The sequence below is a fragment of the Cydia fagiglandana genome, chromosome Z, assembly GCF_963556715.1.
Source record: "Cydia fagiglandana chromosome Z, ilCydFagi1.1, whole genome shotgun sequence".
NCBI classification, from domain to species: Eukaryota; Metazoa; Arthropoda; class Insecta; order Lepidoptera; family Tortricidae; genus Cydia; species Cydia fagiglandana.
Window position 1 is genome coordinate 20,305,327 of NC_085959.1, and position 144,179 is coordinate 20,449,505.

At 36.9% G+C, this 144,179-nt stretch overlaps 5 protein-coding genes across 5 annotated transcripts; 4 read left to right on the forward strand and 1 right to left on the reverse strand.

Annotated features, from left to right (window-relative positions):
* Positions 1-1,423: 1,423 nt before the first annotated feature.
* On the forward strand, positions 1,424-36,462 carry LOC134679381 (GRB10-interacting GYF protein 2-like). Its single transcript, XM_063538278.1, has 26 exons — positions 1,424-1,500; positions 1,930-2,088; positions 2,366-2,478; positions 2,631-2,736; positions 3,129-3,238; positions 3,569-3,708; positions 4,248-4,663; positions 6,015-7,050; positions 7,138-7,335; positions 7,510-7,659; positions 8,868-8,963; positions 10,395-10,493; positions 10,896-11,012; positions 19,580-19,879; positions 21,486-21,713; positions 22,164-22,244; positions 22,802-22,908; positions 24,834-24,906; positions 25,211-25,432; positions 25,552-25,629; positions 26,141-26,279; positions 26,504-26,707; positions 26,825-26,948; positions 27,217-27,325; positions 27,407-35,324; positions 35,940-36,462. Exons 1-25 carry the CDS (start codon positions 1,424-1,426, stop codon positions 27,521-27,523), a joined length of 4,599 nt encoding a protein of 1,532 aa, XP_063394348.1. The 3' UTR covers positions 27,524-35,324; positions 35,940-36,462.
* A 4,854-nt stretch (positions 36,463-41,316) lies between these two features.
* On the reverse strand, positions 41,317-98,238 carry LOC134678790 (otoferlin-like). The gene is made up of 26 exons (XM_063537481.1): positions 97,945-98,238; positions 85,760-85,818; positions 80,793-80,981; positions 70,331-70,647; positions 69,785-70,051; positions 69,176-69,362; positions 67,413-67,475; positions 63,989-64,073; positions 60,444-60,600; positions 59,850-60,036; positions 58,952-59,138; positions 58,586-58,709; positions 58,148-58,425; positions 51,535-51,728; positions 51,197-51,394; positions 50,708-50,824; positions 49,593-49,745; positions 49,303-49,503; positions 47,736-49,118; positions 47,340-47,474; positions 46,778-47,220; positions 46,411-46,700; positions 46,087-46,285; positions 45,285-45,523; positions 43,552-43,831; positions 41,317-43,124 (listed from the first exon to the last, which is right to left on the reverse strand). Exons 1-26 carry the CDS (start codon positions 98,021-98,023, stop codon positions 42,944-42,946), a joined length of 6,192 nt encoding a protein of 2,063 aa, XP_063393551.1. The 5' UTR covers positions 98,024-98,238; the 3' UTR covers positions 41,317-42,943.
* Positions 98,239-100,766: 2,528 nt separating this feature from the next.
* On the forward strand, positions 100,767-117,203 carry LOC134678952 (phytanoyl-CoA dioxygenase domain-containing protein 1). Its single transcript, XM_063537708.1, has 6 exons — positions 100,767-100,903; positions 110,650-110,787; positions 111,316-111,432; positions 111,813-111,963; positions 115,040-115,279; positions 116,169-117,203. Exons 1-6 carry the CDS (start codon positions 100,880-100,882, stop codon positions 116,354-116,356), a joined length of 858 nt encoding a protein of 285 aa, XP_063393778.1. The 5' UTR covers positions 100,767-100,879; the 3' UTR covers positions 116,357-117,203.
* A 2,646-nt stretch (positions 117,204-119,849) lies between these two features.
* On the forward strand, positions 119,850-124,229 carry LOC134678383 (protocadherin-like wing polarity protein stan). Its single transcript, XM_063536936.1, has 4 exons — positions 119,850-119,988; positions 123,158-123,301; positions 123,648-123,773; positions 124,096-124,229. Exons 1-4 carry the CDS (start codon positions 119,937-119,939, stop codon positions 124,155-124,157), a joined length of 384 nt encoding a protein of 127 aa, XP_063393006.1. The 5' UTR covers positions 119,850-119,936; the 3' UTR covers positions 124,158-124,229.
* Positions 124,230-125,951: 1,722 nt separating this feature from the next.
* On the forward strand, positions 125,952-141,735 carry LOC134678946 (solute carrier family 35 member F6). Its single transcript, XM_063537700.1, has 8 exons — positions 125,952-126,117; positions 126,465-126,612; positions 126,717-126,866; positions 133,908-134,055; positions 138,102-138,266; positions 140,182-140,346; positions 140,843-140,969; positions 141,526-141,735. The coding sequence occupies exons 2-8, from the start codon at positions 126,466-126,468 to the stop codon at positions 141,725-141,727; spliced, it is 1,104 nt and encodes a 367-aa protein (XP_063393770.1). The 5' UTR covers positions 125,952-126,117; position 126,465; the 3' UTR covers positions 141,728-141,735.
* The last annotated feature ends 2,444 nt before the right edge of the window (positions 141,736-144,179 follow it).

Genomic DNA, 144,179 nt, shown 5'->3' on the forward strand with positions numbered 1-144,179 from the left:
GTAACACACATGTATATGTGACTCATAGTATAGCTATAATTTACATTTTACGAAATTCGGCAGTGATTATTTGTATGACGTCATAATTCGTGACTGGGGGACAATAAAGATGGTCTCCCGGCAGTTTTAGAATCCAGGTCATATTGCTAATAACATACTAGAAGCTTATGCGGATTATCCTGAAAATGACCAATTTGGATTTTTTTAACTTTTATGCATTTGTATGGGCAAATATCTACATTTTGATGCATAATTTCCACATATTTGGTCCAATTTTGATTTTATTGATATCAGTATATGGCCTGAGACGTCATCTTTAATGTTGTAGTACATTGCTTTATCGTCCGACTTTTGGTTTGGTTGTAAAACCCAAAAAATCGAATATTTTTTTACGTAATTTTTATTATTTTGTAAATATCTCTGAAACTGTTGCATATTTTGATACACTTTGTATAAATAAAATATAGTTTATTTAATTGGCTTTCATTTAATACCCCACATGTGTATGTGCTATGCATAGTTTGGGTGCAGTATGCAATATTCGCAACGAAGCGGGAGTCATATTGATGACGTCATTCCGCTGAAGTAGATGGCCGGCGCCGCCGTCTCCCGGCAGTTTTGGAGACCCAATGCCATACCCAACAACATACTAAAAGTTGGTAGCGGTTTCCGGCTCTGAACTATCTCTGCGATCGTTTCCCATAAGGCATGGCACTACTCATTGTTTCTAATAATGAGCACAAAGTCCTGAATTTCGTCGACTAGTATCATCAATTTTGCATTATTTCGACTTTTCTTGTAAGAGCGCTCTTAAAATAAGAATTATTCGAGGATTACACCTATAAAATATGCATTTAAGTATAAAGTTGTCTTATCTTTTTTTTATCGTCTCTAATTAATTTAATTAAAGGAATCTAATAAAAGTGTTTACTTAATATACATTTAGAGAAATAAAAGAAAAATATTTTCTCAATCAGTCAGCATCATTTGCCGTAAATCGCAATTGTATTGTCGTGTACATCTTGCCAATAGTGGGCTTATCAACTTATTGAAGTTATCAAATTGTTCGTGAAGCCACATTTAGTCTACATTGCTAGCTGGTTAAATAGGGCTTAACACAGGAAACAAGTGAAATATTTTCTTAAGAAAAGTTTGCTACAAAGGCTACAATAATATAATTTGTCTATTGAAATAAAGTGGTAAAAATTGGATTGATAAGTCAGATAAGTTTAAGTTTTATAAACGTTATACACTTTGGAAACATTTTTTTTAGAATGGCGAAAGCTAAAAACATACTGGCCTAGCAATTTAGATCAACAGTATCGTATAATTTTATTATATCATGGAAATATTTTTATAGCGGGAGAATCTACGAAGCGGTCCGCCTATAGGAGCACTGACTCCTGACAAGTTTGGCCGAGGAATGGGCAGAGGGCTAACTGCCACTGACAACCGCGGCAGACCACGGATGCCGTTCGTCCGACAGCCGTCACTGGGAAGGCAAGTTTTACCATTTTACTAGAGATTAGTGAATAAAATTACTGGCTACCCACATACGTCAGGTCGCAAGAATCGTCAATGTTCTACGTGACATTTATATTATTTTTAAAATAAAACTTGTACCACACACAAACTTTCATCCCATTTTTAACCCCTTAGGGCTTGATTTATTAAAAATCGCGTCTCATAGTTTTTATTTCTTGTATGCATTACAAATGTAACCCCCAGTTACCTATGCAAAATTCATTTTCGGCTTCGCCTCAAATTGTTACTCACTCCACTCGCCTTTTCTGACCTCTCTTAAACAACGGTTGCATAAAATACTATTTAATAACTGGTTAAGTATGTTTGCATTTTGACTACATTTCACAGCTCATCACTTTTATTTTAAATGTACAATATTTTTTTTAAAGAAAAAAAATGTTTCAGGGGAAACGCGTTCCATCAAAGAATACCAGGATATGTGACAGGTGCTGATGAAGATGCTCCACCTCTGCCTCGCTCTTGGAGCAACAGTAATGGAGGACCTTCCACTAACAGAACTGTTAGTGAACAATCTGAATGGACACCAAATAAAACTTTCCGAAGGTAAATTTATCTGTAATGTTTTAGTTTATCTATATTAGTTTAGTTTTAGTTTATCGAGTTTAAATATTGTGCACTTAAATTACATTTCCTTCCACCTCAGCGCGTCTGTCTCGTTAATTATGGTTAACCGAACTTTTGTAAATATTTTTACTCAACCCTTTTTATTTTAACTCATCCTTGCTATATATGTTAAGAATTATCAATTATGATGTTACTTAGTTACGAATAAAGATCTCATCTTCATCTTTATCTCAAATTACGTTTTTTTGTCAATTAGCAAGCGGCCAACTAATAACACGAATTGGAGGTCACCACAGACCCGTGAGGAAGGCGAGGAATGGCGTTTATCAGATCCTGGCAGGCCTCGCACCAATCAACAAGATAAGTGGGGTGAGCCATTTTTTTACAATCAAATGTTTTTTTTTTCGAGAATTGCCGATATTTTAGCGTATGTCTCGCGTTTATTGAACCACTACAAGAGCTTTTTATAGTATATTATAGTTATTGATTGATATGACTAACCTTTTTTGGTTAATTTGTAGAGCGAGATTGGGGTGACAGGCCTAATCAGGACAAGCCACCATTATGGAACCATAACCGGCGGACGTGGGGCGGGGACACACAAAACGAGGAAATTTTACCAGAATGGTAACTGATGCAACTGCTTTTTCTTTTATGCTGTTTTAATTTTTAATATTAGGATCCATTAATTTTCATTAGTTTCATCTAATGTTGAAAACAAAGTGTCATGTATTTAAGAACCACACGATTCGTCAAACGCGCTGCATAGGAAGGGAAAGCAGTTGACTGCTCGGTTCTTACGCAAGTTTTTGATTAGATTTAGGCTAAAATTTTCTAACAGACTTTAACATAAGTGGACACTGTATATGTGGATTAACAAGCCAAAACGTTAAATATGCGAGGGGTTCACAAAAGAACAGAAAGATATTTTTTATTTGAATACTATTTACGATCCTCACGTCATTTGTTATTGTTTTCATTAGTTCAAATGTTTTAATTGCATCAATGAAATTTTTAAGGGCAATGGACAACGCAGAGGCATGCGCAGGCACGTTCGATGCGTCGGGGGCTTTCCATGGCTATAGTAACGATGACACCAACTTGCCGAGGAACCAGGAAGCTTCGTATTGTAAGTACCCTGCCACACTATACATGCAGTTTATATATTCAACTAAAAGCTTGACCCCAGTGTGTTGTGTAACAATTGACACATCCGTCTACATAAAAAACATACGATATGTTTAAAAAAAATTCAAATTACATTGCAGAATAACTAAAATTCTTAAATAAAAATAATTTCACAATATGATTACCCCCTATACTTCACGTTAGTCTTTGTAAATTTGATTAGATTTGAAGTCAAGTTTTTTTTTTTTAATTTAAGCTTTCAAATTGTTATTTTTACTCAGCAGTAGTGTTTGACTGCATTGTAGTTACTAATAGATTGTATTTGTTTTAGCTCTAACGAGATCACACACTCACGGCAGTTTTGCTAGGTTAAAATCTGTAGAAGACGGTTCTGAGGAATGGTGGGCTTCGGCAAAAGCAAAAAAACTGTCCCCGAAAAAGTTTGATGCCAGCGAAATCAAATTCAAAAAGGTATAATAATAGAACAGATTAAAGTGTAAAATAACTTTGAATTAAACAGCTGCAGTAGATGTCACTGTAGGGTCCGTATCGTAAAATGGTGTGAGAAGGTATTGAGGGGGCAGAAGGGACGCGAATATTATCTGTTACTATTTTGATTTACTGGCTCAGGTTGCTCTAAGCGTAATTTTGTTTCTTTCTTTCTTTGTTTTTCTGTGGCAGCACTGAGTAGCCAATTAGTAACGTAAAAAAACTGGAATCTCAAGTAAGGTGTGTAAGATATTGGGCCGGGAGCAGAATCAGGGTGACGGATACTGATCATGCGGAAGAGGAGCGATAAGGATGAGCGTAGAGTAGGATGGACAGCCGATCAAGGCAAGCTAATCGCTCGACTCGCCATGTCTAGACAGACAGAGCTGCTCCGCGCAGCAATATCTTTTACTTTCAATAATGTTCGATATATTAATATCATAATTAACTATGACGCCTTTACACATAAATCGGATCAAAATAAATAGGTACATAAAAAAGTAAATTGGTTTAATTTTCAGCAAGTAAGTGTTACAGCCACAGAAGATAGTGGCAACACCAGTTCAAGCTCAAAACAAAGCAGCACTAGTAAAGAAGAAAGTAACATGGCTCAAGATGCGCAGGATAACCAAGTGACCTCCCCAGATTCGTCTGATAGTGGCCAGACCGAAAATAATTATACTAAAAGTAATGCCTACAGGCCCAAGTTTTCAGAAAACAAAACTTTTGATGCACTAATGAGATCAGATATAAACATGGACGAAGCGAGTGACGAGAGGGGGAACTTCCAGTCAGTGACTATCAAACCTAATAATAGTTTGCGTCAGAAACATCAAAATATTGTGGCATCAGTAGCAGATAACCCAACTCAGCAAGTTCGGAAAGCGGGTATACTCCCAGGAATGCAAGACGTAACAGCCGGTCAAATGCCTGATAAGTATGTGTCATTTATTTTATAGGTACTGCTTAGTAGATAGTACAGTTCCACATAGCGTGCTTTAACATAACGTCCTTTTGACAATGTTAATTTCTATAATGTATTAAATGGTATATTTTATGACTTAATTATTGATCTTTCTATAGGTATGCACAGTAGCGTGCCTAGGGTTTCGAAGTAAGGCAAGCCGATAGATATGTTTTCGTAATAAATGTCCAATCACTCTTTGAATTCAAATGAATTTGCTAGCGTATCGCGGCGAGCTATCATATAGCGCACAGGGCATACTAGGTACTACTGTAACTACTAGATAGAATTTTACAAACATATCAGAGGGTCTACCGCGAACAGTGAAGTTTGTAAATTGCACGCTTCGTTTTCTGTCACTCTAATTACGTCTTAATTGGAGTAAACCAACAATCCTTGTGTCTTGTAAACGACCGTACAACATTTTCTCTTAATGCGACTGACTTATCTGTCGGGTGTTGGAAATGATATCCCGTTTTTCTACAAAGTTTAACGATTTTACCTTGTCTTCGTTGAGTAATACGTGGACATCTCGTACCGTCACAAGGAACAACTTCATCCATTGTTAACACTTATAAACGTCACAACAAACAAACAAATCCACGTTCAAATTCACTTAAAGAAATTGAGCTTTCGTTACTTTTGACTCGACTAAATAATAATACACTTGAAGTAAACGCGTGCCCGTGCGAACTTATACAGCTAACTTCACACTAAAAGCCAGGCTTTAAATCGCCTTATAAAATTCCTATACATACCAACAAATAGTTATCGTTCTATGGGGTTTCTAGGCTTAGAGGGCCAAGAGCGGGACGAAAAAGCAAGCCCGATGCAAGCCGACGAGTGCGAGCAGGATAGCTAGAACATCCTACGCCTGATTTCTTTCGCGTGGACGAGGCGCCACCACGGCAAAAATTTGCGCAACACGCTGGCGCCGCGGTCTGCGTGCGTTGACTTGAATTTAATAATACGGGTTCATTAGGCGCGCGGTTTAAAAATAATCTATATTGATTATTGATCTTATCACCACGTAATTTCGGTAAGGCAACTAAGGCAAGCCCGGCTTTTGGGCTTGTATGGAAGTACCGCCACTGGGTATGCATGTATTTTAACATTAAAGCGGTTATGACACTGGCGCCGCAACCAAATACCGCGCATGGATCATGAACATTTAAAGGATACATGTTTCAAATTTCAAGGTTCTATATTTTTCAGGTTTAGGCTGTGTATTTTTTGTCAGTCAGTATCAATATAACGCGGCTGTTTTATATATTTATTCAGATTTATCATTAGGTCAGTCAATAATGTGTACAACTTGTTTTAGGGAACACTCAAAATTTGCCGGAAAATCGCCCGAGGATGCTCTTGTTGATGATATTTTTGAAATTACATTGGACGATAAAGATCTTCTTACTAAACTGAATGTATTGAATACGGGAATGTCAGGCAAGGTTTCTATGGGCAACTCGGCGACTCCAGTGTCTAACCCCGCTATGCAAAACCGAGCCGTAAGTCCCAGCCCTCAAAACCAAGGCAGTGTGTTGCATAAACCTAACCTATCTATGGCAGGAATGCCCGGGATGCATTCAAATACAATGCACTCATTAGGAATGCAGAGTTCTGCAACTAAAGCACCAGGCTTGCAGTCTCCGGGAATGCACCCACACGGGCTGATGACTTCCACCGTGCACCCTGGAATCCAGTCCCACAGTTTACCATCTCCTGGTGCGCAGCCATCTGGAATACCGTCGCCGTCCATACAAAACTCAGGTTTACAAACACTAGGACTGCAGACTTCTGGGCAAAAGAATGCGGGCATGCAGTCACCGGGAATGCAGAATTCCACCTTACAGACACTTGGATTGCAAACGTCAGGCCCGAAGAACCCTGGAATGCCTTCGCCTGGAATGCAGACTCAAGGACTTCAGACACCCGGTATGCCATCACACGCAATGCAATTGCCTGGCATGCAAGCTCCAGGCATGCAGGGTATTAGTATGCAGTCATTAGGAATGCAGTCAACTTTGCAGCCTGGTGGTCTACAGAACACGGGCAATCAAACATCTTCAATGCATAACATAGGAATTTCAAATACAGCACTTAATTCTGCAATGAGACTACAGGGTCCCAGACTGTTAGAGCAAGGGCCAGCAAATAATTCTATGGGTATCCCTCATCAACGTATGTCACCACCGCCCTTACTTCTTAACCCTACCATGGCCAACTCTGCCATGAGTGCTACCGGTATGCACCAAGGTTCTACAGGGTTGGCAAGGTTTCAAAATTCGTCTGCTATTCAAGGGATGCCGAATACTAGTAGTTCTCTCTTTGGACTTGGACAAAATCCTAATAATGCCCAGGTAATAAATGAATAAAAAACTTATTACCAACATATTCAATAATTCTTCAAAAATTTGCATTATATATATATTTAAATTGGATTGCAGATGCCACCATCTTCTGATATACAAATGCCAAACCACGCGCAAAATAACATGTTCCCTATTCATGGACTAGCACATTCAGGGTCTCAGGCGCCATTTAATTCTTTATATGGCAATATGAATATGATGCGGCAGTCACCTCCACACAATACACCGAATTCCCAGAGTTTAGCTGATCATTGGTATTATGAAGATCCTAAGGTAATGATATCAAACATGCTACATAATTATTTTGGAACGGGTATATTTTTGCTTTGTGAAGACAATGAGTGGTAAGTGGAATACGATAGCATCAGTCTCCATACCATTCGTTCTGTGAATTTCTATTTTGAAAGGTTACTACGATATATCTTTAACAATTATATTTTCTTGCAGAAAACTGTACAAGGTCCTTTTTCTTCCAAAGACATGTACAACTGGTACAGAGCAGGATTCTTTACCCCTAGTTTGATGGTGAGACGCGCATGTGACACCCATATGCGTCCCTTAGGTTCTTATGGGTCTGTGGTGCCTTTTGGCCCGGTGGTACGTATGGAATTCCTATTCATTTGTATTTTTTATGTGGGTGAATCAACTTGATAGTGTCACTCCTTGCCAACAAGTACATATTACTTTCTTCAAAATAACTTAAACCCTGGTTTTATGGTATTTAAATTTACCTAACCAGCATTTTTGAGAAAGTTGTAAGCATTAGAAAAAGGTTAATCTTAACGTATCTTTTTATTGAAAAGCGCTTTGAATAAATAGTAAATATTACTTATGAATCCAAAATAATGTAAATGATCATGTATGCTATAACTTGTAATTAATACTTATTTGCTATGGCTTATTTATCAAAACTGTTTAATAAAATGCCACGTCACTATTGTTTATTCTTTTTCTAACGCTAAAAACGAAGTATAGTAGAAAGGGGTAATATTAAACATTTCTTCACACAAACTACTACCTTTGTCCCTAGGACAATGGCACAAAATAGCAAACACAAAAGTTTATCCATCCAATTACAATTTCATATTTAATTGTTTATGTCCCACTAAATTAGCCATAAAAACAAATCTGTTGCACGTATCATAATAAAAATAACGTAGGTACTGTGCGACTCAAAGGAGATTATCTTATCAGTTATACAGGGTGGAAAGATAAGTCGGGCCCTGTAGGGAAACTACCTTAAATCCTTAAGCTGGCTCATTTTACATAAAGGAGACATTCCTTTATTTTTAAAAATAAACAAAACTGCATTCAAAGAATTTTTATTTTTTTCGTAAATTTTGCTTGTCTAAATAAATCTTGAGTATTAAATATCACATTTTATGGATATTTTGTACGACAGACGAGTGTAAGACCTAATGTTTCTTGGAGAAATGTTATCATTAACATTAACTGTATCGACTAGTACAATAAAATTGCGAGTTTTTATTTTTTTGAATTTTTATTCGGTTCAGTCCCGGGCGAGGCAAGCGAGTTTTAGAAAATCTTTGAATGCAGTTTTGTGTCTTTTTAAAAATAAAGGAATGTCTCCTTTAAGTAAAATGAGCCAGCTTAAGGATTTAAGGTAGTTTCCCTCCAGGGCCCGACTTATCTTTCCACACTGTATACTATAATAATGTTCCTTCTAGGTGTTTAGTATGGCAAAGAAATGGCTATATGCACAGAGGGTAAAATACCCAAATTTTGTCTCCGAGAAAATTTGTCCTGCCGTCCTATTTCAGACTTTTTGTTTCGTCATTTTATAGGATATGGCTTCTTTCTCAATGAGCAGTGGCTTCGGAATGCGCAACCAGGGCCCACACGATTCTATGATGAACTCTCAGCCCGCTCTAGGATTAGATGTAAGTATTCAATAGTATTCGGAATAGTACATTATTTTATAATTCCGAACAGTATTGTATTTGTAGGTATAAAGTGTTCCAGAGCCAATAAGTCTCGATCCACATGATCTTACTATGTAATTATCCGATTTAGTTTCATTAGTTTTGATTTTATAAATAATTGGTACACTGTTTGTTGAATATGAAGGCAGTAGGCAAATACTAACTGTATAAAGTAAAAAGGTTATCGTTTATCGTACCATAGTCAGTACCGACATATGCAAGTCGCGATATGCAGACCAAACTGAAACTTCAAATAAACGTTATATCTCGGCCGTAGTTAATTCATCTGACATCATCGACGTCTGTCGATAAAAGGTTGCCATCTTGGCTGGGCCCATTGTTGTTTGGGCCCTTCTCATTTCATTCAAATATTTAATCCAATTCTCATTAGTCTCTTGTTTTACTGCAAATATATTTAGGACATCAAAGATTCAGGACAAACAAGAAAATAATGACAAAAGACTATAAACTATGAATATAAAGTTCCAAGAAACAAAATATAATTTTATTAACACATTCACTGCCAAGAACACGTGTGTGTGTTCATTTTGTACTGGAAACGGGGCGCCTGGCACCAAAATCACAGCTGGCACTTAATGCCTAACAGTTTTTTTAACGGGAACTCATGCCCCAATGACCTTCGATCTGAATCCCTTATTATACAGGGTGATTCAGGAGACGTGAGCAGGACTAACACTGCGCATTTCGTTAATTATAAGCAACTGTTTCGTATCAGTATTAGTGAGGTTAACGTTAATTTTCTAGCCGTGTTGAAAAAAAAAGTTATTAATTTATTTACGACATGCATGGTCACCCTAAAGTTAGAATACTAAACTACCGATATTCTGTGTCAAATTGAATGTCATCACTGTCTGGTTACTTTTGAAAACTCGTATCTCACTCAAGTTTGACAGTTTATTTTCTTCGTAACCAAAATGCTGTCATTACGGTTAAAGAGGTTTTATGTTTATTAATTAGGTCTTATAGGGTGACCATGATTGTAGAGAATTAAATTTGCCCTCACCAAAAAGTTTAAAAAGTAGGAAAAAGTGTGGTTGTTTCACCTAAATAAGACGGTGATCGATCAATTATCAGTTACTGAGTGTGCAGGATTATTCCTGCTCACGTCTCATGAATCAACCTGTATTTGGCATCAAAGTTGAACAATTAACACGAAAGTTATGGCCAAAAAACTGCTTTTCTGGCCATAACTTTCGTGTTATTGCCGTCTGTCTTATAATTCTATTTGTAGGAAAAATGGCAGTTTTATTATTTTATTGTTATTATTTGTTTATCGAGACAATTATATTACCTTCATTCATACTCACTGTTCCGTGTAGGGACAAGAGATAGTGGCACGCTTAACAGCTGTAAATGCCTTGATTTTAGGTTATATCAAACGTGAATGTGGGAGATAACTCGATGGATAATCTTCAATTTGGCACTGTCAGTCTAGTTAGGAACCAACCTTTTGGCCAACAGCAAATGGTAAATTATATTGCTTGTAGGTGTACTGTACTGTCAGTAAATGTTGGTAAAACCGATTCTAGAAAGCTTTCTATTATGAACGCATTTAAGTGGTTTTAGTTGCGAATTGTATTTTTTTATTTTTATAGAAATAATAGGTATAGAAATAGTTAACAATTAATACGTTGATGACATGTTCGCGACCACAATCGGGTATTTGACATTTTTTTATGAACGGTATCAATCGATCGGTTTGTTTTGAGGATATAATGTCTGTATGGGACCCATTGTCTTAAAGCAATACAAAGTTACAAATCTATTTAACTAGATTTAGTTATACAATTCAGCATGTGTCAACAACCCTATTGTGCATGGCACGTTTTAGTGTACCTAGTCAATAAGGACAACGAATGATTCTTACAGGTGGATTCATTGTGGGGGCAAACCTCGTCGTCTCCGGATCTCATGTGGATGCAACAGACAATGAATGCTCGAAGCGACATGCGAGTTAATCTGCCTATGTTTTTTTGGGACCAGCAGGTATGGCCACAACTTAACTATTCGAAATATAGTATTACTACGATAGAATAGAAATCACTTATACTAGAACATTACCAAGCAAATAAAAAATAATGAATTCACTTACACTTCTCTTCCGAACGTTTTTGAATAAGAGGTCCAACAGAGCGGCAATTATGAACATAAAAATTAAAAAAAAATTATACGTTTTATTCAGTGTCAAGATCAACAAAAAACAATGTAGCCAAGAGGTTTATTTGTAGATATGTTCATATTTCATATGAATTTATACGTCGTTTTCATACACTTGTCTTCAGGTAACCACATAAACTCATTAACTACAGAAAAAAAGCTTACATTACTGATTTGACTAAAACCTGCGTATTCTTAATTATACCCAATTAAAAAAAACATATCTTATTCAATTTGTACCTAACAGCCAAAAAAAAGTATCTAAAGAATCGAGCGTTGGTAACACTCAAAACGCTTGCTATACATTAATGTCACACCTCATTTATACACATGTATAAACTAAAACGAATTCATAAAATCCAATAAAAATTATAATGCGTTAATTTTATCGTCATCCGCCGATACTCACTCAGCACCGCAATGTCCTGAGCTGTCCAGTCGTCTTAGCCTACGACGCCATATTGCATCGCACTCTAACATACCTGTGTATTTGACTGGATAAATAACCTAGTAGCCTAGCGTTGCTGCTCAAAACTAGACTAACTTCTGCTGTTCCGATTGTTTCTTGTGGTATAATTTATAAAATAATGCCACCATAAGATTGTTAGGTATTTGGGGCGACTCACATTTGACCAAAACGCATGTCTTTATCGCGTTGCCTTACCGTGGGATCAAAATTGTGTAACAAATTTCTACAATGATGTGCAAAAATGGAATGAATAGACTGATAGCATTTAGTGCACGGCGTCCTCCCCTCCCTGATTGGAGGTGCGGCGAGTGCGATAACGTTGAAAAATTACTATATATTTTGCTTTAACATCTATTTTTTTTTCCTTTCATAATGTATTGTAATAGTTTTTATTCTCAAACTTGCAATGAAATGTTGACATGACTTACTTCAAGTTAGGTCCGAAATACTATTTATCGGGTGCGATGAGTGAAGATGATATGTAAAGGAATTTCATGTAACCTTACTCACCTAGGCCTGTAAAGCAACTTTCTTTTATACTATCATCGTATAGGTATTCAACTATCAAAAAAACCTATAAGCTATGTTTTTGGTTCGTTATGACATTCTGCCATTAAGCTTATTTTTTCTTTTTTTGTGTTTTTTTTATATTATTACTTAGAGATATTAAAGAGGAGCGAGATATTTTTGAGCTACGACGTACGATTCAAGAGATACGCCCCTATCAAGATTTCTGCATGACTAAATAACTTTTCCTGGTGAAAAAAAAAGTTATCTCCTGCCTGCGGCGCCCTTTACACTGTTTTATAGGGCGCCTAATATATAGCGTAATAGCTGATTACAAAAATGTCTTAAAAAGATGACTGATTTCGCTTCACTTCCCTATGTACGAGTAAGAAGAAAACAGTTATTGTAACTCCCGAGTTATTTACTATAATTATTTTACCAATTACATAGATAGTTTCTTTGAAATAAAAGCTTATCTTTGAATAATAATAAAAAAAATATGTTTTACCATGTACTGGTACTTTCTTTTACTGGCAATTATTATTGTTTGAGCGCAACGTCAAATTTAGTCTAAAATCAGAATTTCTTGTAAATACTTGACATGTGAGCGTTGGTGTTCTAAGGACGCTCCTATCTTAGAGGATGACCGGTAGGAGACATTATTACAGGCACTAGGTAGTTAACGTCCGTAAGAGTCAACTCTCACTGGCGTAAATTTTAATACATGTCACTCAAGCTAGTGATATCACGTTCTATGTATATTTATGTCACCACACACCTTTTTTTTACATAAGGCAACATCAAAAAATTTCTTGTAATATTTAGGTGGTAAGAGCCACAAAATTATCAAATAAAACGGTTATAAAAAATAACTTTATGAGTTATACTGATACTTATTTGTTTGAAAGTACTTATTTTACATTATTACTTTTAATTATGATCTTAAATGATTTTATACAGTCTGTGCTTAAAGATATTTGCGTAGAGGCCGAGAAACGTTCATATTTCTCTCGCCTTATCTACAAACCAAATAATACTATGGAATGGAATTAATTGATTCTTTGAACACTCTTTAAAATACAGGCTGAGCAATAAAAAAACTGTCAATAGAAATATTAAAATCGGCCTTATGACCCCTAAGACCTTAAAAGTTTCAGATTTCCCCTTACCTAGCTTACATTTTAGTTGCTCATTCTGTATGCAGTACTCGTACAGAATTTTTCCGTATTTTTGTACTTGTACAAGCTTGTTAGAATGGTAAAATCGTGTTAGTTTTATGATGCACTATGATTCGTTGGTTCACGTCGAAAAAATAGCTAAATAACCCATATGGTTTTCAGGCTTGAAAATTATCGAAAACGGAATAAGGATTGAAGATAATATAATGTGATGCCACAAGACTGTTCATACCCAGATATTCACGTAGAACTTGAATTGATGCTCCAGCTCTACAAAGAAATAATTGACACCGAAGGTTCGGTTAAAATCAATTATTAACGTGAAAACAAGAGTTAAAGAACAAACAATAACCATTACTGTATAAATCCACAGAAAGCCGTTACCAATTACCGTTAACATTGGAATTGCACATAAACGGCAGCCGAAGAAATAAAAGGGCTCTTGTCCCTTCTTAATTTGACCTACAAAATGTTATTTGAATTCAATGTTGAAATGCATCAGACCGTTGTTATAAAATATGTGTCATTATGTAAACAAATGGCAGACTTGTGTATTTCTAAACTGCTCGTAAGGATGTTTCTCATGGTTTTACAATGTCTGTAAGTCATGATAACTTGAGCAATTCTTTTTATTTCGTACGAATATGTAGAGTTCTCTACTTCTGAAGTAAAATATTCTTTGCGATAGATTTGCGACTGGTGTGTTTCCGTCTTGGTTTGAAACAACTCGTTACCTTGTATTTACATTTAAACATACGTTCAAATTCGTTAGATATGTAGCAACATCATTAAATGATTTTGCAATAGGCTCTATGATTTGCGCTATTGAAATAATTTCACGACAGACTAAGTTGACGGTATACATTTATGATATTTTGTTACATAAATATGTTTTTCGTGGAACCAACTGCAATCTATTTAAAAACGTAGTCGTTTTCCTTAAAATGCTTTGACAATGATGAACATTGTTGACATTAAACAAAATATATATCATCGGCTCTTTCAGTGTTTTTGTTGTATTTTTATAAATCTTAAGAATACAAACACAATACCATTGTTACGATAAGTCTATTTCGGTTAACCCATACGTTCCAGAAATAGATTTACACATTATACTAGTCATATGCCTTATGGGAATATAGTTCAGAGCCGGAAACCGCTACCAACTTTTAGTATGTTGTTGGGCATGGCATTGGGTCTCCAAAACTGCCGGGAGACGGCGGCGCTGGCCATCTACTTCAGCGGAATGACGTCATCAAAATGACTCCCGCTTCGTTGCGAATATTGCATACTGCACCCAAATTATGCATAGCACATACACGTGTGGGGTATTAAATGAAAGCCAATTAAATATACTATATTTTGTTTATACAAAGTGTATCAAAATATGCAACAGTTTAAGAGAAATTTACAAAATAATAAAAATCACGTAAAAAAATATTCGATTATTTGGGTTTTACAACCAAACCAAAAGTCGGACGATAAAGCAATGTACTACAACATTAAAGATGACTTCTCAAGCCATACACTGATATCAATAAAATCAAAATTGGACCAAATATGTGGAAATTATGCATCAAAATGTAGATATTCGCCCATACAAAGGCACAAAAGTTAAAAAAATCAAAATTGGTCATTTTCAGGATAATCCGCATAAGCTTCTAGTATGTTATTAGCAATATGACCTGGAGTCTAAAACTGCCGGGAGACCATTGCTGTTGTTCCTCAGTTACAAATAATGACGTCATATAAATAATCACTGCCGAATTTCGTAAAATGTAAATTATAGCTATACCACGAGTCTCACATACACGTGAGTTACATGTAACGAAAGGTTATTAAATGTATTATGATTCACCTAAACATTGTTTGTAAAAAAAATGTACTGTTTCAGAGCTAGAAACAACGAAATACCACTTTTTATGGAAAAAGTAGATATGTATCAATTTTATAGCTAAACTAAAACCGTCAAAAAAATTTTGCGTACAACATTTGAAAAACTTGTTATTCAACTATATATCACAATTTAAATTTTACATTTCCGACAAAAACTGTGGAAGTTGTGGAAAAAAAACTAAAGCGCCCCAACAATTCTACCTTAATGCGCTCATATTATGCAAATAATAGTTCTATTTATCGAGTATTAAATGAATGAACATTACATAAAATACATGAAAACGACATTTTCAAATGGAACCTTAATTAAAAAAATAATAATTTAGTTGATAAGTAAGCAAAATACTGTTTCTTTAAGTACCTAATCTCCTCCTTTCAAAGTCGGTTAAAATGTGGCTTTTGTGACCTGGGCTACAAAGACAAATAAATTGACACCTCACTTATCAAAATCAGTTCAGTTGTTTCATGTAAAAAATACATAATTACATACGTAGATAGCAGTTCCTGCTGTAGTTGCGGTAAATATTAATATGAAATGGACTCTTATTGTCATGGCCTAACGCTACATTATTAGAGAAATGTAAAGTTACATGCCAGTAAGTAGATACATGCCTAATACAAAATGCCTTATCGAGGTAAATGCCCTATCAGTTCACTTAATGCGATACATAATTATATATTTAAGCCTCGATTAGCCTTGTACATACATACATCACTGGCTCAGTGACCCAAAGCAAAGAGGATCTTGGTCTCTGGCACAAAAGAGCGTCACTCTGCCCTATTCTGCGCCACTTCGCGCCAGTTGGGTATTCTTATAAAAGTGGAATCTTGAGTGGTGCAAGGGTTTCAAGGCTGAGCTGAGAAGGCTGGCAGAATTTTCCCTCTAATCCTCCGAAATACAGGTCACCCCTCTGATCATTCGAAGCCTCCATAAGGCATCTTGCTAACTCATCGAGGCGACGCCCGCTAGGCCTGCTAACATCTACGGCCTGAGAGTTTCAACGTTAGATGCCAAGCCACGCCAGGCCATAATAGTAAAGGTCTAATTATTGAATTTTTATTTTTTGTCCGACTACGGCAGAATTTGCTATCTATGCGTGCATGTGTAGGTACCGTTTGTATGAAACTACTGAACTGATTTTGATAAATGAGGTGTCAATTTATTTGTCTTTGTAGCCGAGGTCACAAAAGCTACATTTTAACCGACTTTGAAAGGAGGAGATTAGGTACTTAAAGAAACAGTATTTTGCTTACTTATGAAGTAAATTATTATTTTTTTAATTATGGTTCCATTCGAAAATGTCGTTTTCATGTATTTTATGTAATGTTCATTCATTTAATACTCGATAAATAGAACTATTCTTTGCATAATATGAGCGCATTAAGGTAGAATTGTTGGGGCGCTTTAGTTTTTTTTCCACAACTTCCACAGTTTTTGTCGGAAATGTAAAATTTAAATTGTGATATATAGTTGAATAATAAGTTTTTCAAATGTTGTACGCAAAATTTTTTTGACGGTTTTAGTTTAGCTATAAAATTGATACATATCTACTTTTTCCATAAAAAGTGGTATTTCGTTGTTTCTAGCTCTGAAACCGTACATTTTTTTTACAAACAATGTTTAGGTGAATCATAATACATTTAATAATCTTTCGTTACATGTAACTCACGTGTATGTGAGACTCGTGGTATAGCTATAATTTACATTTTACGAAATTCGGCAGTGATTATTTATATGACGTCATTATTTGTATGTAACTGAGGAACAACAGCGATGGTCTCCCGGCAGTTTTAGACTCCAGGTCATATTGGCAATAACATACTAGAAGCTTATGCGGATTATCCTGAAAATTACCAATTTTGATTTTTTTAACTTTTATGCATTTGTATGGGCGAATATCTACATTTTGATGCATAATTTCCACATATTTGGTCCAATTTTGATTTTATTGATATCAGTGTATGGCTTGAGAAGTCATCTTTAATGTTGTAGTACATTGCTTTATCGTCCGACTTTTGATTTGGTTGTAAAACCCAAATAATTGAATATTTTTTTACGTAATTTTTATTATTTTGTAAATTTCTCTTAAACTGTTGCATATTTTGATACACTTTGTATAAATAAAATATAGTTTATTTAATTGGCTTTCATTTAATACCCCACACGTGTATGTGCTATGCATAATTTGGGTGCAGTATGCAATATTCGCAACGAAGCGGGAGTCATTTTGACGACGTCAATCCGCTGAAGTAGATGGCCGGCGCCGCCGTCTCCCGGCAGTTTTGGAGACCCAATACCATGCCTAACAACATACTAAAAGTTGGTAGCGGTTTCCGGCTCTGAACTATCTCTGCGACCGTTTCCCATAAGGCATGGCACTATACTGACTTCACGTAGTCATAGTGTTGATTTTACCTGGTTTATAGCTTTATGATAATTATGATGTTTATGGAAGTATAATATTATCGTGTTCTATTGTTTAATAATCTGTTATGGTTTATGGCTATGACGTAAAAATTCACAATAACGCCGGTCGTGATAAGTTTACGTTGGATTGTCTTACTGCTCAATGCTATTAGGTGAAAAAAATTAAGAGTACTAAATATCTTATTTAAGGCCACTGGAGGCAGCTAGAGTAACTAGCTAAGCTAACTTAGCATGGCATTTGCGATGACAAAGTGTGGCAATGTCGTCATTAATGTTAAATATCTATGATGAAAATATGATGTATATCCCACGTCCTCACTTAGTCCTGCTGAAGTCGGTTCAAGGTTAGCTTAGGCGGACTCTATTACACTAATGAATATATGTTTGCATCAAAACTAAAGCAGGCTACCTAACTGCATCCACTTTATTTAAATTTATTATATTAGATCTGAAAACAACTATTACAAAATTATTATGAAAACTAGTTTCTCACATATTGACATATCGGACACGCACCAAGGCAAGGTGGTGTGTTGCGTACAATAATTGTGAATGTAATTTAGGTACATACAATAATTACTGTTAATATATGTGGACCAAGTTGATTGTTTTTGTAGATTAAGTTACGTTATTTAGAAATAAACTGGGTGTTATCCTTGCTAGTCTCATTTATTTTAATATCGTGATGAAAATGTTTGCATGGTTTTTGGGTTATACGAATAACTGCGCATTATTTTATGTTTGACATGAATATAGCTGGATTAAACTACGTCAGAATTGTTATAAAACCGATAGTCTGTACACAGGATCTATCATTTAGGAGCGGGGATATTGTAGGCAGGTAAACCCCCTCCGTTTGATTATGCAAGGAATACTTCTGAAGGACTTATGAGCAGCAGAAGTTAGCAAAGTTTAATACAAGATGTTTTTTATTCCTAGTAGATTGACATATTTGTCACAAAATGCGCCCGCGAGTCCTGTTTTAAAATGTTTCCTCCTGAGGGTCCTCAGGAGAGAGAGGAGAGAGTAAAAACAGTGGCCAGTAACAAATTCGATTAGTGTCGTTCTTGGGAAAGTCGCTCAAATAATTCCTAAGCGGAGATTTAGATGTAGACGTTAGACGTAGGGATGATAGCTTGAAGGAGTCGTATTTTCAGAAAAAACATATTATTCACATCCAAAATAATAATCAATAATAATATAGGTAGATGAATTAATAACAACAATGATGACGCCTTTCTATATATCTGTAGTCGTTCCCATAGTTACGTCTTACGGGTCACTCTTTAAAATCGAACGTTATAAGGGACTTTTATTAACATTATCCTTTTATGTTGCTCATGTTACATATTAACATGGAACAGGAGTGAAAAAAGCAATCAACTATCAACTAACTATCCTCTTCATGTCCTCTGTACTAAGAATTACCTACATAGATTTATTTATGTCAACTCGGAACTTAACATTAATTTCAATATTAAATATAACTCCATGTGCGCGTCTTCTCTTGTTGTAAATCTTTGTATCGAAAACAGTTTGGAAGTAGAAGTTGTAAGTACCTTTTAAATTACTTTACAATCAACTTATTGTATGGTAAACAAAATGTTGAAGAAAAGTAAATGGTTATCCAAATACTATTTAGTTCAATCATCAATTAATCATTTTAGCTTACTTCGATTATGTACAGTACAGTACGAAGGGTGTTAGAATGTCCTATGGGTTCGGAGGAACACGTACGTAGGCGCTACAAAACGCCTATGGTATTGACTTGACAGTCAAAGATTTTCTTTAAATGAAATCTAAGGGATTTTCTAACACTTCCATGTACGAGTAGATACCTCACATATATTTCTTTTGAAATTCATCAATAAAATAGAACCATTGAGTTACAGTGCAGGTAATATCTCGACATTTTCAGACTTCGGTAACGTCTAATTCCATGCTACCCGAGGAAATTGTAAAAGAAATGAAAACGGAAGACCAAATTTTAGCCCAGTTAAGAGCATCTCAAAGCGCGGGCAATGCAATGCCCAACATGCCGTACTTGAGCGAACAAAGCAACGCTCCCGTAGCGACTCCAGCCAAGCCGGAAGACGATCCCGCAGTGATGAGCGCGACGCCTAATCTGGAGGAGTTGCACAAATTAATGCAAAAAGATACATTAATGGCTAAGACGGATATCCCAGAAAAGAAACCGGATATCAAAGAAGAAGTCCAGGTAAACTAGTGTAACATTTAACCATTTGACTGCCACAGGCGGTCGTAGCGTACAAAGGTTACAAAATAAAATGAATCTTAATATATTTTGATAAAGTTTACTGTTGCGTAAAATAGTTGTGGCGATCAAAAGGTTAAAAAGCTATCAAATATCCTAACTCGTATTTTCTTGCGCGCTTCTCATTAAGCAAATACATAATATAAGATAGTTTGTAGTTATAGTGGGCGTATCCTAAGATCACATACAGAGTGGTTACAAAAAACTGCGTGTATTTGACATATGACAGCATGACATGTGACAGCACCCATATAACGTAAAACACGCTTCAGGGTCATTCCATAAGAAACGCTACCAAAGGGTTCAAAAATTAAAACTGGTTTAAGAAGTCAAAACTAACCTATTTCCATAGAAAACATACTGAACCTTCATGTCACAAAAAAAAACCGAAAAAAAATGTTTTTTTATGGTAGCTCCTGTACAAAAAAAATATTTTTAATTTTTTTTTTGCATTTAATCCTGTGATGTGGGGTGTCGTTGGATAGATCTTTCAAAATGAATAGGTGTCACCATCAACAAGTTTTTGATTAAGTGAATATTTTCGGAAATATTCGTATCGAAAGAAAAATTATTATGATATCTTCGAGAAACAGTTTTTATTGTTCAGATAATGTATTTTAAAATAATTCAGCATTTATTACTTATATTTTTAATCGAATTTATTAAAAAGACAATAATTTCAATAAAATGAGCCATAATTTCGTATAAATCTGTCTTAATTTCGTACTCGTAACACCCGAAACGAACCATGAGTAACACCCGAAACAGGTAATTTATTTTATTAAAATTAAATAAGAAGTGATACTAAGTGTTACTTCAGTGTTTCAGTAGACTATACTAACTATTATTACTTGACATAAATAAAACTGGAGCTTACTTGATAAAATTCGCTTAATTATACATTTTGGTACTGATGGTCAGAAGGTATAGGCCAATTCGCGTAACGCCCGAAACAGCCACTTTTTAGTGATTCTCTCGTTACTTCTCTTATACTTTAATAATGTGCGTACAGGAAAGGAAAATATTATCAAAGTAGTAGATGAATCAATAGTTATAATCTCCTAGTTCCTGTTACAATATCGAATAAAACCTTATTTTATGAGTTCAAGTGTAACACCCGAAACGGTGGAATGACCCTTCATCTATTGAAAAAGAAAAAAAACTAGCAATGACCAACGATATTAAGTCATTTTAACACGTTCATTGCGGTAGGGGGTCGAAAGACCCTATACAAAGTATGGTTAATTACGAGTTATACTAATTGCCGCAGCGAAGGTGTGTAAACTACTCTAATTTTTTTAACGAATTCAAAAATATGTTCATATTTACTTATTCTTATTCATAGTCTTGGATGACATCAGTTAGCGTAACCTTTCAATTTAAAAATACTATAAGTAGGTTGCTTCACCACCAAAAGGACTAATACTTGTTATTATAAAAAAAACTTTTTTTCATGTGGTTGTGAAGCAGTGACATCCAGTTTAGCTAAACTTTTCTAGGTGGGACTTTTATTTGATTGACACAATATTTGTAATCATATTTTTTATAGAATAAATCCGACAAATCAAATAAATTGGAGCACTCACTGGAATCTGTAAAAACTAACGAAAGTATGCAGAGTAAACAACCGGAGTCCAAGCAGACGAAGCCAAACAAAGCTGAAATTGAAAAAGTTACCAAAAACAAAGAGAATAAAACAAAGGCCAAGAAAGTTAAGGAAGAAAAGAAGGACGAAGGGGCTGAAACCGCTAAGGAAGAAGATTCAAATAAAGTGGAGGTAAGATAACATCCTTTGAGCAGCACTACTTATAATAGGGCCGGTTGCACCTAACCGCCTGTCGCCGTTAAAGAGTTCGCAATACTTTCTTGTATGGAAATTATCATAGTTATTTGTTCAGTGATGTTGGTCTGTTAAGTGTGGTTGGTGCAATTGGCCCTAAGTCAATCGTTACGTCCCAGACATTTCTGTACTTTTTTGTAGTGGTATAAATAAGTAATAGTCATCTATGGAAGTGGCCGGTAAGGTTTTTTTTTTAATTTCAAAAGTACATAATACAATAATTTCTGCCATGTATTTTTAACAATTCCATTTTTACTTAACTTAGGATTTTTTTAAATAATCAAACAATAAAAATGACTGGGTTTATTTTCCTTCACATACACTTCCGTCCTGTTACCGCCTTGGGATTTGAATAGTTCATTGTTTACATAACTTCAACTATTACAGAGGAAGTCTGAAGACTCGTCACCTTCAAAGAGCAAAAAGGAAGATAAAGTCAACAAAAAAGAGCTCGAAAAAGAGAAAAAGGTAAGTCATAGAACTATAAAAAGCACGGTTTTGTTGCTAACAATTATCTCAATGTTAGTTATTGAAGTCGATTTTAAAGTTAACTAACAAAATACGTCTGGTTGACTCAAGACCAAGTATTTTGATGAAGTGATTCCTGATGGAATAAGGTTAGAGTTAATATCAGTTGAACCTTGTCTCAGGCTAGCGGATTGGAACAGTTCTACTGATATGAAATCAGCTTAACTATTATTTAAATTTAGTAAACTTAGTTACAGTGCTTTAGTTTTTATTAAATAGGTACTTAGGTAGACGGAAGGTTTGTAAACTCATTATTTGGCTTAGAACTTTTAGTATAACTTTAGTATTTCCCTTGTGAAAAATAATGCATTCACTCGGTGGCAAAATTTGTTTAACCCTCGTGACTTGAAACCCCCGCAACTCTTAAGATTAGACTTTTCAAACCACTCGCTACGCTCGTTCAATTTAGCATTCTTTCGCTTGCTCGGGTATCAATATAGCACGAGAGGTTAAACAAGAACTTTTCCCCCTTGTAAAACAAATAACTATTGCAATAGGAATGGATCAAGGAAGGTTTCACCATTGTGAAAGGTCCCGAAAAAGCCCCTAAAGACAAGAAGAAAGCTGAAGACATCAAATTAATCGAAGAGGCCGAGCGAAAGAGGTACTTAGTTATTTCTTTTACTATTAACAATTAGGTGAGCGTCAGGCTGGCAGGTGGACCTCAAGGAATTTCAACGAAATATTTATAAACATAATGTGCCTGCAGAACACCTCAGTTCAGTGAACTTTTAATAGAAATCAGACGCCGTAAAACGAGCTATTTAAAAAGTAAACCCGCTATCCTGAAGCTTACGTATAATTATATGGGTACCTAGTACAGTCAAGGTATTAAATATCAACACGGATAGAGTGTCAAAATAATTATTCACGACCTTATTGCCCATACTTGACTCCGGTTTATAACTACACATATGACTATGTGGGTAAACCGCAAAAGTATTATACACTCAGCGTCAAAAAAATCGCACATCTTAACTTTTTTCTTTCAAGCGGTTATAAACCTTATATTATATAAGGCAAGATATGACTATGGGGCCTTATTTGAAAGGTTATGAAACCCTCTATTGGAAAATGTCGTAAAATGGACGATCTACCGCATACAAAAAGAAAATTTTCAGGAAAAGCGAATCGACGTGTATTCAAGTAAAAATTGCAACGAATAAAATCACTACAAAATCAACAGATACAGAAAAAACAAACTTAAAACTAAACTTAAAACCTAGTGCTGCCTCTTTTTGCCCTCCGAGTAGCTTCCATGTGATCAGTCATGACTGTCATGAGTGCCACGATGTGTTTTTGGGTCTCTGGTCTCGTCGGAAAAGAGGACATTCCTCTATTGTTCAAACGTCCAATCTTCGTGCAGTCGGCAAAATTGCCTCCTGGCTATTCGATGCTATTGCTTTAATTGGGGGCCTGTAGAAGCTCTAAGGGGCAACATCCTCTTCTCTTCCGGCTTTCTTCCGATCGTAGAGATGCTTACTGCTGTTTTTGGAGCTGCTTGAAGCTGCTGCTGCAGCTCAACAGCCTCGGAGAAACGGTTCTGCAAAAAATTCGATACAATGTACCGGTTGTTTCTAGCGGAAGAGCAGTGTTGTCTTCCAGGTCTAGGCCTCCTGATGTAACCACCAGTCACCTGGAACCCCAGCAAGACTCGATGCACTCGGAAACCGCTTATGTTAAATCTTTCAGCAACTTCTTACTGCCATAGTCTTGTTTGCAGCAGTGCCACCTCTTGAGCTGCTCCTTCTGGCCTGGCCGCCTAGCCAAGGTTACAATCGCTATCGCTTCGACAACGAAAAGCATTATGTATCTCTATCACTCTTCCACATTAGTGTGACAGTGACAGTTGCGTTTCGATCGCTACGGAGCGTTAACGATTGGCATCTTGGCTACGCGGCCTGGTATCCATGTCGAAGGGTTTTTTCTTGCTGTAACGGTTCATTAGTAACCTCAGTGACCTCTGGAGAGCGAATAAACCATAACTAACCTTTACCCTCCATTTTATACCTGTCCCGGATTGCACAACAACGGACCGATTAAAATTGGATCTCGGCCCTTTTTTAAACAAAACCCCTATGTTCGGCGATGGTTGTTTTTACGGATAATGACGATTTATCTTTTTAAAGTTCATTAATTGCGCTTTCAAATGATACCAATATTGACAGGGTACAATGCATTAGATAAGAGCTATATTTGCTTGAAACGAATTTTGAGCGAGTTGCGATTTTTTTGACGCCGAGTGTACTTACGTTAAATAAATAAAATCAAAAAACAATCAGTCTTTACAATATATTTTACTATTCCATTGTTTTCGGTTTGCGAAAGCAACATTTTAATCACTTTTGTGCTAACCCTTTTCCACGATTGCATAGTACGATTACGAGTACGATTTATTGACCACATACGCGCCAGTAGAATTTCAACCTTAGCACTTTAAGCACGTTTAAGGTTCATTTTAAATTTGACTTTCGGGAAATGGGACTTGTCTTTTACTCACTCATTTATGTTACGATTTGCATGATACAGGAAAGAAGAGGAAAAGCTTGCAGCTGAAGAAGAAAAGAAGAAAAAACAGGCAGAGGCACTTAAGAAACAACAGGTAACAGTTTATCTTTCTTAATTTTTAGAGCATAGCTATCTTGAAATTAAAGTTTATAATCTTGAAGATAATCATCAATGTATATCATAGAGCAGCCGTCGGAAATATTTTAGCAGCCAAGGGCCACATTGTAGTTAACGAAGCTTACGCAGGCCGCACTGTTAATATTTATGACATTATCAGATACTGTCGTTGTGTCGTTTGTCAATATTAAATACAAAATAGCCAGAGAGGTTTGCGGGTCGCCTGGTGCCGACCGCTGTACGAAAGGTATATACTAGAGATCGAATTTATCTTTTACCAGGAACAGAAGCAGCAGCAACGAGAGGCAACCGAGACTATTATAAAGAAGGCTCCGTGGTCAGCGGCTGCGAATCTAGCCCAACAGGCGACGACTAAGGATGGGCTGAGCCTAGCGGAGATCCAGCGGCTCGAGCGGGAAAAGAAGCTGGAGCAGATGAAGGAACAACAGCAGGTGATGCAAGCCATCGCGCAGCAGCAGGCCGCAGCACTCGCGCGGGAACAGGTACCTCTATTTACCTTTTTTACACATCTTTATTCCATTTATACCTTCATCTCTCGACTATCCTATTCTTAGAATTATTTATCACTTTAGTATTTACAGTGTTTGTTTAATTCTTCTAGGAAATGCAAGCTAATTTGGGTTGGGCGAAAAAGAAACCTAATCCGGTCGGAGCGGGATTGTCTCTGGCCGAAATACAGGTGAGTTGTGTTGAAGTCATCAAACTAGTCTGTTTTGCAAGATAAATAGTACATTATTTACATTAGATTATATCTCACTCTATCCTATAGCTTGAAATGATAGCTGACCGGATCGTATATACGCGACCCGCGGCTATAATAATTGGCTGTTTGCATTTTTCTTTGTGGATACATGTTTAAAAAAATATAAGAAAACCAATACAATAATAAATGAACGTCCCGTCTGCTAAAACAGGACAATAATGGTTTGAATTATTGTAATTTGATTTGATGTTTGAAGAAAAACTTATTCTTAGAAGAACTTCGAATTTCCTTCGCCCAGCACATCATTGGCTGGACACGAGTCACGAGTGATATTGATATAACCGAGTATGCGAAGCGTACATAAATTACCATAGGGGGTTGTTGTGTAATTAGAATTTTTAAGGAGTCCTAATGTGATAACTATGTAATTCATATGTTAAATTCGGACACTACATCATTTATAACTAGAAAATGTGGTTATCTTAAGGCGGAAGCTCGCAAGCAATCAGCAGCGGCGGCCGCGGCGGCGGAGTCTGCGGCGCAGGCGGCTGCGCAAGTGCTGGAAGACGCAGCTGGCCCGGCGCAAACCAACCACGTGCCATGGGGCAACAGCACCCACAACGGAGGTCAATATCATTCTCTCACTAAGTAGTTTTGACATGTTTAAGGATCTGTTATACATATGTAAATAAATAAAAATACAGCGTGTGGACACATCGATCAAGCAATGAAGCGAGTTCCGAGATGCTGTTTTTTCTAATTTGTTCCTACGTGACTCTACCAATATTTTTGGACTAGTTACAGATTTACTGACATTATACTTACATAAAATAACATTAATTATATTCAGGCGGCTTCTGGGACTCGCCTGCCACGGCTCAACCTCCAAAACCAATCGAAAAGCCTCAAGAGCCGCAACGGGTCGTGGAACAAAACGTCAAAAATAAGAAAAAGAGTACTCTTAACATACCTTCGAAAAAAGAAACCTCTCCCGGCGCCGAGTTCGACGCATGGTGTAACACCGTGCTTGTTTCTTGGAGCGCCAAAATCGATGGTATGTACTATTTATCTATATAAATATTAATTAAAATATGTGAATACGTTATATAACTGGGTTCAGTGAAAGTAAACAAATAAAAATATCAACGCTATTTTTGTCTGTATTTTACAGTGCCTACGTTCGTTGGTTTCCTTAAGGACATTGAATCGCCGTATGAAGTAAAAGATTATGTAAAATGCTACCTGGGCGAAACCAAAGACTCCAGCGACTTCGCCCGCCAGTTTCTTGAAAAGAGGTATTTATTAGCCAAGTTTATTGTGTATAACTGTAAGCAGTTTACTGCTGCTATATTTGTGGCCTGTCAATAGGTAAATTTTTATTTGACAAATCATTTTCAAAATAACACATATTTTAGTAGGTACATTAAACTTATGCTAACACAGAACACGCAGGTAAATTAAATAAATATAATTTCTAAATATAACTATATTCGGCAGGTAAAACATGCCTTAAACGAGTGAGATGTGACAAGCCAGCACTGACAGGTTCTTGTATGTTAACAGGTCCAAGTTGCTCCGCGTCGGCATGGTGACGCCGTCCGACGACCTGTGCTCGCCCGCCGTCGCCGTCAACCCGCGCACTCCGTCTGCCTCCGACTATCAGGAAGTAAAGGTTACTTCATCGCCTTTAACCCGTGTATCACTCATAACCCGTCGAGTAACAGTTATAATTTAAAATATTTTTTTGTTTCAGGGTAAAGGCAAAAAGACAAAGAAGAATAAAATGCTTAAAGTAGACGCTCGCATACTGGGCTTCTCAGTGACTGCAGCCGAGGACCGGATCAATGTCGGCGACATTGACACGGTGTGAGCGATGCAGGTTACGTACTAAGTGTTCAATATAACTCGCCTTGTGATAAACCCGCCGGTTATTGTGTAAAACACGCGTGAGCTCGCGATATTACGATAACAATCTAATTTAATACAAGTCGTCGAACAACATTTGACAAATCATTTGTCGCTGCTTGTTCGTATAGTTCAAGAGTTACTAATATGATATGTTATGACTTGTGCTCCATGCCAGAAACCTGATATTTCAATTAATCATTGTAGGCTAGTAAGACAAACAGGGAGCGACATGTCAGGAAGAAATCATATTTAACAGTAGCGGCGCAAGTCCAGTTCTGACAAAATGTGTTTGTTGGTAACTTAAGAAGGAAGTCAAGTTTGCCATTAATCACTAAACGACTTGTTAAGACACTTTAAAATTTAATTAATATATTTTTGCCTATGTAAGTTTACATGCTTGACGCCCACCACAAGGGAGTATATGCAATACAAATGTGCACTGAGTTGCTATTTTGTGGGAATAATCCTGATGCGCTTAACTTTAAAATATTGTTTTACAACTGCTTTCGTGACTGCTTCGTGTTACACTTTAATTAATTGGTCTGTGATTTTAACGTCAATTTTAAACTGAGACGATAGGAATAATCAAATAATAAAAAATACTGGCGTCTCATAATTTTTTTTTTCCATTATGGGTTGGGGTTGGCCGGAGCATTTTACAGATTGCGCCAGCATAGATTTTTCTGTCTATTCCTAGAATTGTGTCTGGATGACCGAACCCTTTAAGCCAAATCTCATAAAACAAAACTAGATGCAGGGAAAACCTATGCTGGCACTATCTATGCAAATCTTTGACAGTTGCCAATCCCATTATGTTATGACAATGTGTGGCATATTTTTAAAAGTTGCATAATACTTATGAAATCTCAATCGACTAATTACTTAATAACGGGATTGGTTAATAATCATGAAAATTAAAATCGTTTATTCTGTAACGCTTCCTTCCGCTATCTGCCTCCTAAAGAAGATACACTTTCCAGATAGATTTTCGTACATTTCCCGCCTGTCTCTATTTCTATTGCACGCGCATAATTATATTGTTGTCAGGTTCGTACATTGACATTGACAACCGGCAGCATGGGCGGGACAGCAATATAATTATGCGCGTGCAACGGAGATAGCAACAGGCGGGTCAATATACGAATATCTATCTAATAAGCGTCTCTGCCTTAATAGCCAGCCACCTCTCTTACACTTTAATTGTTGGATAACCTATTTCTGGTAGACCCAAAAACTAAGCTACTATTTTTTAGATAGCACTAAATAATAGATAAATATAGAAACCGCGTAATCTGCATAAATAACAAGAGGATCCAGCATTTCTGAGTAATAAAGATTACTACCTAATCAGTAATGACTAAAGACTGGGTCCCGTGTTTTAGGGATACGGTTTCACCTACTGGTTAGAGAATCTCCAATGTCTTCAAGTAACGACCTTGTTACTCATTAAAAACGGCGATGACAAATTGTGCCTTGAAGTATGACTATCCCGGCCATTCGTTGGGATTAATGTAATTTAATTTATAAAGTCTATAATAAATATTACCATCCTCATGTTTAGCCTTAAGCGATCTGCGTTGAAAATTGTAGCGTAGATCGATTAAAGTAACCACCCGGACAACTTGGGTTATTCCCGCCTGTTAGTACCCAGTTGTTACCACTGGTAACAGCCGGATATCTTTATCACCTTTTACCACTGGGAACAACAGAAAAAAAACAACCAATACAAAATTGTAATATTCTCATAAAGATACCTAGATAAATATGAATTGGGAATGATTAACATGGACAAGAGGATTCGGTTTTATAAGTTAAAATTACGGAATAAAGGCAGGGTCACACATAAGTGTGCGATAAATGCGACAGAAATACGCCTGTAGCATACAAACATAGCAGACACAAGTCCAGCAAAGTAAATTGATGTTTAAACTTATAGGTAGTTGAGCGTTAGCGCTCGCCGTGCATGCAGAGCTGAGCTCCCCAAAATTGCTCCCACTTCCCCTACTTTTAATTTCTATTTCACATCATTCCTTGGATATCTGGGGCATTGCCTGCAACGTCTTGCAACAGATGAAACTAACGGCTGCACCACGAAGTTGCGTACGCGGGATAAGTGTGTCCCGAGCTTTAGACATGAATAATTACAAGCCTGAAATAGATAATTTATGTTTTGTCTTATTCTTAAAAATCCTGAAGTCAAAAAGACAGAATAAGACAAACTATTCAGATTGCTATCTAATTCAGGATTGTAGCTCGTTTACTCTCTAATACGACAATGCATAAAATACTATGTATAACGTTATCGTTTGTCGGGCATTTAATAGGTCTTACAAAATATACTTCCACTAGTTATTGCCTAAAATATAATTTACGCGAAACTCGCCGTTTTTATAGTAGCTTTTGTCGATGTACACGATTTATTTTTATGAGACATGCTGCAAGTCTGAACAGGGTTACTCGTGAAACTCGCATTGATTGGTGGCCATTCACAAGAGCGCTTCCTTCTAGAATGTGTAGTTACGACGAGTAGAGACATACAATAAATTCGATTCTATTTATTTTTCGTTAATCAATTAACTTAATTATTATGCTGTATGTATTAGAGCCTCTGCAGTCTAAACCACCAAGCGTCCCAAAAGCGGTGGAGTTGCCACTTTAGGTAATTTCGGCCGACCTAGCACACTGGCTCTCGTTGTGAGAGGATGCAATTAAGTGCGCACGATTCGAGTGATTCGGTCAGTTGCGCTTGGCCTGCGGACCCTGCGGCTCACGTTAACAATGTTTGTCGAGCCACGTCACGCCATATGTAGTTTTCTTATAAATACGGATCTGCCAGCCTGAAAATTCTTGAAAATCGAAATCTGTCACACTAACCGTCTAACGTATAAAGTTAAACATAACAATGTATGAATACAAGTTCCGATACTTACCTAATTAAAAATTCATAATAAATTTCTTGGTCCGTCTAACGCCCTGCTCATACATCGAAAAACTGTTGTACGTACTATCTAATAGGTATAGAGCATGCACAAGAAAATAGAAAAAAAAGTCCGTCTGAGTACCACTAGATCGGAAGTATGGCGCAATAAACCTACCCACAGCCCCAACCGAATGTTTGTAGTGCGCCTGCGCTGATACTGACACAAAAATATCGTTCACTAAACTTCAGAGGCTCTAAATAATTGTACTTTATCTATGATATTTGTATGGTTTTACAATTTAGTGTTTTATTTTCTAGTCAGTTTTATTCATCTATAATTTATAAGAGGCATCGATTTTAAATATTTTATCCCATGTACCTGTATAAACTGCAAGTTTTATCAACCGACTTACAAGACGTAGTAATCGTTTTCGTATTGGAAAACTCATATATTGGATTAATTTAGTGGGTTAGGCGGACATTATTATTTTTATTGCAAAGCTTAATAAATAAAATACACGAAATATTAGTTTATTTTTTTAGCACGAGTGCTGTATTATTTGTAATTATATAATGGTACTATAATTAGCTCATTCTGTGTAGTTATGCCTGCGACCGGAGCGGAGGGCGCGCGAGCTGACCTAGTGAGAGGTATCGCCAACACCAACTCATTTTTTTTTATTGTCTGCTTAATCCTGCATTGGCTGTAATAGTTATTCCATATAAATTCAGCCTAAGCCTTTTTACGCCTAACTAGATTGTTTTAGTCTAAATTAGATCGTCTGAAGGCGCCTGGGAAAAACTTTTGTTAATTTGTTATTGCTCGGCCCGAAATTGAGGTTGGACAACATCACAATAATGATTATAATGAAAACGTTTCCATATCAATGAATCGCCCTTGGGCTTGTAAATTTATGCAGCATCTATAATATTCAACAAAACACATTAACACGTTTATATACGCCTCCTAGTTAAAATGTAATCATTCACTGTATATTTCAAATTTAATCATTCACTGTACAATCAGGTTAGTAAAATTTCATGTAATTACACATCACACTAAATCTTTTCTCATAACTGTAAAAAAAATATGTTTGGTGTAATTGATTAGTACCGGATTCAGTATTCAATGCAATTGATCAATTGTTAGTTTGCAATGACGATTACGGCCAAAACATTCCTATTTAGTTTGGTTAATATTTAACCTAAACGCCTACCCTTTACCCACCGCGATGTTTTTTATCACCTAAACCTATAAAAATGTTTTAAAAAGTTTACAGACGTTAGTTAAAGATCGGACCTTAATGTTGCTGCAAAAATCACATATAAACATGTAATGCCATATAACAAATCGTAATCAAGTAGTCAAGCGGAGCCCAGACTCCCATGAGCCGTGGCAAAATGCCAGGATAACGCGAGGAAGAAGATAAATCGTAATAGTACGAATAAAAAAGTATATTTGTTTAGTGCCATTGAAAGCCATGACTGTCCGATCAATGTTTTTTAAACATGTTATCTGTGTACAAGCTGCAAAAATGCATGGTCACTAAGAGAATTCCATTCATAAGGTGTCGATGCAATTTTGCAGCCTGCTCGAACTCGGGACTTTTTTTAGTGTTGAAAATGTCTAGGTGACCATGATAAAATGAGAAAAACAATAAGTAGTACATTGTGCAACGCGGGGGTAAGTGAAATATTTTTACCCCCTGAGTTACTCACAATGTTTTTCATCACACTTGCGAAACTAAATTTTAAACGACATCATTCTTAAATACGGTGACATTTTAAACATTCGTCCGCCATATTGATTTTTTTGGCAGTGTAGGCATCGAAGGCACAAACCCATCGACATTCAGCAACAATTTTATTGTAAATTGTGTAAAAAAAATTAACCTGCTATTAAATTAAGCAAATTAAATATTTTTAAGCATAAACAAAAATATTAAATTATAAACGTCGGTATTTTAAAAGTAAAACTGCTTTATGACTTTAAACAAAGTATTTTAATTATTACCTGCATGGTTTGCAAGTTCGTATAAATTAGTGACATAATTAAAAAAAAAACCTATAACTCCCTAAGGGCTGGATTGGGAACAATATAGGCATTTGTCCTTCAGTACACCTACATGAAATAAGGTATTTTTCGAGCAAGTGTGATGAAAACAAAATAAAACCTCGCCAGGGCCATTTTTGTCTTCGTAACATCTTGTGTTGTCATTGAAGTCATTAGGGCCGCTCGATAAAGATATATACCTACAGAAATATGAATTACTCATTATATATAACTTTCAATAGAATTATTTTCTGTAATTATGAGCCGTTATAAATAAATAAAAAAAATCATTAATCTTCACTCATCATTCACTTGTCCTATTTATATGGATTCGGCGACCCAATATTAAATGATTATTGAAATTGGTATCACGCGGTAAGGTGATGTAATAACCTGTAGGTACAAACGTTCTGATCAATAATACGTTACATGCGTTATTTTAACACTTTCTTCTTTTTTGTTAAATTAGCTTTTCTGGCGGTCTAGCATGAGTGGCGTTCTCGCGCGCGACTTCATACATCTAGCGCGACTTCAAGTAAAGGCTCGCGCGCGAGAACGCAACTCATGCTAGAACGCCTGTCCTATACCAAAAGGTTAAAAGTTAGTATTCCATTAGCATATTCAGTACAAAAATGCTTGTGCTACACATTGATGGAGTCCCGCCTTTTCTGAGGTTGACTATGAAGGAGCAACACTAGGTATTTATAATTGTCTTAAATTTTGGTACGGAATCCACATTTTTCCACATGGCGAAAGATGTTACTTCCGCTCGATTATTGTTTTTTTAATGTAGTATGTGCTATAATCGCTTTAACCCTTCACCAGGCTAAGGTCCACTTGCACCGTCCTACTAACCGAAATCCTGGTAACCATGGTAACTCCAGGTATAACCTGTTAACCCCCGGTTAGTGTAATGGTGTAAGTGGGCCTAACTAAGGGATATGTATTTCCCATATACGGCACTTCAAACATGATAATTGTGTTCTATTTTCGATGAGCAAGACTGACATTCGATTGTAATTTTTGAAGTGTCCATGGTAAATGGGTAAGCAACTGTATCAAAATGTTCACAGAAATTATGTAAATAAATACATATATTGTTTTTGTATTATATTTATGTATATTGCATTTTTAAGAAATAATTAACAAAGCACATTAGTGTGCTAGGTTTTATATGAAAATATCATTTTTTAATCTGTATATAAAATATTTTTTAAATAAATTAATTTTAGACCAGGAAAAATACATAATATTATTTTAAAAAAATGGGTTGCACACAAAATTAATAGAAATTAACGTTAGTTATTGAAAGTGGAAGAGATGTAGTCTAAGAAAAATATTGTTCCACTAATTTGACAGCTGAAGTAGGTCGCAGTACGCACATGGGATCTTATATAGACCATATGCGGTAAATCTGGTCTCCAATAGTTGAATTATGACAACCCAGTTACTCAGTTGGACTGTCTAACTCGGAGGCATGATTTTACCTAGGCTTTACACCTTATCTACAAACCATTCAACTGAGTCATCCCCAACCAAGTCTTAGTAGCTATTTATTTAAATACCTGATAATAATGAAGTTTAAATAATCTGTAATAAATATTACGTGTATTCGAAAAATCCGAAAATACATAAATTCCTCCATACATATGTTGTTTCACCTAAGCTAATTTGGACCAGCACATGTAAAGTAACAACCGGGATAATTGCCACTATAGGGTTATTGCGTTTTTTTTTTCTATCAATATCAGTTGCTACAGCTGCCATCTACGTATAGGTAAAGGTCTGAACCTAGGTTTTCGAAATTTAGTGTCACGTCAGACCAACACAGTGCACGAAGTAAGTCAATAAATCCTTTTTCTATCCTGCATTTAGTTTAGATGTTTGATGATTGGTAATAAACGTGATCAATATTAGTTTGCTAAGACCTACCTACCATCCACTGGTCGTTAATAATTCTTAAAAAAAATTGCAAATTCATGGAGATTATTTTGTATATTTAGCAAAATACGATAGTAACTTTAATGTAGTTGCGTCTGTGTAAGGGATTTGCCCCAATGTCTGCGGTCAACAAGCATTTTCTTGATTTGTCTATGCCAGCGTTTCCCGTTTAAATAAAACATGTACCTATGTACTTATATTACTAGATACAGCTAAAAAAATTCTAAACGAATTCTTTTGGTAAAGACTTGTAGAAAGCACAGAGTGTAAAAATGTTTTTATACGCTAAAAACCCGTTTTTCGGGACATTGCGTTTTCCCTAAAAAAAATTAGTTATCCATACCGTCTCAGTGAAAACGCGTGTACTTTATTTTTCCGTAATATGTACTTCAGTGAAACCTAGGTTTAACTGGGATATTTTAGTCAAAACTAGTTTTCGCAGTGCCTTTGTGAAATATAGTTTTGTCTAGATCAGCGGTCGGCAACTAGCGGCCCGCGGGCCGCATGCGGCTCGTGAAACTGTCACTTGCGGCCCGAGTGCCGCCTTGGCTATTTTGTATATAATAGTGACAAACGACAATGTCTCATAAAGTCATAAATATAAACAAAGTACGGCCCGCGTCGCCTCCGTTAACTACTATGTGGCCCTTGGCTGCTAAAAGGTTGCCGACCGCTGGTCTAGATGAAACACATAACGTAAATAAATCTTTATTTTTTCAAGTTAACATAGTAAAATTCAGCACGTTCGCTTCGCTCGCTCGACTTCGCGCGCTGTTTGGTCACGGTTAACCTAACACGCTTCTCGCTTCGCTCTTCATCGCACCTATTTTTAGGGTTCCGTACCCTAGGGTGTTTCATTTTTCCGAATTTTCGATTTTCATCTGACTTTGCTCGAATTCTTGTTCTAACTGATAAAAAAATATTATACGTTAAAAAAAAATTAAAATCGGTCAACATTTAGAGGTTGCACAACATCAACAAATATTTTTCAAATAACCAACAACTCTACATCGGAGGGTAGAAAATGGTTTAAGCGTCTAACATCAAAGCAGAGAGTAGTGTGATACTGAACCTTCTACATAAAAATAAATTTTAAAATTAGTAGTAAACTTGGATTTTGGTTACTCGATAAATGTTCTAATTAAGATTTTTCAGTTTTTCCACCTGTTTCCAAAGGAAAAGTGCTTTTATCGTGTTTTAGACGCAAAATTCAGTTTTCTCATTAAATTTTAGTACTAGTTCATTATATTTTGTCATTTTAGAACATACTTCATTTTCACGCAATGTATGGGGTTCTCACTCTACCTTTTCAACTTGTGCAACCTCTAAACGTTATTCGATTCTTTTGAAAATTGAAATAGATAGTTTTTAGTGTGGGGAGACTCCATTGGTGAGCAAAGTCAGGAAAAATATTACAACTTTTTTTTCTCCATACAAAAGTGAATCACCCTACCGTACCCAAAGGGTAAAAACGGGACCCTATTACTAAGACTCCACTGTCCGTCTGTATGTCTGTCACCAGGCTGTATCCCATGAACCGTAGCTATCAAGGTTCATGAACAGTTGAAATTTTCAGATTATATATTTCTGTTGCTGCTATAACAAACAAATAAGTATTAAAAACGGAATAAAATAAATATTTAAGTCGGGCTTTCATATAACGAACGTGATATTTTTTGCCATTTTTAGGGTTCCGTAGCCAAATGGCAAAAAACGGAACCCTTATGGATTCGTCATGTCTGTCTGTCTGTCCGTCCTTATGTCACATTCACTTTTCTCCGAAACTATAAGAACTATATTGTTGATACTTGGTAAGTAGATGTATTCTGTGAACCGCATTAAGATTTGCACACAAAAATAGAAATATAACAATAAATTTTGGGGGTTCCCCATACTTAGAACTGAAACATAAATTTTTTTTTACATCAAGCCCATGCGTCCGGTATCTATGGATAGGTCTTCAAAAATGATATTGAGGTTTCTAATATCATTTTTTTCTGAACTGAATAGTTTGCGCGAGAGACACTTTCAAAGTGGTAAAATGTGCCCCCCCCCCCCCCTGTAACTTCTAAAATAAGAGAATGATAAAACTAAAAAAAATATATGATGTACAGTCAAGGAATTTAAATTCCGACCCATTTCGTACTTTGTCACAGTGACAACCGTATTAGGTCTCTAGCGGCTTTCATATTGATTGTCACTGTGACAAAGTACGAAATGGGTCGGAATTTAAATTCCTTGACTGTACATTACCATGCAAACTTCTACCGAAAATTGGTTTGAACGAGATCTAGTAAGTAGTTTTTTATTAATACGTCATTAGTCGTAAACCGCAATTTCATTGTGTTACTTGCTATTACGGAACCCTTCATGGGCGAGTCCGACTCGCACTTGGCCGCTTTTTTGCGTAATGGTACGGAAACCTTCGTGTGCGAGTCCAACTCGCACTTGGCCCGTTTTTTTACTCTGGCAAAATACCGTGAACGTTAACTAGTGAAAACGCGTTTTTCCTAGTCAATAATTACACTCATATAATTTTGAATGGTAATTAGTGAAAACTAGTTTTCACCTAGGCGCTTTGGGGAAACTAGTATTGACTGAAAAATACTGGTTATTTATAGTACACTCATGGACAAAAGAGGAACGCAAAAAAAAGGTTTAATTACTGGATAGCTACCTGAAGTAATTACAAAACTAGTACCTACATAAACTTTTTTTTTGCGTGCTTCTTTTGGCCATGATTGTAGTTTCTGAGTATGCAATAGAATTTTTATAGTTTTTTTAAACCAATTGATATCGAGTCGTGTCCAAACTATGTCTTTTAGCTCTCTTTGAATTTCTTCCAGCGGATTCTACAGTTGTGTACAAGGAAACGCTAATGAACTCTTAACTGTCGGCATTAGTAGGTAGGCACTAGTAGGTACTTGGTTGACAGCTTTAGGGCTGATTTAGACGGCGCGCGTACTCGCATGCGATTTTAGTTACATTGCGGACAATGGGTTACGTCTACGTCCAATTCAACCGACCGATCAAAACCCGCAATGTAAAGAAACTTGCATGCGAGTTCGCAAGTCGTCTAAATCAGCCTTTATTGAATTGAAACAAAATCCAGCGAGTGCAGTAACAGTGAGTGAGTGCTAGCATGCACCACGCTTTTAACTGAGGCATGAGGCACGCTTGCATCAGCCGCCGGATGCCCTTGTCGAACAAAAATGGCACAATCTGGACATAGTAGACATAGCAAGCACCCCTTAGTAAATAAACGCCTAAAAAATTAAAAGCGAATTCCACCTAATTAAGATGGTGTGGATAATGGGCAATAAGCATACATAAATATACCAGTTCTAAACCTCTGTATTAATTTTGGCGTAATATTAAAGCTCTGTATTAAAAGTCTAATCTCTCGCAAACTTTGCTGAGCATAATTATTAAACTATTATTAAGTAAAGTATATTTGTATTTACCTGTGATTTGTTTTAAAATCATCACTAATGTAATAAAACAAGATAATCAAATGCATGTGAAATATTCGTATTTGTTATATTTAAGTAATAAACATGAAATCCTCTGCCGTGAAATGACAAGAAAATACCTATAAATAAAATGTTCTCTTCTAGCAGTCCGTGTCACGAATGTCACGAAATGCTTGCATGAAAGTGAAAAGCCTTACCACTCAATAAAAAGTGTCTATATTCATGGTAATCCTAAGCTCATTGCACATTGTAGTTTATTGCGAACGAGGAAAATCGTTCTCTAAATTTTTTTAAATGACCTACAAACCTATGATGCAGCGGTACAGTAAAGCTTTCGTCTCTTACTAGCAGAGTGCCAGAAAGATACGAATGCTTTAAATCTACCATGTATTATAGGCCCGCTGATGCATTTTTAAACACCCTTTTGAAAAGTAGCCCGGTATTCCGGCTCAAATAAAGTCGGACTAAGCTAACTCTTCATGCCATTTGCAATGACAGTGTGGCAAAGTCATCATTAATGTCAAACTTCTATAAAAATATGACGTTTGACCCTTACTTTGTTCTATTCAAGTCGGTGCAAAGTTAGCTTAGACGGACTGAATATGTTCAAATTTTCTTCCAGCCTATGAGGCATGTGGTTTCCCCGTCATTTGCTTGCTTGTATAATTTATTTGGCCTTACAGCCTAGTCCTCTTGTAAGAATAGTAAATAAAGCAATAAGTCTACAGAACTTTGTAAAAACCTAATGAATGTTAATTGTTTCGATTATTATTATATCAATATGTTTTAAAAACTTGTAAATATTATTATAGAGTTAAATAAAACAAATGATAATTTTATTGGCAGTTTTATTGATACACTACATATATGTCTACTGTTTAACTGAGGCGTTTGGTAAGTTACATATTATGGTCAGGTCAGTTACCGACTGACCGAAGACTTGGCTGCTTGGTATTAAATTGTTTGTTTACAACAAACAATAGCAAGAAAATACGTAATAATATATAGTACCGTGCAGTGGCGGCGCATCAAACATATCCATGGACAAGCCGGGACTAATTTGGCTTACATATTTCCTTTACAACTCTGCTCAAACGTTCAAAAACAGGCAAGCCGGTGGGAATCGGCTTTTATGGACGCGCCGCCACTGGTACCGTGTTTTTATTGAATTCCGTTAACTTCGGGGTATGGTTAAGTACGTTTAAGATAACTAATTGGCATAGTTAATTTGAAAAAAATAATACTTAAGAAAAAAAAGTTTAAAAAGTAGTTAAATGTTGCACATAGCGTTGTTGTAACACGGGAATTACATCTAACTCAACCAAACAATTGAAATCTGTGACATATCAATGTCATTTCGAACATCGATCGACAGAGATTGTACTTAAGTTTAGTAGCAAATGTATGAACTCATTCTAAACACTAATCGATATGTACACACATGTCTTATAGGAAAAAAATAATTTATTAAATATCTCCGAAATGGAGTTAATTAGAATATCGGTGTCTTTGAAAAAGTTACTAGATTTTAAGCTCAGGAATGCACCCTTGAAATTAACGGAAAAAAAAAACACTATAATAAACTAATTTTAGCCCCGAAATCTATTAGAAAATATATCGCGCAAATTCGTTATCCACCTGAGGTTATTGGTAGTCATTCTTGAAAAAAAAAATAGAATCAACCTGGTGTTTTACTCTTGGCATTAACTGTTAAAGTCACGTGACCTGCTTAATAGGGATCCAAGGAGGATAGGTAATTAGGCACTTTTGACACCGGCCTAGAAACTTGAGGCCCTTCAAGCTAATTCTGTACCCACAAACTCATCACCACGCGCCAATAGAAGTTTAGAATCCCGATTTAAGATTCATATTAGGTAGATTACAGGATTGCACTGTCGGGAAATATGACTAGTTTTCAAATAAATCATCAGAGCGGATATGATGGCGGTAAAATTTAATCCTAATTGGAATGTATTTGGATTTTTTTGGGAAATCCTTGTAGATATTCCGATAAGGAACTTCGATGCAATCAATTCTTTCGGTGAATCTATTTTAAGTTTTTTAAGACGAGTCAAAATTTAGGAATTATTTAGAAATGTTAGTGTAAAACTAACTTACCTAAATAACGGACCTAATGTGTCTTTTAAACTTGAACTACCGTAAAACGGGGTCAACAGAAATCGCGGGGTGAATAGAGAAATTTTGAACTTTTTCTTTCAAGTTGTTATATTTCAAAAAGGACACCTCTAAAATCAGATTTTTTTGAAATACGTATATAGTAGACTATTTATTCTCTACAATTATACCAAAAGAAGTTAATCAAACTGCCTAAAAGTTAGATTTTTTTGACTCTAAAGGAAGGCCTCACCGAGGTAAGAAATGAAGCCTGTCTGAACTTTGTTCTAGCGGTAAATGTAGTGACATTAACATAGTTAAAGTTAGCTAACCTGGTAATATAGTATCTGTAGTACCTAAATAATAAATTATATCACTAATTTTCTCTATAATGAAGCATTTTTATGCAAAAAACTATCAACAAGCAATTTTACGTGAAAAAGGTGTCAGTGGACACGCATATGGGGCTTTGATATGGGGTGAATAGTTACGTCATAGGGGGTGAATAGTTACGTCATAGGGGGTGATTAGATACCACAAAGGGGTGAAAAAACACGCCTTGGGGGTTAAAAGATACGAAAAAATATTTTTGTATCAAATAACCGTTTAACAGATATTATACTATTTGTCAATAGAGTAGGTATCAACATAATAATGACCAAATTCGATGCCTATGACAACTAAAACTTCATATTATATTCACCCCTTTCGTGTGTCTAATCGACCCCGTTTTAAGGATGTGGAGAAAACAGGCAGTTTTCTTTGATTTTCTCTGAATTGGGTGGGTCAAAATTGATTTCACAAATGCAAAATTGAAGAACTAACCAAGACTCATAAAACGATGTCTACATTTTTTCTTTTATCATTTGGATTATTGGTGAAAATCGTGTCTTTTCATCCCGTTTTACGGTAATAAATTGTATTAAACCTTAAAATCAGGTTGTAGAAAAATTGCATCAAATTCTATTCACATATATGAGGTCTATTAGAATACAAAAAAAGGGTTAAATTGTTCCCTCATTAATGAAAATATGTAATGTAGGTAGGCCATCTTTTTAATATGTACAGTCAGGGCACATAACCTAGCGACATCGACACGTACAAAGTGCCAAAAATATGTAGGTATTCACGAAGGACTTACCCATACATTGTCTGTACTTACTGCTATATCATAACTCAAGGAGTGTTTCTGACGGAAATGAAACAACGATTTTAAGTAGTAATTTATAATCTAAGTAATTAAAATTTACATACATTACTTGAATTTAGATATTAATTATTGTTTATAAGTATAGATATGTGAAATGTAATTAACGATAATAATTTCAAGACAAAAAATTACGATACACTTATCTTTACTAAGTTTATTAGGTCCCTATCCCTATAACTCAGAGAGAGCTAAGGACTGTTCATTTTATTAAGCGGACACACAAAAAAGTATAAATTACATTTTTCTAATTCTGGAATCGCTTTATTTAGATAAATATAATAAAAACGGAAACCAACGCAAAACATTTAATGTAAATATAGTATAATATAATAACATCGGTAAGATTTTCGTACTTTTACACGGTTGCGCCGTTCAAGTGCCTGCACATAAATTTTTGACACTTTTTGACAAGTTGTAAACAACATTCGTTTGAATTCTTTCAATGTTTTAGCTTCTCATCTACCCTTTTTTAAGTGCATCTTCACATTGGTCTAGTGCCACTCGATGGAGTGGAGCTCCGGGCAATTAGATGAGTTGACTTGTTTTTGAACGAAATCAATGTTTTTCAAATTCAGTAGCTTCACTTTCTGACCAGCATAGTGGGCACTTGCCAAATCAGGCCGAAATGAAGAGGTGACATTATGCGTCTGATAGACGGAAAGTACTCGTTATTAGATGCATTATTTTCTGTAAATGTCGCAACCAAAGTTCATGTCGCAAAATAGAACAAACTTTTTAAGGCCACAGGAACCAATTGCCTGCCAGACAAGGACTTTCTTCATGAATTGGTCAATTTTGATGTTACTCTCCTCGTCGAATATATGATCTTCTACAACGGCATGGTAGCATCAGGGCCATTGGTAACGTACTACAGCAACATTTTACGCATTTTCCGTTGTCCATTAAAATGCTACGAAATTTATCTTAATGTAAAATGTAGTACAGTTTGACGCTTCTTTTTTTCGATTGCTTTCGCTGCTCTGTAATTCTTTTGTCCATTTTTTTCTTTCTATGGGTCCATTTATTGTACATACTTCTTATTTTTTAATCTGTGCCTACTCTAACGCCTGCTGTCTTAGGAATTTCGCGAACCGGTAAGTAATTTATTGATTTTAACAGCCGCATGACAATACTTTTGTTTCTGGATTGGCCGGGCCGCTTCTGTGCCGGGATTTTGTAAAATCTTCAAGCATATGATGCCCTGCAAATGTTTTAATAATTTTATTCACGTTTAACTTGGAAAATTTGTACATATTTACGATTTTTCGCAGTGAATACTAGCCTGTGCATCCTTATTGCAGAACTAATTTGCTATGTTCCAAATTTGTTCGGTCCTTCGGGAAAAATATTTGACTATTATGGGAACAAATATGTAGCAATTGATAAATAAGGGATTGTTAATTATATTGTTATGAGCTGTACGTCAATTGATTTTAAATTCGCCGATTAAAAGAGGTGTAAGAGTGTCCGCTTAGTAAACTGAACAGTCCTTAGTTGGAACATCCACGCACGCCAAAAAACTTTATCACGCCGATAAAAATAATACTTGTAAAACGCACCTTTACATTTAAAATGCACCTTTTCCAACTTGTTGAGTTTTGCATTGCTAAGTAATTAAGTTTGTTATTTACTTATTTATACATAGTGTATTCTGTATTACAAAAAACTGGTTAGGCACCGAGTAATTTCTTGACTGAATAGCCTGGTACTGCGTAGATTAACAGCAGGAACATCATGGCCACCAGAAGTATCACGGTCGCTTTCAAAATCGTCCATTTGTAGTTGTGCCATACGATGTATCTGATCGATTTCAGTGGATTCAAAAACCACATGAATGAAGCATCGGGTCGGCTAAAAACATGATATAAATAGTAAGTAGGTCTTATAGTAAGCATAATTCTAATTACATTAACTAGGTACTTATTTAAAAAAAAACCTTAATCACGCACCTAATGTGGCTTTTAAACTTGAACAAATAAATGAAGATATAGTAAACTAATATAAGTTAACGCTGCCAGCGTAATGGGGACATTTGAGCCAGGTACGATTCGTGACGGTTAAATATTGTTTAACTTAGATTTTATAATGACGAAGCCTGTTGCGGATATCATCCTTGGTATGTTTGGGACGAGGCATGTTGCTGATTTGCATTTGTAGCCACGGGACGAAGCCTGCGTTGCGGATTTCTTATTGCAAACATATGTAAGTACATTAAGTTAAATAATAATAAATTATGGTAAATATATAAGTTTGTTTCCTACATAAATCGTGTACTCACTTTGGTTTGTCCAAAGGGTCAGGCTCATTGCGCCCGACGCCAGCTGGAACTTTGTCGGCTTCTTCACGAGTAAGGAGATGTATTTCAGCCTCTACTTTACCGGTAAGTTCCATTTCTTCTGTGTCACGTTTGATATAGAAGGGCCACCAACCCTTCACTCGTTTTTGTTTGAAAATATTGACCATCGGTACCGTGCCATCGTTGCTTAGCATGCCAAGTGTGCATAACTTCGATGACTTGGCTCCACGAGGAAATCTGTTCAAGTCCAGCGTTATCGCACCTGCGAATAAAATTAGGAATAAATAGTAGATTGTTAACCAAGGGTTGAAAGGCACCCATTTCTGTCGAGGTAGTTTGGCGCTCGAACGCAGTGAGAGCGCCAATAGTCCAAGACAGAAATGGTGCCTTTCACCCGAGTTAAACACTCTACTTTTCATATCGAATGCGAGGAAACCAAACAAGACAAGGCAATGTCGCAAAATCAGTAATGGAAGTACCTAATAGATCTACGGCCATGATTTATTTTCCTTAGGACTTATACTTGCAATCGGAGACTTTACATGTGTGAAGATTAATAACCCCTAGCGAAAATCATTTAGATTGCAATATTTACGAAAACACACATTTTTTAACAAACTGCAGTAATTTTAAGATGATTTGTTCATTATAGTATGAAAATCAGCGGGATTGCCCCTTACTTTTTAATTTTATACTTTTTCGTTCTAAAAGCCCCAACAGACTGCCGGACCGCACCGCGACCTTGGTGCGCCGCGCCACGTAATTACATAATAAAAGTATTTTAAATATTAAATAACAATTTAATTAATAATATAAGTGATTTTTATCTTGTATTTTATTTTATTTTCATGAATATAGTGCTAAATAACATTAAAAATCAATTTAATATCGTACAAACGTTTAACTGTGGCTGTATAAGATTCTGCCTTTGCTCATTTACGCAAGTGTACGGTTTAAAAAAATTTTTTGGTGTATTCCTTTTGGTTCCCGCCCTATGAAATCGAGTAAATAGAATTCAACGAAAGAAATCAAGAATAATTTGTTTTTAACAATTCACTTACATCATTTTTTTATAAAAATAGGATCAACGTGGGATTAGTAAAATTAAACAATTACCAATTGTTCCAGGCGAGGAAATAAATACACTATTTTTCCATTTTGTTTCCACCCAGTTGTTCGTGGGACGGGGACGCAGAGGAGTACACCACTTTTCTGCACTAGAGCATAAACGTATCACTTTCTGCGCACCTTTTAGAACAACAACGACCCACTTTCAGAGCATGAGATATGAAAACGAACTTGTAAGCGCACAAATTTTTTCAATGATATATTATAATACCATATTCTAATAACTATGTAGTAGAGGCCTTACCATGAAGGCTTCGGTCATGAAAATTCAGAGTAAAAGTAAAATTTCTCAAAGAGAAATTTCAAATCTTGATTATTACTTAGGTACCTACTTATCATATTTATTACACATTATTTAAATTTAATTTATTAATACACAGTACAGAACTTAAATCTAGACAGATCCCTGCAAAACTCTACCTACATGAATTAAATATGATACTAAATTTTAATAATTGGAAGATAATCAATTATATTTCTGTAAGTGCTCGAAAGTGTTGATACTGTGAATTTGAAGGAGGATGAGGATTTTATTCAACATCAACTCAACCGAATTTGAATTTTTTATTCTAATCAATGGGACCTACCCAAGAAATCGTCAGCCGAAAAATGGTCGGCGTCCCAAACTTGTAATTCTAATCTCGCTGGAATCTTGCATTCCGTTTCATCCCAAGAGAAGACTGACTCTTTCCGTGAGATAACGATACGCTCTTCGGCCTCCAAGTAGTCGAAGGGATATATGAAACGCCAATTGAAATTTCCTTCGCCAGTAAGAGATCGGTAGTGGATATCCGTGGCTTGACAGTCATCGGGGCCTTTCACCCACCTGGTAGCATACAGATTAATATTGATTATTATAGAGTTTCTTCGTATCGTGGACTGCGTAACGTTGGTATAGTATGGTTGTCGGTGCAAATAATATTTCTTCGACTATACTAGTAAATACTTATATATATATAGTCTGTCAAGCCCTTTCCGTCAGTTGAAAAAAGCGGGAAATTAAAAAAATGTAGGTGCGGAAGGTTACTGTCCCACAGAAATAGAGCCCTCTTTCTACTGACAAAGTTGTTTGACAGACTATAATATTAGGTACGTCGATGGAATTGTCAAGTATCTACAAACATTGGTACCTATACTATGCCAATATATCGCCATCGAACAAGTTCAGTCGAATCCCGAACGAGAATATTGTTTATTGGATTAGACATTTAACGCTTCCTTGTTGTCTTACTTAGCCATCGCAAACAGAAATGTATTACCTATCAACACCTACATAAATCTCTTTATAAACGGCATAGGAATACCAAGAGCTACATGTTGTTACTGTTGTGTGTTGTAAACATGAGAGCTCATAGCCCTAACGGTCAGCTTAAAAATGTTCAACTATACCCTTTGACATAAATATCCGACATTTTTTCTCCGGTAAAGAAAGCGTCATCTTCCAGCACCACGTCATCCGTGTTCCATATGATGACGCGCATCTCGTAAGACTTCGGTTTTCGCGCGGAGATGTCCATCGGCGGACCTGGTAGGGGCATATCCATGGGAAACATATCCACCCACATTTCTAGTCGGCCTTGCTCTATGCCTGAAAATATTACAGAACGGATTCACGGACTCGAATATTTTTTGATAACCATTCGTCACAACGGGGTTGTTAAGGCGGTTAAGAAGTTGACAAATAGCAGAATACTTTGCAACCTTTTAGCGTACCAGGTTTATTTGGATTGTAGAGTGGCCTTGTCTCGACGTGCTCGAGCACTAGGCGCGCGCCGACGCGCGGCACCTCGTGCCAGCGGCGCAGCACTAGCAGCGCCATCTGCTCCTCAACGGTGTCAGGGTTGGAGAACAGCTCGACGTCGTGCATGGGCATATTGAACACCGTGCGCCCGACCTTCACCCGCCCGTACTCGTACACAGGCGGCTCAAGCTTTCCGTCCTTGCAAAGCTTCGCTAATATCTGAGAAGGTTTCATTGCGTCGCGCCAGCGGTTGTAACCTTGCCTGATAATGTTAGTTTTGGGAATTAGTTATATGTTGAACTAGAAAATCTTAAAGAAGTTCCGGCCATTAGTACTTACTCTTCATATTTCATTGGTAACCCACAAGTAGCTCGGTGACGACTATAAAATCGATTTTCAAGATCAATCTTCGTCTCTCCTATTAGGTCGTCAGATCCAAGTAGATCCCAGTCTAGCACCTGAATGGTTAGCATAGAGTCCTGAGGAAAGGTCGCTTCGATCTCGAAACATTTGCCAAAAACGGGGTTTAACTGCTTTGACACATAATTTTCTTTGTCACTTATTCTTTTTGATCCTAGATGTAAAACTATGTACGGATCGGCTTTCCCATTTAAATCCATTGGATGAAGATCTGTAGCCTTTACAATGTAAACTCTTACTAGAACATGTATAGGGTCATTGCTGGGCACGCCTTGGAAGAATCCGTAGTTTGGATCGAACCCCATTACGGTGTGATCATCTATTCCTTTCGGCAGTGGCCATTTGTATACCTTGATGGCACCCTGAGAAGTTAGTAGAAATAAGTTATTGTAAAGAGAAAGTGATGACAATAATTATTGTAGTAATGCTTAAAAGCTGTATTAAACTGATACATATTTATATTTAATAATAATTTGATTACCTTAAAGACACCCACTACTCTGTTTTCGTCTTCTGTATCGTCACCAGTCTTCTTTCCTCTATATAACTCAAACGAATGAAGCCATTCCTTAAATTCATCGAATTCAGGGACTGCTTCAAGTTCATGAGGATATATCTAAAAATAAATATGAAACATCTATGTTAATAGCGGGTTCAAGTTAGGAGTTACACAATTTTATAGGCAACCTATTTGATGTGTCAATGTGAATATTATCTATCATTTATTTAAATAGTACTTGCGATTAGCAGCAAATGTAGGTATAAACGCGTACTAAACACTAATGTGATGGATTGGAGTCCTATAGGAAACGAAGCTCAGGAATGCACCTCGATATTAACGGAGTAAAAAAATTTGGTGTACTGATTCGTGAATTACCTTTGACAATGCAGAAGTTGGTATTTCATTTTTCTTCAAGATTGTGGGACTGAGTTTAGGACGCGGTGAGACCGGCCGAAGGCGCTTGTTACGCTCTCGCTCCGAGCGCGGCGAAGGCACCTCTTCCCGGGGCGACCGAGTCTCGTCCACGAACATTACCTGTGGAGTTTGCAAATAGCCTTGCCTTTCCTTCTTAGCTTCTTTCTCTTCTTCAATCATGGATTCCACAGATGCGAAATATTTTGTCCACCAATCTTTGCTCCCTTCGTCATCATCTAATACTGAATCAGTACTTGCTTTTCTTTTTTTCATAGTCTCGCGCTTAGTATCTCTCTTACGTGTAGATTGCCTCACTCCTGAACCATAGGATACAGTGGACCTGCCTTCACGAGTGAGGAGAGGACAATTTTCTTTTTCATTTTCTACGGTGAACATATCATCTTGAACAATACAATTTGCCCTCAAGTCTACATTTTGTAATTGTATTAGAGATTTTTTTCGTTCTTCAATTTCTCTTTCCCTTTTACTCATCGGGGTGTAAATATATTTGTGTATTGAATTAATTGTATGTGTACCAACGAGAGTTATTCTGCCAAAACTTCGGCAGTCGACGACACGAATAGTTAACGGTGGTCTATACAGATCTTGGTCGGGAAGTTCTACGTCAACAAACTTGACCGGATTGGTAAAGTTTGGATTTCGTTTTGCATTTTGTATCACAGATGAGTACAAAATATTTCCAGCGCATTCAATGTCTACTCGTGGTTTGTCTACTGCCAGTAAATGAACTCTCTTCAAATCACGCAGACCCCAAAATAGTACTTCAATACGATATTTAGAAAGAGTGGGTCGAATGCCTCTCGGTACTGGGAGAATAGGGCCCTTATTGGCATCAAGAGGCGCTTTTCCGTTGGCTTCTCTGGGTGTCGGCAGCTCAGGCAGCACGGAGGAATCTAACTTAGCCGGAACCTCTAAAAGTTCAAAGGTTGCCAATAGTTCCCCTGCCCTATCGTCCCCGCGACTAATTTCATGCCACTCTAAAGAGGGTGGAAACTGTGGTCTCTCATATGGATCTTCAAACGCCTTCACATGCGGTTTGGCAAGAGTTCGGCCAATGAATTCCGATTTCCCTACTTTATCCTGATCAAATATTTCAATTACTATAGTCGGCGGGTCAGCTTTGATTTGTTCTAAAGTGCTATAAAGAAGTATATCTTCAAAAAGTAACAACTCGTCCCATGTTGGGCTCAACGTCTCGTCGATCACCTGGGTCGTCGCAGTGCTTTCACCTATTATTACCTTTGCAAAAGGGTCCGACAATCCGGAAGAGTCGGAACCAATAAGAGATCTTGCTTGATAAACATATGCCCGCATCTGGAAAGTCTAAAATATAGGTACAATTTTACTAAACCATTTTGTTACCTAGTAAGAACGCAATTAGTAAATGTAAAGTCCCCAATTCACTCTGGGCCAGCGTGAGGATTAGTCTCAATCGCTGCCGTGTGCAGTGTGCTTATCAATGGGACATATATTTTGAGTTATTAATTTATGTTGAAGGATATCTTACGTGTTTCTCAGCGTAGAATATTGCTGAAGGAGCATTTGATCGCAGTTTATCTGCGTTTCTTATTTCCGAACTGAGCTCATAGCCTTGTGGAAGACCATTTATGTAATGTTTTTTATCATGAAGAATACCGAGCCAAAGATATACACTGATCTTTGCAGGTATGATCCAACCGCTTGGAGACGAAGCTTTTTTGCCGGGCCACTATAATAAATAATGAAAAGTACATGATTATAAAATTGTTTTTATTCGTTTTTAACACGGTTTACTATGACTAACTTGAAACCACTAACCTTCAAGAATAGAGTCTGCTTTTTCCCACAGTGCTTGCCACACTCGTTCTCATAATCAGAGTAGATTATGTCTCGTGCTGGGATTCGTTGATACGCCAGGCGCTTCCCATTACTGATCATCCAGATAAATATGTCGGGCATCGCTTGTTGAGGCTGTTACAATCAATAACTTATTTTAAAAACTACCCAAAAGGCGCGCACAGAAGGTAACTTTCAAATTGACTTTGATTGAATTGACCTTCATATGCAGATGGGCAACTTGGGAAACTTACTTTACCTATATCTTGTGAAATTTTCCAAAAGTCCGAGAACTTTTCCAAGTTTATGAAAACTTTCCGCAACTTGAACACATGTGTACCTACTTATAAATATTACAGCGTTTTTGGGATTATAATAATATATGTATAAATACCAACTTACCATTACTAAGTGCTTGTTTCTAGGCCTACATGAATAAATACCTATATACTTAAGTATGTATTGGGTAAAAAAAATTTATTCGTATTCGCCGAATATTAAATTTTTTAAGTAAAATAAAATATAAACATTACACTCATAATTTTGGACTTTCGGAGCTTATATTTGCAAAAGAATATTTATTTACTTAAACAAAACTTTTTAACTAGGTATCGGATGACGAGTGCCTGAGAGTCTCCCCTATTTATTGTTTAAATTTGTTTTCTTAACTGTTTAGCGGGTCACAAAATACAACTATTTTATAAAATAGATTAAAGTGCTTCTTACCCATTACGTAGTTTTAGAGTAAAATGGCTTTAGCATACGGAGACGGACGGATATAAACCTTAAGTATAAGGTTTTTCCTTGGTCCTTCCCGGTGACTTAAATACGAAAATAGATAAGATGGAATAAAACACACAAGTGTAAAAAATACCTATTATAACTGTAACTTTTGTATACTTCTTTTATGACAAAGTTACGTTACATAAAGAAGAATAGGGATAATTGCAAAGTTTGCAGCTTAATCATAGCCACTATTCATACTCGTATTTGTATTCGTGAAAATCCTAAAGTGCTATTCGTATTCAAAAACTGAATACTTAACGCTGCGTCACTTAGTGACAACAGAAAGCTAAAAGGGAAAATGTGGGACTTACGTCTTCGCATAAGCGTTTTATCTTATTCAGATAAGTGTGTGCAGTGCGTAATCGGTCTTTGATGGAATGTTTGGTTATCAAAGCTTTCAAACTTCTCGTCATGGTGCTCATCTGCTCCTAAAATTTTAAATCATAAATAAAATAAAACGTAACAGACAAAATTAAATAATAAACTTATTCAAAGTTTAAGGCTCAGTTGCACCATACACATTTAACAGACTGATTAACGTCAATCAGCAGTGAAGTAATATGAAAATTCCCATACAATAAAATTTAGCAAACGGTGATATGCAGTTTGGTGCAACCGACCCTTAGTCTTAGCATAGTAAAATACCGATTTACTTCATAAGAAAACGCCGAGGAGCAGTAGCTAATTTAGTAGGTAGAGACAGTTGCTGAACATGAATGAACCGTTGCAACGTAGGCAGCAAGCAACATGGCGTAAACAGCAAAATTGTTTAACTACCGACTAAAATCGATTAAACTTACAATTTCAAAAAGACACATTTTTTGTCTCTCGCGGTCCAGTTTGGTGTTACCGATGGGCGGGCCGTTGGTCATGTGGCGCGCGTACTGCGCGCACGCCGCGCTCGCCGCCTCCAGCGCCGCTTTCAGCGCCGCCACGCCTCTACTGTCAGCGCCGGCGTCGTTCTCTATTGCGGTCTGGGCTTCTAGTAACCCTTCTTCCTGCAACAACACCTCGCCGATCCATCTTATCGGTATATACAACAAAGGACGCAGTTGCAATCAATTATTTGACCGGGCCGTGAAACAGACTGGTATAATTATTATATAGGTTTTATAATTGTAACGCAAAGTATACTTACAAACTTTTCAACGATATTGCATATCATGTTGGAATTATACATGCGTCGGCGATGATCAGGCCATATGCTGCGTACATGCATGCACTGTTTGTGGTCCCAATACGGGAGGTAGTAGTAATTCTTATCGTTCGACGCTGAGGCCTTGGTCGGTGGTGTTGTGCTTTGCCAGTAGCCTGTGTCAGCACTCATTTCATCTAGAAAATTAATACGAAGTTAGTATGTCAATTTTATAAAGTAACAAGAATATTAATTCAGTGGTTCTCAAAGTTGACTAGGCTCCGACCCACTTAAAAATACTGCCAATCTGCCAATCTCGGGACCTCCCCTTAGCCGTCTTAAAAAGGGGGCATAAAATATTTTGATAACGCTCAGATTCCCTACTAGTTACAGGGCTCAGGCAGTTAATATTCGTATTTACAAAGTCGTTGTTTAGCCCCTCGTGCTATACAGCGCCGAAAGCTAGCGAATGGTTTCAAAACTAAACCACGAGCGTAGCGAGTGCTTTGTTAACTGGAATTTTGAGCAGGCGCGAGAATTACACAAACTTGCTACCGAGCACACAACACAAACAACATTTTTCACTACACGAAAAATTATAATTTTAAAACATAACAAATTAAGTCAAAATTAACTATTAAATAGTTATCGTTCTAAATCAACAATAAATATCGTTCTAAACATGCATGAACCTCATCAGTATTTGAAGAATAAAGAGATTATAAACATAGTCTTTATGAGTTGGTGTGGTGAAAATTATATTTCGTCAGCTTGTGTAAGAAAATCAGGGTTTTGACAGAAAGTGTTTAATAATTGGAAATTAAACGAACTTACCTGTAAGTGAAGTTCTATTTCAATTATATTAGCTGCACAAACTTCGAAATGATAAATAACTTGTAGTAGGCGTAATCATACAGCCTCTGGCCATGTTAAGTATTCAGAGTAAAAAGTTAAAATTTCTCAACGAGAATTCAAAATTTTGTATCAGATTTCTGAACGCATAGTCGCGCCCCCGCGCGCGCGCCGCTTCTGTCGCCCTCATTTAGTTTAGAATAACAAGCCAAGACATAATACTTTCACTGCCAGTGACCCGCTACCTAGGCAGGTTCTCTAGTCTTAGGAGCTTTTCGCTACAAAGCGGAAAACGCATATTATCAGCTTCGCTCGTTGCTCGCGCTGGCAGTGAATATGCCAACTGATATGACAGCTTGGCCCGCAACTCAGCAAAGCCAATATTATCTTAAACTTTGACAGGGATTTTTCACTATTAAAATCCCTGTGGCCTATTTTATAAAGCTACAAGTTACAATTTACAAGCAGAAGTCTCTTTCTAACCCTATGTGATGGAGCGAGACTTAAAATAGGCCACTGGTCGTCTCAGGACAACGCGGGTACTGGGCGGGAAGGGATTATCATTTCGAAGTTTGTGCAGCTAATATAATTGAAATAGAACTTCACTTACAGGTAAGTTCGTTTAATTTCCAATTATTATTACGCTGCACAAACTTCTTCAATGATAAATAACTTGTAGATGTTTAGAGATAAGTATTCAAAGTTTGTTTTGGCTTTGTATTACAATAATGAAATCAATGATTAACAATTTCATTTTTAAAGTAGGTACCTTTTTAGTTATCATCAACTATTTTCAATATATATGTATATTTTGTTAACAACATTATTTAGAGATCTAGTGATTATAGAGATGATTATTTCATCAAACTGCCTGTCATATGATGATTGAAACAAAATTAATTTGTTTCTTATTAATAGGTATTTCATTAGTACCACTTAAAACTCAATTATTATAGGACTATCAAAGAAATCAAATGTTAGCATGAGATGCAATTTTTAACGAATTCAACAACTATAAGCAACTCTTGATAGTGTGTTGCTGCTTACAACCTTTAGTAGGTAACACTTATTTTCTCATTAACTAGATAGTAAGGATATATCTTTATATAATTATTAGAATTAGATGGAACTATGATTATGAAATTGAGCAAAATTATTAGAAGTGTCATGTTTTCTTCCATCAATATTAACTCCTAAACGATTTTGCTGCTTGTCAGCCTGAGCAGCCTTGTCAGGCTGCGCATAATGGGTTAAATGAGTGGTGAGATTAAAAAATATCAACACCACTATTTTTTAAGAGTAGGACTTAGTCCATCTACAAATCGTTTGGGAAGCGATTTTTTCTATGAAATAGACATAGAATTTTATTGCTTGAGTTGTAGTAGGTACTTATAGAAATTAAGAGTTAACATGCAATTTTGCATGAGGTTTTTGAAGGCAATAATATATAATCACTAACAATTTAATAATCTACCATCACGAATATTATCATTCATTTATATATAGCTAACCAATGTTTAGCTTAAGCAACCTTACTCAATTTCAATTTAGTTTTATCTTGAAAAATTAATTTTGAAGGTAGCAAAGGTTACTGTAATTTATAAAGCCATAAAGGTCTTTATCAAAAATCAGAATAAAGTTTCATATTTTATCAATTACAGGGTTTGCACGTTGCGTACAATCACAATGGCTAATAAAAGAAATAAAGTAATTTTTTACTTTTTCTGTCTGTACCTAATGAAATATTTTCATTAGTTGGTGACATTGTTGATAAGTAATTTAAGACTGATTAAGGTATCAGCTCACACTTTAATGTTGAGGTGGGTGTAATCTAAAAAACGTTTTTCCTAAAATGTTCAATTGTATCATTTGAGGAGAGCCTATTCCCCAATAAAAACCCAAGAACAAATTTACAGAAAATTACACTTCTATACCTAGCATAAGTAATGCTATTAAAACGGCAAGCACTTCTGGAACAGATACACATAAAATAATTAATGTAATTATTTTCACAAAACATACACCAGTATTTCAAGTGTTCAGGTATCATGCTGCTTGACGGTGTTGGGCGCAAGGGATTACACCATACTGTTGGCCTCACCAATCGGAAATTCCTCCTGTCTCCTCCTCCTCTTCCCTGCTCGTTCAGAGATGGCTGATGGCACTCCCCGGATAACACTGGGATAACCATGGATAAGACGCTGTTGAAACTTGAAATCGGTTAATAGAATAAGTTTATTTAATTGAGAGCTGGGGCTCTAATCTTTACAATTAAATGTAACATATACTCATAAATATTTTTTAAAACTGAGTAGTTTCAGTGACCGTGCCTTCTGGTTTTCCTATAACTTTAATACCTTAGATTTCATTTCAAATTAAAGAAAAGCATAAGTAGATAAAATAATTTTTATATTCATGAAAACGTGAAAGCATCTACTTATGTAGAAAAAACATCTGGGTTACTTCACCAGGATATATGTATAGAATTCACATATTTCATCTGCACGGCTACCAATAACTCGATAGGTATATGAAGTTGCAAAATGTTGCAAGACATTTCAAATTTGTATTAAAACGTTGTATTAACTCTAAAATCCCAAGTTATCACTTAATAGCACAAATATATCATTTAAGTAGAATATTGTAATGTCTTTTTTCGCACCACTGCAAAATGTTCCTAGACATAAAAATACAGGATTTAATTTCACCTATGGAGCATTCCATGAAATTGTCTACCGTTGTCCCGTAGAATGCTCCCTATTCGGTTTATAAATAATTGCGATAGCTGTGTTGTCAAGCTGTGCTCTCAGAAGCATCTCACAATCTGTTAAACCGGAAAGAAAGTCTTTAAACATAAAAGACCACCATAAGCTGAACAAATTTAATGTAATATATATTCTTCTTGACTCCTTCCATAATCCAACAGCTAACTCATTGTAATCTGCCGCCCCAGCGTGTCAATAAACTATTACTGTAAGTAAGTAAATATCTGCAGAAAGTATATTTATAAATCTTTATTTTAATGAGCCACCAAAAAATGTCACACTATGTTTCCTTAAAATATATTGAATTTAGTATACTTAAGTATGTATTTTTGTCTTTTCAGCTCTTTAACCCTTAAAGCGTTTGTGTAAACATACAAATAGCCAAACTTATCCTATGACTATACAAACAACCAATTTATATTAGCAATGTACCAATTTATAAAGGGCTTTATCTTTTGATTAACTTTGAATTTTTTCCCTAGTAGGTAAAGAAATAAATCTATATATTAGCCAGCTTTGTGAGGTACTAAGAAGCTTGTTCCATTTGATTATAACTCCACATAGGTAATGGTACCAAGACTATAATTAAGTGTGTCCTGTATAAGTACCTGCCCTACATAGTATAACATTTGTTATAAGGAGTATCAACAATAGATATATCTATCATCTAAACAGTCTGTGTGTGTATGTGATCTTAAACACTTCATAAAAGGTCTGGCACATATATCTAGCTAGAGAGATATCTAGTTTAATAGTCTAGGTATGTTAAGACTAAAAACTGAAATCTCATCTTTCCACATGAAACAGATATGTTTTCTACATTCAAGAAATCAAGTAAAAACATCTTGGAGCTAGTGCTCATTTAACAATTTTGTGTTCTTAGTTTCTGGCAATTCTAATATCTTGTTAACTTAAAACCGCTCAGTTGCACTACCTAAATGTGCTTATATTATTATATGGATCTTGCCTATAGGTACACCTATAAAGTGAACATTATTTTATAAGGTCATCATAGGCATATATTTGTACACACAGTATATACCTCAGTCACATATTTTTCTAGTATTCGACTATCAATTTCACAGAAGTGATCATATTTCGGAATACTTGCAGGTGTTGGCACAGATAAAAAAGGAACTTTGTATGAGATAGACCGGACAAAATCCTTATATGTGAAAAAAGGTAGGTTAGGTTCATACAATTAAGTAAACCACAGCTTTTAAGAATTTGTTCTAAATGAACACAGGCTGTTGTGATGTCGCTGTGTGCGACCACTGTTGCGACCACATTGTGACTGCAGAGAGGAAAGTCTTGCTCTGCTTCCTCTTCCTTGCTTTTGACCAGGGGTTTTTGTATATTGTTATGTTTAATAAATACTTTATTGTATGAAACAAATACAACAGCAAATCATACGTTAGAAAATATGGTTGGTAGTTGAGCCTTTGAATTTTAAAGTGCCAGGCTTACGGGCTGGGCTGCCGGAGTTTAAAGTTCTTCTGCTAAATTTTCTTAAAACATCACTTGTCAACAGCATGTTTAAAAGATTTAATAAACCTCTTATGCCATTTATTATGATTCAGTCTTTAATTTAAAAAAATGGACAGAATCACTTAAAAGTGACAATACGTTCTTATAGCTGGTACAGTACACAATTTTTGAGAGCTAAATCATCACAGTTAGAGAACAGGAAACTTTATTTTGTATCATTTCAATACTAAGCCTCGTTCCCCACTGGCAAGAATCTCGCCAGCTGCAGCTTAAGTCTCTGGGTTCATCTTCGGAGGACCAATAATTTCTTACAGCGCAGAGTAGTTTTTTGTAATCTTGTCCGGGTCATACTTCTTTTATAATGTTCTTAGTTATTTATCTGTAATCAAACAACAACACTATCCTATAAGGATTTTTCCTATAATATCCAAAATTCTGGTGCATCCCTCCGACAATGTCAAGGTTTGCTCGCTTAATTCTTCGCTTGCTGACATTAGAATAAGTAAGTACCTTCTTAATTTCACCTACTTGAAGATGAGTATATATCAAGAGACGGCCTAATCTGGCATACCACATGATTAACTCATTAGGTTAAAAGCGGTGTCTAGTCAAACACGCCACAAAACCCAGTAGGTAAGTTTATCTAGCAAGACTTGTAGGTGGCTTATAATGCACCCTATTATCAGGTAGGACATGAGCAATGTCTCAGTGCTGTTGGCAAGGAATATGTGACAATATCCCTTGGCTATTGGCAGTGAACGCACCTAGTGTAGTACGCCAAGGTTGCCAAGTGCGAATATCAAACAGAGATGTCTAGATTAACACTCCAAAATGATTAGCACAGCCATTTTATGCAATTAGAAACAGATACTGAATAGCGCTCCAGAATGCATATGCACAGCACAATACTATCAGCAACCAGAGTTGGCTAGTTATAACACTCCAACGCACAGCACTAACACCAGATAGAAATAGCATAAACAAATCATATTTTTTACCTGATAATAATTAATGTTCCTTTTCGGAATATTAAGTGTATTAAATAATTAACCGAATGCTGGCACTATTGGAGAGCGAGGCTTACATCTGGATACCGAGCGATATCTACTTCTCGACGCCGGTGGCGGAGATAGGGATCTAGATTATGCAGAATAGGTTCAAGATCATGATCCCATCGATCGGTATGTAACGCGTATGCTCTTGATCTTCTCCAATCTTCTTATTTTATCTTCTTCTTTACATATTTCGTCCTAAAAACACTTTTATTTTAATAGGACGTAATGGCCGCGGCTGATGAAAAACGACAATGAGGGCGACAGAAGCGGCGCGCGCGCGGGGGCGCGACTATGCGTTCAGAAATCTGATACAAAATTTTGAATTCTCGTTGAGAAATTTTAACTTTTTACTCTGAATACTTAACATGGCCAGAGGCTGTATGATTACGCCTACTACAAGTTATTTATCATTGAAGAAGTTTGTGCAGCGTAATAATAATACAAATGATCTTTAACCTAGTTCATCGGATTCCAAATCTTGAGGACGTCTCACTGATTCGCTGTGGCCATCCAGGGAATTGCCAGAATTGCCTATGCTTAATTCAAACTGGATAGGTTTGTCTGTTAGTCGCTTGTCGATCATGTTTGCGTCGAAAACACTGGCGAAGAGAAAGAATTCTTCGTTCTTGCCAAACGTGGCATCATTGATCGGGGGCATTATCTCAACCTCCACATCGGAGGCCGGGGGACATTCGATACTGTCTGTTATTTCAGTTCGAATAGATACAAGAATCCTGAAAATATTTACAATAGGTACTTTAGTTTAGGGGAAGTAAACTTGTCATGACTGTGACCTAAGCTGTACGATTATGGATTTTATACATTGTTATGTTGTGGTTGTTTAATGACCGGGAGTTATACGCAATGATACCTAAGTTAGTGTTAAATCCTTACCTGGCTCTGTAGGACACCCCTTCTCCCATGCCCATGTTAAGGCTGGCGTGCTGGTCCAGCAAGCTGTAGTCGCGCGTCGAGCCGTACAGGTGGATGTATGCGGGCCCAAAAGTTGGTAAGAATCCTAGTAATTAATTACAATGACATACAATATATATATTATATAAATTATATATGTCTATAGGGAAAAGGTTATTTGTAGGAATGAGATGATTAAAAGCTGTCATTTTAAACATTTGGGTATCTCGCTACGATTTACTTAGGTACATAAAGACTACAAGTGTACCTGTCTGGCCTGTTAATTCATTATTTTGGTGAAATTCATTATATAATATACCAAATTAAAAAATTAGAAAGGCCACTGACCTTTCTCTCCGTCATTAGATATCGACTTGAGGTCAATAAAGTGCGTGCCAATAATGTTAGGATGCACTGGGTCGTTGTCCCGCAGCTGGACCTTTATGCGCTGGCACAGAGGCGGGAACATCTCCGTGAACACGATCTGCTCGTTCCACACGGGAGTGTAACAGTTTTTTTTCACTGAGGTGCAGCCCTATATTGAGAAAACAAACAATTAATCATAACCACCTATCCTTGTTTGTATCTTATAATTTTTTAGATCAGGCCATCGTTTTTAATCCTTCGTTTTTTATTTGAAATCTAAACAAACGTTTGGTTATCTAATAAAGTGTCGAATAAAGTCATCAGATGGTACTCCAGGTACCTACTCTAGCTACACAAACGAATCAGTTTTCCGTACAAAGCGATAAAAAAACTCTCATGATCATGACAGAAAAAAGTTATATAAAAATGATGAATGATGTTATTGTTATATCAGTATATATAGTGATATATATCAGGCATATTAAATAAATAAATATTATAGGACATTTTGTACAGAAATTGACTAAGCCCCACGGTAAGCTCCAGAAAGCTTGTGTTGTGGGTACTCAGACAACGATATATATAATATATAAAAATATTTAAATACATAGAAAACAACCATGACTCAGGAACAAATACCTGTATCATCATACAAATAAATGCGCTTACCAGGATTCGAACCCGGGACCATCGGCTTCATAGGCAGTCACTACCCACTAGGCCAGACCGGTCGTCAGATTAAATGTACTTAACATCCTAATAAAATATTAATATGGATAACTATGAGTCCTGATCGTCACTTTACACCAAGAGAAGCGTTCAGAACGGCGAAAATACACATATATTCGCAATTCATAGGTAGGAATTGTTATTTACTCACCGTCATTCCCGCAAAACACACTTGCACGTAGGGATCGACCAAATCCTGCGTCTCGCCGGTGAAGGCCCGCTTGACGTTCGCGAGGATGGAGTAGTTCATCTTTGGCAACCCGTCCGCTTTGTAAATCTTCACAATGAATTTCGCTCTTTGACGCTCTATGGGGACTCCGTCGGGTAGGAGTAAGTTTCTATAGGGCATAAATGCAGTGTTATCATAATGAGGGATAATTCATTGTAACATTTCTAAGGGCCGATACCGACGGGTAACAACCCGACAGACCTTTTTTAAAAAATTACGTGAAAAATCGTGCACAGCAGTATCGCCTGTGACAAAAATACTCACTGCACTTACTTCCCACACTATGGTACCTATGGTGTATTATATGGTAGTCGGGTAAAATATTTGTAGGCAGTACCTATAAGTACTACCTATCCATGTTGACTGTTGAAGGAGTAAGTAAGTACGACTAGTACGAGTACCTAGATATGATGACAGACAGGGCTATGACAAGTTTTGGGCTCTATCTTCGGACCAGCTGAATAACACCACAGTAATCTTTTTTATATACCTACGTAGCTTCGAGAAGTTACTTACGCTTCGATATCATCTTCATCCTTTTCACTTTTCGGTGGTATTTTAATGGTATCTCCTTTGCCGATGACGCTGATGTCGCACTTTAGGTAGCCCTTGGCGCCCGCAGCAATGTCGTCCGGGTCCGTGAGCAGAGCCCACTTGTGATAAAACTGCCGATCTGCGAACAACAAAGTAACCCAACTTCTTGTTTCTTCAATTATAATACTAGTGGGTGATAATAAAATTATAACAAACAAAACGTATACCTATCGGAGTCGTATGAAATGATTTGATTACTGTTTAGGAATACTTCTTCATCTTCATGTAGTGTCTAAATCGGGGACAATCAGGAACGAAATAAGTACCCACATATTAATTTAAATTCGAGTACGAGTATTATTGATAACATTGCAGGATTTAGTACTAAATTTCTCAATCGTAATGTATTCTATTTTCTTTAATAAAATTAAAAGCTCGAACCAAACAAATCACACCATCAATACACCACATATAAACAATGAGTAGGTATGACGCGTATCGCATTCCCTGAGGCAGGGATGCTCCGACTTTTATTCTCATTTATTTTATTGTATGCAGTGTAGCGTTGGTTAGTATGTATGTCTGAGTCATCGAGATTCTAATGTTATGAACAACTATTAAGTTAGTTTGGTTATAGTAATGTTCCATACTATGACGGTTCAAATTACATGTATTTATTGGCGGTAGTAGGTGTAGGTACCTATGTTTGATAAACAGAATACTAAGAGTGATTAGGTTGTAAATGTGTAGCACCTAACGTGATTAATTTCAGAATGTTTAATGTCATCTACCTATTACCTATGATAAACAATTTTTTTGCGACTACTATTTGTTGTGTATTCTGTAACTTGTATAATTGTTTTATGTGTTAGATAACATTGCAATACCCTTACAGGGTGTCATATTGTGGAACATTATTAGTTAAGAACATCTGTATAAACACCAATATGAAAGCAATAAACATATTATTATTATTTGTATGTCTTTTCCATATCTCGGGACCATGGGGTCCCGGACCTTTGGGAGGCGTACGTGGGGCCGAAGCCAACAGCGCAGAGGCCCTTTAAGACACTTTAATCTAAAAGCAAGGGATACACGTGGCGGATACCATCCCCGAACGCACAATGTGATACATCCGGAGATGGTCCCCGCCAGGTGCAAAGACTATTGCAGTACAGCACTTTTGTGCTGCGATGGGAACTAAGGTCATAGGCTATAGATTTGAAAGTTGGATGGACTGGATAATGGGCTATGGGAGAGACTAGCGGACACCTGCCGTGACAATCAGTCTCAAAATTGTGTAAGACAGGTGGTGACTCGCCTACTCATTGAGTGGGCCCCGCAATGGCCGCACGCACAGTGCGACAACAGGGCAACACTTTGGAGTGGCTATGAAGTTGTTGAGAGGTGAGTCTGCGGTAGCCAGATCCCGGTAATCCGTTCAAGGGCCGCCGGCGTTATGACATTTTACACTTCCAACCTGGAGCATAGGTCCCGCTCTTGCGACTCCACTCTGGCCGGCCAATCAAGGCAAGCACAGAGGCGAGGGCCAGATGACAGGGCCCTCTGGAATAGGGGTCCGCGGTGTCGCCACTCACCGTCAGCTCGCCACAAGCTGCCCCCGCGGGGTTATTATTATTATTATTAACGACTTTGTGTCAGGCACGCTGCACATATGTGACTGTAGCAAAGGGTAAAGTAAGCTGTAGGTACAACTAGCCGTTTATTTTCGAAATTTCGGCTCATTGGCATTAGCTGAATACCGTATAGCTGTACATAGGGTACCTATATTCCTATTTATAAGCAATAAGCATAGGAAATAATTAGGAACCATTACCTATTTTATTAATTTGGGTCATGGATCCAAATAAAAGGATTTTGTGGTGACTAATTCGTTTTTAAATAAGCTGTAGGTATGTACAGTCAGCAGCAGAAGTTGCTAAGCGGGTTAGGTGTTCAAAATTACCTTGACACGCTCTTATTCTCTTAACAATAAAGTAGCATCAAGCTTATTTTTAACACCATGCCCGCTTAGCAATTTCTGCTGCTGACTGTACGGCTCAAGCCTCATAGTATGAATAAGCATGAGACAAAAGACAGATACCTAATTTTGCTGTGACAAGCGCTATAATAGTAGTTTATGTGACTGCTACATAAAGAAAGGCATTCAATAAGGCAATAAAAGTATATAGTTATATTCGTTCACTGATTCAAATAGGAGTGTGGGTTTAGGAAACGAACTAAGTGAGATTCAAAAAAGGATGACACGAGTGTTTGATTGCCTAATTATCTCCCACGTGTCTCCCACACTGTTTTATCTACATACATATTAGAAGTTCTGTATGCTATGTTCACGAACCGCGTGTTACAACCATCGGGGCATCGCTTCGCTGTCACGGAACTCGAGCGGTGGCGAGAAATGGCGTCTCCGAATGATCTTTATCGCTCATATTTCATATTACACGAAAGTATATACCTATAATATGAATCGATCTCGTGAACTGAATCGAAAGCGAAAACAATTCGCGCTTCTAAGCAGATGCTGCCCCCTACGCTTCCAAAATATAACCTTCAACAATTTACGACTTTTTCTAACTCCTACTGGCCGGAGCGAGGACGTTCTGAGGACTTCGTGGAATGAAATATTTTAATTTATTGCTTAACAGCTTTATGTAGGAATGAGCGTGAATAACAATGGGACCATTATGAAACTATAACTAAATGAAATATTAATAAGTTTTAGTCAAAAAGCGCTGAATCAAGTTACAAGCAGATCTACCTAAAATAGCTTATGTACCTCATCACCTAAAAAACAAACGACGGTAGAAAGGCGCGACACTCATTCCGCTGCCAGGACATTCTGAAAAAGCGTGAAGAAATTCAAAGTAGGTGCGTCAAAACAAGTAGCCGAAGGAAAAAGCATGCACAATGAGTCGATGACATTTAACAAGTTGGATGCGGATGTACTTACAATTAGTTATACCTCATTTACATAACAAAGAAAGATTTTAAATAGTAGGTAGCACTATGTACCTACACAACAATTGTAATGGGTAGGTACCTACTTGGTTCAACGTTTACTATAATAGTTGTTGTTATATGTAGTTTATTTTCAACACGCGCTTTTGGGCGAGTAATGTGATTGTTTATTTTAACTGGAATGCAAAGCACAAGCAAAAAGAATGCGTGTTGGTAGAAAAGGACTCGCACATCAAATAAAATTTAATAATTGATGAAAAGGCGATGACATAACAACATTTCTGTTTGAGATTCACAATCAGTATTAAATTATTATTTAAAATGTACTTAGAGTAGGTGCCCGTAATTGTAATAAAAAAAATACTGGTGGATACATAGCGACTTTTTGTCTTGTCTGGACGCAACAGAATTTATCAAATAACCAACATCGCGTTTTAGTCGTGTGTTGTGTTCCTGAAACCTACGATTATATCGCTACAAAAAGTCGTCATGCAGAACCGGCTTAAGTGGCAAGTGAGTAAAAAATAAGTTTGTGAGTGAGTACTTACCGGGCTGGCTCCAGACAGTCGCGACGTCCAGCTTGAAGCTGCCCAGTAGCTTGTTGGCGCGCAAGATGTTGCGCGACTGCAGCACCTGCCGCCAAACTTAACAGCTTAAGTAAACTGTAAACACCTAACTCACAAACATAGAATAGGAATCCTCTAGACCGAGTCTAGAACAATTATTTCATGCAACCGATGATTCCAAAAATGCGGGGTTGCGCGGGACGAGGTGAGCAAACCGTGCCGTGATTGGTCCGCTCAAAGACACGGACGTCACACAAAGACACTTTCGACTCGAACATGGAGTAAAATTACCGTATGCGTGGCAGAGGGGGTAGCGCGACTATGTTCAGTCTGGAGGATGTCTTGTCTGTGCTCACAAATTTCTTTAATTGTTTTATCCAGATGATCTAAAGGTTTGGTAAATATTTTATTTAGTAAATAAGTAGGTATGGTGACGTAACCCTGTCTCCTGACCGATTTCGATCGTAGCACTAGCACAGCGATTGTACCTATTCAATAAGATTGACTTCAAAGATTATAAATATTACTTACTTACTAACAAGTTCCAAGCTCCCAGTAAAGTATACCTACCCCTACCTACGTAAATTAAACACGAGTACTAGCAATTATGTAAATAAGTACCTAGCTTGTAGATTTCCATTCTAATTATTTTATTGGCTGGTACGAGTATATACCTGATATCTAACCCAATAAAAACTTTTGAAATAGGTACCTAGGTATCCCAAACAAAACTTATAATCTAGAGATCTGCTAGTTATATTAATATGTAATTACGAGTAACAGCACTTTAGGTAACACTTTGCTTAGTTTAGTGTTTTAATAAAAATGCATATTAATTACATAGGTGTTATGTACAAAATGTGATCCTTTGGCTCATACAATGATGATGTAACTAATATTGGCGGTATATAGGTACCATATTATAAAAAGGCTAGTTGATAAGAAACACCCTTACATCTATTCACTCATTAATTAATACATAAAGCTCGTATCTCGATCGGTCGACGACCGGTCTGGCCTAGTGGGTAGTGACCCTGCCTGCGAAGCCGATGGTCCTGGGTTCGAATCCCAGTAAGGGCATTTATTTGTGTGATGACAGATATTTGTTCCTGAGTCATGGTTGTTTTCTATGTATTTAAGTATTTATAATATTACATATGTCGTTGTCTGAGTACCCACACCACTTCTTGAGCTTACTGTGGGACTTAGTCAATCTGTGTAAGAATGTCCTATAATATTTATTTATTATTTATAAAGCACTGCTAATATCGTTATTCGCTCTTTTTGCTTTGCCGAAGACCGGTAAAAACTAGGTTACGTACGTAGGTAGGTACGTACGTGTCGCGTAAATGTATACTCGTAGTTAAAACAAAGCAGCGTTGGATGTGTCGTGATTACATGAAGTGTGATCGCGCGTGTGTGTCCAGTAGTAAGTAGGTACACAATACACAGCACACCGGCCACTCGCGCCCGGTGCCTGGCAGCTCGCATGTCAGCTCACACGCCAACATGCCACTTCATCAGTGCTGCCTAGTACTTAGTGTCCCATCCGCATACAAAGATCCATTTTCAGTATCGGGGGGAATGCCTACTTGTGTTATTTGGTTTTAGGTAGGTAACTATGTTGAAAACTATAAATTATAGGTAAGTACCTACAATATTTTGCCTTTCTAGCTCTCTACACACAGTACCTACAGTATACACTTTTGCCAAAATAAATGGAAAACTATGCTACGTACTGATAACGATTAGATATAAGTATAGGTATTTTTGAGTTAAACTTTTCACAATTTATAAATGTCAATTAATAAATAATAATTTCAGCCTATATACGTCCTACTGCTGGGTACAGGCCTCCTCTCGTGCTCTAGAGGGCTTGGGCTATAGTCCCCACGCTAATCCAATGCGGATTGGGGACTTCACATACACCTTTGAATATCTTCGCAGATGTAACTATGCAGGTTTTCTCACGATGTTTTCCTTCACCGTAAAGCTAGTGGTAAATATCAAATGATAATATTTCGTACATATAAAGTTCCGTAACGGAACATTAGTACGAGCCAAGATATATTATGAACCCGCGACCTCCGGATTGCAAGTCGGGCGTCATATCCACTCGGCCACCACCGCTTATCAAACCAAAGAAATGCCAAGTTATCAGAAAAAAAATGTTTAATTACTTTATGTGGAACCGTTAAGCCCTGCGGAACTGTAGATTTACCTGTGCGCGTTCTTATGTTTAGTTACGAACGCGACTTACTACGTATGTGTACCACAAAATCACCTACAAAATATCGACAAACAGGAGGTATCCATCTCGTTTTACGCCAACCGATATTCCTAATAATGTAGCATGCGATGAACGAAGCAGGGCAGGTCAACTCATAAGTTCTAATCTTTATTAATAGGTACATAACTGTGTTTTGATATGACTACGTTTTCAATAACCCTCTCTCCCTGAGTAGTGCATATGAATGCAGCGTTAGCTGTGAATAATAGGTACATGAATAGAATAGAATAGAATATATTTTATTTGTATTAATTGTACATCGTCATATTCATAAATTATTTACAATTAGGGGAACAAACATATTATTATAATATTAAATGAATGTTACATTTATATACAAGTCAATTACGCTTCAATGCAAGTTAGATTAAATATACATGCTTAATAACATGCAGGTATTAAAAAACTTTAGATTTAGTTCGGATTGAAATGAGTAAGTATAGGTAAGACAGGTCTTCCTTAGCAACTACGAAGAATAAATAGTAAAATGAACTAACAGAACTTCGTATCTTGGAGCACAGAGTTGGAATGAATCTGCACTTGACGGCTTCAGCTTATTGCGGGTTGTGCCAGCAGTAGTTTATCATATTGTACCTGAACGCTAACAATAATATACCTACTTACTCTTCCGAGTTGGCTCATAGTGCCAAGAATTTTTATTTTCGATAACATTAAAATAAAGACAATAGCTATCAGTCTATGGATTTTATAATATTTAATTACAATGACAAACATTATTCGTACAACCATCAAAAAAAGCAAACGTCAAGCAAATAAAGCAATTATTATATTTAAATCTCAAGTTGGCGGTAGCTAAGACCATTGTTTAAAAAGCTCAACATCTTACCTTTTGCGTGGAATTCACATACTACGAATTTGTAATTTAGTTAAAAGGCATCCAAAATATTATGTTCTATTTATTGTTCAAGTAACCCTAGACCACAATACAAACATAAGTATTCTAATTCAACCGCCCTGCATCAGCTGCATGACTGACATTTATAGAAGTAACATTTTTCTTCTACTTTTTCCTAATCAGTAGGTACACGATCCCAAATATGCCGTAATACGTAGGTATACTGTTATAAATTATAAATTAAATTCCATAAAACTTACCGACAGCGTAATGATCTTGTCGAACAGCATTATTGGAGGCATGTGGAAATCAAACACGAAATACTGAAATAAAAGTAAAATGTTAGTATTGGATAGGTTAATTAAACCTAGATATGAATCCGTACAGTCACGGTAGGTATGAATTAGTTGTACGTTTCAATTACAACTGTTATTGTTGTGATAAATGCAACAACATACGTTATAACTAGCCGAAACAATTAAACAAGCATGCAAACGAACGAACTTGCCGGGAATTAACTATGTAGGTACGTGTACTGACACGCCAAGTAAGTAACTAGTTAAGTTTATCCCGTTTAGGCACCTACATCAGGTTTCACAGCATATAACATAGGTAAAGTTACAACGATTTTGATAGCATACACAGTGCAAGTGTAAGTTATTTATACGTCATAATTTCATAGAGGGTAGAAGTTTAAAATAACGCACCGCGTGTGCTATCAAAATTGTTGCAGACTTTTCTTGGTCTAATTCTACACGGTTTCGCAGCATATACTTAATTACTAAAAAAACCGGGCAAGTGCGAGTCGGACTCGCGCACGAAGGGTTCCGTACCATAATGCAAAAAAAAAAACAAAAAACTACCACCACTCCAGACGTTGCTTAACTTTGGTCAAAAATCACGTTTGTTGTATGGGAGCCCCATTTAAATCTTTATTTTATTCTGTTTTTAGTATTTGTTGTTATAGCGGCAACAGAAATACATCATCTGTCAAAATTTCAACTGTCTAGCTATCACGGTTCGTGAGATACAGCCTGGTGACAGACGGACGGACGGACGGACGGACGGACAGCGAAGTTTTAGTAATAGGGTCCCGTTTTACCCTTTGGGTACGGAACCCTAAAAAGTAATTAAAATTACCTACTAACAAATTTAAATATCGACATATACGTTTAAATGAGTACAGGGCAGGTATTCGTGGCGGCGGGAATCATAAATAAATTCACCTGGGAAAATATTTACTTAGGATTAAGCATTATGTCAGAGCGAGTATCATAAATTACGCGGAGTTGAGAGTGAATTTAAAACGAGCCTCGGGTTGTTACTGCGTGCGAGCTGTTTTCACACAAGGTAACTAAATAGGCTTCACAAAAGGGCTTTTCACAAAGGGTGCGCAATTCCGTTTCCGCAGTGCTGAAATAGGTTTGGTTGTTTGACATTATCGATGCCAATCTATTTTTAGGAACGTGGAAAAAGGAGCCATAACGTAGGCATGAACTACACTTGACTGTGGGTTAGTATCAGAACGATGTCATAACATAATGTAAGGACGTTTTCTTTGTTTTACCCCTGTGGCTCCAGGTTGGGACTTATTGCTCGCTCTAGTTTTTACAAAGCTAAATAAAAGGGGTTTAAGGGTCTCCCCTAATATATCGACGCGCATTCGGCAAAAGCCGATAGGAAAAAGCTTTATGTCCGCGCAATAAGAGCGAAAAAGTCGTCATTCGGCTCGGCTCGCATCCGCCGATGTCTTAGGGGAGACCCTTATAATACATATAATATGGAGTGAACATTTTAGGCTTACTAATTTCTTTATGCTTTCATATATTATTGGATCTCGTCGTTGACGCATTCTGTCTTGCCAAATAATACATACACATGCCATATGTAGGCGTTTTTGAAACCCTCTTTCCTCTCAGGAGCTCGGGACTCTTATGAGGGCAATACAGTAGGTAATATAACCTCTGCGGTAGTGGTGCGGTGCTAATGAGTAATGACTTACGTAAATGTTAGGCAACCTCACCTCGTTGTAATAAGGGCAGTTTGTGCTCTCCTTGACGCTGGTGTACTTGCGGCTGTCGCCGACCTGCACGCACACCACCGGGTCCATGTTGAGCCCGGCCAGCTGCCGCGCCTCGATCACCGTCACGCACACCTGGAAGTCGGCCGCCTTCAGCGCCGACGCTCCCGCCGTGTCCAGAGCGCTGCGACTACATTCAAACCAAACGAACTTGTTGATGACAATTTCATCTCTTTATAACCTCATTCACCCGGGTACATTTTGCTAGTACTTATATTTTAGACCAGAAGGATTCGCGTGTATCAGGTATCAATATCAAATAAATAAATAATGTATGTAGCAGGTTTCACGCTTCGATTACCGCTACAGTAGGTACGCATGTTTCGTGCGCGTGTGCTACGACGCCTACGACAAGAAGGCGTAGTAATCCGTAGCAAAACTCTACATAATAACCACCCACCCAACCCAATCAAGACACGGAAAAAGGCCGAAAATGCTGACCGTATAGTTACGTTTTTTTTTTCATAGTGAGATTGATTACTTTCAGCCCCTGTCCTCGTAGCTTGTTCAAAAATAGTGCAGTTAGGTCCTCAAGCATGATTGAGTACGTACATTTTCTTGAGCTTTGGGGTGTCTGTGGGCGAGCGCGTGTCGACCAGGAGCTCATCGGAGGACACGGAGGTCTGGCTAGGCGGGCGCTCGGGCTCGGGCGCGGGCTCGAGCAGGCCGCGCTCCTCGTCCGCGCAGGCGCCGGAGCCGCGCGCCCTGCCGCGCGCGCCCAGCCGCATCAGGCTGCGTACGCTCTTGAACGTCGATGGCCTTTTACGATCGCACTCCGCTATACTCACTACCTTCTCTGAACCCATGGAGAACCCCCGCCTGTAAAATACCTAGACCTAAGTGGAATCGTATAATCGAAATCGGTACTAAATACTTAGATAGTTGGTACTTAAACTACCAAAGAATTTACTTAGAAAAGTAGTGTTGGACATGACATGGACTTGGAAAATTAAAAATGAATTTCTTTTTATGGTTCTGGAAAACAACCTATCACGTTTTAGTTCTTCTTCAATGGACGGCCGACTAGACTCTTTAGGTACTTAAAGAATATTTTTGCTGCGTACGATATTAGCTATGTAGGTATATGGGTGGACTCACCTGAGTATACGTTTGCCAACAGTCTTCAACTTACGGGCTCGAGACTCGTCGCCCGAGTCTATATCGAGAATGGTTTCCTTCTTCTGTAGAGAGCGTTCCAACATGTCTATGTGACGCTGGATATCTCCCAAGGCGTTTTCCTCGTCTACGTCGGAATTGGCAGAGCTGTGCGCGGAGCCGGCCAGCGAATCGTGCGCGGAGCTGTGCGCGGACGCGCGCATGGAGCCGATGTCGCTGGTGCGGCTGACGGCGTCGTCACTGAGCCCCGCCGTCGGCTCCACAGGCGCCGAATAGAATACGTCCATATCCACGAACACCTATTCATAGATATTACATTATCTTAATGTTTGCAAACAAGTATGATTAATGATTATCTATCATACTGTTAAGCTGTATACATATAGACTCTTTACAGCATTATAAGTTTAAATTAATAAAGTAGGGATAGATGGAAACCCTAACAATTTGTTTATTGCATATCATAAGTAGAAATTTGAGAAAACAAGAGAAAATGTTAAAGAGAAAAATACCTAAAGTACATTGTGCCTACCCGAATCGCTGTCGCTAACGTCAGGTGAAATACGACTCTGAATTTACGATATTTTTGGATAAAGGCGAGTATCCTCTTGCATCCAATTTACCCGTGACGTTATTCAATCCTCAGCCAGACAAAAACTTTAATAAAAACTGTATAGGTAAATCAAAACACTGTTGTATATTGACCTGCGCTTACTTATATTCACATCAGTTATTTGTGAACCGTTGCGGCCTAGCCAAGGTGACAATCGCTTGAGCTTCGCCATCGAATCACTTTATGTCTCTCTATCACTCTTCCATATTAGTGTGACAGTGACAGTTGCGTTTCTTTTGCTACGTAGCGTTAGCGATTGGCATGTTGTCTACGGGGACTGGGAAAATTTGCCTGGCTCGCTGGAAGTAAGTGAACATACATCGCTCACTGTTTGTTTTTGTTGATTAGAGCGCGATATTGTGACCTAGCGAGACTTCTATAATTATTAGAAGAAATGAAGAGAAGACAATGATCTGGAGAAATAATAATCTACAAAAAGCGGTCTAATTTCGAAAGTCTGATGACATACCTAATCCGAAACTTGACAGTCGTAAGGAGTCTATAGGTACATACCCGTTTAATATTACGATTGTCGTTATTATCATATGCGATTGTGTTAGCGCGAAGATTTTTGTTTTCTTTGAGGTGAAAAACTCGTACCGTGTACAAATTAGTCAAATTACCCTTTAGATATAGAGGTACCTACTTAGGCCGTCGATTATAACTAGACAGACCAAAGGAGAATGAATGGTTCGTTCATGGGTATTACCCGATCTATTCCCGAGCCAAATATAGGATATAATTGTGACGAAATATGATTCGCACCGATACTTAAAACAAAATATTATACGAAAACGGGTTTACTAATATGTGGCCGAAAATTGTATGGCAAATTATCACTTCCCAAACTATTTTTCCCATAGTATCATTTGGCAAAACTATCAGATGGCAAACCAATGTTTCGCATATATAACATGTCGCAAATGATTATTTACAATATTATTGTATGGCAAAATATTTAGTTGGTCATGTTTCAAAATGTCTTTTATTGTTATGTCGAATGTATTGATAGGCATAAATTATTTTTCGCCTAATATTGTGATGCATACTACTAAATACCCTAATAATATAGTACTCAACTACTCATGGTACAAATTACAGTAGCATTTTATTTCGTTACGTAGGTAGTTTTTTCGAGATGTGCAGTTCAATGATGGAGGTAGTAATTTTGTTTACTACATTTCTGGCAACAGTTTGTTTTCGTGGGGTCGCAATTCTTACCTAACCTAACCCACTTTTCTGGCAACAGTTCGTTTTCTTGGGGGTCGCAGTTCTAACCTAACCTAACCCACCTTTCAGGCAACAGTTTGTTTTCGTGGGGTCGCAGTTCTGACCTAACCTAACCCACTTTTCTGGCAACAGCTCGTTTTCTTGGGGGTTGTTGTTCTAACCTAACCTAACCCACTTTTCTGGCAACAGTTCGTTTTCTTGGGGGTGGCAGTTCTAACCTAACCTAACCCACCTTTCAGGCAACAGTTTGTTTTCGTAGGGTCGCAGTTCTAACCTAACCTAACCCACCTTTCAGGCAACAGTTTGTTTTCGTAGGGTCGCAGTTCTAACCTAACCTAACCCACTTTTCTGCCAACAGTTCGTTTTCTTGGGGGTCGCAGTTCTAATCTAACCTAACCCACCTTTCAGGCAACAGTTTGTTTTCGTGGGGACGCAGTTCTAACCTAACCTAAGCCACTTTTCTGGCAACAGTTCGTTTTCTTCGGGGTTGCAGTTCTAACCTAACCTAACCCACTTTTCTGGCAACAGTTCGTTTTCTTGGGGGTCGCAGTTCTAACCTAACCCACCTTTCAGGCAACAGTTTGTTTTCGTGGGGTCGCAGTTCTAACCTAACCTAACCCACTTTTCTGGCAACAGTTCGTTTTCTCGGGGGTCGCAGTTCTAACCTAACCTAACCCACCTTTCAGGTAACAGTTTGTTTTCGTGGGGTCGCAGTTCTAACCTAACCTAACCCACTTTTCTGGCAACAGTTTGTTTTCGTGGGATCGCAGTTCTAACGTAACCTAACCCACTTTTCTGGCAACAGTTCGTTTTCTCGGGGGTCGCAGTTCTAACCTAACCTACCTTTGAGGCAACAGTTTGTTTTCGTGGGGTCGCAGTTCTAACCTAACCTAACCCACTTTTCTGGCAACAGTTCGTTTTCTTGGGGATTGCAGTCATCTAACCTAAAACATGTTGGTACAGTCATCAAATCTATTAGCGTAGTGGCACCCGTCCATGGAAATATGTAGATACGTTTGTTAAAAAAAAGCCACCAACAGGTCAAATAGCCATCAAAATATATTATGAAAAGTAAGTATAAATAAAGCAAACGTTTTTTGACAATTAAGAGTTAGCTAAGTTGAAACATTTGCTCAGTGACTATTTGTCTTAATGAATTTTGGTAAAATGAACATCTACTAAATAAAATTGTGATCAAATAAAAAGTATGCGAAGTTTCAATTTTGGCAAACGTTATGTAACAATAAATAGTTAGGTATAATAAAACATTTGCTTAGTGACTATTTTTCTAAATAAATCGTGGTAAAATGAACATCTGCTAAATAAAATTGTAGTCAAATAAAAATTATGCTAAATAATAATATGCTAAGCATTGGTTTGCCAACTAAAAGTACTGCAATAAGTTGGTTGGGAAGTGAAATTAGGCGAAAAATATTTCGGCGAGATGGCAGTACACCACGAAAACGATACCAAACACGGACTAGAAGCTTCACTGATGTAGATATCAAGATAAAATGTAGAGCCCCTAATAAACTTTTAAGATAGGATATGCCGAAAACTATTCATGATTTCGAAAAACTTGATTGACTTGATTTGACTAAATTGAACTTCAATCAGCTTTCGGTTTGTCTAAGTAAGTAGTCGCAAAGTTTCCAAGATATTTATACCTAAGTGAAAATCGGAATAATGGGACCATATATCTTACCCCCCTCTCCCTCCCGGCATAGAGGCTACCGCCGGGGCTACCGCCGGGGACTTTCGATATCACCTCCTATTATCAGTCCAAACAAAGTTACGGAGCCAATAATTGTTTTCCTAACATTTCCCTCTACAACTTTTTTGATCATTCGTTGCCTGACCTATAATGCCATTTGTTTTATTTTTACTGCAGGTAAGTATAATCTCATTTAATTAAACAGGAAGTTGTTATTTTGTTATACATATAAAATGTTGATATCCCTGGTTGAAACTGGGCGATGTAACACAAGTGGGTCAGCGGGCCCCAGGCGCCTGGCGCCAGGCGCCTGGCGCCAGGCGCCATCCCAGAACACTGGGGGTTATCATCATTAAAATTCAGAGCAACTCGAGCGGCCGAACGCGCGGCTTGTATCTCGGGTAATGTTCGGAGATAACAATCACTGCTCTCATTCCAAGGATATTAACTAACTCTCTCTCTATAAGTTATTTTTTTTGAGCATTAGAAAGAAGGTAAGCGAGCTTGCCTGTCTTATAATTTATAATTGAAAAACGCTTTTTTAAAATCAGTAACTATTGTTTATAAAAGCAGAAGAATATAAATGAACGTATTAGATTCATTATTGTTATATATTTGCCGTGACTTATTTTTAAAACGTGTTTTTCAATAAAAAGACACATCAAGATTATTTACCTTATTTCTAATGCGTTTTAAAAAACGAACTATAACGCTTGTACCAGGAGCTCGCAACACCTAGTGGGTTCATTAGTAATGTAATATAATAAATATTTCTTACTTCATAACTTTAACGTTTAGGTTAAATGAAACGATCCCCACAGATGTAATAATTTGAGTACAATTTATCATTGCGATTTATCAATCACCTCTGTCATTATCACTATCAGTATCACATGTATTGATGTAGGTACGAGTTTATTACGTAGAAGTATTATGTCCACCAAGCGGACAGGGAAAAAGTAAGATAAGTATCTATTGATATTGCTTATTATGTATATTTAGTTAGTGGACTGATTGTGAACGCTCGATTCGAGTATTCTGAAATTTATTTTTCATGTATTTATGGGCTTTACGACTAACGTCCCGATTCGAACTTTAAGATACAAGTATTACGTCTAGATACTATTCTCAGTCTCGACCTAATAATGATCCAAAGAAAACAAAAATAATGACCAAGAAGTGATGTTTCACAATGGGACGCGAGAAGGAAACTCGCAGTGTAAATATTATTATGTATTAAGTACGATCTATATGTTTACCTTACCTACTGTGCGCAGCGGAAGCACGTTCCCGAAAGCCGCCCTGCTTCGAGTTGGCAGCTGCCGGTTTACACGACCTTTTTTATAACTCATTTTTAATAAAATCGTCCAAGAGTAAGGTTTTTTTATACGGACGGGTATAGGCTGCTTTGAACGGGGGCTTAATGGGAACTTGAAGGGGTTGGTTACATAACAATCCTGTCGTAGGTACATAACAAGCAAGAACGAGTACCTTTTGTAGTACTTTTACTAAGATGGGGAGACTTTTTGCAGTTAAGCCGTTTGGATTAACCGATCATGATGTTCGCTATAGTTTTCCTTGAAAGTCTTTAGGTATTATGATTGACTATCACGTTTTTTTTATAATTATGAATTGTTGTTTCTTCGTGTGGGCTGTTTGAATTAGGTATTTTGGGATTCGTTTTTAGGGTTCCGTACCCAAAGGGTAAAATGGGACCCTATTACTAAGACTTCGCTGTCCGTCCGTCCGTCCGTCCGTCCGTCTGTCACCAGGCTGTATCTCACGAACCGTGATACCTAGACAGTTGAAATTTTCACTGATGATGTATTTCTGTTGCCGCTATAACAACAAATACTAAAAACAGAATAAAATAAAGATTTAAATGGGGCTCCCATACAACAAACGTGATTTTTGACCAAAGTTAAGCAACGTCGGGAGTGGTCAGTACTTGGATGGGTGACCGTTTTTTTTTTGCTTTTTTTTTGTTTTTTTTTTGCTTTATGGTACGGAACCCTTCGTGCGCGAGTCCGACTCGCACTTGCCCGGTTTTTAATGTTATACACTGACTGTATTTTCCTCGCGTTGTTGGGATGAAAACTTGTGTGCTGTTTCACTCGTTAGCAAAGTTTGTTACCCTTGTGCCTTGAAACCCTCGCCACGCTCAAAATTAAACTGTAGGAACCACTTGCTACGCTCGTGATTCAATATTGCAATCTCTCTCTTGCTCCGGTATGAATTAGACAACAAATTTTCTACCTTGTTAAATAAGTAGGCAACTAATGTTTAATATCTCCGTCATATTTATCGGTCTATGTTTTAAATCCATTCCTACTTACGCGAGGACACAACAAAAACTGCCACGTCGAAAGAACCGCGGGCACAGCTAGTAGTCTGTAGGTAATTTATCGTCACTTTAAATAAGACTTAAGTTAAGGTACCTACATAAGCTTAGGTTAGAAAAATTATCATTAAAAATACTCGTGGATAGTAGTTGATAGTAGCAGTCGAATGACGTAGAATATAAATACTTATACTAAGTACTTAGATAGTGTGTGGGCCTTCCCACACACTATCTGGAAAGCCGATATCGAACGTAGGAATATTTCTGTTTCGCATAATCCAAACGTAAAAGATTCTGACATGCAACAGACTTCAACTGCGAAACCAATATTGCAGGGTATTGAATAAAATATGGAACAATAGTTATTTTACACTCTGCCATATATGAAGAAGGAACGCGAGTTATTGGCATTTTACCGAAATTCTATTTCATAGAATCCCAAATTATACATATTGCCGATATGTTCCCTGTAAAGCGTATGAAGAGCAGTTATTGTTTGAAATCGGTACCTTATGTGCTTATAACCAAGAAATCTCGTACCTGATGTTTGTAAGTAGGTATATTGGTACAGAGGATTTCCAATTTTGTAGAAGGAATTTATCGTGTATGTGATTCACTTTGAGGTAATATATTCCATGTGTGCGCATAATCCGCTCTTATTATTTACTAGTACCACGACGTAAGTGTGTAGGCATTAGTACTATACAGGCTAAATAGATAAATGAAAAAACATTATTATATTGTGTTAAATAAGGTACTTACATATGATTACAACCTACATACACCCACTGAACCTTACATATCGTAGAATTTATTTTCAAGCTTTTATTTGATGGTATATGGTAAATATGGCTGATTTCTTTAACATACCTAGTAAGTATGTATTATGTACCTGGACAAAAAAGTCCTCAACTGACTATTAATAGACAGACCGGACCGGAGCGGAGTCCTATGGGCGCTCCGTCACTGATATCTACCTATATCATATGCTCTGAAAGAGTTCTGATGATGGTGCAGTCCGAAGGTGGCATACTAAACTCCTCGACAATAAACCGTATAAGTAGTAACCACATCAACATATTGAGTTTTGGCTAATTAAGAGGATAGTGGACGATCGCTTCTACATACTTTATGGTTATTGACATTATGGAAAAATGACACAATTGAATCTATGTTTGACTATTTACGTGTTTTTTTTTTTATTATAAGATCGAAGAACAAATTCCATAAGTATCTAAGATATTTTCAAAATATTTTAACTCTTATAATAATGATAGATCGAAGAAATCTGTGACTGAGATAGGTGCAAAAAAAAATAAGTTGACATTCAGCCTCCTTGAATAAAAATAAGTACTTAGGTAGATATTTATTTACAAACAAGATATTACAGAGTAATACACTAAAACACTTTTAGTAATACACTAAAAGAAATTCATAACTGAAGCTTAGGTAGGTATTGATAATCTAAACACCTACATAGATTTATCTTACCTGATAGATAGGTAGCACATTTATTTATGGTTGTTTAACTAACCCCACCTAACGTCTACAAGCAAGAATAAAAGCTTAGCAGGAAATCGCATGGTACTCGTTTGAAGTCGAGTAATGAAGTGGAAGAGCAGAAACTCGAAGACAAACTAAGAAGCGTTACGTTAATAATTCAAATAAATATCTCAGGACATTAACTGTTATTAGGTATACTGTATACTTATGTACATATTTGATATTATTGATTTAGTAGCTATAAAAGCATCCACATAGAGCTAGTTAAGTGATCTCGCCCTCGCGTGGGAGGCCGTAGGAGGCCTCTTGCATCGGCAGCGAGACGGTTCTCAGTATAATTATAGCCATTATAGGTATACATAGTAGTTATGTACCTATACATACATAATACATTAGCGATGATGTAATATTATAATATACTGAGCACCAACAATACCAACATGATATTTACGTGAAATTATAGGTATGTACTTAATTAAAACATATTATACTCCTTAAACTATAAAACTGTTAAAAAAATATATATGAATCCTTTAGACTTCCTCTTTTTCATAAAAATAAAATATTGCCTTCAATGTACGCTGACATCAGTGTGTTCGATTGAAGTTCCTTGTCACGAAACATATCAAAATGCAATACATTGCGTCTTAAAATAAACTTAAAAGTGCAATTAAAATTAAAATTTATTATAAAAGATGCTGAACAAATGTTGGTCAGTTTGAGGAACTAGTATAAATAACCTACTGTTTAATTTATTGCTCTAAATTACGTTGACAATTTTTTTAGGTGAATATTGTTGATAATTTTAACAAAGGCTTGTGTCTGTGTATCAAAGCCAAACGAGAATATTTTGAAAGATATATTTAGTTTTCGTTAAGTGATTGCAGTTCTAATTTTAAACATTTTAAACGTTTATAAGAAAATATTTTTTAACTTTTTTTGTCAACGTATTTTTGTGCCATCCTTGACTGCATATTAAGTACTTAATTAAAATGTAATTCTGAAAAGTATATTAAAACAACCAGAAAGCATATATGATTCTGTATTATCATTAAGAATTTTGATACCAACATCAGAGGCTTTGCTCAATCACGCATTAATGTTTACCTTTGAGAGCGCGATACACAGAAAAATTAATCGAGCGCATCGGATATTCAGGAGGAACGCCACGTGGAACGTAACTCCTATTCAAAAGACTGACGATTCGAATGAGACGCCGATAAAATGGTATTGGTATTCATGAACTTTACTTCGGTAGGTACCTCATTGATGGAAGGATATAGGTACCTAATTTGTCGTTTTAACTTGCTGACAATAAATACAATAAAGTCCTAGTTGGACTCCAGTATAAATATATACCATATTTCACGTTACTTAGGTCTAATACCTTTGTCTCTTTTTGTATGTCCTGCTCTAGTCTGCTCGCCCTTTCCCAGAGGGTAAATACAGTGTGCCCTTAAACCGAGCGTGAGTTAATTTACTCGCTACCATCCCGCGTGACAATCGCATGAATTAAGTAAAATTCCTATTTACTCACGTAACAACCTTCATTATAACCCTCCTCCCCTACCTACTACATTCGGGTAAAAAGAGACAATGACTTGAAAAAGTATTTTAATATATTAATGAATTGGTTAAAATGATGTCTAATCCAATAAACTAAGAAACGACATTATATAAAACAATCGCTGCTTTGTCGACGAAATTAATATCAATGTTGTTCGTTATTCGAGAAAAACGCTAGTGGACGGAATTAGCCTCATTGACCTTCCTTACTTTTTTAATAAATCTGTGTAGCAGAAAATAAGTATGTATAGCAAGCGCTGAAAGTGGTACTGTACGAGTAATCTAATTCCCCGTTAATTGCCGCGCAGCACGCTCGGACAGCTTTCACGCAAAACAACACTCAAGGTTAAAGTAAAATTTTAATATGTACTTTAAAAATTGTGCACATTCACTCCCATAGGTGAGGTCCCTTATAGGAGCATAATTTGCCTCGCCATTGTTAAAGTGGATGCATTGATATGTATAAAACTACAAATATTAAGGTGATTAAATAAGTAAAATTAGAAAGAAAAATATGTTATTAACATAGATTAAATTATTCCAAATAAAGGTCGATCGAGAGCAACGAAGCGGTATCATTTCACATGTTTGGCTTCTCTCCTAAATAACTTTTCCAATTTTCATGCAATCTTGGAGAAATCAGCATCAAATCAAAACTAATAATATAACCTACTGATAAACACCAAATTTGTATAAATTTCAAGTGCCAAATTGTCAAAATTACTATTTTCTAAGAATAGAAAAAAATCCGTGGTCTCTGCCTACCCCTCCGGGAAATAGGCGTGATTGTATGTATGTATTTATAGAAAAAAAACGCTTGGAAATATTACATAAATTTTTATTATTTAAAAAAATGCGACATGCCTGATCTTACACATTTTGATTGGACAGAGACACCCCCACCAGGCACAAAAAGGACTTAAAGGACCTCGTTCCCGCGGTCTAAGAAAATGCTTGTTACCTCCATCGGCTCCATCCAAGGAACCTCCATCATACCACATAATTCTTATCTTCATCAACATCTTAGTATATCATCTTAGGGTAGTAGACAACTACTAATTTTCCAAATGTGATTTATATTAATTATGTTTAGATTATGTATTTAAATGTATTGTAATATATAATATATACCTTATCACGTTCTCTTTTTTGTCAAATATTATCAACTGTAATTTTCTAAAGTGTTTTTGCATATTTTTAGAAAACAGATGATACTGCAGTTTTATTTACATATTTAGCGTAGCGTAGGTATTAAAAGCAGCACATTGATTGTCACAGAAGAGTCTAATAAGCGGTCAGGGTAATGTGATGGCTCCTCTACACGATGGGCCAAGGCTGGCCATTCCAAGGGACGCATTTATGCGTTAGGGGGAGCAAGTGATATTGCTATCTCATTCTACCGCATGGCTGCGTCCCTTGGAGTGGCCGGCGTTGGTCCATCGTGTAGAGGATCCATGAGGATAGAAGTAGTAGTTACCGGCACGGGTTTGTTGCGCTCGTCGACCAGCGTGTCGGTGATGGAGAGCTGGCCGTCGGCTACGAGGATCTGCAGGCCCAGGCGGTACACGCCGAGCAGCCGCGGCGCGCCCCACCGCGCGCGCGCCAGTAGCTGCAGCGTCAGCACCTCGCCCGCGCCCACCGCGCCACTCACGCTCCACTCGAACCGCTGCACATGGATACAAAACACATTTAAATTCATTTGCTCCAAAAGTCATACTTTACGTGCTAAATATGGCTACTTTATACTTATACCTTATCCGAGATTCCATGCCAAATTGCAGCTTTCTAGCACTAATTTTCACGAAGCTAAAACCTCGGACGGACAGACAGACGGACATGGCAAAACTGTAAAGGTTCCCGTTGACTACGGGATCGGCCGAGCACTATTTATGTAGCAGTATAATTTTAGTACATACTATTAAATACTTAGCTAGTGACACGACTAGCAAATTTTTTTAAAGATGTATTATTTGACAGTTATCCGCCCTATGGAGCAAGTTCTCAAGCGGTCGAGCGGAACGCGTATCTTCGGAATTATGACGAGTTAAACAAATGTAGTTTTCGGTCTGTGAGTAAGATATTTCTTCAATCTCATTCGCTCATCTTTCATATTAGCTTACCATTTTAGGGTTCCGTAGTCGACTAGTACATTTATGTCTGTCTGTTCTTCCGTCCGCCCGTCCGGTAAAATTAGTAGGTACTAGGTCTAGTAAGACCGCTGCTATTTGGCTTAGGTACATACCATGTCAAACCCGCAGACGATGGTAATAAATTCTCAACCAGTATTAAATTAAAATATAACCATGTTTTTACAGACTATAGTGTCATGAGGACCACAGATTTCACCCATAAGTTTTGTGTACTGTTTTAAAATCCGCTTAACACCGCCGTAAAGCCATCTACCTGTCCTGTGTAGGTATATCTACCCACAAGCTATGGGCCCGATTCGGATTATGAAATAGACATCTATTAGACATCTTTTAGACATCACCAAGATACGATAACTATATGTTTAAGATCTAACCTGTCAAATTTGACATTTGCGCGATTCTGGAGAACGACTCTTGAACGATTTCCACAGGATATGACTTAGAGATCTAATTCATATCTTATAGATATCTTACTCTATCTAACGTAAAAGTGACATTGGTTGCCCGAATTGCGCTGCAAAAGAGAACTAGTTGATATCTAAACTATAACGTATCTAGAATGAATCTAGTACGTGTCGTCTCTTGTGAATATCTTGAAGTTCGAATACGGCAGTATGTGTATACCAAGTAAGAGCTAATGTACTCGTAGTAAAGTGCCCTGTCACTGCTTTTCCCCTAGACACTTCAAAAATTTATGTTAAGTACTTTCTGGCATATGTCTACGTTATATATTCCAGTACTTTGTTGTGAAAATATCATTATCACGCTTATAGGTTTAGGATAGCTATATCCATAAAACAGTGCAATCCGACAACTCGTAAATATTCAGGGGACTCTGAGGGCCTACCGCGAACCACGTTCGACGTCTTGCCTCTCTGTCGCACTTGTAAATACGTACGTAAGTGTGACAGGGAGGCAACACGTCGAACGTGGTTCGCGGTAGGCCCTCTGGCCGCGTAGCCAAGATGCCAATCGCTTGCGCTCCGTAGCGATCGAAACGCAACTGTCACTGTCGCACTAATATGGAAGAGTGATAGAGAGACATAATGCTTTTCGTTGTCGATGCGATAGCGATTGTAACCTTGGCTAGGCCGGCTGTATTTTCATACTAGCACAAATCCTATTTGTTACCGTTCAGTACGGCTACCACCAGTTAGGTTTAGGTTAGGTTTAGGTCTGACATATTCGCTAACGTATGCGTAACTTACTTTCTATGCATCTCGCTCGTAGATGTATAAAAATAAGGTACGCAGAAGTTAGCGAATGTATCCGTTTGACACTGCTAAGGCAGTCGTGGTAAGGACCTTAGAACTTTTTTTAGCTTAGCTCAGCTGACTGTTGGAACCAATTATTTAGAACTATTTAGTGGCTCTGTTAGCTGTAGATCTCGCGAGCATAGCTTAATGCAGAATAAATGTATGGCTCCGCTGTTTCAGAATAATTTAAAAAAATCTATTGACACAACAAAACATATTTTTTAGGTCTAGTTACCTAAAAGCTTGCAAAAATGAAAGGATTACGCTTAGCCCGCTTGATCAATCAACAATTACAAAACTGTTCATAAAAAAAAAACAATACGCAATTTAAGTGTAAACAACTACCTATACAAAATATGGCCCAGCATACAATTACTGCAGATCAAACCAGGGACCTCCCTACTACTTCAGAGTCAATGTTTGTAAACTGCACCATGATAGCTCAGCTAAATCGACGAAATTTGGCTACTTGTACTTACTCGAGTAAAAACTAAATAGGTATCTAAATGCCATAACCTGCGATACAAAATTTCTGCTTTTTTGCAATTTACTTTGTGACATGTTTACAAATAGAATAGAAAATAGAAAATTATCTTATGATTTCGATACGACTAGGTATTTGTTTAGGCGCGAGGTATCACGATACCGCCACCATTTGAAAATGTTCCAAAAACCGGATCGTCAAAAAAATATTTCATCATAGAACCTGGTTACAAAATTTCACAAAAATCTGCTGAGAATTGCGACCTGTAGAGAAGAACGTCCGGTCATACGAGAGCAAAATGCTCGAGTCAAGACGTAGGTAGACCTTCACTAAGCTTCGGCCAATTATGCAATTAAATTAGCAGTTCGATTACAACGCCGCGAGGTTTCCTTTGAAGTTTACAATAAATGAGATTTTTACAGTTTTACAGTAAACATTTATTTAAATCTTGATTTTCTCCAACAATAATATAAGTATTATGAATAATAAAAGAATAGAACTCTATTTGGAGTAAAACCAACTGTTTACGTTCTCGTGTGCGCAGAACAACACCTTTTATGAGAAAATGTGATAAAAAGCTAACTTATTGAAAATTAATTATACTATATTACGTAACTAAATTAATTATTAGGCTGTAGGCGTTGCGTAAGGTCGAAATCTCTATCATTACGATAATTTTCATCAATAGTTTGTAGAACTACTATTACCTAAATTGCGATTATACATAGGTGTTCATTGTCCATCCCGCCAGCATGATTAAATCCTTAAATAGCGGAGCTGAATTCCAAAAACCACAGAATTTCATCATGGATTCCGTTAATGAGAACGAAATACATTCAACGTAATTACGAATATCATGTCGCCTGTCGACCATCCGGCTAGGAATCCGCACTGTTTCAGGGTAAATAACTAAATATACATACACATTGCTTACAATGTGTATGTATTTATTGTACAGGCTAAGACACAATAAAGCAAAAAATATACATTGTACAAAGGCGAACTTATTCCTGTAGGAGATCTCTTCCAGCCAACCTTTGAGCAAATTGAGAGTGAAAAAAATTAAACATGATAGACAAACGAACAGTAAGTACAAAAAAGTAAACTACGCTTCAATTATACTTATTCAAATAGCTAGTATCCACAGCGCTTGAAAATCTTTGTAAGTTTAGAAAATGTAAATCAATTATCTGATGAGTATGTTATTTCTATAAGATCAGTGGCAAACAAGCATATTATTACGTGACCTAACTCCTTTTTTACAAGCTTTTATATAGTTTCACCTGACCGTTCTCTGTCTGTCTGTCTGTCTGTCTGTAATCAAATCTTGCAAGTTTAATTTTATCCACTTGCCGGTGTCCGATTGAGCTGAAGTTTTGCAAGCGTGTATAAATCGGATGACAATGCAATATTATGGTACCATCGAGCTGATCTGATGATGGAGACAGGAGGTGGTGGAACTCTGTGATGAAACAACGCAACCTAATTGTGTTTGGGGTTTTTAGAATTGTCTAGATGAGTATTAGTTGTCTGTCGTAAGAGAAGTACAGTCAGCAATAAAAGCTTGTACCAAAAATGATTTTTTTGTCAAAAACTTATTAAACCGTCTAAACTAAACTGTAGAGAAAGAACCTTGGTAGGGAGTTAAGTAATTCTACCATTCGGAGAATTCGCATAGAAAGCAAACTTCTCTAAACCCGCACGTTGTGTGACAATTAAGGTTACAGGGAAGGTAAGGAATAAGGGTGAGCGGCGAGCGCTGCGGTACTACCTAGTAGAAAGCAGTTCGGGGTACATAAAGCAGTTACTTTGAGCTTTAAGCTACTTCCTACTACTATTACTACTTACCTACCATTATGATTACAAGCGGTAGAAATTGGTCTGATTTCATAATAGACTGCGAATATTTTAGGTCACCTATAAATAGGTAAAGTGTACTTATATAGTTAAGCGTTATTGTGCGAACGTACCGTGGGAAATATAAGTTTACCTACTTATGTCCAAGTAAGCTCAACTTTTTCCATCTCTCTTAAACTTTTAAGGCTATAAATTAACGCAACTGTTTTATTTGTAATTTATACTTAGGTCAGGGAAATAGGCGTGATTATATGTATGTATGTATGTATGTAATACTTAGGTACCTAGGCACATAAAACACGACTTATTATACGACTTGTAAGTAACTAGATAAGGTAAACTAGACTAGTTAACGTTGTAAGTAATACGGGAATTATAAACAACCTTGACCTCCGCTCAAGGAAGTAGGCCGCGGGCACAGCCGTCGCGTCCCTCGGGAGCTCGGGACTCCGGCGAGCTAATCACACGGCATTACCAGCACCCTCCAACAAATATAAATACCTATGCAGTAACCCGGCCTTAAACTTAGGGCTGATTTAGACGACGCGCGAACTCCTGTGCGATTTTAGATATTTACATTGAGGACTATTGGTTACATCCAATTCACCCAACCGATCAAATACCGCAATGTAATGAAACTCGGACGCGAGTTCTCGCACCATGTAAATAGGCCTTTAGGATGAGACAGCGCACATACCTCATTTACAAAGATGATTTCCTCGTTGTCCACCAGAACCGAGGAGTGTTTGGTGGAGCCTGGAACAAGAATATTTTTGTTATTTCGATTAAGTATACTGGCAATATACCTAGTATCCTAAAGAAGGTACCTATACCTTGAGTGTAGGTACAATCAATATTATCAATAGCGAATCAGACTACGCGCTAAAAGTATCTGTAGCATTATCTCCAACTGCTTAAGAGCCCATCAACGTGCGCCACGTAGCGCCACTTTTAAATAATTGCGATTATTTAAATCTAACGATAGATATTCAAAAAAGGGGGCCGCTATGTACTGTATTTTGAATATAAGTACCCTTTGAATACCTATATTATAATAGTTTTAGGTTGCTAGATTCGACAATCTATGGCGAACCCTACACGTAAATAAATTTTGTGATAATTATCATGATATTTATTATGTATTTTGGATCGGATCACAGCACACCCTACACGATCAATACGGATCGCGTCAGTACGAAGCGTTCTTTGTACGAGGCAGACGTGATGGACTCTAGACAGAGAAAAATTACTGACGCGAAAAATATCAAACGCGACACTACACGCAAGATAAATATCACGATCCAGGATCTAGGATCAGATCACAAGCATTTCCAGGAATCCAGCGAAATATTGTGATCCGTCAATACACTACCCTACACGTCAATAAATATCGTAATCCGTCAATATAATTGACGGATCACAATATGGATCTTGCGTGTAGTAGCTCTACTATCAGTTGGCAGAGTATTTTTCACTTACACTCGGTGAATAAACGTGCCGTGTGTCACGTTTTACGTTTCTTTACGGTCTTATGTACCTAACTTCACTCCACTCCAAACGATGCTGTCCCTTTCTAAGTATACTAAAAAACAGAGCAAGAGTTATATCGGAGTTTTATACAGCGCCTCTAGGACTCACTTAAAGAACTAAATAAGAAAATTGACACATTTTCTCACGTCTACGTAATTTACTATCTATGCATCTCGCTCTCGCATATTAGTGCAAGTGAGATGCACAGAAAGTAATGTTACATATAATGATGGTAGCCGTGAATATGGAGGGTAGAGGTAAGGAGAATCCTTTATGACTTTATGAGAAAACTCCTTTATGGGAGAATATTTGCAAAAACTGGGCACGCTGTCAGCTATTATAATTTTTCTAAATCTCTCCAGAGTAGCGAAAAAAGAAAACCCATAAACCTAGTTTTTCATTGTATCAATACCATACTAAAAATCATGGAGAATGGAAGTTTCTCGTATTTAGAAGTGGAAAAACGTTTTCTCTTTTTGTATGGACGATTACGACGTATAGTCAGACCGTAAAAAGTCTGCAGCGATTTTGATAGCCCACGCAGTGCAAGTGTCATTTTAAACGTCAAACTTCTATGAAATTAATAACACTTAAGCTGCGTGGGCTATCAAATCCGCTGCAGACTTTTATTGGTACTACTATAGTATACTTCCCTCTTAAGGTTTTTGACGGAAACTTTTTCATTAATTAATTACATGGAGATTGTATTCCTTTACCTCTACCCGCCACTTAGAGCATTTAGAAAGGAGATGTCATCGCTGTCATTTTCTTTACAAAACGCGGGGACGTCAAATGTATTGCTATTTCTACATGATTTGTACGTAACGTACAAATAGCCATGTCAGTCCATACAAAAGTTTGCACAATTGTGCAAGTTTTTCGGCACAGGGGTGAGTAATATTGTCAACAAAAAAAATAAAGAATATAGACTAGGTATCTGCCGTATTCGAACTTCAAGATATTCACAAGAGACGACACGTACTAGATCCATTCTAGATACGTTATAGTTTAGATATCAACTAGTTCTCTTTTGCAGCGCAATTCGGGCAACCAATGTCACTTTTACGTTAAATAGCGTAAGATATCTATTAGATGTGAATTGGATCTCTAAGTCAAATCCCGAGGAAGTCGTTCAAGAGTATCTCCAGAATCACGCCAATGTCAAATTTGACAGGTTAGATCTTAAACATATCGTTATCCTACGAGTATCTTGATGGACCCGGGTATGTCCTTAAACTACGTCCAAGACCACCGGTGGACGGGCAGCAGCGTCCCTCAAATTCGGTGTACTCGACTGCGATCGCCAACCCGCCTGCCAAGCGTGGCGATTATGGCATTCACCCCCCATAAGGGGGAGGCCTATGTTCAGCAGTGGACGTCTTGTGGCTGAGATGATGATGATCTTGATGTTGATGTCTAAAAGATATCTAATAGATATCTATTTCAAAATCCGAATCGGGCCCTATGATATTTGATTTATTCGGTTGTCAATATAAAACAAATGTAGTTGTTCTTTTTTCTTTTCCTAACAGTAAGCACTCAATGACCACTCCAGTTATTAAATGCTCTAAGACCAATTTTGTCACTTTGTTACTGACTCAACCTTCATTCTAATTTTTTTTAAGTTTTGACGTTGCCATAGTTACGAAAATAATAAACACATCAATATTAGTAAACAATGTATAAACATATGTATTCGATAATGAAATTTTAATTCACAAATAATTAAATAAAATAAAATATATTGTATTCAAAAAAAAATTGCAAAATATGATAATTACGTAAACATCATTAATTAACGAGTTAAAATTATAACTTTGCGTGTTAAAAAATAGGAAGCAAAGTATATGGCGCGATTATACAGGCTACTTTTGGCTACATATTTATTACCTATGATGAAAATAGTACACACATGAGAAGAAATCTTAAAATACTAAAATAGGTATATATTATATTATGGTCCGCTTCAGTCCGCATCATAACAACGGCCGTCTCCTGCTAAGTACCATTATCAAATAGAGTGTGCGGAAAGAGAAGAGTTGTGAAATGTAGGGGAGCCCATACATTATACCTACGACTCTTCTCTTTCCGCACAGACCCTGACCTTAATAGCGATCTTAATTTTATAGTAAATGATCTCGAGTATATTTCAGTGTCAAGCGCCCCATTTCCAATACAAAATGAACCCACGCTGGCGGGTTTTTGGCAATAAATGTGTTTAAACCTTATTTAAATTTTCAGATTCTAAACCACCACGAAAAGTTTTTGAAGAAAGTTTTATATTTCCTGTTACCAAATTGACATGAAAAACGATTACCTAGGTATCAAACACAAGAATTTGAACATCGGAAAATAAACTATACTTACTTATTAAAGAAAAATAAATAAACTCACAGAACATTTGTATGTTTTATTTTATGTAAGATGATAATACTTAATAAAATACGTAGGAATTCTTGCGTACATATTATAATAGGTCTTGCGGTATTCTTATATGTGTTATGTGCAGTGTGTACCCAGCAACAAAAGCAGCAGCATATCGTACCGCTCCTTGTCATGAGCCTTAATTCTTATTGCATACATGCATACGCATGCATACATGATGCCATCCGGATTTTCATGGAAATGTTGGTTCTTGCCTAAAACCAAAAACTGCTCGTAAGCAATGTGATCTTCGCAAATGTAGCAGTAGAAACAGGAAAATATGATGTCAAGTATATCTCATTACCTTTGTACTAAATCAGCCTTTTATCAAGCTATTAATTGATTTACCCCTTAAAGTTTTGCTTGAAGTTCACGTACTGTTAATAATTATAAATTTATACATATTACGTTGAAAATTGCATTAATACTCGTGAAAAATCTGCGTATTTGTTGTGTTTACAAGTTGACAGAAATGTCACGTTGGAAACGCACGTATTTTTCGATAGAGTCTGTGCGGAAAGAGAAGAGTCGTGGGATTTGAGGGCGCGCCAGTGCTATTTTATGGTTTTTGCTATGCTGACAACACTGGTCACGTGATTATAGTACGACACTAAAGGTCATGAAACTTGTATCCCTTTTGTTCCGGTTTTTTACCACGGCTTACTAAACGGAGCCTGGTGGTGGTGTCGGCTCATCAAATCAATCCTCTGATTTAGCGCAGGCACTAGTTTTCTTTTTAAAACACACTCTTGTTTTTATGTCTCAGATACTAAAAAGTGACAGTGCGATTGACAAAACTGCTAAAACTAGTTAAGAATCTGCCCAATACAACTGTAATTTTAGTACCAAACAAGATAGAGTCTCATTTATGTACTACCTAATCTGTTCAGTTCAACAGTTATTTTAATACAAAACCGGATAGATCGGGTAGAAATTGGGCATTAGAACTGCAATTTTACTATCTGGGATATATTTCACCCATTGTAAACTTGACTTGTAATGTATGTGTACATTATTAATAATAAATATGAATATGAATAAAAATAGTGCATAAGTAGATAGGCCTTATTGGGATATGTCCGGTTCTCTCATCTCACGATATTTTACTTCGCCGAAAAGTATGCTAAATATGAAATACTTATAATTTCGTAACTAACAGAACCTAGTAAACGAACTTACAAATAACGAAATATTTTTATGAAAAAGTTTTATTCTTTGTAATCGAAGTCTGAATTAAAATATTCAATGTCACTTATGTTTGAGCTAGCTTCAGAACAACCAGGGACTGATGTGAGGAACTGGATGTGCTTGAATCCGGCACGTAGATTACGAATTCTTGCATATCACCTACTTAGCGGTCTTTTATTCGAGATACCGTAGGTACTTTTACACAATCCTGAAAAAAATTACATATAAATATGCATAAAATAACAAGTATCAAGACTTTATGTCAGTTATTTTAAAGATCATGAATGACCTGCATATTTATGAAAATTAATATATTTTGAATGAATATACTTACCGATTATTTACCGGAGACAAGTTACTTAGGGGGCTTATTAAATAGGTAATTATTTAATATTAAATACAACATCAATACCCGTGAATAGCGGAAACACGTTCCGCGACTTATTGTAAGTCGATAGTCGGCTTTTAGCCGTTTTCTTCCCCCTGACAAAACCGAACAATGTTAAATATAATTTTTCTTGTGGTTTTATGTACGTACATCGTGTTTTGAAAATATTTTATACATAAATCTTGCGGTTTTTGTTAATAAAAATATACAATGACAGAAGTTTGTTTACTTTTTACAAGACAGGTGTCAAGGGTTTGATTGCCATATAAAATTTAAAATGTTAGTTCCCGTTTCTGCCACGACTCTTCTCTTTCCGCACAGACTCTAACATCTGTCACGTTTACTCGCGTAAAGTATTTACGCAGAATAATTCTGGCTCAGTTTTCATTATATAATTAGAAAGAGAGCGTTTTAGGTGTGAAGTTAGGCAAGTATGGAAAACTCGCGTAAAAACGTCTATAACTCATGGTACCAATTGAAATTTTTAGTTCTTTAGGTGACCGGTAGAGGCTCTGTACAATTACTCCATACATTTTCCTTAACCCTTTACCAGGCTGACAGTTCAAAAATGACAATCGAATGTCAGCCTTACTGATCCAAAATAGAACACATGTTTGAAGTGCCGTATGTGGGAAGTATATATCCCTTAGCCTGGTAAAGGGTTAACTTTCTCACTATCGACTGTCATTCACGGAACTTGACGGAACTCATAGTAGAGCTATAGGAGTCGCCATGCGTCCAAAGTAAAACGGCAGTTTTTGTTTTGAGTTTATAACCTAATACCTACCTACCTACCTAAGTGAATTTGTTCTTTATTCACATTGTTCGATATCGGATGCCGGAAATTTAATAATTATTTGTTGTTAAAAAGTGGGGTAGGTGTAGTGTTTATTGCGAGTAAACTCACGCATTTAGCGATTTTAATTTATCGAACTTTCTCAAACTGTCAGTTTTGACTATTTTCTCTATTTCGAAAGCTTTTATCATTTGTTCCTACCTGCCATATAGTTTACACTTTCAGCTAAAATGGTGGTAAGCTAGTAGGTGCTAAGGGCGATGGGGGGGATTCTCCGAGACAAATTTTGAATCAATATAGATTTTCAATTTTTTTATTGGTTCATATAAAAGTTTTATCTTGAGTCTCGGAAAACTCCTCTACTACAACACGAATGACTGCGTTGTCGTCGTCAAATTTAGTTCCGCGAAGGTACTCCTTTAATTTTGGAAATAAGTGGAAATCACTCAGAGCGAGTCTGGCGAGTAGGGCGGATGGTCAAAGATCTCAAAACCTACCTGGCGGATAGCATTGAGAGCCATCTGTGACCGATGAACCGGAGCATTGTCATGGTGGAAAAGCACATTCGCGGAACACATCTTGCTGACACTAAAATTAAACCCATAACATCCTTTATTATCGAATGTACACTACCAAATATAGTCGCACCAAAAAAAGTCTGCAGCGGATTTGATAACCCACGCAGTGTAAGTGTTATTTATACGTCATAATTTCATAGAAGTTTAACGTTTAAAAAGACACGTGCACTGCGTGGGCTATCAAAATCGCTGCAGACTTTTTACGGTCTCACTCTAGATATTTGATTGTGATTCGCCTGCCTTCTAAAACTATTTTTTCAACGGTTTGTTCGTTAACTGAGGTGAGGTAGAAGGCCGACCGGAGCGGGGGTCATCTTCACAGCTTGATCTACCTCTTCTGAACTCTGCACCCCGTAAGCGACAGTGGAGTAGGGTAAGGGTAAAGCACCAGAGCCTACCGTCTGCTGAATATCCATAAAATATCCTTGTACACATTTTCTTCAAGCTCAAGTACTTTATCACGGCACGTAACCATTTTTTTCCGTAATTGAATGCTTTAGTCAGCTTCTTTCACAAAAGACTCGTTTACAATTTTACAATAGAATGGCGGGAACAATTGAAAAAAAAAACAACTGGCAAAAATTACGTCATAGTGCCAGCTTAGAATAAAAAACAAAACCTCAAGTAAAGAGGTTTTACAAATACGTAGTTCTAAAGACTTTTTGATTACCCCTCGTAGGTAAGAATAGCGTGACATCGGTGTCCAAATTATTTTATGACTTTTTTGATATGGAACCGTATTCCACTAATACTGCAACATGCTGTAACATGTTCACATATTTAATCAGCAAAAACCCTATATTGCGGTGAGGACATTACATTTAAAATGATAGTTGGTTCGTACTGCTGAGTAATCGGCCATAGTCGCGGCGGCGCAACTAACCACGGCTGATACGATTAATACCTACCTACAGTGTCACTTTACTAAGTCTTTATTCTATAGGTATGATTTACCTACCTATTAAAAGTGGTAACTTAATACTGTTTTATTTTTGCGAAAACTACTATATAAGTTGTTCTTTAGGGAAGGATTATATTTTCGCGCATGCCAAGATAAGGATTGTTCGATTCAACAGTAAGTACTATCCAAGAAAATCACAAACATTTGCGTTCGCCATTATATTTGTTACAATACCAGCCAGCGAGACAGCAATTGAATTTGGGCACCGCGGATTATCTCTACCGAAATACCAATTGCCTGATTCGTATCTTGTATTACGCTCGACTGGTTACTTGTATATCAAACGCAGTTAGCTGATTGAGCCTTCCTTTACCGACCGTGCAATGGTGAGGGGAATGCATTTACAAATGAAAATATGTAAAAACTTCTAAAATGAATATATCATATTAAATTTAATAATGTGTTTGAGAACCACAAAATGGCTTTATTCCATGCATTTGTAAACGGCTAAAGATAAGAGCGGATTAACTTAGTCGGCTTAGTCCTCACTTATCCCGGACAAAAAAGTAAGGAAAAATATGTTCATCTGTAGAGATAACTGACCCCCGCTCCCTTAACATAGAAATTTGTTTGCAGGGGGGACTATCTCTGCAGCTGGCGGTAAATTCAAATCCAGCCACAATTCGTAACACCAGCATGAATCAATAATAAGTACCTACATATATTATGTACAATAAATACAAAAACGCGGCGAAAACTCAGTTTTCGATTGACACGGTAAAGTGCGGATTTTTAACTAAGTAAGTTATTACGAACAACCACTTTATGCGATATTATTTTTTACATTTATTTATTCATTCAATTCTGGAATCTAATTCTTGTTCAAAGTCGACGCAAACACGAAACTAAGTACATATACAGGGTGGCCCATTTAGATCGGTCAGTATGGGGAAATCTGAAACTAAGAGACATACGACGATCGTTTTATGTCTTTTAGTTTCAGATTACCCCATACTGACCGATCTAAATGAACCATGTATAATAATATGTAGTTCTGCACTTTGTGGAGTAACTATGTTATTCAAATGAGACAGTTTCTATACATATGTCAAATCTTCCCCGCTTATCGCAGCGACGTAATCGGGACCAGGGGGCCGATTTTTGAATTTCGACCGCACGATTTCGTGTATTTTGTTCAATAATATCTCCAGTACCCGGCATTTAAATTCTACTAATAGAATTAAAAACGAGTGGCCAATACCACTCGATTCCCAATTTCTATCGTTCGTATTTCAAAAATTAGCATTTCGCTGTTTTTCACCGATTTTCGAGTGACGAAATCGAACGCTCGAAATTCAAAAATCGGCCCCCAGGGGGCCGATTTTTTGCATAATTTCGTCTCTCTGCGATACCGTGCGAGTTGGCGATAGATAATAGGTATTAAAGCGAGCTCAAAACCTACTTATTTGTTAGAGTTCGGTAGCCTAAGCGTCAGAATCGGAACGTTTAAACTTAGTTTCGTCAGTTTTTAATAAACATACCTACGCTTGTAGTCAAGTAGTCACTATGTTTGGAGTAGGTAGTTCTCTTCCAATCAGATCAGATATTCTTTAAATCTGATAAAAATTCTATCAAGTAAGTATATTCACTCAGCGTACGTACATATAGTCTCTTATGAAGCCTCCAAAGGAAGAAGATCGGCCAAGAGCATGTGGGGCCATGCTCAATGAAGGGTTCCTTATTTTTCCGCCCGTCACAAGAGATATGGGCGTAACGTAAGCCTAACTTGCACTTGCGTTTTGGGAAAACTCATAGACGGCTAAAGCGATCACATTAACAATAATATTCTTTAAAAATCTTTAACACGTTCACTGTCCGAGCCCCGTATATGGGTTACGGCAAGCCTGTATTACAAAGCCGTAAGGTTAACAATTCAGATTGGGACAGTGAACGTGTTAAGCTTTACTATAATATTTTTTTATTGTTCTCGTCCATACAAAAGTTACAACGGTGAGAGTAAATTATGGATATATCCGATATTTTTATATCGCTGTTATATACCCCTTATTTAAAAAATATATTACCTACTTATTTAATTAATCACTATCCCTTATTTAATCCTTATTTAAAAAAATGCTACCCCATTTCACGCTACCCTTCACTACCACTGCCTTAAACATATATACTGCTTTTTATTTTACTTTATTGGCGTGATTGATATATTGATATTATACTCGTATTACCTACCAAACAATTAGGTACTTAACTATGTACTAAAATGTCGTACCTATGCCAAATTACAGAATTCTAATACTAATGAACGACCCTACTTAAAACTAAGCGCGGATGGACAGATGGACAGAGCGAAACTATACAAATACTAAAAAAGTTGTTAATGTGATTTTAATCATTGAAATGAAAACAACTATCGAAATCAGTCTCAGATTTCTGTAGGTATATGTATGGAATATTAAGTCAATTTATGTCTACGGCTTATGTTGTGTTCATTATTCTGTCGAGTCGAGAGTTTATTAAAAAGTTAGTTGACTGCTGCCGTCACAAAACAAAACAATAAACAAAACAGGATGCTTTATATAGACTCCAAAACGTTTTTAACACGATGTGCCGGACCCTGAACAGCCTGCCGTAAGCAAGCAAAATACATGACTATTTGCAAACAACGGAACAACAATTAATTACCCTACACTGAACGACTTCACTTTGTACCTTTTGAATTTGTTGTTTATCTTTTGAAGCTGCGCAGACCGCGCAGTCGATGGTTTAAGTATGTACTTAGAACGCTGAGAGTAAACGGCTTGTTTACTCACCGGTCTACTCAATTCATAAAGGTGGCTGAAGTTGGGTAAGAGTACGTATTGTGAAAGTGTTACTGTATCCTCTTCCACCTACCTACCTACTTCGCACCCATGCGCGCATTTGCACTTCCTGGTGTAAAAATGTGGGTGCATACAACTTACTCAAAAATATGTCCCATACTTCTCAATTCGCTGTCAGCGTAAGAGTTATGTTATGAGACATATTATATTTTTGAGTATGATCATCATGAGTGCACTCATATTTTTACACTTGACTGTAAGTTCCTACCTAAGTACATCATATAAAAATGCCACATTAGTTGGGCGACTGACACCATTTTTCACTCTTTGCAAGCAATTACATGAGGCGCATACCTATTTAAAATAAGTTTTGAAATACATATTTTCCTGCTGAAGAACAATAACATAATAGTTATTTTTCAAATTGTTTTAACGGAAATGAATCACTGTGTATCTTCCACGAAAGATTCACTTATAGAGTGGATTAGAAGTACAAAATATTGTTTTTTTTAACTGTAGGTACCTAAGTACAATTTTCTCATGCAACACAAAAATAACGCAACTTAAATCCATTTGGCGTGGTAAGTATTTACATTATTTACTGGCAACTCTGGCAAAAAAGTATATTTTGGAGGTAGTATGCGAGTTGGTACTAAAAGGTACCTACTTACTTCAACAACAAAGAGTCGCGTTCCCGCCGCGGTAACGTTACGGCATTGACGTCACGCCGCGCCGCAACAAGTAGGTACTTACGCTGCCGACCGCTACGAGTGCTGTCGACCACCGCGGCCCTCTACTTACTTGTTGCTACACGACAATGGACAACACGCCACCTCACCCCATCACCCATACTTTAATTGCTTTAATCATTATTTCAATCGTTAAGTAAAATTGAGCGGTAAAATCGCAACAAATCCCACATTCATAATATTCATATTGACTCTGGGCGTGACAATAAAGAGACAGTGCTTAGTTATGGCATTCGCTCCCATCGTCTTGGTATTCTTGTATATTTATAGTCTGTCAAGCCATTTTGGTCGGTAGAAAAGTACAGAAAAATTAAATGTCCCATAGAAAAAACCTTTCAGGAATCTGTTATAAAAAGTCACACATCTATAACTTTATGTGAAAATAGTTATTTGTTTTACAAGGGGGCAAAGTTGTTGTTCAACTCTTCGTGCTAATATTGATACCCGAGCACGCGAAGGATCCCAAAATTGAACCACGAGAGTAACGAGTGATCCGAAAAATGGAATCTTGACCGTTGCAAGGGTTTCAAGGCACGAGGGTTAAACAAATTTTGCCACCGAGTGAAACATACAATTTTTCACCACACCACAACACAAGGAAAATACTAACTGTAAAAAATATAAATCAAAATCAAAGCAAATAAACTCAAAATGAACGTTATTAAATATTTAGGTATTATTTAAAAGTTAATTCTAGCAGCATACAAGAAAACAACTCAAAATTTGCATTTAATTACTTTGCCTCCCATGTGAATAAAATGCATCTCGCTTATCAGTTTGTGAACAATCAAGAGTGCCTTTACCAGCTGGTGTGGTGGAAAACATTTTTCACCACACCAACCCGCAGAAAAGAATAACTGTAGGTAAGAAATCAAACAAAAACCAAATCATGTCCAAATGAATGTTATTTAGTATTTATCATTTAAAAGTCAATTCTACCAGCAATTATAAGAAAACATTTGCAATTGATTACTTTGCCTCACATGTGAATAAAATGCAACTTTTGTACTAGTTTTTTAACATTCAAGAGAGCCTTTACCAAATGGTGTGGTGAAAAACATTTTACACAACATTCGCGCAGATACATTGTGATTTGTTGTGTTTAATTTCTAAAGCATTCTCCTTAAAAAAATAACAGTGATGAAAGAAATAAAATTCGCAAAGTTTCCTGTAAGCAAGCAGGTTAAACAGGTTCATAAAATTTTATGCCTGAAGGGAGGTATGTACTTAAACTAGAGTTAAAAGAAATCCACCCTTTCAGTTGACGCAAAACGCGTTTCCTTTGAAAACTTTAATCAAAATTACATGAATATTTAATAGAGCTAGATTGCCTACTAAAGCTTACGCTGCACTTATTAAATTTATTTACACTTACCTACCTATAAATGAGCACATTATACTTAGTTATAATAAAATTAATTAAAATTAAGTATTTATTTGATTTTGTATCACAACAAAACATTTCAAGTTGATAATTGTACGAAAACTTACCTCTGAACTGCAACCTCGCATATTTCTCAGATTTGCATTTCAGGACCTTGAAACGGTTTAGTTTTACAACGAGCGACATTTTTGTTGCAAGTAGTGTTGATTTTTATTATTATTAAACGGTCAACCGTTAAATGTTGCACAATTCATGTATAACGAACGACTGAGAATCATTATTCGTTCCTGACTACTTTTGTCTTATGTCACCGAAAAAAAGTAGTGAGGTTTTGTTTTCTTCATTTTTGTAGTCATAGAAGTTTTTCGCTCGAGCACAACGGGTAGGGCTGGCGGCGGACGGCGGGCGGGCGTCGAGCCTCGCGCGCGGGTTCGGCGGAGTGAGGGCGGGCGGCCCCGGACGCGGCAGGGCGGGCGCTGCCCCTCCGCGCGCGCCCTGCATCCACCCCGGCGCCCGCAGCATCCCCAGTTCCTACTCAGTTCCACATTAAAGATTCCACAGGCCGCGACCAGCGACCGGCCTTTACTCATTTACAAATAACACAGTACATATTTGGCAAAACTCATTAATCTTGCGGCCCAAGACAAGACAAAGAGGCTCACGCGTAACAAATAGGTACGAGTATATTCAGGTTATTCAAATGGGTATTTCGGCGATGCTTTTTTAATATTTAATAGGTCGTACCTGTCAATGACAAGCCACTAAATTATTCATAGTCAATACGGCCAATGTTTATTTTCCGTTTGGCGTAGAAATTAGTGGGAATTTGGTGGAATATTCAGTATTCACTGACTCCGGTCGTTGTACAATGTACCTACTATTTAATCACTGAAGTATAGAACTGAGGTACGTACAGGTGTAGTGCATAATTATTTTCCTTCGTATTTTAAGCAAACGTAAGAAAATGTCTTGCTATTTCAGTCAGTCACGGTACAAAAAGTACTGAGGTAGACTGTAGTAGAATGACATTTACGAACGTTTCCCAGAAATAACGATGGAAAGCAATTATGCACTACATACATCTGTAGCCCGTTGTCTGGCCCACAATATTCATTGAAAAATTGCCATAAAGAAAAAAAAGAAGCAAATATTTAAAACCTGCATCCTTAGTAACCAAGCGTAATATGCAACAATAGATTACTTACGCCTTCTTCCGCCTAAGGGCGTGCGACTTTTTCTTCGGAGGTCGCGGGTTTCAACTCCCTATATTAAACTGTTTGTCGAAATTCATGTACGATATATCATTTCATATTTACCAATCGCTATTCGGTAAATGGAAACATCGTGAGGAAACCAAACTCATCTGGGTTGGAATGTCAGATGGCAGTTGCTTTCGTTCTGATGCACAGTCAGCATTAAATATATCTAAATCAATTGCCAATATCAAAACAAATGGACAAACATTAAAGTTAAAATCAGACATCACAGACAGGCGCACTGAAACGCCTATTATTCAATGATGGCAATAGGCGTATTGAATGTTAGGCCAGTCAAATTGGATTTTAGAAGGAATTCATTGCCAGCAAGCTGGAAATCGTCTTAATAACTTCATTTCATTTGGTTCTAAATTAATGTAAACCGAGTTTGTTCCATTTCAGGAGTCGTGGAAAAAATTTTGCTCTTTTCAGTTTTTTGCTTGTAGATAGAAACGGTACGTCCGACGGAAAATTTGCTCTGATGACAAAAATTGACATCTGAAATGAATCCAAAAAATTGAACACAAATGGTACCTTAATATGAATTCGTAGTCAAAGATTGTAAAAAATTGCCGTCACTTTGATATCCTATTTTTTGGTAAAATCCTGTAAAATCCAAATATTTTTTCACTAGTGTCTGATCTTGATCTGATCACAACCTTGCTGGTAGTGACATTGTAAATTGATGGTGAGTTTCTTCTACATCGAGTAGTTTTGCCAAGCCAAGGTAAAATGTATAATGTATATAAAAAACTTCCAAAATTTGTCCACACCTCCTGGCATGGAGCAAACTCGGATTATACGCATTTAGGACCAAATTAAGGTAATAAAATGATTTCCAGCTTACTGGAAATTAATTTCTCAAAACACTTTTTTGGATTTAATTTGACTAGGCTATGTATGAAAAATAAATCGTTTAATAATTGCTATTGCTCCATGAAATATTACGTTACCTACCTACTTAATGATCTCCCTAGCTCCCTACTTATGTACCTATTGTGATAAAATAGAAGGTAATATATTGTCTCTAAACGTTTAGAAATTGTGTGATTTGATCATTTCGATTTATAATTTGTCCTCAAAACAGTTCTTACTCGTACCACATAATTATGAAAAATTGTGAATAATGGATCACGTAGTATAGGCGTGTTCCCTTATCTTACAAATCGTGTACGTAAAGTACACAGAATGAATAATAGTAGGTACTAGGTGGTAGGTGCAACTTTTTATTCAGATGTACAAAATGAGCTTTGCCAAGTAAAACTGAAGAATTAAGCTAGACTTTATCGTGCAGAAATTTTCTTACAAATATTACAATGCACGGATTATATCGCGAGTAAGAAGCCTTTAGGTATCCTTATATGAAATTTAAGCTTTTAGTCAAAATAAATAATATTTTTATGGCTACAAATATGCCATTATAACTACATAATAATAAAAAAGAATATTTTTAAAAACATGAGTGGTGTGCAGATGGCGCAGCAAATCCCCCGCCCGCGGTGCGTCACCTGCAGCCGCGTGCGCACGTTTCTCCATAGCCCAACTTTTCAAATCGTCCTACCTTACATCACTCGCCTAAAACACGACACATGCAAGTATCAAGAAGCTACAAGTCAATGTAGATGATTTTCCCGCTGATCGCGCCGCCATCGGACGGAGAAACGGGCTTTGGTGTCGAGCCCCATTCCAAGAGAAACAACTCATCTCGAGCCAGTTGTGCGTTGTTTGTTAACACGGCGAGTCGTCGATATTATAGTTCATTATTGTTAGTACATGCAGCGGCACCATGCACGATACTATATTAAATCAGGTACGAACTAATTTAAGAAGCGGAAACAATATGCGAATGTGTCTATAACTTACTTTTAATAAATAAATATATATCGTGGTGGTATAAGTCCAATTAATGTTGGTTTGTTTGTTTATTTTTTAGATAGGTGATATTTATAGGTACGAGTATATTCACATCGTTCTAATCATGGTTAATTATGCGGTTATTTTAAAAAATCCATAAAAATATTACGTGGGGCTCAGTATTTAAAACGGAACACCCGTGACTTTGTCCTTCAGAATTAATTAATTATAACGACGTAAACCAATCGTTACCATCATACATTATTACCTATTAGTGAACAGTAAACGCCGACTGCAAGGTTTTTAATAACTTGTAGACCTAGCCGCAAAATTGCTTGGCCACTTTATGATTAATTCATTCATTATGTGGCATGGACACAGCAGCTCGCTGTAAGTACAGTTCACTTAAAATAGTATAGTGAGGGCCATATATCGGAACACATCATTATTACTATGCTAACAAAAGTGTGTTAGGATTATTGGAGCGAGTGCTGATTTTATGCAGTGCCGGATTTAGTCATTTGCCGCCCGTAGGCTATGCCGATTTTGCCGCCCATATCCGCCTCGCTTATAGGTTTTTTAAATTACTTTCCTATCAGAGGCGTTTTATTTTTTAGTACAACACACCATAGCCATATAAAATGCATATAAGGTGACATCACTAATGTCACATTTTAGATACAGATTGATATGAGCCGTTTTTGTCACTCCATGACGATGCGACCTCGTTATATTTGCCTGATCTGGTGTTATGGTGGGTACGGCTGGTTTTTGGTCATTGAAAAACAAGGTGAGGCATTGCCAATGCCTAAGCATTGGCAGTTAGGCTGGATATAGCTAAGGAGTTCGGTTGGGTCTGGCATCGAGTCTGCTCGAGGGACTATGCTATACAAATGGATCGCTAGCTTTTTGTCCGGTAGACGCATATGAGCCGTATAGACGGAAGCTGCTCTGGTAGTGTGAACATTACCGCTGGCGTTTCACTAGGTTCTGTGCTATCATTGCTGCATATCAATGATAATCATTGCTATGCAGATTGCAGATGACAGTAGTAGGGATACGTATTACACAGGCCGTGCTAATATCCCTCATTCTGTGGTGCTGGAAAGTCACGAAAAGCTTGTATCTGATATCGAGAGCTCTTTGTCCATCCTGAGTTACGGCATGGGATCGGAACAATTTAGTGAGATTCAATACCACGAACACACAAGAATCGACGATGATCCCAAACTCACAATGTAGTCAGATGGTGGTCTTCTTCTTCCTCGTTCCCTCAATGCTGAGGATCGCGACCACATGCAACACGTCTCCATTGATTGCGGTCATAAGCCAAGTGGACCGCACGGTGCAGGCTGCCGCCACTCGTCTTCTTCATGGCGTCAGACCATCTCTTACAAGCCCCACCTTGAGCGCGTTTGCCATTCATTCGCCCCAAGATGATACACTTCTCCATATCATGCATTGGTGATCTCATAGATGGTGGTCAGATAGGTCAGAAAAAAATGTAGTTAGTTAAATGAAAACGCGGGCGTAGCGAGCGAATTTTTTTCGGGAATATAGTAGGTAGGTACATTCTTAGGGTTCCGTACTTCAAAAGGAAAAAAACGGAACCCATCATACCACCAGGACACAAGAATCGACGACCATCCCGAACTTACAATGTGGTCAGATGGGTCACAAATAATGTAGGTACTTAAATGAAAACGCGAGCGTAGCGAGCGCGAAATTTTTGGAGAATATAGTTACTACGTTTTTCTGATTTGCAAGACCGAAGTGATCCCATAAGTAAACAAAGTTTTGTACGGAACACTAAAAAACGGAACTCATATAGGATCACTTTTTGTTGTCCGACTGGCTGTCTGTCCGTCTCAATATAAATAAAGGGTCTTGACATGACTGAGGGCGGCAAAATCGACAAATAATGCTTGTTATTTAAATTTTACAAATAAATTCTGGTCGACCCTATCTGAACGGCACATACAATTTTTTTCTAACCCAAATTTGCCGCCCCCTAAAATCTGCCGCCCTAGGCTTCAGCCTACTCAGCCTAGTGGTAAATCCGGCACTGATTTTATGAGAATTATTAGACAGCGAAATTGCTCTTATAGTGTTCCATATAATAATTTTCACCTCACTGGCGAGAAAATTAATTAGAATTATAAAACAATGAAAGAGAATGAATTAAATCCAAGTACATACTTAGATATTTCAATTTTGTAATCGGTAGGTACTTATTGGAGCCCATGACAAGTGGTGTGAGACAAAGTGAGAATGTGTACGAGTATTGTGTAAGTCCCCGCGAGCATTATTCAGCTGCAAAACAAGAGTCAATGCGAGTTTACCTACGTAAATACTAAATTAAATTTATGTGATTATAATTGTCTCCCTACTTTAACTACATATTATAAAGTCATGTAATGTACCTACTATTTCAATTCACTAACCTATTGCTATTAAGGCCCGTCCTTATCTCAATAACCTTGACAAAGGCACACAATAATTTATATTTTAATGTTTCTTAATTGATATTAAAAGTAACATTAAGAGGAGGAGGCTATAGCAATAAAAAAGAATAGTAAGTACCTAATTTTTTATACAAGCTTTTGTCTACTCTTTTTACTCAAAATTCATTTGCTCATTAAGACGAACCCAAAGCCCAAAGTCAATATTGCTGCGTTATTTTGTCACTAGTTCATACTCATTAGTTTAATGGACCAATGCCGATGCAAGTCATAAGTACGATAAATAAATAAATACCTATTACCACCATATGATGTGATTTAGGTTAATTAAGGTTAGGTAGGTATAATTATGTAGAATCGACGACATAACACTAAAAACAATTTGATTGAAATATTATTCAAAGCTTAGCACTAGTTAAATCTAGAGGCCCTAGATTTCTGTTTACTGGTAGAGTGATTACCTACTCGTAAATTAAATACCACTTAACTCAAGCTAAGACGGAGAAGCCGCGATAAGTCCGTCGACGTCTCCCACAGAAACTTCATCCAAGCGATCGATGTTAGATAACTAGTTAGTTATATCAGTAGTTACTGATCTTTTGTTTACTTAACAGTTGCTCATTATGTTTGCGTAGCCCATTTTCTGAATTGTAGTAACTAGTTAATGCTTATAAACATTCCCAATTAGTTAAAACTTCGGTGGAATTTTTAACAATACTTATCGAAAAATTGCTGTACAGTAACTTTTGTATTTGTGGTATGGACTAATAACTTTAAATAGGCATTCACCGATAGATACTAATTAGAAACATAAACAATAACATGCTCATGTTACTAATATTTATGTACTAGTTAGTTCTCATTAGTAACAGAGAGATGCTTGTTGCAAAATCTGGTAGCCCGTATCAAACGTTTGACAAATAATAATAGCTTTATCGTTTGATTATATTGGCGGCTTGAATTGGCCAAAAATACGTAAATCCTTTAATAGAATAAGTTATCTTTGTAAAAAAAGGTATATAAATTGTATAAGTAAGTAAGTAAATTACTTATTTTAGTAAGTAGAACTTTTATTTTGGGTCATATGTACGAGTATAATAATGTTATATATTATACTCGTAGCAAGTTAGTTTTTAATGATGTTATGCCTATGGTCTAAAACATACTTACCTTCTTTAACTGCTTTATTGAAAAAAAAAACCGTTCTTTTTATTACGTCATCTCTGAAATATTGACAGGATAAATACAACGTTAAACCAGAATGTTTCGTCGCCTAAAGATACGAGTACCTATGTTGTGAGTTGTTTTAAAATTGGCTGCGACATATTTTTCTACTCTAAATCACATAACAGATGTGACGCCGACGCCAAACGCGTTAATTATTACCTATATTTAAACGTCGGCATATTGATGATTTTTTGTTTTAGTATCGAGATTAATCTATCTTTTGATTTTCGAGCAGTGATGAGATTCCTAAACCTCCAGAGGCATCCTCGTCTAGAAGGATGGAAGATGCCTATCTACTTAGTATAAAGCATTTCCGTGTTACATATGCGGGGATACTTATTTAAATCTACATATATATTGACTAACGCAAAGTTATGGTAATTCTGTAATTTGCGCGCAACACCCCGTTGGTAGACCAAACAACTTGTCATGAAAAAAAAATATTCTATACAACATAACATGTTCTAGGAGCTAGAATCAACTATGCAAATAAACATAGAAAATATGATTATTTTTATTACGAACGCCGAAACTTTTTTTATTACTTACCATTTAAAACGGGTAATCAAAAAACATAGTAGTACAATTGAAGTATCGTGGTATGTTGCACGTACCTACTTATATTGTTGCCTTTGTTAGACATTCCACAATAAAACGACTTCAGTTTTTTAAGACTAATGTGCACGTTTTATAAAATCTTAGAATGCAGTTTTTGTTTTCAAAAATTGCTCTATTTGTTTGCCGGTATGTTTGAAGTCTAGTGACACCCCAGCCTCTGCACCGGTATCGCCGTTGAGCCATCTTTGATGTCGATTTTAATAGGAGCCCACTTGGGAGGGCGAGTCTTTAGCTAGAGACAAAAGTGATTAACGTTTCATAAGCAGGCACCCGGAAGTTTATAGTTTTCCAATCGTCTTTGCCATGATTTTGCCATCAATTTGACCGACTGTATTTTTTAACCGACTTCAAAAAAGGAGGATGTTATAATTTTTGGCCGTATTTTTTGCATGTATTTTACCTCATAAACTCCGTCATTGGTGAACCGATTTGGAAAATTATTTTTTTACTTATATTTGGCACTAGTGAGAATGAGAATATATTAATATTAGTTAGTATCCAGTTCACTCCGAATAAGCCCGAAATTCTAAATGCACGAATTCGCCTCTCATTGACCTCAAAATTAAATCAAAAATAGCTTGTCGTTTTCGAAATCATACCTATAGCGTTACTAGAGTTCAGAATCCTCAAATTACGTCACAGCAACAGGGGAAGTGTAACAGTAATGACCTAACTTTTTCTTATGAAAAGTGTCACTAGGGGCGAAGGGGGGTCTGAAAAATCTAAATTATATGTGATGTAGGTTATTAATTGACGACCCCTTGGTTCTAAAGGCGCGCGCCACTGATATCTGCAATATCCAATAGGTAGGTACGCAATAAAGTACTGCACTTTAATAGAAATAGGTTAACAGATATTGCCTTTGGCGCAGATTGTCGCTTCATTTCTTTTCTATCTTATTTATGACACATAAACATACGAGTTTATTAAAAATTTAACCTCTACATATAACAAAAACCCAACATTATTTCATTTATTGTTAGGTTCCCTTCGATCAATAACCATTAAACGAAGAACTTATTAAATTTAATATTTCAGGTAGACCAAATTTATAGTACCAAGTAAGAATAAGTAACTTTTGATTTCTTTAGCCCTATGCTATGAGTGAGATGTCAGTGTTACGTATCGTGAAATATACGAGTAGGTATATATTTAACGAAATGTTTCAGGCGCACCTAAATGACTGACAAAATCTTATTTATACTATAGATACGGCTCTACAAACGGCACGTTATGGAACATGTCATATATTTGCGCACGTTTTCTTGCGCAACGCAAGTCAAAACATTTCCATTTGATTTTTTTTAAGTATCTTATCAGGACACAAATGTTTAGTTTAGTTTAGTTTAGTTAAAAATGTTTAAGCATTAAAAATAAGAATTTCCAAAGAGTTCAGAATGGGTAGGTACCAATACCGATGTGATGTGACTGTTCTAGATTTGGTCGTGACGCACAAACTTGACTCAGAGCTACACTCATAGGAGTTATTAGCTGCACACCAACCAACACGTATGTTTTAAATTTAGCGTAATCCTTTTTCAAAATACTGCTAATATTGTTAATTTCAAATAAATATTTGTGCCTGCAATTATACGAGTATATCTTATCTAACAGTGACAGTATACAATATGTATACCTACACGATCTTATTGCCCATAATATAGGTACCTACATATTTTTGGCACTAACTGTATCGATATTTTTAGACGTGACTATATGATTGTACCAAAAACATTTCCCGTTTTTTTTCTAAGCCGTGCAGCCCGTGTATGTATAATTACCAATTATCGTAACTTTTACAGCTTTTTGGTGCAGCGGAGTGGTGTTAACGGAATCGGTATAAACAATTTCAACCCTAATGATTAGTTAGCATTAATTACGTTAATTTTAACCTTAATTTACCATTTCAGTTGGAATTATCTATACCAATTCTGTTAACACCACTCCGCTGCACCAAAAATGCTGTAAAAGTTACGATGTCTGATAATTACTATAATTAGCTACGGGCTAGCGTTGCTCATTGATATTAATCAAAAAACAAGTGCTGTGGATTTGCCATATCGGTGTCGGTAAAAGCCCGAAGTAAACTAGTAGTAAGATTTAATATTTTGGGCTTTTACCGATCGACATCGGTAAAACGCAGGTTTTACGGGTAAATCCTAGGTTTTGCCGTACTTCGGGCTTTTACAGTAACATTTATATAATATACTTATACGTCAAACCGCGCAAGCCAAATTAGACCCACTTCCCATATTCTCCACCAATATTCTAATTTAAACTGAAACGTCCCATTTCTACATATATACATATGTATAACAATATAGTTACCAAACAATTTTAGCTGAATGTCAGCTGATCTGACGATGGAGACCGAAGGTGGCCATATTTATAGGTAGATGTTTGGGTTAGCACTGTGGGGAAAAGAAGGTACTGTCAGCGATAAAAGCTAGTATCCTAAATGATTTTTTTTAAAGAAGCTTACGAATATTTATGATCCTATGCTAACTCATAGATAGTAGAGTTACTGTAGGTACTTGCAAATCTCACAATATAAGTAGTCTCTGCCCAGTAAGTTTTAAACATAAAACCAAATGATAAGCTGGTCCAAAATCGCTTGTTAACCTTACAGATACATTCTAATAGCATATTTAAGCTAAATAGTTTGGTATCTCGTTAACGACCCTGTCATTCGATTCCTGCGGCCTGCTGAGGCACCTGTCCTTGGTGTTATGGTTGTCACTTGTTGAATATGGCGCTATAGTGACTTATTTAAATACAACTAACGGTAAAGCTAAATATTGGTATGGACAGATCTACAGCTACCTACGTATTACGGAACTAGGTAGCTAGTAATTAATATAATATACATACATATGTACTAAGTATAATTATAATTAAATATAAAGATAACATGGAACCATGCTTCATCGAATATTTGTAGATCAAAAGTTGATTTTGACGGACGATAGCTCGTTTTAAATTCAGAATCCGATCCTAGGCACACGATACAATATAGCCGCCTACCTGCATTTAAAGAGCATTAATTAGGGTGAGTGCATACGCAATAAAATCCAATGATAAATTTTATTACTATATCAACTTGTACCCACACATTTGTTAACTCTGCTCTGCGAATTTAGCTATAAACATATTTTATGTTAAGGGTCAGACGTTTATCTTTTTGCGTAATAATATTTATATATGTAATACGTATATCGGTCCATTCGGTCCCACTTACCTAAAATGTGTACTATCTCTATAGAGTACATTATAAAGAATAAGTATTTAAAAAATAAGAATCAATGCGATCAAAAATGCAAATATTAGATTAGAGTGTATTAGTAGTAGTGTAGACATATTATTAAACGATAGATTACTTGTTTACATGAAATACTGGCACTGAATTGTTTAAGCCGAAACTTCATTTGGCCACAGGCGACGTTAAAATCAATATAATAACCAGATTTAAAAATATGCTGACTGTGTAAAGCCCTCCGCATCGCGTAACATTGAAATATGCTCCAGAAATAGCTAACGAATGCCAAAATAGTCTCGCCACGTGGGGGCGGGAGAGACGCGCTCGCGCACCCGCCGCCGCGCTGTTTACACCGTGTCTATGCAACATAACCCACTGTGCAATGGAGCTTTTATATACGTAGCGAACGAAACGCAACTGTCACTGTTTTTCTAATATGGAAGAGTGATAGAGAGAAGAGGCACAAAGCGATTCGATGGCGAAGCGCAAGCGATCGCCACCTTGGCTAGGCCGCCTGTTCCGTAATACCTACAACAGAGACATGCTTATAACAATGTCAACGATTAAATAAATATGCCCCAGTAACGTCCGTAGACTGTGAACGAACATTTTTGATTCATAATTGGGTCTTAAATTATGTTTACGCTTTTAAAATGACGGGCGTTTATCCGAGTCTTGGTGATTAATTACCGTAAGTACCTACTCCTGTTGACATTATTTCGAATTAGTATATCTACAATAGGTAAATACCTAATCGATTTGAGTGATTAGTACCTATTGGTCAATAAATGTTTGTTCTCTCGTTCTTTATAGTAAGGATTACTGTTTTTAGAAGATTAAATACAATATACTGCCCAGAGGTTACGTAAAAATATTTTTCCCCAAATCAACAAAATGAAACCCAAATATCTTAAATGACAATAGACTGGAGTCATAATAAATATATATAATATGCTTAATGTGTATTAATAACCCTGCGCCCATGCTTTCATATTTAAAATACTTGCAGCTCAGCCGGTTGTTGCCACAACACATGCCCGAGTTAAAATTCTACAGCGAAAATGTGTCGCACATCGCTTACGCTTTGTGCTGGAATTTCTCGCAACACAAACTGGAGATAAAAATATGTACATGTAAACATAACCCCACATAGGTACAGAGATATTTGCTTCTGTGTCAAAGGGTGTGTAATATATGTACACTTAGCGTAAAATAAGGAGTATGGCACTTAACCGGTTATAAAAAATAATTAATAGAATTTAACAAACGCGTTTTTACGAGGATTCTGCACTTGCATCTGTCAATTAGATAAATGACTGTCAGTGACAAGTACCAATAGATATCAATCATTATCATTAAAAGTGCGGTGCGTTGGGCGAGCCGGTGTTTGTCTATAGGATCATAATGGCAGTGTTATTATGAATATAATTTGTGCCATAGAGAACCTTCAAACCAAATTGATTTAAGTAGATAACCTACTACCTACTTACTTGTACAGGTGTATACCTACACTGCTGTCTTAGAAAATATATTGTTTGCAACGGTACATATTAGTTTAGGTCTTAGGTTAAGATTTATGTAGTTAAACATCCGGGGTCCTACCCAAATAATTTTTACTTTGTAATTGGCACACGATTATCATCTTGGCTGCGGCCTCACGTGACCATTTCGTCAGTTGAGCCATAGCTGTTTGAAAGTGAGCCGCGACGTGAATTTTCTCAATTGAATTTTTCGGGCTCGGACCCTAATCTGTTAAACAAAAGGTATTGTTTCCTTTATGCAGTGGTTATAATGCTTACTGCTAATAGCCCCGACGTAAGTAACGGGAACAAGCCCGCTTAAAAAGCAAATTTACCGTTCTAATTATATGGTTCAGATTCATGAAACAGCCCATTCGGAGATAACACGTTTTTGTTATCTCCAAAAACATGACCACCCTGATTGTTCTCTGAACAAGCTATCATATGAATTTGAACCTTAATACTATCACGATAGTTGCTTTTTAAACGACATTGTTGCTTTGGTGCGTGCTCCGACCGCTCTTAAAAGAAACAAAGGCTTTTGTTTAACGGATTAGCACCCGAACTCGAAAACATCACCTGAGATAATTCATACTATACTGAGGTTGAACGTTTGCAGCTGGAGCGCGACGGGTTCGCGGTGGTGGAGGAGTTCCTGCGGGAGGCCGAGTGCGCGGAGCTGGTCGCCGCCGGCCTGGAGCTCACGCGCCACCTGCCCGACGCGCCGCCCACGGTCTTCAGCACCGTTGACCACCAGGTACTCAATCAACTATACTTTATTTAATGTAAAGAAATGGGCCAAACCAAAGGATAACATACTTAAATTACCGTTTAGATTCTTACAATAACTTTGTGGCACAAATTTCATTTTTGGTACAAGCTTTTATCGCTGACTGTACTTTTCTTACGACAGACAACTAATAATACTCATCGAGACAATTCTAAAAACCCCTAACACTTTAGGTTGTTTTGTTTCATCACAGAGTTCCTATGGCCACCTCCTGTCTCCATCATCAGATCAGCTCGATGGTACCCTAATATTGCATTGTCATCCGATTTATACATGCATGCAAAATTTCAGCTCAATCGGAAACCGGGAAGTGGATCAAATTTAGCTTGCAAGATTTGATTAATGATTACAGACAGACAACGGGACAGGTGAAAATAATTAAAACTTAAGTCTATCAATGCTAAAAAAGTTACTACTTAAATACTACCCCCTTATCATTAAACTATGTTAAGTTTTAAATTAATGAAATTGATATGTGTTTATTTATGTTTACAGCAAATAAAGGACAAGTACTTTATGGAAAGCAACGATAAAATCAGCTATTTCTACGAGAAAGATGCGGTCGATGCCGACGGAAAGCTTCAAGTTGACCCAAGCATTTCACTAAATAAGGTAAGGTGTTAAATAACAAGGTTAATTAATCGTATGCACTATGTATGCCTTTAAATTAGTGTATCCTAGGACGAGCGAGTGAACGAGTGGAGTGAGTTCGCCTTTGTGCTGCCTATCCTGTGCCATAAATTTGTGTTTTATGTTTTGTACAATAATAAGTTTATACATACATACATACGAGTATACCCTGCAAGCTAACCTAAGCTAACAGAGTATGTAACTTGCTTTCGAATGGGGCCAAAATTTCGATAATTGTAAAGATCCTTGGAAATGGAGCTAGCCTATGCCCAGCATCTAGAGCACCACAGAAGCAGTTCTTTCTGTGGGATCTAGCAGTAGTAGTAGCCCTTAGCCTAATTTGGTGACATGGCTGATTGCAGGTGGGGCACGCTCTGCACCTGCTGCACCCCATCTTCAGGTGCTACACGTACAGCGAGCGCGTGAAGGCGCTGTGCCGCGCGCTGCGGCTGGTCGAGCCGGCCGTCGTGCAAAGCATGTACATCTACAAGAACCCGGGAGTCGGAGGCGAGGGTAGCTTAACTTTTTTTTCGTATATATAGCCCTCCTCATCGATTTCGATGACGGCGACCTCAGTAATTACAGATTACGCCTGTTATGGGCCCGAATGTGACTGGCCAGGCCGAACTTGGTCTTAAAGACTCTTTTGCAGGTGTTACAATTTATACCGCTAACGTGGTATAGATACTTTTTTAATAGCACGTTAGCGGCATACAACTATTATGTATAACCTAACCACCTAGTCCTAGGCAGGCGAGTCTCACTCCGCGATTTCGTCGCTTTGCTACAGGTAGCTAAAAGTACATCCGTTCGACCCCAATTTTGGGGTTTGCCATAAGCCGCGCGTGGCGCTGTCGCCACCGAGCGGCCATAACGGTGCTGATCGTGACAGACGCGTTTTGTTAGAGAGTGAGTCTTCTGTACCTAGTACTATTATTTATTCTGTGTCCTAGGTCAGATAGTAAGCAGTTAGCGTTTATGTTGGATTTCTACACCTAAAATTTGTGTTAGTTTGTAGCGCGAATTTTCGTACTGGTACTGGGGTATACCCAATTACCCATTACCCACTTGCCCAAGTAAATTTGTAGGTATATTTTGTCATTGTTTAATATCGAACTAGCGGCTAGGCAACGGCAAACGTAAATATACTTACTCTCCCCTTAAAAAAAACTACGATATATTCTGCCAGTTTATTAACATAACTAAATATATATACACCGTGTTTTTTTTTATTTCCGTTAATTTCAAGGGTGCATTCCTGAGCTTAAATCAAGTAACTTCCTCAAAGACACCGATATTCTAATTAACTCCATTTCGGAGATAATCAATATTTTATTTTTTTCCTTTAAGGCCTCTACAAGCGTGTACACTTCCCTTAGGGCCGGTTTACATGTTGATTAGTGTTTAGAATGAGTTCATACATTTGCTACTAAACTAGTACAATCTCGGTCGATCGATGTTCGAAATGACTTTTTTTTTAATCAACGTATTTAGAAGGAGCCTTTATCTATGGGACATGTCGGTTCCGTTGGGCCTCTACATTACATTAGTGTTGCTAGATATCAAAGAAATGGTACACGAACTTCGCATGTTTAGATAGGGGTTCCACCAATATCGACTGGAAAACCCCAACATCTGTTGCTGTATAGCCCCCAGCTTCAAATAATTGTGCCCTCTTGTCCCGAGTCCGAACACATTCCATTAAAAAGTGCTGTACATCCTCCACAGTCGCAGATATCGCAGTTGGGCGACTCTGCTTTCCTCATCAGATGAGCAAACTTATTTAATGGAATGTGTCCGGACCGAAGCCTGTGAGCACGTACAATATTCGCCCGGTTTAATTCAGCAACTTCCCACCAGGGTATCCGAGGAGGCTCACATTGAATGGTCTTGTACCAGATTCCTTTCTCATGCGATCTTTCATCAAAAAACTCCTTCCAGCGACCATACATTGAAATGACATTGATGTTACAGATTTCAATTGTTTGCTTATTGAGTTAAATGTAATGCCCTTGTTACAACAACGCTACATGCTACATTTAATTACTTTTTAAACCTATTTTTTTTTAAAGCTAAAAATTTTTTTTTGAAAATTAACTATGCCATTTAGTTCTCTTAAACGTATTTAACCATACCCCGAAGTTAACGGAATTCAATAAAAACACGGTGTATACAGTTTTTTAAACATAAATTTGTTAGTCACATTATCTTACAATACTAACTATGTGTAACTACCTACATGATTTATCTAAAAGAAAAATTAATATAATTCTGACTGAGTAAACAAACTCATAAGTGATAACAAATTATCTATATTGTCGATGATAGATTGTCACTAACTGTTGAATTGAACCCGACCACACTTCGAGCAACACGGAAGGGAGGCGGCATTCGTACTATTTCCCCTCTGCCGAGGTACAAGATTAGCGCGTCAATATAATCTAGCGCGGGTAATAAAACTAGTTGCACTTGGATTTTTCACTAGACCGAGTCCAGACACGCGCGTGAACACTGCTGCACAAAAATGCCTGTTTGCTCGGTTTTTTGTTATAAAAAGAGGTCGGGGACATCAAATTTACAAAAAGAAAGTGTTACATTACACATGTAATATTTTTTTTTACATATCATACGTTTAATTACATTTAAATACAATTATTATATTTTAGTCTCAAGTCATTGTTGGATTTATCGATTTTGCTCGCTCAGTACAAATTGCGGATCGGTCGAGCGACAAATCCGACTTCTCATCTCTCAGAATACAATGACATACTTCAACGAAAATGTGTTAGTGTGCGTGTTGTGACACTAGTCACTCGTCCGTACACAAAAAGAGATCGAGGTTTGCAAGATTTGTCTTTGACGTGTGTCATTTTCTATGTATTTGTGTCGTCATTACAGAGGGCTTACCGCAAACCACGTTCGACGTGTTGCCTCCCTGTCACACTTACGTATGAATTTACAAGTGCCATAGAGAGGCAACATGTCGAACGTGGTTCGCGGTAGGGCCTTTGATTGGATTTTGTATGTAAGTGTGTGAGAAGTGCGACTGTGTGCACCTTCCCCCCGCGAAAAATGGCAGAATGATTTGTACGATGAGATATCGCTTGGGCCCCTCCCTTCCGACGTGTCGGAAGCCGGTGTTGCTCGAAGCGACCACATGATCTAACATAATTTCAATTAAACAATTTATCTCCTGTCAACAAAACACTACAATTCTCTGAATACCTTAGTCTGTGTTTGCGTCTAATTGCCACGACTGTTTTCATATAATATATTTTGAATGGGTCGCGACATATCAATAACCTGTGCCGATATCCTCTAGTCTGGTTCACGTATCTAACGTTAAATGGCCTCTATATCTATAGAGAAACCTGAATATATTAAATCGAAACACATAATTGTGCAATAGTACCTAACTACCTAATCTAAAATGGTTGCAGCGTTATCACATAAGTATATGTAATACTGTATATAGATACTAATATATAGAATTGACAAATCAATTAACGTGACATGTTTTTTATTTCAATGCTCAATGTTCAACATTTTTATACAATATATATAGATGTGTACTTTATCTGAATTTCAGTGGTTCCGCATCAAGATATATCATATTTATACACAGAGCCAATTCCACCAATAGGGTTTTGGATAGCTCTAGAAGACGCAACGATTCAAAACGGTTGCCTTTGGATGGCTCGCGGGTCCCACAAGTCGGGTGTCCACAGACGGATGATCCGCAGTCCTGAAGATAGAAACAAGTGTATATACGACAAGCCCGCGCCCGTCTACCCCGACTCGAGCTTCACCCCCGTCCCAGTCAGTAAAGGTAAATCCAAGCAGTTAGTACAGTACACCTATGTACTCGTACCTACAGTCAGCTTTGTCAAAATTGTTTGCGCTTGATATTTCATATTAGATTCGAATAAAACGTCATCTCGACTGATATTAGATTCGAGGTCAGATCAAATTCCTTTGATTTTCACTTTCAGGAATATTCGTTGAATGTCATTATACAATAGAATTCGTTGTTATTATTATGCAATAGGTATATAACATTTCTAACAAAGCAGTTCATCTTAATGCTGGCCGTAATTTGTAATTTGAGTTTCTGAACGCATCATAGATGGTTGACTGTGTAGATAAACAATATTATTATATAAAATTAATCTCTGTGCCAAGTGTGCCATGTTTAATGGATAGAATGATTAAAATGTAAAATGAGATTTAAGCGGCCCATTACGTGGTTGACGTCGAAAATAATATATGTAGTTCGTTTTTTTAGCATCAGAAAGAAGGTAAGCGATCTTGTTACGTCTTTTAATTGAAAAACGATTTTTAAAAATCAGTAATTATTACTTATGAAAGCAGAAGAATATAAAATGATCGTATTAGATTCATAATTGTCACATTTATGCTGTTTTATTTTTTAAAAGTGTTTTTCACGTCAAGATTGTTTACCTTTATTCTAATGCTAAAATAAAAGAACTATAGTGAGGACGAAATATTATAATAATATCCGAAGGGCAACGTTACAATGTCACGCGGACGTGTGGGAACGTTTGCTTTTCATACAAATCGCGGTTCTGAAAAGTAAAACACATTCTGACCAAATGTGCAATATAGTAGGTAGTAAAAAGTCACTTCGGGCAAAGATGCCCATGGTGCTAAATGATGATAATGATTAGTATTGCTCTAAGTTGTCTCTAAATCAACAGGGACGTGCATATTGATCCATGGGAACGTGGTACACCGCAGCGCGCCGAATCGCAGCGCGGCGAGTCGGCCCGCCTACACCTTCCACGTGGTTGAGAGGAAGGGCAACAACTACTCCGAGGACAACTGGCTTCAAGAAGGAGAGAATGCCCCCTTTTTAAATATTTACACGACATCTCAGATGCTATAATGTTATAGGTATTACTATGACCGTGAAGACGAAAGGGAACGACGTCACGTGATCGCATTTCCATACCAATTTAGTACCCAGTTTTATCTCTGGACAATTGCACATTCACGGTATAGAGAATATGTAAAAATATGGATGCATACGAGTACTAACCCTTTCATTTGAATTTTGTTTGAATTTAACGTAAATAAAAGATATTTCCACGCTCAGAAAAAAACTTATATTTGGACACTCTCAAGGGATTCAAAATTGATAGCTAGGGTACTTCCCGTTGACCTAGAACTACGAAATTTGGCAAGTAATATTATCTTACACTACAAATAGAGTCACACACAACACATCTTTTTCGCTATCTGGCTTAAATAGCGCTTTAGCTAATAATGTAAAATATGGAAGATATTTCGATAAGTTGAAATTACCCCGCATTCGATATTGTCCCCCCTGCACCTTACAGGGAAAAATCTGAAAAGTGAAATTTGTAAACAAAAATTGTGTAATTTTCTACGGAACCCTCGGTGGGCGAGTCTGACTCGCACCTGGATTAACCAATAAGTAATTAAGAAAAAGCCAAACGAAGGAGCATAGTTTTATCGTATATTAACCAATACAATAAATGTAGGTATATTTTCCATAATGTCAATATCCCAGGAGGAAAACGGGGACTACGTTTGTATGGAGAAGCGGTGGTCCATTATCCTGTTAAAGACACATACTTATTATTTAGGTGAATCAACTTTTGTCACTCGTTGCCCCTTGTACCAAAACTTTATAATTATTACGTCGAATAATAAAGAATACATGGTGATGTCATTGTGATAATATCGATAATAAACATCTAATAACAAAACACTGTTTTTAATTACATATCCTTTTACGAACGGGATACGAACTGACAGAACAGTCGAAGTGTCCAGGTAGGTAATGTTGGAACAGTATCTTTTGCTGTATAATGGTCTATGCTGATGTAAAATATTACAATCACCAACATACAAATCCACGCGTACGAAGTCGCGGTAAACAACTACATAGTAACTGTAGGTACGAGTACCTATGTTACATTTGGTTATAATAGTTGACACAGACAGTCTGAACTGAACTCTAATTCGCAACCAATTCGATTCAGTTGGGAAATTTGAATGAAGTTGTTAAAATAATGTCAAGGGTCCGTTCCTTAAAAGCTCCTTTGTAATACAAGCGGATGTCACTATTTGACAGCTTTGTTAGAGAGGGACTTCCACTATACAATTTACAACTTTTGAGAAACGGGCCCCTGATCTCACTGACAGAATAATACTTTTAGATGAATCATGATAATGAAAGGGCTTTAATTAGATGCCTTAAGAGCTAACAAGTCTAACAACCCTAACCGAAAACAACCGCGAGTGCCGGAGGATTCATAAATAACTTTAATTTAACTTTTACTTACCAACTTCGCAACATCAAATTGGAATGGGTAATTAGTAGGATCTTTTTTGTGTTTCACTTTCATTTACCTATAATAAATAAATCATAATATTCCTAATCCTCGATGACAATGGCGTTATTATAGCTACTTTGTATCTGCACTTATGTAAGTATATGACGTGGGTATGTAATAAAAATAAAATATTGGTGGAACAGCATCAAGGCGTACGACTTTCAAACCAAAGGTCTTGGGTTCGTACCCCGACTCGTACCAATTTTCCTGAAACTTATCTACTTATATATAAAATAAATAAAATTTATTAGGTAGATATTTAACATATTTCATGCTTAAACCGAAAACCGAGTGAGATGAAATTTGGTATGGAGATAGTTTGAGGCCCTGGAAAGAACGTAGGATTGTCGTCACGGAATGTTTTTATTAATCATCATCATCATGCCACGCCCAGACAAACTCGCGGGCAGAAGCTAGTTTTCTAATAAATACAAATTGAGTTATGAATACTTAAAAATAATCAAATCAATAGTGGGACTACTAGACTGTTGTCGTGGACATCAATTATTTTGATATGTTTAAAGTTTATTCAAAGACGCAATGTATTGCGAATTTTGTTATGTTTAAGGCGTGACAAGCAATGTCAATCACAATGATATGGCGTGGCGATGGCGTCCATTGAAGATAATATTTATTTTGTATGAAAAATATAGGGAGTGTAAAAACTTCATATTTTTTTAAAGTTGTTGAACAAAAGTGTCACCGTTTGAGGAGTACAATCTATGTTTTAATTATTTGCTCGTGTTACAGGCCACACCCGGTATACTCACATACACGGTGTAACATGAGGAAACCGAATAATGTTAACAGCGTATTCCTGATCATATTTAGAGACCAAAATGTCCTATAAACTTTTTTGAAATTCGCCTAGTTTCAGAGATATTATTAACTTTAAAAAAAAAACAAGTTTTTATTGTTACATAGTGTAAAAGGCCTTTTTGATGGTGATGTTGCTGCCATGGGACGTAGTCTAAATATCCTTACTGATAGATGTCAAAAAGTGACAAATAATACTTTGCAAAAAGTAGGTTTTACGAAAAAAAAAATGTAAAAATCAATTTTAAGTGACTAGTTTACCAATAACATTTTTTTATGTACAAATACATTCAAAAAATTAAAAAAAAAACAAAACGAAAAAAAAATAATATTGGCCAAATTGACCTATATTCATATTACATTTTTTACATCATTTGACCTCAGAAATGCGTGGTTAAAATTATTCGGTTTCCTCATGTTACACCGTGTATATACAGGGTGTCCCACGGCTATGCCACATGGAGGGAAAGTACCCTAAATATTGTAGATGGAACATTTTACTGAAAGAAGACATTATTTTAATTTAAAAAACAATTTAAACTGCATTCATAGATTTTTAAATAATTACATGGTTGAACCGGGAATCGAACCCGCCGTACGAGAAAAAAAATCAGCCTGTAGCTTTATCATACCGATCGAAAGGCTTGATCATAAGGATTATTTTTTGCTAAAGAACATAGTGTCAGAAACAAAAGGAAGCCCATGAATTTTAACATTTGATGTGAAATTTAGCGAAATAATCAAGAGTGCGGCTTTGTATTCAACAGAATAAGACTACTTTTTTTGCATTTGATAAATTAAATTGATTAATTTTGAATTAAAAATGTTAAAATTCATGGGCTTCCTTTTATTTCCGACACTATGTTATTTAGCAAAAAATAATCCTTATGATCAAGCCTTTCGATCGGTATGATAAAGCTACAGGGTGATTTATTTTCTCGTACGGCGGGTTCGATTCCCGGTTCAACCATGTAATTATTTAAAAATCTATGAATGCAGTTTAAATTGTTTTTTAAATTAAAATAATGTCTTCTTTCAGTAAAATGTTCCATCTACAATATTTAGGGTACTTTCCCTCCATGTGGCATAGCCGTGGGACGCCCTGTATAATGTATGTTGAAAAATAAAGATTGGATAAATGGAATAAAGCAAAAGAAGAGTGGCACTCACATAAAGAGGTCGTAGTTTACGCGGGCCCCTAGATATGCTGATAGGGGGCCGTTCACATTGGGGAGGAAGTTGCGTATCGCCGCCGGCGGCAGTCGCGGCCCGTATACTCCAGCGAACATGCGCCTGGCTATCGCTGCCCTATTCGGGCTCCTCCTGGCCTGCTTTTGCCGTAAGTACCTAGTAGACTATACTTACTGGCCATACTCTCTTATTCTTAAAGCAGGGCACTGACGAGCCTTCCAAATGGATGCCGCTACAATGGATTCATCCAAATGGACGGCATCCTAATATTAAACATTGTACGTTTTTGACGTTCACGGACCGATTTTGGATTGCAGCCAAGCTATTTGGACTGTTGGAAGGCTCGTCAGTGGCCACCTTAAGAATATACATAACAAACCCGGTATTCGTCTTTAAAATATTAGTAGTTAATGTCATTTAGTTTACCTTTACATTTATCGAAAATTTGTAAACACATGTTTTATTAAGCAGAGGGCCTACCGCTAACTACATCCGACGTGTTGCCTTCCTATCACACTTACGTACGAATTTACAAGTGCGAGAGAGGCAACACGTCGAACTTGGTTCGCGGTAGGCCACCGTTTTGTTCCGTACCCAAGCATAGAAGTAACGTAAAAGTAATAATTTTCGTTCCTATTTTGTGCGTTTATATTATTTATGGATCATAAACATCAAAGTTCTCATTCGTATTTCTCATTCATCTATGAAAACCAAAACCCCCACAATAACAGGCCTTAACTACATCCAGGGTGGTTGTAAATAGTTGGTAAGTAAGGTAATAAGTAAAATCAGGAGGAACTACCATACTACTTACCTAATTGACAAATACCTGCGTCTTAACGCTCTATTACCTAAAGCGAGTGTCCTTATGGTTTATTTATGCAACGCGATTTCACTAAATACTACCTATAAGTATAGGTTTTTTATTCGAATATGCACACATTAAGTTTATCTGTTAACAGATATCTGGGGGCCGACTTTAGAATTTCGAGCGCTCGATTTTGTCACTCGAAAATCGGTGGAAAGCGGCGAAATGCTAATCTTTGAAATACGTTCGATACAAATTGGGAATCGAGTGGTATTGACGACTCGTTTTCAATTCTATTAGAAGAATAGTGGAGATATATTAGAACGAAATACACGAAATCGAGCGGTCGAAATTCAAAAATCGGCCCCCTGAGGTGATTTGTGGTAAGTAGCGGGGTAATTTGGAAAATCTCTAATATATAAGTAATCTCTAATACAAAACTAGAAGTATTTTCTAGTGTAGACCATAGCAACCGTAAGCATCATGCCTTGGTAAGTACGTATAAAGTGCTTCAATTTGGTAAATATAAGCTAACTGCAAAATTTTCCCGTCGTCGAAATTTCCCGAATGTACCTTACAGTTTTTCACATAATACTAACTACAAATATTAGTTGAATATCAAGATGTGGTTGAATTTTAACGTATATGACATAAACATACCGTATACATATATACACTTTCTTAAGAGACCAATACCTACCATATATAATTACTTACAGCAGCTTACAGCTTTAAAAAAATACAAAGATCGAAGTGAATGATATTTTCTTGACGTAGGAAGATTTGATCTGATTGCCTGTCGCGGGCGAGATTGCTTTTATTAATTAATAAACTTTTGATCCAATTACGCCAAGTATAAAAATGAATTTTTTAAAGATATGCACCATTCTTCGATTTAAATTGAAAACAGCTAGGACACAAATGTACCTACTGTTTATATGTAATTAAAATTATTAAATTAGAGGTAGGCCATATTTAAATAGACTATCCACCCGGATTTGCAATCGCCCGGAAGCCATTATAAGAAATTTATAAACAGTAAAACAGATGTAGGTCCCTATAGGTAGGTGCTCCCTAATAGGTATATAACGTTAACTCTTGTCTAAATACCATTGTGTGTCCACCGATCTTGTGTCATTATAATAAGGTTTACGTTTTTTCATTTAACAGTGAGGTATTATATAACATGATATTATCGAGGTCTGAATTAAATGGCAGATGAGGATAAGAATTCCTTATAACGGATCGTAGACCACGGGTCGTTGTTTATAACTTCTCTTCACAAACAAGGTGATCTTGTTTACTCTGATCCCGACGATATCACCTATTCCGATAAGGAAAGATACTGTTTAATAAGAAGGATTATAGTTCTATCAAGTTATATTATAATTATGTACCTATAACGCTCATACTTAAGTATTTCCGATAGTTAACTTAACATTATAATTTATAATTTTGGACTTATTCAACTGTTTCATGAAAACGGTGTCATCTATTGTGGGTACCAACGCATTTAATTTGTGATTTTGGAATTATATACATCAGGTTGCCCTGGAAGGAACTCAGATTACTCAGATAAAACTCATAGGTAGTTTTCTTCGATTAGTAGGTTTTATTTTATCAATTTTATGATGGTTGATTTTATATTCTTATATAAGTAGATGAACTTCAGTAGGATGAGTGATGAGTATGATGTAGGTAGGTGTGGCGTATGTACGTTTTACAGAGCCCAGAGGGTCTACCGCGAACCACGTTTGACGTGTTGCCTCCCTGTCACACTTATTACGTACGTATTTATAAGTGCGACAGAGAGGCAAGACGTCGAACGTGGTTCGCGGTAGGCCCTCAGCCTATGTTGGACACTTTTGATTCACAAAACATGTATTATGTGCATGCATGTGCATACAATAGATTTCCAAATCAATGCCGCGCAACTGGTGCCCTGTAGCTTTACCACATTATACAGTACATATATCGAAATTCAACGAATTGATAGTCCGGTAGAGTTCATTTACCTACGACAGAAAAAAATACTGGTCATTTGATCTCTTTATAAGTTGTTATCATCCGCCCTTGGCATTTCAGATAATATTACGTCCCACTTTTATTCTAATGTAAATGAACTCCATACCCCTTCTTACCTACCTACGAAAACTTAACTGTATAGTTTTTGTTATTAATGGTACCCCTACTAGGTACCTATCTTCGGCCTTTTAGAAACCTGAAATAAATTGAGTTAATTACATACATAATATTTAATTTTAACAAAATTTTAATAAATGTACAGTCGCCACCAGAGCGGCCAAGGTGCTCACAAATATCTGAAGAACACACATCTATTGTCAAGGCGTCGGAGTGCGTGTTCAGATATTTTTGAGCACCTCGGCCGCTCTGATACGCAATAGCGACTGTACCAACGATAATGCGTCGAATTTGCTCTTTTGCTGTAAAATAACAAATCCATTATATTATGTAGCTATAGTACCTACAATCATTTTTGTTTGACTAGTTTCAGCGTATGCAATGACATGTGATCCGAGTCAGAGAAAGTATGGATGTACAATCAGCGTGGAGAATAAATGCCGGTGCTACTACGGCTGCAAGAGGGAGCTCCCGTACGACTCACTGACCGATTGTAATAAAGACCTCAATGGTAAGAAACCATAACAAAATGCAAATCTAACTCCACAGTAGCAGATCAGATACATAGTAACCTAGTAGGTAACCTAGCCAAACGTGTGACCACAAATATTCCGACGGTTAGCATAGGTACCTATACATTTTCAGCATGATAAGATCGCAGAAAATTCTTGCAATTTCCTATGGGGAATAAGATTTCCTACCTCTAAATATACGACGGCCACGGCATATTTTGTAAATCATGTTTTTTCAAACCTCCATTCAATGTGCATATCTCTAGCTAGAGAGCTTAGAACTAATCACCGTTTGAAGAATCAATATCTCCCTGCCCACCTATGTTATGATGTTTGTGTAAACAGAGCGGGGCTCGAACGCGTGCAACCGCCGGCCCTGCCGCCGCGGCATCTGCGCGCAGACCGTGCTGGCGCCGGGCTTCGCCTGCAAGTGCGAGGGCACCGGCTTCTACGGAAACTACTGCGAAAAACGTACGTTCACTTCGGATGCAATGCATATCCATGATTGCCTCCCTTTTTCTAACAAATACTTTTTCTATAAAAAGTATTTTATGAAAAGATATACCCTTTTATCCAGAATGTACCTAGTACCTACCTATCCATGTATGGACACAGTGAACTAGTTAAAAATTAAGTGGGGTCTCGTCTCCCCATGAAATGGAGGTAGAAGCGAGCCATTTCCGCAGTTATCACACTGCTGTGTATCCGCATCCAATTCGAAAACCGCACACCACCCTACTCCATTCAGAGAAGTCGTGCACTAATTTTATTAATCTCTTGCGTTTTGTTCCAGCATGCCCCACTGCGCGTTTGCATTACGGACAAGTCTTTCCCCACGAGTGTGTCGTCATATAAAATAAGCTCACACATTAAATTCTTCATATTTATAGTGTAGTACTTAAAATAAATAAAAGTTTTGTAATTGTATGTACACTGTTTTTTTATTATTATTATGCTCATAACAAATATTACAGTGACCATGCCTCAATTATGGATGTTGAAATACAAATACCTAAATTAATAATGATTAATGACTCGGCAATCGCACACAACGCTTTACTCATACTATGTATGACAAGCGCTATGTTCAATTAGGATTATTTTTAATATAGGAACCCATGCCACAGAATAAATAATAGTACTAAGTACAGAAGACTCACTCTCTAACAAAACGCGTCTAGTTAGGTTCAGCACAGATATGGCCGCTAGGTGGCGACAGCGCCACGCGCGGCTTATGGCAAACCCCAAAATTGGGGCCGAACGGATGTACTTTTAGCTACCTGTAGCAAAGCGACGAAATCGCGGAGTGAGACACGCCTGCCCATGCGATGGCCAACTCATTATAAATTAAGTATAAGTATGTATTTTTTGCTCATACCTATACTATACCATACATCCACATACCTACCATACTATAGTCGTACTTAGGGCATGCAGTACCGGTCCCGGTACCAAGAATTTCATTTCCCGGTTCTGGGCATGGCCGGAACCGGGATTCCCGGTTCTTCCCGGTTCTCAAGGCATCTTTTGATTACTTTTAAGAAATTGTTTCTGTTAGCGTACAATCTTTATGAATGACTTATTTTCATATAAATAATTGCATAAGAATTAATAAATGACTTATTTTATTATAAACAAACACTTAATTGGCGTTCCAACCTATTTTACGAAATTAACCGGCACACATAGGCTCCGCCTGGGCCGAGCCACACGGCCGTAGCGTAGTCGATGCACTCAACACTATATGACTATATGACGGCACGGCCTGCCTTCACGAATGCCTACTTTACTAGGTTAATTTATCGGGTTATTTGGGTCCCCCGTTTCATAGCACCATTATTAAATGTTATATAATGTCCCGAGCTAAAGTACTAATACATTACTACTATTGAAATGGGAATAAATAGTCATATGATGAGAACCGGGAAGTACCGGTACCGGGTCTTCAGTACCGGTTCTTTTGATACCATAAAATTCCCTGCTCTTTTAAAAATGCCGTTTGTCAAAAAAGGACAACCATACTGTTGACAAGATGGACTTCAAATCCAAGTGGCCCCTTTTTAGGCGACCCAGGTTGTGCATGTGTGCGTAAAAACGTATATGTGTGCTCTTTTAGGGATGTAAAAAGTCGATTTTAATCATGTTATATATCGATAAACGCTACACAGCGGAACGAAATAGCGATTAATTGAAGCTTCAATATCTTCGTTAAACATAAGCATAATTGAAATGCTAATGGATAATGAATATATTAAGATGTAATAAAATATTTTTCAATTATTGCGGACCACCTATTTTAGTAGGTATTTATGTATTTTAATTAAATATCTGAACTTACCCTTGGTTCTCTCCTGGGGCGTGACTATAAAATTGTGATCTGATAACCACAATAAAGAATAAAAGCGTTTTTGTTCATTTTAGGTATAGTTAAACCTTTGAAGTAAAATTAAAATAGCAAGAAATGTCGATAGTTTATCGATATGACTTTATCGACATCGCTACAGCAAAGTGGGTCGCTTTGTTAATCGTACACTAAACAAAAAGTGGTCCCACTGACAGCTCGCTTGGAAGGCATCTGTATATATTCTTATATCTATGGTCAACGTCATCGAAGACGAAATCTTGGGGCATTGTGACTTGCATTGCATTTGACTATTTTTATGTCGCAAAGAACGGTGCGAGTCTGCGAGTTAACCTTATCGTGTATAGAAACACATATGATACTTTTCCTTTGTATAGAAATGCTGAGTAAAGTTATCTAATTTTTTTAGTGTTTACAATTACCTTACATCACAGCGTGTTTATTAATATAAAAGTAAGTAAATTGTTCGATCAAATTTTGTCTATAAGTACCTAAAATGAAATTCTGCGATATATCCACAATCAAAACAGAAGTTAATTTACTCTCATTCCTTTGTTTTTTGTTACCAATACATAGTTTGTCTGACTGGATATTATTATTTTATTAACTGAAGGCTTATTATAATTATGATTGTGACTAAGTATGTAATAATAAGGACTATCTGTGTTATTGATGCGTGTTCGCAATAAATACTTTATATGTTATTCAATTTGATTAATGGACAGAGGCCTTGAATTTGAATATGTGAATATAACAATGAACTGTCCGGGTATGCACATAATGTGACAGTTGGTTTACAGCATGGCCTGGACGGGATACCAGAAGTTCCTAGCCCTGATGATGGTAGTCACAGGCTCCATCAACACTTTGAGCACTAAGTGGGCCGACAAAGTTGAATCAAAGGGATCAGATGGTGTTGTTAGAGTTTTTGAGCATCCTTTCTTGCAGGTAAGAAATGCTTTAATAATAAAAAAAAAACATTTTTTTTAAATAATAACAGTGACTATTTGTTAAATATTTTGATCAATCATACAAAAGTTTTGTGTTTCCAGGCTGCAGCTATGTTTCTAGGTGAAATGCTGTGCTTACTTGTATTCAAACTGATATATTTTAAGACCCGGAATACAGGGGGCCACCAACTGACACAGGGCAACCAGAGTTTTAATCCCTTCATCTTGATGCCAGCAGCTATGTTTGATTTAGTGAGTTTTACTTTTAGATTTATGTAATTTTATTATTGAGTGTTACTTGAAGTGGCTTTCTACATATTTCCTGTACTGTTCTAAGACTGTATTCATCCACATTTCCAGATTTATCTATCCTCGTGCCGCCCAACGTACATTAGGATGTACACTCAGTTTCGATAGAATGTCAACCTTAATTCAAAACAAAGTAGGTAGCATTCATTTGTCTCGTAAAATTTTCGAACAAATGAAATTCAACCCAATTGAAAATACAACAAGATTCTAACTTCCTTGGCTATTTATTTTGTATGGTGGGCGGCACGAGGCTATACTTTAGTAGGTATGTTTGTATAAAGTATTGAATACCTAGTGGATAAATACTGTTGTAACAACTTTTTGAATGTGGGGTGAATTAACTTTCTAGTGTCATGGTACCATTGTCCAAGGGAAAAACAACTCTGTAGCCCTTATTTTACGGCATTTAAATCTACCAAACATGCATTTTTATAGTTAATAAGCCATTTTTATAAGGGACCATCTACTACGCATGTTAGTAGAATGTGATACAATATCTAATCAAATATACTAATATGGTCAATATTGGACATTGGGGCCAACCCATACAACCATTTCCAGTCGCCGTTACGACGCGGTGTAGACACATCTTGTGTCGACACCGTCTGTTTCGGTCACAATTCCAGTCGCAGAGTCGTCGCCGTGTCGACACAGTTACCAGAAATGGGGAAGGGTCGACACATGACACAAAGTGACATAAAGTGTGGTCGCCGTGTGCACACATTGTTTCGGGTTTGCGACTACTTTATGCCAAAATCATTCGTTCATTCGTTCATTTTGTTCCTGTCAAATGGAAACTGTCAGATGGAAAAATAGTTAAATAAAAATAAGTGACATTAATACGCCATCTCTAAAACGGATTACAAAACGTAATTATATATTGTTTGCATTTATATTACAATAGGACTTAAATTATTATGGGGAATTAAACTGCTCGAGTGATTTGATAAACTAAGTGTAATATAATCAACGCGCCACCACATTGTTTTAGTTTAGCCGGAAATGAAATTGTTTACTTCTCAGTGCTTGTGTTCATAAATATATTATTTGATGCATTTTTAGTACTTCGATGCGTATACTATACTTAAATAACAGAAATAACGCTTTACATACTACGAAACTTGTTAATTATGATGTATAAATATGGTTTAAGGCTGAGAAATATTGCAGTCACAAAGTAGTCGCAAATGTTTCGACTTTGTGTCGACTCTGTGTAGACACATGACACGCGCTGTCAAAAGTAATAACACAGTTCCTGGATTTGCAAAATGGCTCCTTGTGTTCATTTGTTTTCAGATATTCTCAAAGTGTAAAAATGACGTGGTCAGAGATGGGACTTAATAGATTAACTGTTTATTCGACTAATTAATGGAATAAAAAAAGTTAATCCTCAAATTTTAATCACGATTAGTTTAGTCGACCTGACATAGATTGAAATTGAATTAATCTGAACATTAATCGAATAAATTATCGATTAAATCTCGGTTGGAAGTTGACAGGGGGCCATTTTTGTACGTAAAAATAATAGAAATGTCTTGCATGCAGATGGTAGCCAAACACTTTGTCATAAAAGTCGAGATGGGTGTCGATTTATAGGTTTTAGGGAGTGCCGATTTCGAAAATCATTTGAAAATGATGACCATTTTGGAATCCAAAATGGCGGCCATGCACTATGCCATAAAAGTCGTCAGGGGTGTCGTTTTATAGGTTTTAGGAGGCGCAGATTTCAAAAATGATGACCATTTTGGATTCCAAGATGGCGGCCATGCACTATGTCATAAAAGTCGTCATGGATGTCGTTTTATAGGTTTTAGGAGGCCCCGATTTAGAAAATGATGACCATTTTGAAATCCAAAATGGCGGCCATGCACTATGTAATAAAAGTCGTCATGGGTGTCGTTTTATAGGTTTTGGGGGGCGCAAATTTAGAAAATGATGACCATTTTGGATTCCAAAATGGTGGCCATGCACTATGTCATAAAAGTCGTCATGGGTGTCGTTTTATAGGTTTTGGGGGGCGCAGATTTTGAAAACGATAACCATTTTCGATTCCAAAATGGCGGCCATGCACTATGTCATAAAAGTCGTCATGGATGTCGTTTTATGGGTTTTAGGGGGCCCCGATTTAGAAAATGATGACCATTTTGAAATCCAAAATGGCGGCCATGCACTATGTCATAAAAGTCGTCATGGGTGTCGTTTTATAGGTTTTGGGGGGCGCAGATTTCGAAAACGATAACCATTTTCGATTCCAAAATGGCGGCCATGCACTATGTAATAAAAGTCGTCATGGGTGTCGTTTTATAGGTTTTGGGGGGCGCAAATTTAGAAAATGATGACCATTTTGGATTCCAAAATGGTGGCCATGCACTATGTCATAAAAGTCGTCATGGGTGTCGTTTTATAGGTTTTGGGGGGCGCAGATTTCGAAAACGATAACCATTTTCGATTCCAAAATGGCGGCCATGCACTATGTCATAAAAGTCGTCATGGATGTCGTTTTATGGGTTTTAGGGGGCCCCGATTTAGAAAATGATGACCATTTTGGAATCCAGAATGGCGGCCATGCACTATGTCATAAAAGTCGTCATGGGTGTCCTTTTATAGGTTTTGGGGGGCGCAAATTTAGAAAATGATGACCATTTTGGATTCCAAAATGGTGGCCATGCACTATGTCATAAAAGTCGTCATGGGTGTCGTTTTATAGGTTTTGGGGGGCGCAGATTTCGAAAACGATAACCATTTTCGATTCCAAAATGGCGGCCATGCACTATGTCATAAAAGTCGTCATGGATGTCGTTTTATGGGTTTTAGGGGGCCCCGATTTAGAAAATGATGACCATTTTGGAATCCAGAATGGCGGCCATGCACTATGTTATAAAAGTCGTCATGGGTGTCGTTTTATAGGTTTTGGGGGGCGCAGATTTCGAAAACGATAACCATTTTCGATTCCAAAATGGCGGCCATGCACTATGTCATAAAAGTCGTCATGGATGTCGTTTTATAGGTTTTGGGGGGCGCAGATTTAGAAAATGATGACCATTTTGGATTCCAAAATGGTGGCCATGCACTATGTCATAAAAGTCGTCATGGGTGTCGTTTTATAGGTTTTAGGGGGCGCAGATTTCGAAAACGATGACCATTTTGGATTCCAAAATGGCGGCTATGCACTATGTTATAAAAGTCGTCATGGATGTCGTTTTATAGGTTTTAGGGGGCCCCGCTTTTGAAAATGATGACCATTTTGGAATCCAGAATGGCGGCCATGCACTATGTCATGAAAGTTGTCATGGGTGTCGTTTTATAGGTTTTGGGGGGCGCAGATTTCGAAAACGATAACCATTTTCGATTCAAAAATGGCGGCCATGCACTGTCATAAAAGTTGTCATGGGTGTCGTTTTATAAGTTTTGGGGGGCGCAGATTTAGAAAATGATGACCATTTTGGATTCCAAAATGGTGGCCATGCACTATGTCATAAAAGTCGTCATGGGTGTCGTTTTATAGGTTTTAGGGGGTGCAGATTTCGAAAACGATGACCATTTTGGATTCCAAGATGGCGGCCATGCACTATGTCATAAAAGTCGTCATGGATGTCGTTTTGTAGGTTTTAGGGGACGCAGATTTCGAAATTGATGGCCATTTTGGAATCCAAAATGGCGGCCACGCACTATGTCATAAAAGTTGTCATGGGTGTCGTTTTATAGGTTTTAGGGGGCCTGATTTCGAAAATGATGACCATTTTGGAATCCAAAATGGCGGCCATGCAGTATGTCATTAAAGTCGTCATGGCTGTCGTTTTATAGGTTTTAGGGAGCGCAGATTTCGAAAATAATAACTATTTTGGAATCGAAGATGGCGGCCATGCACTATGTTAAAAGTCGACATGGATGTCGTTTTGTTGGTCATGGTCATCATTTTCGAAATCTGCTTTTTCTAACACCTATAAATCAACATCTATGACGGCTTATATGACAAAGTGCACGGCAGACATCTTGGAATCCAAAATGGTCATCATTTTCGAATTCTGCACTCCCTAAAGCCTATAAAACGATATCCATGACGACTTTTATGACAAAGTGCACGGCACACATCTTGGATTCCAAACTGGTCATCATTTTCGAAATCGGCACTTCCTAAAACCTATAAAACGATATTCATGACGACTTTTATGACAAAATACGTAGCGGCCATCTTGGATTATAAAATGATCATCGTTTTCGAATTCTGCAGTCCCTAAAACCTATAAATCGACATCCGTGACGACGCAAGTTATCTTTATTTTCAGATCTAACAAATTGCTACAGAATACAAAGGACAAAAAAAGAAGCGAGGAGGTAATGAAACAAACAAAAATACAGATGATTCCTCGACGCAATGGGATGCTTCTTAAATTGTGTCCAGATTTTTTTGTCATAAAAGTTTTTATTTTTCACGTATTACTGTCACAAGTTCCGTGACATTTTGACCTTGTAATTTTTTAAGTAAACTGTTTTTGTTTATCTGTGAGGATCTCACTAGAATAATATAATCAAGGTATGTTTATATTTGATAATTGAAATAGTAACGCAAAAAAAAAATTATATTTGTGTCTTATATTCCTGCAGAAGACTTTTATTTTTCCTTTTCCTTCTACACAAGTTTGGTCAAGTAATAAGAATTTAGGGCTCTCAATTTTATTTTGACTTCTACAACAGTAAAGCTACGAGGCCATGTTTGGTATCGTTTTCGTATAAATTCGCAATACCAAATTTAGTTATGGTATCACATTGACACCATTCCAAAGTAAAAACATATAAACTTACTTTCTTTTAAACTCCTCTTCACGCTTAAACTGCTGAACAGTTTTAATTTAAATTTAGTACACATATATTTTGAGTCCCGAGACAGGACATAATAAGTTATCTCAAAAATCATCCTTCAAAGGTGTGAAATGAGGTGTAGGGGGGAATTCAGAATTGACTTCTTGAAGTTAATACTGTTTAAGTTTAGGTTTGAAGTCATGTTTTTTTTTATCATTTTTAACTAAATCAAAGATGTAGACCATCCCAAATTTAATATAAATCGGTTCAGCGGTTATTGATTTCCCGTACAAATTTCCACGCCACTTTTCACACCTTCAAAAGATGATTTTGGTTATAAGATCTATCCTATGTCCTGTTCCGGGACGCAAACTATTTCTATACCAAATTTCAACGAAATCGGTTCAGCGGTTAAGCGTCAAGAGGAGTTTAAAAAAAACTGACCAAGTGCGAGTCGGACTCGCGTATTAAGGGTTCCGTACATTAAGTCCGACTCGCGCTTGACTGCACATTTCTAATAGGTTTTCCTGTCATCTATAGGTAAAGAACTATTTTGTGTATTCAGACAGACAGACATAGAGACGCACGAGTGATCCTATAAGGATTCCGTTTTTTGCTTTTGGGGTACGGAACCCTAAAAAGATTTTTTTAATGTTGTGGAATGGTTTCAATGTGATACCTTAAATGGATTCAGCAACCCAGATTTATAGGAAAACGATACCATACACGGCCTAGCACCTTCACTGATGTAGATATATCAAGATAAAATTGAGAGCCCTAAATAAACTTTCAAGAGCGGATATCTCAAAAACTATTCAACATATCGAAAAAATTGACTGAATAAACTTGTAACAAATTTAATTAACTTTCATTTTGTATAAGTGGCCATGTCGCTAAGATGCATAGTTTCCGAGATATAATCGAAAAACCGGAAAATGGGACATTCAAAGCCCCCTCTCTTCCCCCCGCTCAAGGGCTACGGCCGGGGACTTTTGATATGTTCACCTCCTAACTTGTCCAAACCAAGTTACAGAGTCAAAAATTGTGTTCCGAGCATTTCCCTCTACAACTTTTTTGAGCATTCGTTGGCTGACCTAAGTAGCTTATTGCATTTCTTTAAAAACTTTTCTGTAAAAGGTTGACGGGTGTTGGGTGTTTATATGGTTTTGGTCGATTATTATCATTTGCATCGCCCATGATGACTTACTAGAATTACTTACGAGCACACGAGACACTAATAGTAGTTTGACTAACCTTGGTTTTCAAGAGGTATTTTATATTGACATTTGCTGTCACAAATTTGCTGTCAGATTTAGTCGCAAACCGCACGCAAAGTGCACACAAATGTGTCGACACCTTGTTACGGAAAAGTGTACACACGGCGACGACACTTTGTTTCGAAACAATTCTAGACACATTGTGTGGACTCTGTTACGACACATCTGACATTTAGTTACCACTTTGATGATTCTGCGACTGGAATGGTTATATGGGAAATAACAATACAAAATCTGCGCATTTATCAATCAATCTTCTACTATACTCTATTTTATACTTCTGTGGTCATAGGTATATTGGAGCATTCCACGGGCTGTCCCGTACAAACGCATTTTATTTCCTGTGATACGACTTTTTTCTCGGCTTTTAAAGCAGGCGATTATTTTTCTGTGCATATTTTTGACCATTTGTCATAGAAAAGGAAACTCTTATACCTTTAAATCTTCAGCAACTTCGCGTTTGTACGGGACAACGGTAGACAATTTCATGGAATGCTCCATTGTGCCTTATGTGCTGTTATTTAAGAATATAAACAAGAGGTATCAGTTAAGATGAAGCATTGATATTCTGCAAATAGAATTGGAATTTATTAATATAGAAACTTATCAGTTACATTACAAAATAACCTCTACAGTAAAGTCCATTTTAATTAAAGGTTATTTGTTGGGATTGAAAGTATTCAAGCAAGTTGTAATAAAAGAAATAATGCAACATAACAATAAGAATTGTATCTCATTACATCTACATCTATTCTCATAACAGGTACAAAAAAGAAAAATACTTTGAGTGTAACTGTAAAAGAACCTAGTAAATATGGCATGAAATTTTTCAGTGTCTCATTCCCAATTACCATAATAAAATTAGTAACATATAGTTTTTAAAACTGAAAATCTTTAAATTTTCCAGGTGGGGACCTCGATCATGTATGTGGGGTTGACACTTACATACGCTAGCAGTTTTCAAATGTTTCGAGGGTCTGTTATAATATTTGTGGCAGCATTCTCCACTATCTTCCTTGACAAACAAATCATCAAGAGAGAGTGGGCGGGCATAGGTATGTTTAAATATGTATTCTAAAAGTCTGCTTAGTCTTTTTGACTTGAAGACTTTACAGTTTTTTATTTTGACGACGGAAATACATGTACTAAAAATAGTTGATTTTGATTCATAATTCATAATTTAAAGTATATACTAATTTTTATGCTCTCTAAGAATTCACATTAAAGAGTAGGGTTTAAAAATTTTCGTATATTTTAACTACTTACCTACTTTATACTTGGTTTAATTACAAATTACAAAATATCGACTTCATTTGATAGTGTCTAGAGTGGAACACAAAACACTTTCCAGAAACGTAATTTGGTGTTTTAATCTTAAAGCTTTTGCGAAAAGTGCATATGGTGCTACTTTACTACACTAGTGCGATAGTTAGCACATTACGTATATAACTATGTCGATAATTGAAAGGGCTTTATGTACTGTAAAACGTTGTACCAAACATGTGCGAATATGTAATTCGCAACTCGTGTTGATTCAAAACACTCCCTTTCGTCGTATTTTATTTGTATTCTGATTGTGTATTATTATTCGATTCAGTTTCCTATTTTTCGCACATGTATCGTAAAGTCCTATTACAGTATATACATAAGTCACTAGTTAAGTTTTGCAATAGACAAACATAAAGCACAGTGAGGCCTATCACTTATGCTATACCTACTTTTTAAAACTATACTTAATTCCATATAAAATATTTGGCAGGAAAACATTAACATTTTTTTAAATCTACTTATTAAATAATAGATTTAAACTTGGTATGAAATTAAAATATTACTATATGAAATATTCGTAAGTCGTTTCCATCCCATACCGACATTTTCAAAGTTTAAATATGCATGTATGATGTATGCCTACTTTCCCGCATTAGTGCGGGAATGAGCACTTTCCGTGCCTCTGTCGAAAGTTTGAAGAGTCTTATGTACTGTAAAACGTTATACAATACACGTGTGTATATATTTTATATTTATTTATTTAATGAAGTGCAAGCTTACAGTACTACACCAATTCACTTACACACTAGAAAGATATATACATGTCAGAAAAATTACAAAAAAACATGCAAACAGAGAAAATGTCAAGAGGGATAAAATTTACAAATTCAGTCAATTAATTAGCTACAATATTTTAGATGTAAACAAAAATAAAATTTACAATTCAGTCAATAACTTACAATAACTATTTAGAATTAAGAAAGATTCTAGCCGTTACAAATTCAGTCAATTAATTAGCTACAATATTTTAGATGTCAACAAAAATAAAATTTACAATTCAGTCAATAACTTACAATAACTATTTAGAATTAAGAAAGATTCTAGCCGTATTGCATAGGTATGCTAAACTACTAGGTAATCTTTCCTAACTTTTATGGTAAATAACTAATGTCGCTGCCGTGTATAGATATAGGTTTTAATTTGTCTATTCTGCTTTAGAAAACATAGACGCAGAAGAAATAAATCCCTACAATTTTTGTATAAATATCGAATGTCGCTTACGTTCCTAGTTTTTGAGTAGGTAGATTTTTCGATAGGTATCGCCTGTGCTGTGGGGACGGAAGCCCGTGGTTAACTCGTATTTCATTAGAGAACAGAAAATATAACTTGGTTTTCTATGCCCATCCTTTTAATTCAAAATAACCACCACCCGTGTAAAGTTATTATTGTAGGTAGTCAGTGTAACTACATACAATAAGTATTAATATTTTTTCTGTTTGAATTATAGATACATGAATCATTTCTAGAAACCCGAGTTGCTTTTGTAACAGTAATCATAAAGGCACACAAATGGTAATGTTTCTCTCAGACTCGTCACACATGGCACAGATAATATACTTACGTAATGTAGTGATTAATATAATTTGTATAATATTATATTATAATCATGACAGGGTGTGTGATATCATAATATATGTCCTCTCTTAATGTCTATGATCTAACTCATAATAATGAAAAATCATTCCAGTTTAGTCAAAGATCCATATAAGGTATTTCTACCCTCACCTGTCTTTAAATTCATATGTAACTTACGTCACAGAATAATTAATAGTACTACCGTACAGAAAGGAAACTTCCTACAAAACCGAAGTTTGACAGCAGTTCAGGGTCGAATCATGCTGTCCCTTTCTAATATATGGCACTATCCCTTTCGGCTATTTAAGGTTGTCAAAAATCAAGTGATTATCTTATCTGTGGCCGTGTACGCAAAAGGAAGTCAAGTGGTGCCAACCCTAATAATTGCTCGGAGCAATGCTGAGCCGAACGGAGCCGAGTTTGACCGAAGTCAGGAGTTTCGCACCCCTGCTTACGTCTCACTATAGAGGCTCAATTGAAAGATAAATTACGAAAAACATACGATTTCTCCTACATCAAACCAAATCCAGAATTGTATGATGCCACTGCCAGTAGCAAGTATGTATGCATAGCCCAGGTGTTTGTTTATGTTATGTTATCCACACGTATTGAAAACTACATTGATGGTCTAAATGTGAAATAATTTATAAATGTGAGCACTCTGGGAATGTTTAGACTTGACAAGGCAACGCTGCCGGCAACATTCAAAACAAGCATCGATACTTTGAACGGCACGACAACGGTCCGTTTTCAAAACAAATATGATCGAAGTCTTGTACCTACCTAATTATGCTCTTACGCAATATTAATAAGAATATCTGGGAGACCGAGCTTTGCTCGGAAAACATATAAAAACCCAAAAATGCGCGTTTTCCCAGAGATAAGACCTAGCTAGAGCGATTTATCGCCCCCGAAAACCCCTATATAGCAATTTTCATCGAAATCGTTAGAGTCGTTTCCGAGATCCCCTAAATATATATGTATATATAAATATACATATAAATAAATAAACAAGAATTGCTCGTTTATAGGTATTATACGAGTAGATAGATATATATTTTTATATATAAAGAAAATATCCTACATTCCCGAAAAATGCACTGGAGCTATGACGGGCTAGTTGTATAACCTAGAAAGATTTATGCAGTGATAAATATATACCTACTCCTTTTAAATACATATATGTAACCGGAAACATATTCGTGTTAAAATGTAGTCGCACGTAAACATTGCAGAAGTATTGAATGAGTCATATACAGACATAGGTATCTGCGGGGTAAATTGTGAATAATTACAACAAAATTTAGGGTGTTTTAAAACGATTAGGCAATTAAAAATTAATTTTTAACTATTTTGTTGTAATTAGTAGCATAAGTGCACAAACATAAGTCTTAATTCACAATTTGCCCCGCGGATTCCTATGTCTGGTCATATATAAACAATATTATGAATATCTACTGTCCTAATTCATAAATTGTGAATCACCTAGGTCAATAATTCAGTTCAATTCAGTATTAAATACTTTGGCAACACCGTACTCCTTTTATCAGTAGGTACTTTAGCAAATTAACAAATGTAATTTATGTATTTAAGATACATTCCTAATCTGCTTCCTCTACTTTAATACTCATTGGTGAGTATTGTGAGTACCTAGTTAATAATATTCGCTGTGTAGCAGATTATGCTAAAGCATAAATCACTTATTACCTCGCATGGTCTCGTGATAGGCATCTATTGTGTTAAAACAATGTGTATTTCGTTCCACAAGTAACCACATAAATTGCAAATACGCAGCTCCAGATACTTTTATACCAATAAATATTAGTGGAATGTAAAACCATGAAATAGTACATACCTATTACCTATTATATTCTAATTTTAGACAGCATGTAATAAAAGGGAACTGAAGTACTTACTAATTAAGTGCAAAAATAAGTAATGAATCATGCTAGTGTAGTTGAAATGATCTGAAAAAACCTTATGTAAGTAGGTACTGTATTGTTAATTATAAATACAGATAAAACCTGGTCTAATTGTTGATATGTGTATTATTTTGTATGTTAAGGGTATTTGATCTGAGGGTATTTTTAAGCCTTTGTGAGGTTCTTTATGATGCTCTCAATGCACAATGTGGTCTAAGTAGGTTAAAGTAAGTACTACCATCAAATATGATACAACGTAAGTACCTACTTGTTAGGTGGCGTGATCCTGGGGCTGGTGATCGTGGGGTCGACGGACGCCATCTTCCGCGAGCCCGGCGAGACCAAGGGGCCCAACAGCCTCATTACCGGCGACCTGCTCATCATCGTGGCGCAGGTCGTCACCTCCTGCCAGATGGTCTACGAAGAGAAATACGTTAGAGGTATGCTGCTCATTATGACGACCGGTCTGGCCTAGTGGGTAGTGACCCTGCCTGCGAAGCCAATGGTCCTGGGTTCAAATCCCAGTAAGGGCATTTATTTGTGTGATGAACACTAATATTTGTTCCTGAGTCATGGGTGTTTTCTATGTATATAAGTATGTATTTATCTATATAAGTATATATATCGTCGCCTAGCACCCATAGTACAAGCTTTGCTTAGTTTGGGGCTAGGTTGATCTGTGTAAGATGTCCAATAATATTTATTTATTTTTATGTGCCGACACTTTTCTTAAATGTTATGTTCAAACACGACCCTTCACGAGCAGACACTTTTTACTAACCGTTTCACTTCAATTGAAATTGATTGTGAATAGGATCACATCTTAGGAAAAACTCTGACAGTGTTAAGTGTAAAGTGACCGTTCATAACCCCTTTTTAAATATGTATCTACCTACCTGAATTTGCGGTTAACAAAGCTTATAAAGTTTCCGAACAAGACAATAGTCAATGTTTACATAGGTATACATGTAATGCATAGATTTCATGGATGCTTTGGAACTGATGTTATCAATGCAAATGTGAGTAAGTAGGTAATTCAAAAATACTTTCTAAGAGTTATGTAGGTATACAGTGTGGAAAGATAAGTCGGGCCCTGGAGGGAAACTACCTTAAATCCTTAAGCTGGCTTATTTTACTTAAAGGAGACATTCCTTTATTTTTAAAAAGAAACAGAACTGCATTCAAAGATCTTCTAAAACTCGCTTGCCTCGCCCGGGACTCGAACCGACTAAAAATTCCAAAAAATAAAATCTCGCAATTTTATTCTACTAGTCGATACAGTTAATGTTAATGATAACATTTCTCCAAGAAACATTAGGTCTTACACTCGTCTGTCGTACAAAATATCCATAAAATCTAATAATTAGTACTCAAGATTTTTTTAGACAAGCCAAATTGAAGAAAAAAAAATTCCCTACATGCAGTTTTGTTTCTTTTTAAAAATAAAGGAATGTCTCCTTTAAGTAAAATGAGCCAGCTTAAGGATTTAAGGTAGTTTCCCTCCAGGGCCCGACTTATCTTTCCACACTGTATACCTACTACTTAATTCAGGTCCGCACACTACGTGCGTACCTACTAACTTACAGGGTGGACCAATAATGTTTTTACTGTTTTTACTGCGGCATATTAGTTATTGATAATTTTAACAAACGTTTGAGTATCATAGCTAAAATAGAATATTTAATACGTTTTTTGTAAATGAAGTAGCTCTGGAAGTAAGAAAATTATTCCAAAAACTGTTTGGCACTAAAGAAAATATGGCCAACCTATGCTATTATGACGTTAGTTACGTCATAGATCGTCCATGTTTTCTTTGATAACTTACTTATCTTTAACATTGTTTCTGCACATACACTTAGCTCAACGTATTCATTATTATATGTTATTTAGCCGTAACCATATCCACATATCGTTATGTTGCTGCTTGTCAACTGTCAATGTACAACTTTAGAACTCGATAAAACTATTACCTTAACCAATAACCCCCTATGGGCTAATAGTTAGACAGAATGTAATAAAAATGTAAATTGTATGGTTAATGTACAAAAACCGGGCACTTGGTATGTATTCAGTTCCAGCAGCATGACTGCAGTCCGTCTGCTGCGGCTCTTAGCGAACTTACAATCAACACTGCTCGCTGTTTCAATATCTAAAAATGTAACGTGCTTAAGTTTTCTGTATTAGCTTTCGTACATAGTTCATTATACTTATAATCTAGCAAAGTAACATTAGGTTAGTGTAACAGAGAATAAAGTAGGCATCAATGCCAAACTACCTATATTTCTACCGCTATTAACTGTCCTGTAGTGAGAAGTGTTTGATGTCAGATTAGTAATAAATTGACATTGTGAACAGGGTTGAACATCCCGCCGCTACAGGCGGTGGGGTGGGAGGGGGTGTTCGGGTTCTCGACGCTGTCGGCGCTGCTGGTGGTGTTCTACTGGACGCCGGCGCCGCCGCACTTCGGCCACAACGCGCGCGGCACCGTCGAGGACGCCATCGACGGCCTGGTGCAGATAGGTACCCACCTTTACACTATATATGTACCTACCTACTAGTCATCTATCCGTTGTGACGCAGATCTGTAACGATGACATTTCCCGACTAAATCATAAGTGGTTATACTTTTACAACCTAATCCAATCTGCTGAATTAAGATTTGTAGTATACGAGTAAACGAAGTACATAATAAGCTCAAAATCTTTTTTATCACACCAGCTTGTAACAGCTCTCGATGAGAAAGTTGTCATGATGGCTAGTAGAATTGACATTAAAGTGATTTTGAATGTTAAATATTGAATAACGTTCACTTGGATTACCTACAGTGAGTATTTTATTCGTGTTGGCGTGGTGAAAATTGTTGTGCTTCACTCGGGAAGAAAGTTTGCTTAACCCTCGTGCTTTAAAAACCTCAAACGCTTAAGATTCCATTTTTGAATGTTATATTTTCTACAGGAATGTTTATAATAAATTAGATTAATTTGTCAAATTATAAATCCGTAATTGCATATTTCAGGAAATAATCCAGTGCTGCTAGTGGCGATTCTCGGCACGATAGTTTCGATTGCTTTCTTCAACTTCGCCGGCATCAGCGTGACGAAAGAAATGTCTGCCACCACCAGGATGGTGCTTGATTCCGTTCGGTATGCACTCGGCTATGTACATAGCTATTACAGTAATACATATTTACACTATTAATTATTGAAATATAATACGCTATATTTATGGAGTGTTCAGGAACCGCAAACTTATTACGAGTAATATCGCGATTAGGAGGGGAGCCGGCGATGCTGGTGAAGCGCTGGTGGCCTAGCGGTAAGAGCGTGCGACTTTCAATCGGAGGTCGCAGATTCAAACCCCTACTCGTAGCAATGAGTTTTTCGGAACTTATGTTCGAACTATCGGTTGATATTTACCAGTCGCTTTTCGTTGAAGGAAAACATCCTGAGGAAACCGGGCTAATTCCAATAAGGCCTAGTTTCCCCTCTGGGTTGGAAGGTCAGATGGCAGTCACTTCCGTAAAACCTAGTGCCTACGTCAATTCTTGGGGATTAGTTGCCAAGCGGAGCCCAGGCTCCTGTGAGCCGTGGCAAAATGCCGGAACAACGCGAGGAAGAAGATATTATTATGTATGATTATTTATTTATGTTAAAAAGGCATGTCTCTTCGGAGTGTTAGTGCAGTTGAGTCGTGTTGCAGGACGCTGGTGATCTGGATGGTGTCGCTGGCGGTGCGCTGGCAGGTGTTCCACTGGCCGCACCTGCTCGGGTTCGCCGTGCTCATCTACGGCATGGCGGAGTACAACGCGCTGGTGCCGCGCTGCCGGCGCGCGCCCGCCGCCGCGCCGCCCGCGCCCGCCAGCGCCGCCGCCGACCACGACGACGACCAAGAGGAGCCCTAGCCCCGCCCCGCCCCGCCCCGCACCACCGAACATAACACACTAACGCATACCTATATTTTTATTAGACCTGATTTCACAAAAGCGTTATAATATTAGTCGGTTGAATTATTTTTTAGAGTTCCCAATCAGTCACGTCTTCGGGAACACGGTACTAAACATTTATATTTTTTCAGCAAATATCGTATACTCATTCTTAAGTTAACTGTGCGCGTGATTCAATGCATATTCCTCGAACCAATACGAATATTCCGATGTCAGTTCCAAGTATCAGAACAGTATAATCAGAGAAATAAGATGGTCTTAGACTCTGACATTTTAATTTTAAATCATGGGACCAAAGACGCATGTTCTAACTAAAGCAAAAGAGTTGTTGGCGACGCAACGAGCAGTCGTATACGTCGTATAATAGTGTGTTAAAAATACAATGCAATCACTAGTAACAGGAATTATTAAGAAATTTTTATTTTAGGCTACAAATTCAGTTCTCACTTTCTCAGTGCCAGGAGAGAGCGAAATCGTAGAGCTCCATTATAGTTCAGTTGTAGTTGTGTTATAATAGCAATAACAACGAGTTCGCATTTTCCACTTTCCAGTTTATATAATCTTTCTAGTTTAAATGTCTTGTTAATGTGATTGCAAACATCACTTATTTATATACAGGATGTTCGCGAGAAACTCTATTGATATTACCAAATATTAAGTCACAATGAAATAATACTATAGAAAAAATAAACTCTGAAGGTAATCATAAGTCAGTGAACACTATAATGACCCTCACCATTATTGGGCAAACACCGGTACAATCCGTGGAGCTCTTTCCGAGCACCTAGTATAATAAGATTAAGTGGATGTAGGCTACATATAATTGGCCCTCTCGATATTGTAATATTTATACAAACATGCTCGCCAAGTTGCAATGTATACAGGATGATTTTTAAATCGCGAATCACAATCTCAATTGTCTAAAAAAAGACCCCTATGTATCAAAATTCCTGGACTACATAGACCTACATGAAATTAAAAGAACTTGATCCGAATAGATAGTGGTACGTAATTGTTATACATAGTCTATAACGAAGATATTTTTTTTTCATTCACTATTTAATTTTCATCCTGCATATTTACATATTTTATTATGTTTTCACGTAAGTATATTGGATATTATTGACTTAGTAGTTTTATCGTCATATGAATTGGTATTTGAGCATATCTTTAAGTGAACCGCTATTTTGTATACAATCTAGTTTATAATATGGATTATATTGATTTATTTTTAAGTTGGCACTTCAAGCTATAAATATAACTAAAAGGTGGTATTTCACCTGTCCAATTTCTTCGTCTAATGTGTATTTAGTCTCATATTTTGCTTAATGAACTCTTACTCGAGGCGCAATGACATTGGATAGATGGAATATATACCATCCTAGGTTGTAATAATATAATCATGTCTGCTCTGGCAGTTCGGTGACGAAATATACAATCATTATCCGGGGTTTTAAACCTTATATTATCTCATTTATATGGTACCTTACTAATAATATTTTGTTCCTCATCTCATAAAACAACATGATATTGCAGGTATTGTCACGCAATGAAAATTTTTTTTTGCTATTTTGGCTACCAGAACCCTAAAATCTACGATTGTATGATATAGATCGTTATAAATATTGTAAGTTATAATTTTTACGAATAAAATGTTATTGGCTGGCGATAGCAAATATTGGATTGTAAACACTTTTTCCTTAATTTCGCACACCCCTGCTTCCTAATGATTAATGATGCATTATTAACGCATTCATTTGATGTTTCTCAATTGTAACTTTTCTACTAATAAAGTGGATTTTTATGATTGAGAAAATTGTGGACAGCGAAATATGGAAAATCTATTGATTTGGTTACAAACATAGGTAATTAAATGTTCTGTATCACGTTATAACAAAAACAGTTAGTAACTTGTAAATCAATGTGTATTAGCCATATTCCATAATCTATTAACATTACCGGCCCCTCAAATATTATAATATATTAATATCATACAGTAAGACTAGCACAAAGTTGCCCAGGGTTTCACTTCTTCTACTTGCCGCTCCCACAGACACCACTTGTGAGTGTTGCTTCGCACTGGGTAAAAAAGGAACGATGCTGTTCATTGAAATCAATAGGTACAGTATTTACCCGAGGCCAATTACCGAGGAAATTCACAATCTATAAGTCCATTTAAATATAATACTATTTAAATTTTACCTATATTTTCCCGCGTAAAAAGGTCATTATGATGGGCGGATGGAGACTGTACGAGCAAAAGTCGAACATCGAGACTTGACAAAGATGGGCTTATTGATGTGAACCCCTCCAAGTCTGCCTGGGTACGCTTTAGTATTTAGTAGAACCGCTACCTGTTGCGGGGGCTTACCATCTGGGAGCAGCCAAGGATCGTTGGGCAGTTGTGTTA

What these genes read in the sequence shown, in the direction of transcription:
- LOC134678790 (XM_063537481.1), bottom strand. Translation starts at nt 98,023, where the DNA reads ATGTCGCTCGTTGTAAAACTAAACCGTTTCAAGGTCCTGAAATGCAAA. An exon ending in ACCCCAAAGCTCAAGAAAAT is followed by an intron (nt 69,363 to 69,784) that starts GTACGTACTCAA and finishes GTTTGAATGTAG; the next exon opens with TCGCAGCGCTCTGGACACGG. An exon ending in GCAATATCGTTGAAAAGTTT is followed by an intron (nt 51,395 to 51,534) that starts GTAAGTATACTT and finishes GTGTTGTTGCAG; the next exon opens with GAAGAAGGGTTACTAGAAGC.
- LOC134678952 (XM_063537708.1), top strand. Translation starts at nt 100,880, where the DNA reads ATGCACGATACTATATTAAATCAG. An exon ending in ACGATACTATATTAAATCAG is followed by an intron (nt 100,904 to 110,649) that starts GTACGAACTAAT and finishes GAACGTTTGCAG; the next exon opens with CTGGAGCGCGACGGGTTCGC. An exon ending in CCCGGGAGTCGGAGGCGAGG is followed by an intron (nt 111,964 to 115,039) that starts GTAGCTTAACTT and finishes TCTGAATTTCAG; the next exon opens with TGGTTCCGCATCAAGATATA.
- LOC134679381 (XM_063538278.1), top strand. Translation starts at nt 1,424, where the DNA reads ATGGGCAGAGGGCTAACTGCCACTGACAACCGCGGCAGACCACGGATG. An exon ending in GAACCAGGAAGCTTCGTATT is followed by an intron (nt 3,239 to 3,568) that starts GTAAGTACCCTG and finishes TATTTGTTTTAG; the next exon opens with CTCTAACGAGATCACACACT. An exon ending in CCGACTATCAGGAAGTAAAG is followed by an intron (nt 27,326 to 27,406) that starts GTTACTTCATCG and finishes TTTTTGTTTCAG; the next exon opens with GGTAAAGGCAAAAAGACAAA.
- LOC134678946 (XM_063537700.1), top strand. Translation starts at nt 126,466, where the DNA reads ATGGCCTGGACGGGATACCAGAAGTTCCTAGCCCTGATGATGGTAGTC. An exon ending in CAGCAGCTATGTTTGATTTA is followed by an intron (nt 126,867 to 133,907) that starts GTGAGTTTTACT and finishes TAAATTTTCCAG; the next exon opens with GTGGGGACCTCGATCATGTA. An exon ending in CGAAGAGAAATACGTTAGAG is followed by an intron (nt 138,267 to 140,181) that starts GTATGCTGCTCA and finishes CATTGTGAACAG; the next exon opens with GGTTGAACATCCCGCCGCTA.
- LOC134678383 (XM_063536936.1), top strand. Translation starts at nt 119,937, where the DNA reads ATGCGCCTGGCTATCGCTGCCCTATTCGGGCTCCTCCTGGCCTGCTTT. An exon ending in CCTCCTGGCCTGCTTTTGCC is followed by an intron (nt 119,989 to 123,157) that starts GTAAGTACCTAG and finishes TTGTTTGACTAG; the next exon opens with TTTCAGCGTATGCAATGACA. An exon ending in CGGAAACTACTGCGAAAAAC is followed by an intron (nt 123,774 to 124,095) that starts GTACGTTCACTT and finishes GTTTTGTTCCAG; the next exon opens with CATGCCCCACTGCGCGTTTG.